The 124,816-nt window shown below is 48.2% G+C and overlaps 3 protein-coding genes across 5 annotated transcripts; 2 read left to right on the forward strand and 1 right to left on the reverse strand.

Annotated features, from left to right (window-relative positions):
• Positions 1–14,280: 14,280 nt before the first annotated feature.
• RNF157 (ring finger protein 157) lies at positions 14,281–92,982 on the forward strand (the record flags this gene model as incomplete). 3 transcript variants are annotated; one of them, XM_079725737.1, is made up of 19 exons in its annotated part: positions 14,281–14,368; positions 36,900–37,018; positions 65,850–65,938; positions 71,726–71,872; positions 72,756–72,873; positions 73,340–73,406; positions 73,706–73,749; positions 74,362–74,409; positions 76,327–76,398; positions 76,894–77,053; positions 77,187–77,299; positions 79,626–79,864; positions 80,576–80,684; positions 82,832–82,943; positions 83,401–83,573; positions 83,860–83,931; positions 84,820–84,868; positions 86,975–87,085; positions 92,861–92,982. In XM_079725737.1, 19 exons carry the CDS (start codon positions 14,281–14,283, stop codon positions 92,980–92,982), a joined length of 2,052 nt encoding a protein of 683 aa, XP_079581863.1. The 3 variants fall into 3 exon arrangements, with proteins under 3 accessions (XP_079581863.1, XP_079581862.1, XP_079581864.1); XM_079725736.1 differs by lacking the exon at positions 73,706–73,749 and having other exon boundaries at positions 73,340–73,450; XM_079725738.1 differs by lacking the exons at positions 76,327–76,398; positions 76,894–77,053; positions 77,187–77,299.
• Positions 24,331–29,884, reverse strand: LOC307067377 (NHP2-like protein 1; the record flags this gene model as incomplete). The annotated part of the gene is made up of 2 exons (XM_079724861.1): positions 24,331–24,719; positions 29,878–29,884. 2 exons carry the CDS (start codon positions 29,882–29,884, stop codon positions 24,331–24,333), a joined length of 396 nt encoding a protein of 131 aa, XP_079580987.1.
• A 4,793-nt stretch (positions 92,983–97,775) lies between the features above and the next one.
• On the forward strand, positions 97,776–100,727 carry FOXJ1 (forkhead box J1; the record flags this gene model as incomplete). Its single annotated transcript, XM_079726152.1, has 2 exons — positions 97,776–98,273; positions 99,960–100,727. 2 exons carry the CDS (start codon positions 97,776–97,778, stop codon positions 100,725–100,727), a joined length of 1,266 nt encoding a protein of 421 aa, XP_079582278.1.
• Positions 100,728–124,816: the final 24,089 nt, after the last annotated feature.

Raw genomic sequence — 124,816 nt, forward strand, 5'->3', positions numbered from 1 at the left:
CTTTGCTCTCTGAAGAAGAAAACTACTGTTAATGTACACTATAAATACAATTGCAAGGGGGAAATGAGGCTTTCTCAGACACTAATATTCCAAGCTAAAAAACTGTTTTTCCTTAAATTGATTGGCCTAACTGAAACTTTAATTTGTTTCTACACAGGTACCGGCTCTCAACCCTTGACATTTAAAAACAAAGTTTATTTATATGCACTGAGCTTCCATCTTCTGGATTAGGATTTTAACCTTCAAGGTTTGTGCTTGGGATTTGTGCAGATGGGGAAAGAACTAGGAGTTTAAGCATACTGAAGAAAGGCCAGAGAGTTTAGGAAGGTAAACGTCGCTAGGAATTCACTGTTAGAATTTCTGTTTCTAAAAAACTTAGTAAGTTCTAGATCTGAAATACCAGTCAAAGAGTATATAATAATTAGTTAAGAGTCTTCAGAACGGGAGGCTAAGAAGAAAGCAAGCCATGGTTCTATTTTGACTTTGCCTAAAGTGGATTTAACTCTCCATCTAAGAAAACTTAACCATGTAAAAAAACAGAATATAAATAAGGAAAAAGTTACACCCAGTGTTTATGTTCTGATGAAAAACAGCCTCGGGCACTATAATGAGTTTGTCCCATTTTGTTAGTCTTTTTGTTTGTTTATTTGTTGTTTGTTTTGAACGGGCAGGAGTCAGCTTTTTGCCACGGCCAAAAGACCCATTTCTCTTCCCGTAATTGCACTTGGCCACCCCCAAGTACTCATGGGCTGAGACCTGGAGTGTGACTAGTCAAGTACAGCTTGCAGCCCTTCCCTTCCAGTAATTGAAAGGTGAAAACAAAAGTGAGTATCCAGGACTTCCCTGGTGGCACAGTGGTTGAGAGTCCGCCTGCCGATGCAGGGGACGTGGGTTCGTGCCCCAGTCCGGGAAGATCCCACATGCCGCGGGGCGGCTGGGCCCGTGAGCCATGGCCGCTGGGCCTGCGCGTCCAGAGACTGTGCTCCGCAACGGGAGAGGCCACAACAGTGAGAGGCCCGCATACCGGAAAAAAACAAAAAAACAAAAGTGAGTATCCAGCAGCTGCCATTGCCAAGGGGCCTGGCTCATGAGCAGCCCAGAACAAGGAAGCACTGTCATTGTGGGGCTCCAGTTTTCACAAGTACATACAGCTGTCAAGCATGCCAGGGCCATGTGTAGTAGGATCTAACTGGGCAGAGGCATTTCAGGCTGCAGGAGCCCTTAGGTCTTATTTAAGTTCTCAAGGAAGACAAAGGCCCTGAAAACACCAAAATTGCCAAACCTATTTTTTTTCTTGGGTATCAGTGTGGTTTATTCCAAAGCTTTCTTTAGTTTACCATTTACAGGGCACAGCTGTAGGCACCTGGCATAGGCATGGAAGACAAAGCCCCCAAGCCATTCTGGTTATCTGCTGGGGGCCATAATCACCCTGGGCAGAGAGAGCAACAGAGTTCTGCCTCTGATTTGTGGCTGTGAGTAGTGGAAATGCTTAATCAGTACTTTGGCTTCTGAGAATCTCTTCAACGATGTATGAGGGTAGGGCTTCCCCTTCTCGGTCTGGGAAACAGGAGGGCCCCCGTCCTGGGAGCACAGGGAGAATGAATGAGGTCATGTCTGTAGAGGCCTTTGAGCTGCTGGGATGAAAGCAGCTCCCCAAGTGTAAGGTATTGTTAACTGAAGGTATTATTATTTTAATCTGAGAGGACAGTGTGCATCAGGTAACACAGAACAATAAAAACATGCCCCTTAATAATGAATAAAACACAGAAGTAGCCTTGGAAGGAACAAAATCCTTTTTACATCAATGATCTAGGCTACAGAACGGGCCATGTTACAACCACTAAGAGAAACAACCTCAGCCAGTATTTCCTCTGGGCCTGGATAACAAGGATGTTGTGAATGCAAGTCACTGAGTTGGTACAGAGACAGGCAACAATAAGTAGCTGGACCATCACAGACAGCTGCCATTTACCAAGCACTTCGTGTGAGCCAGGCACCTTTTGAAGAGTTTACTGTCTGTTAACTCATTTCAATCCTCACAACAATCCAGAATTCCATTTCACAAACAAGGCAGTTATGGCACAGAAGAGGGGAGGAGCTTACCCAAGGTCACAGTAATAAGTGCTGGAGTGAAGCATTGGCCCAGTGTAGTTCCAGAACTTTGTGGTTAACCATTACACCATACTACCTTCCTTAATGCTGCAGTGTCACCTCAGTGGGGCTCACAAACAAGAGCTATCAAGGGCACTGGGACTTGCACAGCAGACGCTTGAAAAGTAGTGAGCCCCAGATGGGGAAAAGGAGGCACCAGCTGTTTTGGGCAATCATGGGGGAGGGGTGGAGAACTGACATTCCCAACCTCCATCTCTACAGTGCATTCCATTCCTATTCCTTTTTTCTTCCTTTCTACCTCTTACTCCCCAACCCAAACAGATCCAACAAAACTGAGAGAGGGAGGGACTTCCCTGGCGGTCCAGTGGTTAGGACTCCGTGCTTCCAAAGCAGGGGTCATGGGTTCCATCCCTGGTCGGGGAACTGAGATCCCACATGCTTTGCAGCACAGCCAAAAAATTAAAACAAAAACAAAAAACAGAGAGGGAACTTGGGGACTCTTGGTACCCAAGGCCCACCACATGCAGGCTCCCCGTGAAACTTTGTACACCTCTGCACATCTTCTCTGATTTGAAACTTCTAATAGTCTTGAGGCTCAGAGAGGGTGAGGAACCTACTTAAAGCCACACAGCCCCTGCTTGATTTATGGTAGCAATGGGATTAGATCTCTCATTTTCTTCCATCCCTTCCTTCCCTCCCTCCTTTTCTCCCTCTTCAAATTCTTATATCTTGTTTCGCTGCTGTTGCTTCAAGATGCCAAGACAAAAGGACGAGGTGGCCAGGAGAAGCAGAAAGATGTTGAGAGAAGGAGAGGGAGAATGGGAGAGGATGAAGTGCCAGGTAAAGAGACCAAATGCAGACAAGCAGCACCAAGGTCTGCGGGGCAGACCACCCAGTGCCTGAGTGGACCCAGGCACTCCTGGAGGTGGGATGGCTCCCTTCTCCTTTCGTGGACTTCGAATGCTATTGCCAGCCCTTGTTTGTTTAACACAACCTATTTTTTTTTACAACTACTTGCCAGAGCAAATTTATGCTATTTCTACTATATGATGGGCAAGGTAAACGTTGCCACTTTTTTTTTTTTTTGGACACTTTTGAAGCATTCTTTTTTTTTCCTAGTCTTTTTCCTTAAAGAAGATGGGGGCTTAGTGCAGGAGTACTTCTACTCCAGGCAAATCCCAGTCCTCCTCCGTGATCACTGAGATTTTGTCTCAATGACAAAACATTATGTCTGTTGGGAATGTACTCTGAACCCAGCTCTGCGCCATTCTTTATTTGGATTACCTTGTTTAATACAACAACCCAGGGTGATGGGGACTGTGCATATCCCCAACTAACAAAGAAAAGCAGGGTCAGAGAGCGTAAGTGACTTGCCCCAAGTCACTCAGCTAGCTCAGGGTGGAGCTGAGATCTGAACGCAGGTACATGTGTTTGCTCCCAGAGCTGGTGCTCTTAACTACCACAATCTACTTTCCAGCCCTGTCTACCCCCTGGAATGCACCTTATCTTCTCTCTCAGTGGTACTGAAAAGACACAAAAGCTTGTCTGTATTATTGGAAGTAGTGGGAAGGTGAAAGCCAGTCCTCAGGTGATGAGTTTATACTGCTTTATACCAGATTTCACCAAATGTCACACGTCCACAAGGGACAAAGGCCATACCAATCCCAGCACAGTTAATGGCAGTTCCCAGAAGGAGCACTGGAGGCCTGTACTCTCTGTCCTGTACCTGCCAGCCCCCTGATAAGGCAGCCCCACCTCCCGTTGCCAGGTGTGTCTTATGGTAGGTAAGTCTCTGGCAACACTTCCAAAGGGACGTCAGAGGTGGGTCTTTGCCGAGGGGGACAGGAAGGGAGGGCAGGAGACAGCCTTCTTAGGAGGGTCTCCCTTCTCTGGGGGCCTCAATTGTCTGCTTGGACTCAGGCATCGGCCACTTTCTCTCTATGGGACAGGAATTGATCAGCCTGGAACTGGGCCTCTCTAGCCCCATCCATGAGTCCAAAACACAGGAGGCCCGTTGCTGTGGCAACCACTGACTTCAAGGTTTGAGACAGCCTTCCAACCTGACACACCTTTTCTTTTCTTTTTCTTTTTTTTTTTTTTTGAGAACTATATCATACACCAAGTTTGTGTATAACCTATGCAGTTTGAAGAATAATAAACAATCACCCACATACCCAACATAGAACTGAAGTCCAAGACTAGTACCTTTGAAAACCCTTGCATGACTCTCCCCAAATGCATATTCCTTTCCTCCCCAGACACGTAATCCTCAAATCTGCATTAAGCATCCCCTCCCTCACTTTTTCTTTTTTATAAATTTATTATTTATTTATTTATTTTAGGCTGCACTGGGTCTTCATTGCTGTGCACGGGCTTTCTCTAGTTGCGGCGAGCAGGGGCTACTCTTTGTTGCGGTGTGCGGGCTTCTCATCGCGGTGGCTTCTCTTGTTGTGGAGCTTAGGCTCTAGGCGCGCGGGCTTCAGTAGTTGTGGCACACAGGCTTAGTAGTTGTGGCTTGCGGGCTCTAGAGTGCAGGCTCAGTAGTTGTGGAGCACGGGCTTAGTTGCTCTGCGGCATGTGGGATCTTCCCGGACCAGGGCTCGAACCCGTGTCCCCTGCATTGGCAGGCAGATTCTTAACCACTGCACCACCAGGGAAGCCCCTCCCTTGCTTTTCTTGGTCATTTAATCCTATGTGTAGGTATCTTCAGACAAAGGCGATTGTGGGTCTGAGACATTGATCCCATTGATTGAGTGACTCACCTTTCCCTGGGCCCAGTCCCTCTCTCCTCCAACTCTGCTGGGTGAGCTCAGCGAAGCCCCCTGAGCAATATGGATCACTCGCAACAAGGGCTGGCTTTCTTTTTCTCTTTTTCTCATTTTCATGACCTCAGACAGTGACTCTGATCATAGGATCAATCATAGAAGATTGTCCAAGAAGGCTCCTTGGAGGAGGGAGATCTGAGTTGGGAAGGATTTGGGTAGATAGAAAGGAGACGGAAGGGAATTTTTGGAAGTGGAAACAGTGCAAACTATAGCACAGAGTTACCTTGAAAGCAAGTTTATAGCAAGACCCATCGGGGCTTCTGTTGGGAAGTGGGGTGGGGGAGACACTAAGCTTGGAGAGGCATGGGTTGGAGTGGACCTGCCCTGGGCAGCGGGGGAGGAGGGGGCTGAGTATCACTTCCTTTGTCCACAAAAAATGGTACATGCTTCCTCAAGTTGGTGCAGAAACTCCGTAAATTGGTCAGGTAAGGCTAAGCTATGCTGAGGTAACTACAATCCTACAGTCTTTCTTCTCACCCATGCAAAGTTCGCTGCAGTTCGGTGACTCTCAAGAAAAACTGCCCTCTGGGCAGTGATATAACTGCCCTCTGGGCAGCCTGTAGGAGCTTCCACTGCCTTGTAGCTCCGAATTGGCAAACTACAGCTCTCGGGCTGCCTCCTGTTTTTGTAAATAAAGTTTTATTGGAACACAGCTATATTTATTTGTTTATGTATCATCTATGAGTGCTTTCATGCTACAGCAGAGCTGAGTAGTTGCAGTATGAACCACAAAGCCTAAAACGTTTCCTATCTGTTCCTGTGCACCAGCTAGAACTTGGCAATGAGAGGCTTGGAGGGTTGAGTGTCGGCAAGTAAACGCTTTAGCCCAGAAGTAATACACCTCTGCTCACGGTTCATTGTCCAGAAGAATCACATAGCCTCTCCTGACTTCCAGGGAAAAGCAAAGTCGATCTTCCGCACACCCAGAAGTAGAGATCCAGGGGCTGGTGAACATTAGCAGTGTCTAAACCACCTACATGTGGCGCTTCCACAGGTATCAGCCTGTTGGGCAGTGAAGATGACTCTATTTTCACTTGCTTATCTCTAAATCCCAGAGTCATAGAGGGAATATAAATGGACCAGGACTTAGCAGAACGGAGAGAAATATTGGAGAGGTCTGTAGTTTCCAGTGAGATGCTGCTTGAGGTTTTGGAAATTTTCAGAAACACAGGAAGCCAGGGTACATTGGGGGGGAAAAAAGGGAAGGCAAGTTCTGGAGGAGAAGCATTTGTTTAAAATAAAATCCCTGGTCATTTTTTTTTTTTTTGCAAGTTTGGCAGCGACAGGTGCCCTCCTGTCAGGAACACAGGGCACCTCGGGTCAAATGATGGATGTGCGCTATTTCCTGACCCCAAGAGCCCACACCACTCTTTGGAGCAAGCAGGGTGCTGTTAATAAACACAGGGCAGTGCTCCACATAAAGAGGAAGGAAGTCTCTCCTGAGAACGAGAGCACTGGGTTGTACACAACAGAATTGGGAAACCACCAGAACGCGCCTTGTCACCCACAAAATCCATGCCCATCACGCCTTGGACCCTGAAAGCAGGCAGAGAAAATCCTGTGACCTGCCCTTGGGGAGCTGCCAGACCAGAGCTGTTCTACTGCCTGGGGTGTGTACAGAGCCCAGTCATCAGATGGGATTGTGCAAGGACACAGGATGTCTGTCCAGACCTGAAGGCAGTTACAAAGCACAGGGTTCTCCAAAGTGTCTATAGGAGAGACGTTTAAGGCCAAGAAAGACTTCCATAGAGAAGAGGAGACGGGGGTCAAAGGCCTTGTTGAAAAATGGTCCTAATTCAGATGCGGAGATGAAGTAGAAGGAAGTGGGATAAAGAAGGCAGATTAAAGTTAGAGAGACAAAGTGAAGGTGGGGTGGAGAGAAGTCCCCATGCGTTGCCCTTTTTCACTGGTGCCGCTACAGAGAGAACTACTCTGCTGGCTCAGTGACCAGCAGGCCTGGTAGGACAGGCCATCTGTGGGGAAGACCTGGGGCTTTAGGCTCAGGCAGATGCCTTCTCCCTGCACCTGGTGGAGTGAGCTTCAGTTTCCTCATCTGGGAAATGGGAACAATAATCCTACTTACCCCTAGGGGCTGTTTTGAAGATTAAATGAGCTAATGAGTTCAAAGGTGCTTGGATGGAGTCATTGTTCAAAATCGATTATTCTTTGTAACTATTTAACTAGTCATTTATCTAATGACTCTTACCCATATGGGAAACGATGTGGCCAGTCCTTCCGGGGGATTTGAAGAAACCTAAGGCCAGGGGTGTGCTGGCAAACTGGCTCTGGGGAGTGGGGGAAGCCCTGATTGGCAGCACTTGATGTTTCCTGTGGTTTAAATAGTCCCATTATGACCAGTTTCAAGCTACTGGCCGTTTAACAACTGGGCTGGCAAAATTCCGAACAATCAGCTCTGGAGAGCAGGCCCCAACCCAATGGGCTTTCTCTCTAGTTAGCAGATGACATATAAATGAAAAGTTAACAATGGTGGCTCACAGATACACAGCCCAGTCCACAGATGGCCTATCTAGAGGGCCTTTGAGGGTGACATTCGCTTCCAGTGCAGACACTGGGGCTGCCGTGCGTTGGGAAGAAGGGAAGGGTGCAGGCTGGCTTTTTATCTGGCCATTCGGGAGCCCACAGGCGTGATGGGGGAGATGTGTTCCTGGCAGTTTGGGTTCCAATGGCACAGAAAGGGGGTGTCTCAGGGGATCCAAGCCCTGGGCTCTGCCTCCCTCTATTGTAGTTCTATCATCTGCACCATGAAGGCACGGGGTTTTTTTATGTTTTGGCCGTGCGGTTTGCGGGATCTTAATTCCCTGTCTAGGGATTGAAACTGGGCCCCCCACAGTGGAAGTGTGGAGTCTTAACCACTGGACTGCCAGGGAATTCCCAAAGGCAGGGTCTTGAATGCACATCCAGGCTCAGAAATCCTGGACCCCTGACTTTAAAAAGTTATCTTTTGGGGGCTTCCCCGGTGGCTCAGTGATTAGGAATCCGCCTGCCAATGCAGGGGACACGGGTTCGAGCCCTGGTCCGGGAAGATCCCACATGCCACGGAGCAACAAAGCCCGTGTGCCACAACTACTGAGCCTGCACTCTAGAGCCCGCAAGCCACAACTACTGAGCCCATGTGCCACAGCTACTGAAGCCCTCACGCTTAGGGCCCGTGTTCCGCAACAAGAAAAGCCACCACAATGAGAAGCCCGCGCGCTGCAACAAAGGGTAGCCCCCGCTTGCCACAACTTGAGAAAGCCCACGTGCAGCAACAAAGACCCAATGCAGCCAAAAATAAATAAAAAACAATTATCTTCTGGAATCCAGTTGCTTCATAACAATATTTTTATTAAAGTTTAGTTGATTTACAATGTTGTGTTAGTTCCAGGTGTACAGCACAGTGATTCCGTTATATATATCTATTCTTTTTCAGATTCTTTTCTCTTATAGGTACTAACGATTTTTTTAATAAAAAAAGCGTTAGCATTTATTGAGCCCCTGCTGTGTGCCAGGAACTGTGCTAGGGCTTTACATAGCTTGTCCAACGGAATGTTCAGACGGCTCTTTGCTGTTCTCATGTTCATTTATAGAGGAGGAAACTGAGGCTCAGAGAGAATGAGGAAATTTCCCAAGATGCACAGACAGTAATATAAGAACTGGGCTTTGGACCTTGTTCTGATTGGCTCCAGAGCCTGATATGCCTTTTGCCTTTGGAAGCTGGGGACATCCTGCATATAAGTACATATCAAGTGATGTATACAGAAAATTATTCCCACAATAAGACTTCTGAGAAAAGAAGAGCCAACTGTGGGCCACGGTTCTCAGAGGCGGCTTCATGGAAAAGGTCAGATTTCAGCTAAGTGGGATTGACCTCAGCACACAGGTGTGGCACAAGCCAGGTTTTTTATGAGCCAACACATGAGCCGGAATGACAGCTGTTTTCAGGGTATGAGCGGGGTTTATGGGGACACAGAGGGAGAAAAGGGCTCGGGGATAAAATATCTGTCTTGTGTAGGGTAATAGGCAGCCACTAAAGGTATATGGGCAGTAACATGATGACAGGCGTGTATTAGGAAAGTTAAGCAAAGAGTGATTTTTAGAATGTATGAGAGGAAAGAGGGCCAAGATGCAGGAAAACCAGAGAGGAAGCTAATGGAATTGCTAGGCCTCTTTTCATACACAGATAGCATCTTGGACTATAAAAGGTAACAGTACACGACGAAGCAATATAATAAATATACACCTCATGGTCCATAAAAGAGATCTGAGGCTTCCAGCAGAACCACAACAATAAGTGGTATCTCCGTTTATTACTCTGACAGGCTCAACACACGATCTTTGAAGTGTCCCTGATGAAGATAGTAGGTGTCACCTAAATGAACAAGCAATTAGCTCAGGAATAAATGTGTCTTTGTAAACGAAGTCACGGAATTGGCCAATCCTCAGACTTTAGCAGGGATGCACCGTGAGTGTGTATGTGGCACTTTTAACCCGCTTGCTAAGAATCTGATCTAACCCTCGGTGGTGGGTCTCACTCCTTTTCCTCATCTGCCCTTTGGTTCCCGTGGTTGGGAGGAGATGGATGACTGATCTGACCTCAGCTCCAATTTCAGGGGAGTAGAGGGAGTGTGTAGGGAGACTCCAGCTGAGAGAAGTTCCCTGGCTTCCTTATGCCAGCTTGAGAACAGGATTGGATAACTTCCATGGCAGGGTGGTTTATCGTGTGTGGGCACTGGTATCACAACAGGTGAACATGTGTTTGTGTTGGATTTCTGAACTTATTCCTTGAGTTGATTTGTCCTCTTATACCAGCTCTAGAAGTCAATCTACCTTGCAAAAAAAGAAACCAAACCAGCAATACGGGTTTCCCACAGTGAGGCCCAGTGCACGAAGCCTGGGATCCCTGGGTTCTGAGCCAGGCTGCCACTGGCCTGACCTTGAGCAAGTCCCTTCCCCTCCCCAGGCTGTAGCTGCCTCATCAGTCAGGTGAGGGGGCCTGGACTAGACGGTCTTCCGACTGCTTTCATATCTGATGCTCCAGCCAGGACTTGTGTTGTCAAGAAACCCTGGGAGAAGGAAGAGAATTTGTTCTCAGTTTCTCCCTTTGATTTTCTAAGTAACCGCAGTTGAGCATAGAGGTGTGGAGGCTGTCACCACGCTGCCTCTTCCACATTCTGGTTTCTCTGGGTAGCAGGAGACAGATGCTGGGCTTTTTGCCTGCCTGAGTGTTTCCCCAGGAAGAGCAGAGGGGGCATCGGATCCAAACTGGGCTGAAATGGTTGTGGCGCCTTCTTTCACACTGATTTTATCACACAGCATGTGCAGCCCCAGATGGGGCTGAGCTCAAAACCAGAAGAAGGGCAGGGAAGTGAAGGCAGAAGCGAATGTACAGAAACGAGCTCACGGGCTCTAGTGTTTGATAGAAACAATCTGGGACTAAAGTAAAGCAAAATAGAACGAACTCTCCTAATTTCTTTAAAGGAGTCCTTGAATGGGATTAATGTCCCAGGTCTTTCATTTCTCCAAATGCCAGATGCCTGAGCAGCAGGGCTGGAGCCAGGGTGAGGCACCTGCATGACACTAACAGTGAGTGCCAACTTCAAGGTCCCACCCCAGGCACCTCACTCTCCCCACCCAAGCCACACCAGTGTAAACATTGTCTTTCATTTCAATCTTAAGTTGAAAAGTAGATTAAGAAGCTACAAACCCAACTGTAGTCTGAACAGTTCTCCTTTGTTAGAGGCACACAGCTGAGCAGGAAATTAACAATGAAGAATTCACACTTGGCAAGAAGCAAAATGTGAAAGGCCGATTGCTGATTGCCTAATGGGCAAGGTTATTTTCCTCAACAGAGAGCCTTAGGTTGTCAGAGGAACCGTTTGCTGGGTCTCAAAACACTTAGGATCAGCCCCCTCTGTCAGCGTCAGTCTAGCACACTGATCTGAAGCAGGATGTGAAATTCTCTGCTTGTGCTTTTAGCTTTAATCCACTTAAGCCACGGGCCAAGGACTGAGAAGAGAGATCAGGGGCTGTGTGTTGTGACTGGGCCCATCTTTTGGATACTCAGAACAGCCAGGGCTCTAACCTTCCTGTCCCCCTAGCCCAGGCAGAAGGGCCAAGCAAACAGCCAAGAAGGGGCCTGTCTTAGCTCCTTCAGGTCCCCAAGGTATTCCCTGCCTTAGGAGCGCTGTGCTACATACAGGGCAGCGTCCATCAGCTCTTCACCTACAGGCTCTCTCTCCCTCCTGATACAGGAATCTGTACAAATCTTCGAAATGAGTGGATGTGTTACAAAGGTGGAAAATGCACATCTGAGCTGAAACCAGGACAGCCAAAATGAACAAAATTAAAAGCTCAAGGGGACTAGCTGACCTAGAAATTACTCATCCCTCTGTTCCCCTCCCCACAGCCTTCTCCTTTCTCCCTTGGACCCAAGGTTGAGAAGAAGGGCGAAGACCTGATAAAATACGTAGCTTTTACCTCCCTGCCTTCCTCGGATGCTTAGAGGAAACCCCTGAGACCTTTAAACGCTGGGCTCTCTGCTGGGATTCTCCCGAGGGCTGCATCCATAGCTTGGAAATGGATAGGATGCCTTGAGGCTATTTACCCAAAGGATGCATGGTATTTGCATGTAATTTCCCTATGCACTCTGCGCCACCCCTCCCCAGACCATTTATTCAAGTTAAAAGTATTTTTATGGCTCTCTTGATGGGAGTCATTTCTGGATTTTTCCTCTTGTCTGTGCCATCTTCTCCCTCAGGGCCTCTCCTTGGCCCAGATCTCTGGCAAGGGAGTCAAGAGGCACCAAGGAAGGACCTGGGAGGAATGCAGTGGCGGCTCTTCCAAGGGTTTGCTTATCTCGCTTGCACCCTGAGCACCAGTAGAGGTTTTCTTTTCCAAAACTGTAACATTATGTGATTCCGTTGTAGATTGTAGACGGTGGGACTCTAATTCAATTCACAGAAAGTCTCTTTGAGCTAGAATTTTCCCTCCTTTTCTCTTCTGTCTCATGACCCTAGGCAGCCCATTATCATTATCGCTTCTTTTTTTTTTAGACTGAGTCTTGATTCACTAATGACTTCTTTGCAACAGCCAGTGAGGATTGGGCTATTTCACAGACAAGGAAACTGAGGCTTGCTATGAAGGGCTTAGTCCAAAGTTACACAACTGCTTAGGGTCTTCATTTGTCCAACTCAAAGTCCAGTGCTCTTTCTCTGCCTCAGTTTCTCCAACTGTGAAGTGGGATGTTAATAGCACGTACTTCATAGGGTCGCTGTAAGGGATGGATGCTTTACTATGTGTAATAGTGTTTAAAATAGGGCCTGGCACATGGAGAGTGTTTAATAAATGCCCACTAATGTTACTGCTCTAGGCCTTGTGTTTTACTATTCCGAGCACTGGATTCATGACTCATTTGTGGGAGGAGGAACCAACTGATACGCTTGGGGATTGTTATCCAAGATGGGGAACGAACCCATTTCCCAAGCTCAGAGCAGGCTGAGATGGGACAAGAACAGATCCTTGCAAGCAACGGGATGGAGCTGCCTGATTGAGTCGCATCCTGCCTGGCTCTGGCTGGGACAAAGAAACCTGAAGACGTGGGTAAACCCATTAAGGGGATGGTGCCCCCTTTACCAAATGCTATGGGCAGGAAGGACAAAGGCTTCTGAACAGAGTCTAAGATTATAAGACATTTTACTCTGGAATGTGCTGAAGGCCTTCTGCTTTGAGGCGGTTATAGATGACTTGTATTTTCCCTTTACCCAGTAGTTACAACGTGGGCCTATGTGTGGAGAAAGGAGTATCCAGGAGGTCCCTTCCAAAGGTATGTCCAAAAGCCTTCTAGTGATGAGGGTCGAGGGCTCGGGGGGAAGGCTCTGAACTCCTCTAGGGAGACCTGGTACTGGGAGAGGCTGCCCATCCGCTCGGCTGGGCCAGGGACTTGCCCTGTCGCTCAGGCCCTCCTCGGCATCAATTGAAAAAAATGACAGGGATGTGTTCCTGCCGTCCTGGGGACCTTGGAGAAAACCAAGGCAATTGGGCGTCAGTATCTTTGTCACCAGGTCTGAAGCTGAAGAGAGGGCGATGAAAACTACAAAAGACGATCAGGAAAGAGACTCTATGGTATGGCTTTGCAAACCTAATCAAGGGAACTCGAGGCCCCAAACTGTACTGTGTGTAGAGACGCTCTTGAAATCATGTTCTAGCAGTTGAAGTTCTTGCTGATCAGTCCACCCTCTCAGAAAAACACACCAGACACACACATACACACACACACACACACAATAAAAGGTTTAAAACACAAATGTCTGTAATTAAGCTCTGGAGTGACGTCTTCTGCCTGTCCAAGCATCCCACTGTTGTTGGGTGTGTGCTCTCATCCAGAGGAGCCCCTGCTCTGCCTGGCCCACTCGCGTCCCACTGCGTTGACTCTCCTCGCTCGCAGGCCTTTCCAAAGTTTCTGAAAGGTGCAGTCCGGGGTTGAATGTCTTGATCTTACTTTGGCTTGATGGGCCCCTAACTTCAGGACTACATGAGCTGCCCAAGGGACCCATAAACAGAACATGTATAGCTTTCTGCGCTTTGAAAGGAGCTAAGTGACAGGGATGGCGACCTCGTCCTAGCGAGTCCCCAGCACTCACCAATCTCCCCGCCCCCTGGGAGCCCCTTTGGGGCTGAGGCTCTGGGGGCGGGAACCCGCCCGAACTGCCCCGGCTGGGGGACTGGGGGCGCCCCTCTTTGGGGTTTCTGACCACTGGCTTTGGCAGATGCTGAGGGGTGGGGCTGGAGAAGGCTTCCCCCGGGCCGGGAAGCCGCGTGCGCCTTTCGGATGTTGGGGGACAATGGTGACCGAACTCCCGGCCTCGGCCTGGCGCGCGGCGAGGAGGCGGCTCCCGCGCGGTCACCTGACGGGGTCAGCAGGCTCCACGGGGCGACACGTCCTCGGCCCCTTCAGCCCGCGGAGGGCCGCGAGCCCCGGGTCGGCCCCGCGCGCCTGGCCGCCGCTCCGCCGCGTCCCGCTGCCCATTGGCTGGCGCGGCGCGGCGCGGCCGCTCCCGCCCCGCCCCGCCATTGGCCTTGGCCGCCGCGGTCCCCGCGCGCGAGCCGCCGCTGACATCACCAGGCCTGAGGCGGCGGCGGCGCCCCCGGCCCAGCCCGCAGCCCCCCTCGGCACAGGCGCCGCCGCGGGGCCCGGCGGAGGATGGTGCGCGGCGCGCCGGGGGCTCCCCGCCGCCAGAGCCGCAGCACTGAGGTGGAGCCGTCCGCGGCGGGCAGCCGACCCCCGCATTGGGCGCGGGGCGAGCGGCCGCGGTGAGGCGCCGAGGGCGGCGCGGGCGCAGCCGCCATGGGGGCCCTGACCAGCCGGCAGCACGCGGGCGTGGAGGAGGTGGACATCCCGTCCAACTCCGTGTACCGCTACCCGCCCAAGTCCGGTGAGCACGACCCGGGGCCGGGAGGAGGTCGCGGTGCTCCCGCGCGAGGGCTCCGGGGATCCCGGGGACGCAGAGGCCGACATCGCTGCAGAGCGATCTCGGAGGGTGGGAGGTGTTGGAGGAGGTCTAGAGGGGTGCTTTAGGGCCCTTGGCCGGGTCGCCAGAGTGGGCAGCCCTTCCGCCGGGGGACGGGAGTGGCCCCCACGCAGTCGGTCCTGTGACAGAGACGTGCGCTCGGGGCACTGCGGCTCCCGAGGGGCGGGGTGTCCGCGGCGCAGGCCGGGTCCCCGCTGGCCGCAGCGCTGCGTCCCTTCCTTCCCGCCCGGTGGCCTGTTCCCCTCGGGAGCTGAGGGTTAGGTCAGGCGGGCTTGGCATCCGAAGCAGGCGCCTGTGCCAGGTGCTGGCCCTGGTGGCCTCCGGAGAGGGAGGGACAGACACAGGTTTGAATTAGGTTTCTCAGGGGAAAGCTCCCGTCGCCTGCTGGAGGATGGAGGCCGAAAATGCGTTGTCTGGACTGGTGCTTTTTAAGAGGCTGTCAGAAGAAAGAAGGTGTTTAACAGAAATGTTCGGGAATCTAGTAGCAGAGTCACTCGGGTTGCCGCTTTGCCAAAGTAGTGGCAAGCCTGGTTTTTGGAATGAGGATAGCTCTGGGACAGGGCACAGGTATTTAAAATGTAGAGAAGTATTATGTTTGTTTTCAGAATCATTAAAAAGATAAATGTCTCCAGCCTCTGGTTTGTAGCATAAATATTGGAAGTGGAGGAGAATTTTGACAGCACAAAGAGGATGACTAGTGGATTGAGTGAGCACCAGCCAATTCTGAACTGCTGGCGCATGACCTAACTCTCTGCTCTTTATTTTTCCTTGCTTTTCTCAAGACTTCTGGGGACCCATGGCTATCATCTTCTCTTTGGCTTAGGACCTGATGAGGATTTTCGTGATCTTGGAGAGATGTCAGAATTGCAGCAGGAGAATAAAGACATAGTAATGAGATGAGCTGGTTTCTCAGCAGTCTGTCCAGTTTGTGCCAGCCCAAAGTAGGGACCAGGCAATGAACCTGCACCCTGCAGAGTGTCTGCCAGAGCTGTGTTGCTCACTGATTTGTGCCAAAGAGTGAATCCTTGAAGAGATGAATATGCTTAAGAGCTGCTTTAGAACAGTCTAAGATAAAGCCGTGCATCATTAGTGTTTTAATAAAGCTCTAGCTGATTATGACCATATGAAACCAGTGCTAAAGGAAGCATGCATTTTGCTTTTTTTTTTTTTTTTTTTTTTGGTCGTACGCGGGCCTCTCACTGTTGTGGCCTCTCCCATTGCGGAGCACAGGCCCCGGACGCACAGGCTCAGCGGCCATGGCTCACGGGCCCAGCCGCTCCGCGGCATGTGGGATCTTCCCAGACCGGTGCACGAACCCGTGTCCCCTGCATCAGCAGGCGGACTCTCAACCACTGCGCCACCAGGGAAGCCCGCATTTTGCTTTTTAGTAGACAAAAATATGCACAAGTATTGTGGATTTTTCTTTTCTGAAATCACTTAGCTTTTATTGCTCAGAATATGGAGCAGGTTTTGCTGGCTTGGAGTTTGCAGTAGAATTTGTTGCCTCAGAAGAGTATTCACCCCTCCTTCACTTATGGGAATAAGCAAAGGTAAATCACTGGAGGGCTAGTCCTCAAAGGATATTATTACAAGTATGAATCTTGGATGATGATAATCAAAGGATAATGGACCAAACTAAAGATTTTCTTAACCAACACTCTCCATACCTACAGTCTTAAATCATCCTCTCCGCTCTATCAGTCTTTTAAAAGTTTTACCTAATGGTAACTCTTTTTTTTAAATAAATTTATTTATTTATTTATTTATTTATTTATTTCTGGCTGTGTTGGGTCTTTGTTGCTGCGCGTGGGCTTTCTCTAGTTGAGGCAAGCGGGGGCTACTCTTTGTTGCGGTGCGCGGGCTTCTCATTGCGGTGGCTTCTCTTGTTGTGGAGCATGGGCTCTAGGCACACAGGCTTCAGTAGTTGTGGCCCACAGGCTCAGTAGTTATGGCTCACGGTCTCTAGAGCGCAGGCTCGGTAGTTGTGGTGCATGGGCTTAGTTGCTGCGCGGCATGTGGGATCTTCCCAGACAAGGGCTCGAACCTGTGTCCCCTGCAGGTGGATTCTTAACCACTGTGCCACCAGGGAGGTCTCTGGTAACTCATTTTTAGTCAGAGCTTTTTTTTTTTTTTTGTGATACGCGGGCCTCTCACTGTCGCGGCCTCTCCCGTTGAGGAGCACAGGCTCTGGACGCGCAGGCCCAGCGGCCATGGCTCACGGGCCCAGCTGCTTCCCGGCATGTGGGATCTTCCCGGACCGGGGCACGAACCCGCGTCCCCTGCATCGGCAGGCGGACTCCCAACCACTGCTCCACCAGGGAAGCCCTAGTCAGAGCTTTTGCATGCGAGAAATCTTTGTAGCAAGTGGACCAAATTATGTATGTTGAAGATAAAACACAGAAAATAGGAATCAGAACATTCATGTCCCAGTCAGCAAATCTTTGTGTACATGTGAAAATATGCTGTAGTCTAGAGGCATCTCCTATCCTTCATCTGATCTTTAGATTTACCTGACTCTTTATTGGATTATAGTATTTTATTTTATTTTTTAAAATTAATTAATTAATTAATTAATTTGGCTGTGCCAGCTCTTATTTGCCCTGTGTGGGATCTTTGTTGCCGCGTGTGGGATCTTTAGTTGCGGCATGCAAACTCTTGGTTGGGGCATGTGGGATCTAGTTCCCTGACCAGGGATCGAACCCAGGCCCCCTGCACTGGGAGTGTAGAGTCTTAGCCACTGGACCACCAAGGAAGTCCCTGGATTATAGTATTTTAGACCCAAAGGAACCTTGCAGAGAATTTGGCCCCAGACTCATTCATTTCACCGGTAAGAAAATGGAGGCCCAGAGAAATGAATTGGCAAGGCCAGGGTTACCCAGCAAGTTAGTGCTCTTCTTACGAAAGCCTCTGCCTTTTTCAAGGAATTGAATTTTGAACTTGTCCTTGATAGTTTGTGGATTGGAGGCTATTCTGCATCAGGATTGAGACAAAACTCAGAGGCCTGTCTCCCTGTCGAAGAATCAGACTGGGTTGATTTTGAGGTCTCCTTATCTTGAGTACGGAAAGTAGAACAAAGCAAATAGCAGAGTCAGTTTTCTCCAGGTGACTAAACTGGCTGAGCTGAGACCGCCCTCTGGCTCACTGGAAAGTCTCTGTTACTCGATGGCCTTGGAGTAGTTGTTTCAGCAAGCGCATGGTCATCTGTCCCTGTAATGATGGTCACAGTGCCCAGAAGAAATTGCTTTTTCTTTCTTTTTTTTTTTTTTTTTTTTTTGGCTGCGTTGGGTCTTCGTTGCTGCGCGTGGGCTTTCTCTAGTTGCGGCAAGTGGGGCTACTCTTCATCGCGGTGCACGGGCTTCTAATTGCGGTGGCTCCTCTTGTTGGGGAGCATGGGCTCTAGGCAGGCGGGCTTCAGTATTTGTGGCACGCAGGCTCAATAGTTGTGGCTCACAGGCTTAGTTGCTCCGCAGCATGTGGGAACTTCCCGGACCGGGGCTTGAACCCTTGTCCCCTGAATTGGCAGGCGGATTCTTAACCACTGTGCCACCAGGGAAGTCCCTCTTTTTTGTGTTTTAAAGGAACCCCTTAGTTTTGTATGCACATTGAACTAGAAACATTTTAAAAGTATTGAGAACAGCTGATTTCATGTTGGAACTTGGGTTTACAGCTTTTTTTTTTTCTTTAACAGAGATAGGTGAAAATAAAATAGCCTAAAATTATTTAGAATTATTTATTTTTTTGAATAAGTAATATAGTCACATGGTTCAAAGTTTAAAAGAATGAAAAGGCCTACAGTGAAAGTCTAGCTCTCACTGTAGCTGTTCATCCACCCAGGTTCTCCCCATACACCTCCCATACATACGTAACCACTTTCTGGAATTCTTCCAGAGTTTCTTGTGTAAATACAAGCATAGCATGCTACTTAGACTGCTCTGCACCTTGTTTTGTATTTGTTTTGTTTACTTTCAAACATATTGGAGATCTTTCTATATTATCTCCATATTAGAGAGGGTTTTTTGTTGTTGTTCTTTTTTAAAAAAAAAAACAACTGTATAACATTCCTTTGTGTGCACATGCTATCAGTTTTTTTTTTGTTTTTTTTTTTTTTTTCGGTACGCGGGCCTCTCCCGTTGCGGAGCACAGGCTCCGGATGCGCAGGCTCAGCGGCTATGGCTCACGGACCCAGCCGCTCCGCTGCTTGTGGGATCTTCCCGGACCGGGGCACGAACCCGTGTCCTCTGCATCGGCAGGCGGACTCTCAACCACTGCGCCACCAGGGAAGCCCGCTATCAGTTTTTAACATAGTCTGTTGGTGAACATTTGGGAGTGGTTTTTTTTTTTCAGTCTTTTACTATTGCAAACAATGCAGCAATGATTAATGTTATACATATGTTCTTAGGTGATTTTTAGCTTTGTTAATAAATACATAAATATTAATCATTTAAATAGCGGAAGGTATGATGGGAGTTTGTTTCTGTAGAGTATTTCTACATTATCATAGAAAGCTATTTATAGCACTGTTCTGCATTTGGTCCTGCCTTTGTAATTTTTGACTTAGAAACCATATGTGCTTTTAAATCCTTCTCTGAGATCTTTGCCTCTTTCAAAGCCCACTATCGTTGGTTCAGCAAAGTTAGGGCTTTGCTGAGATGGTTGTTTTTATGCGTGTAGGCCCGACTTTTGAAAGGGGTCCCCATGTTGATAAGAGTCATTATTTCTGTCTTCTCTGTGCAGGAAGAAATAGGTATACTATAAAGACAATTTAATCCATTTTAATTCAGTACCTGATAAATCTAGTTCATTTTTCTCTTACATATTTGAGCAAATTGGAAAATAGGAGTAATTCATTTTGCTCAGGTGTTAAGAGGGAAACCTATTATAAAAATTCAGAATGGTAATCAGTGTCCTGAGCAGCTAACATCATCATTTTCCAAATTTTTGTTATATTGGAGTACACGTATGCTTGTCAAGTGGGTCTGTCCTAGGGCAGACCACATTTCTAAAGCATGGGTACTAAGTCTTTGCTTATCAAATAGTTATAAAAGTTTCTCTTAGCTTTTAGGAGCATCAGTTAAATATGTTTTGAAACCAGGGGCTTCCAAAGATGAAACTTACTGCAGAATAAAGAATTATTTGGTTCTGGCACATTTTGATTGGTACGTTAACTAAATTAAGTAGGTTTCTGAAATTCATAGTAAATACATTTAATACCATAAAAAATGTAAAGGTTCTTCCATTTAATGATGGAATCATCCAGATCAGGAGTTCAAACTCTAGTATTATTATTATTTTTTTTAATTAATTATTTAATTTTATTTATTTATTTTTGGCTGCATTGGGCCTTCGCTGCTGCACGAGGGCTTTCTCTAGTTGCGGCAAGCAGGGTCTACTCTTCGTTGCAGTGCGTGGGCTTCTCATTGTGGTGGCTTCTCTTGTTGCGGAGCACCGGCTCTAGGCACGTGGGCTTCAGTAGTTGTGGCACACGGGCTCAGTAGTTGTGACTCACGGGCTCTAGAGCACAGGATCAGTAGTTGTGGCTCATGGGCTTTATTGCTCTGCGGCATGCGGGATCTTCCCGGACCAGGGATCGAACCCATGTCTCCTGCATTGGCAGGCGGATTCTCAACCACTGAGCCACCAGGGAAGCCCCAGTATTATTTTTGAACACTTAAAACGTGGTAATGCTTCTACTTTCGAAACCGCCAGTATTTTTGCTTTATTTGTACTTTACTTCATTAAGAGCAGACTGATTTCTTTCACTTCTTGATTTTGTCTTATGATTTGGGGCCTTTCATTTACTTATATGATGTTGGTTGTGCTCTTTTGTTCTTTAGCATCTCTTTTCTCTTTCTGTTTATTACCATCAGTGCACATTCTTGGGCACCTGCTATGTATATATCATGCATCATGCTGTGCACCAGTGTATAGATTCTGATCCTGTGATTTTGATGCCTATGGCAATCAGCAGGATAGAAGCCCTCAGAATCAACTTTGTAATTCATGATGTGGGTCACAGAAGGGAGGATTAACAATATAAGCTATTTGATGGCTGTATCATCCAGGGTTCTCCAGAGAAAGAGAACCAATGGGAGATATATACATATAATTGGCCTCCATTATTGTGGGGGCTGGCAAGTCTAAAGTTTGTAGGGCAGGCCAGCAAGCTGGAAACTCAGACAGGAGTTGATGTTGTATTCTTCAGTCCGAAATCTGTAGGACAGTCTGCCGGCTGAGAAACTCAGGCAGGATTTCTATGTTAGTCTTAAAGCAGAATTCCTTTTTCTCCAGGAAACCTCAGTTTCTGCTCTTAAAGCCTTCAACTGATTGGATGAAGCCCACCCACATTATCAAGGGTAATCTATTTTACTTAAAGTCAACTAATTATAAATGTTAATCACATCTACAAAATATCCTCACAGCAACATCTAGATTAGTGTCTGGACGAACAACTGACCACCATAGCCTAGCCAAGGTGACATAAAAATTAACAGTCATAGCGGATTCTTTTTTTTTTTTTTGGCCATACCCCACAGCCTTATGGGATCTTAGTTCCCCAACCAGGGTTTGAACCCACACTCTCAGCAGTGAAAGCACAGAGTCCCAACCACTGAACTGCCAGGGAATTCCCAGTGGCTTCTTTTATTTTTATTTTTATAAATTTATTTATTTATTTATTGGCTGCGTTGGGTCTTCGTTGCTGTGCGCAGGCTTTCTCTAGTTGCGGCGAGTGGGGGGCTACTCTTTGTTGTGGTGCGCGGGCTGCTCATTGTGGTGGCTTCTCTTATTGTGGAGCATGGGCTCTAGGCGTGCGGGCTTCAGTGGGTGTGGCACGAGAGCTCAGTAGTTGTGGCTCACGGGCTCTAGAGCGCAGGCTCAGTAGTTGTGGTGCACAGGCTTAGTTGCTCCGCAGCATGTGGGATCTTCCCGGACCAGGGCTCGAACCTGTGTCGCCTGCATTGGCAGGCAGATTCTTAACCACTGTGCCACTAGGGAAGTCTCCCCTCAGTAGCTTCTTATTTTAACAAGTTATTCTTGCTAAATAGGTGCTGAGCTCAAGTTTTTAGTTTCTGAAAGAGTGCTTGTGCTGGGAAAACATATTTTTAAAAGTCTAAAAATTGCAGTCTTTAAAAATCATTATTTAAAAATTACGCTCCTGGGCTTCCCTGGTGGTGCAGTGGTTGAGAATCCACCTGCCGATGCAGGGGACGCGGGTTCGTGCCCCGGTCCGGGAAGATCCCACATGCCGCGGAGCGGCTGGGCCCGTGAGCCATGGCTGCTGAGCCTGCGCGTCCAGAGCCTGTGCTCCGCAACGGGAGAAGCCACAACAATGAGAGGCCTGCGTACCTCAAAAAAAAAAAAAAAAAATTATGCTCCTTCCTGGACTTCCCTGGTGGTCCAGTGGTTAAGAATCTGCCTTCCAATGCAGGGGACACGGGTTCGATCCCTGGTCGGGGAGCTAGGATCCCACATGCCGCGGGGCAAGTAAGCCTGAGAGGCACAACAAAGAGCCCACATGCCACGTGAAAGATCTCGTGTGCCACAACTAAGACCTGATGCAGCCAAAAATAAATAAATAAATAAATAAAAATTACACTCCTTCCAAAATTTCAGTGCTTATCATCTAGTATCAAAGGTAGAATTCATGCATACAGAGATAAATAAGAATACAGAATATACCATGACCAGGGATCTATCTCAGGAATGCAAGGTTGGTTTAATATCTGAAAAATCAATCAGTGTTAATACACCATATTGGTAGAATAAAGAATAAAAACTACATGATCATCTCAATAGATGCAGACAAAACATTTAACAAATCCAACACCTTTTCAAGATGAAAAACACTCAGCAAACTTGTAATAGAAGGGTACTTCCTCAATCTGATACAGGGCATCTACGAAAAGCTCATAACTACCACTATACTTAAAGGTGAGATACAGATGCTTTCCTGCTAAGATCAAGAAGAAGACAAGGATGTCTGCTTTTGCCATTCAGTATTAACTGGAGATTCTAGCTAGTACAATAAGGCAAAACAAACAAACACATTTTTTTAAAAATTTAAGGCAACCAGATTGTAAAGAAAAAAGTGAAACTGTCTTTATTCATAGATGACATGATCCTATGTATAGAAAATACCAAAGATTCCACAAAAAAACCTACTAGAACTAAAAACTGAGTGAGGAACATTGCAGATATAAGATCAGATCAACACACAAAAATCAACTGTGCTTTTTCTCTCTCTGTTTTTTTTTTTTTTTTTTGCGGTACGAGGGCCTCTCACTGCTGTGGCCTCTCCCGTTGTGGAGCACAGGCTCCCGACGCGGAGGCCCAGCGTCCATAGCTCACGGGCCCAGCCGCTCTGCGGCATGTGGGATCTTCCCGGACCGGGGCACGAACCCGTGTCCCCTGCATCGGCAGGTGGACCTTCAACCACTGCGCCACCAGGGAAGCCCCCAACTGTGCTTTTATATACAAGTAATAATCTGAAAATAAAATTAAGGAAACTATTGCCATTCCCAGTAGCATCAAAAAGAATGCAGTTCTCAGGAATAAGTTTCACATAATAAGTATATGATTTGTACAATGAAAATTCTAAAATGTTGCTGAGATTGATGCTTTAACTAAAAAAGTTTAAAGAGATCTAAATAAATAGACGTTTCACGTTCATGGAATGGAAAACTCAATATTGTTGAGATGCCAGTGCTCTCCAAATTGATCTGAAAATTGAGTACATTCTCTGGTAAAATCCCAACAGACTTTTTTGAAGAAATTGGCCAGCCAATTCTAAAATGTATGTGGACATTCAAAGGACCTAGAATATCCAAAACAATTTTGAAAAGGAAGAACAAACTTGGAGGATTTTCACTACCCAATTTCAAAAATTACTGTCAAGCCATGGTGTCGTATTGGTACAAGAAGAAGCATATAGATCAGGGACTTCCTTGGTGGTTCAGTGGTTAAGACTTCACCTTCCAACGCAGGGCGTGCGGGCTGGATTCCTGGTCTGGGAGCTAAGATCCCACTGGCTTGCTGCCAAAAAACCAAAACATAAAAGAGAAGCAATATTGTAACAAATTCAACAAAGACTTTAAAAATGGTCCATGTCAAAAAAAAAAAAAGAACTTAAAAAAAACAGTATGTAGATCAATGGAGCAGAATTGAAAGCCAGAAATAAATCCTTATATTTATGCTCAGTTGATTTTGACAGAAGTACCAAGACAATTCAACAGGGAAAGGATAGGTTTTTCAACAAATGGTGCTAGCACAATTGGATGTTGACAAGCAAAACAATGAACTTAGACCCTTTCTTCACATGACCAAAAATTAACTCACAATGGATCACAGAATGAAAATACTACCCACAGAATGGGAGAAAATATTTGCAAATCTTATGTATGGTAAGGGATTTATATCTAGAATATATAAACTTGTACAATTCAAAAAACAAAAAGACAACCCGATTAAAAAAGGAGCAAAGATCTTGAGTAGACATTTGTCCAACAAAGATATACAAATGGACAATAAGCATGTCAACAATGAAAAGATGCTTAACATCATTGGCTATTAGGGAAATGCAAATCAAAACTACGGTTAGATAATACTTCACATCCATTAGGATAGTGATAATTTAAAAAACAAATAGTAAGTGTTGGTGAGGATGTGGAGAAGCTGGAACCCTGGTCCCCCGCTGGTGGGAATGTAAAAGGGTACAGTTGCTATGGAAAACAGTTTGGTTTTTTTCCAGATTTAGCACTACAATCTTTTATAACCATAAAAGGTAGCTGGAAATACTAGATGCTAACAGACAATATGATACATAACCCCTGGGGTGGGAGTCAGCAGGGAGTTTGACAGAGACCACCTGTTTAGACTAAGAGCCTTTCAATGGACTGCTGGGTGGATTGGGTCTGCTGCTTCAGTTGTGAGCGTTCTTTGATGGTGACGGAACAGGTGATGACAGGCCTGGAGACCCCACCGGCTCGCCCCAGGGCCTGCTTGGAGCACACAAACACACAGGGCACGTTCTTGTCCTCACATAGCAGTGGGAGGTGGAGGATGATCTCCAGGAGCTCGGCGTCTGCAGCCATCACAATGAACTCAGAGATGCCTCTGTTGAGGGTTTTGGCGGCCTCATTGGCTCCTTTTCGAAGCTGCTTGTAGTTACCTGATTGCTGAACGAGGTCCAATAGTTTCTTGGTGAGGTGGTCATCTGCAAGAGGGTAGGCCTTCAGATTTACATCAGCCTCAGTCTTGGCTCCAGTTCCATGGTATTGTCATTGGTCAAGGAGCACAGGCGATGTCAGAGTTGGAGCCCTCACCGCTGCAGAAAGCTCTATGGGAAACAGTTTGACAGTGCCTCAAATGTTCATTACTTTATAACTCAGCAATTACAGTCATATGTTACACACACACACACACATAATATATATATGCCCAAGATAAAAAAATCCACACCAAAACATGTACATGAATGTTCATAGCAGCACTGGTCATAATAGCTAAAAGGTGGAAACAACCCAAATGTTCATCAACTGGTGAATGGAACAACTGATAAAATGTGGTAAATCCATGCAATGGAGTGTTACTTGGCAACAAAAAGGAATGAAGTATTGATATTTGCTGCAGCTTGGATGAAACTTGAAAAACACTGATGTTAAGTGAAAGAAGCCAGAGGCAAAAGGCCATATATTGTATAATTCCATGTATATGACATGTCCAGAAGAGGCAAATCCACAGACAGAAAGTAGATTAATGGCTGCCAGTGGCCGGGGGAGGGGGAAATGAGAAGTGACTGCTAATGGGTTTCTTTCTGGGATAATGAAAATGTTCTAAAATTAGATAGTAGTGAATAATTGCATAACTCTGTGAATATACTAAAAAACCATTGAATGGTACACTTTAAATAGGTGAATTATATGGTATGTGAATTATAGCTCAATAAAACTTTTTTATTGTTACTTTTAAAAATATTTACTTATTTATTTGGCTGCTCTGGGTCTTAGTTGCGGCACGTGAAATTTTCGTTGCGGCATGCAGGATCTTTTAGTTGTGGCATGCGGGATCTAGTTCCCTGACCGGGGATTGAACCTGGGTCCCCTGCATTGGGAGAGTGGAATCTTAACCACTAGACCACCAGGGAAGTCCCAAAGCTGTTTTAAAAATAGACCTAAATTCAAGAGCTAAAACTATAAAACCCCTAAAAGAAGACATAGGAGAAACTATTTATTTGTTTCAGATTGGGCAGAGTTCTTTGATACAGTGCCAAAAGCAAAATCCGTAAGAGAAAAAACTGATAAATTGGATTTCTTCCAAATTAAAAATGTTTCTACTTCAAAAGACAACATTAAGGAAATGAAAGGACAAGCCACCTTCTGAATGAAAATATTTGCAAAATACATAAAGGATTTACTTCCAGAATATATCGAGAACTTTTTACAGCTCAGTATTAAGAAGACAACCCAACTTACAAATGGACAAAAGAGTTGAATAGACATTTCACCAAAGAAGCTATAGGAATGGCCAATAAGTACATGGAAAGATGCTCAGCATCAGTAGTTATTAGGGAAACACAATTAAAACCACAATGAGATAGCACTTCAAAACCACTAGGAGAGCAACAATAAAAAAGAATATCAAGTGTTGGTGAGAATGCAGAGAAATTGGAATCCTTGTGCATTGTAAATGGGAATGTAAAATGGTAACAGCCAGTTTGGAAAAGAGTTTGGGAGTGTCTTAAAAAGTTAGGGACTTCCCTGGTGGCACAGTGGTTAAGAATCCATCTGCCAATTCTGGGGACATGGGTTAAAGCCCTGGTCTGGAAAGGTCCCACATGCCGCGGAGCAACTAAGCCCGTGCACCACAACTACTGAGCCTGCGCTCTAGAACCGTGAGCCACAACTACTGAACCTGTGTGCCACGACGACTGAGCCCTCACGCCTAGAGCCCAGGCTCCACAACAAGAGAAGCCACTGCAATGAGAAGTTCATGCACCACAACAAAGAGTAGCCCCCGCTCGCTACAACTAGAGAAAGCCTGCACGCAGCAAGGAAGACCCAACACAGCCAAAAATAAATAAATAAATAGAAAAAGTTAAACATAAATTTACCTTATGATCTAGCAATTGCACCCCTATGAATCTATCCAAAAGAAATGACATAGATACACACAAAGATATGTATGCAAATGTTCATAACAGCATTGCTCATAATAGCCAAAAAACTGGAAATAATCCAAATGTCCATCCACTGGTGAATGGATTAACAAAATGAGGTATATTCATACACTGCAATACTATTCAGCAATTTAAAGGAATGAACTATTGATATATGCTACACAATGCAGATTAACCTCAAAAACATTGTGGTAAGTGAAAGAAGCCAGATACAAGACGATGTATTATTGTATGAGTCCATTTATATGAAATGGCTAGAAAAGGCAAATATGTAGAGATAGAAAGCAGAGCAGTGTTTACCTAAGGCTGGAGATGGGAGTGGGAATTAGTTGTAAATTGGCATGAGGGAGCATTTCGGGGTGGTGTTTTCAACTGGATTGTGGTGATAGTTGATTTTAGGATGGATGAATTTTATGCTGTGTATATTATACCTCAATAAAGCTGTTTTTAAAAATAACAGTACAGGGCTTCCATGGTGGTGCAGTGGTTGAGAGTCTGCCTGCCGATGCAGGGGACGCGGGTTCGTGCCCCGGTCCGGGAAGATCCCACATGCTGCGGAGTGGCTGGGCCCGTGAGCCATGGCCGCTGAGCCTGTGCGTCCAGAGCCTGTGCTCCGCAAGGGGAGAGGCCACAACAGTAAGAGGCCCACGTACCGCAAAAAATAAATAAATAAAAAATAAAAATAACAGTATAGAGTGGTTTATGCCAATTGAATAAAATAAAGAGAAGAGCTTCATCATTAAGGGTGGGGCTCTTGAGAGCTAATGGCCTTGAAGGACTTTGAAGGCGGGTAGAACTCTCCAATAGTCCAATGTGGAGAATAGTATTAGTAGTGGGTAAAGGTCGCCGATGGTATTGATAGATTTCAGAATAACAGGTAGGAGCCATGAGAGGAAGCAAATGGTGTTTTAAGGAAGATTTATCTCTTAGAGGGATAGGTTGTGGGGAGAAAACACTGGAAGCATAGAGACTTGCTAGGAAAGTTACCTGGTAACTCACTGTAATCAAACTTGGAAAGGGCTGAGGTCTTGACGGGGTGCTTTGCACAAAGCACATGTTCAGTGTTTTTGTAGCTTTGATGCCTATACTGTTTTTAGCTTGGGAGCCAGAGAAGTGAGGCCCTGTTGACAGAAATTGGGAATATGGAGCAGAAACTGCTTTTGAATTGATTCCCAAATGTCGGCCAGGGCTTTACCGCTCCTAAAAATCTAGGTAGATTCGGGACTTCCCTGGCGGTCCAGTGGTTAAGACTCCACGCTTCCACTGCAGGGGGCGTGGGTTTGATCCCTGGTTAGAGAACTAAGATCCCGCATGCAGCACTGCGTGGCCTAACTAAATAAATAAATAATCTAGGTAGATTAGACAGAAACCCACCTATTCCCCCAAATCAGAGTACAGACTTCTGATGCCCCCTCAGAGATTTCTGTGAATTCCCAGGTGACATGTTATGACCATGTTGGCCCCTGAGCTCCAGCTTGCTGTCTTGGCCTCATAACAAATGTAACATCGGTCCATTATTCAGTTTCTCCAAAAAATTCCATTCACATAAAGTATTCAAAGTGTGGATTCTAGTAAATATTTGTAGGCGGATGATGAAGTTTGGGCTTACATTGCAGAAATACAAACTCCCTAATCATATGTCAACTAGGGAGTTTTACTGGCTCTTCAGCTCACCAATTCTGGCCTTCCTCTGTCTTAATGTCTCTTTTCCTCTTACCTCTCCTTTTTTGGACTCTTCTCTTTATTATTTCCCCTGAGAATAAAAACAACTTACTGGGACTTCCCTGGTGGTCCAGTGGCTAAGACTCTGTGCTCCCAACGCAGGGGGCCCGGGTTCAATCCCTGGTCAGGGAACTAGATCCTGCACGCCGCAACTAAAATCCTGCATGCCACAACAAAGATCCCACATGCCACAACTAAGACCCGGTGCAGCCAAGTAAATAAATAAATGAATAAATAAATAAAACAAATTACAAAGTAGTTTGAGTGCAATTAACAAGCAACAAAAGCACGCATACTTTTGGTGTGCCATTCTCCATTCTAAGTAGCTCATGAATGTATATTCCAAAAAAAGATCAAGCCTTCCCTAAGAGGAGTTCTGGTGCCAACTCTTAAGATAAAATGCCTTTCATTCCACCTCCTTCCAGAAGAAAAGGTTATTCACTGAGTTTGAGGCAAAGAAGGGATACCCAGGTAAAAAGATATGGCAGGTAGTTAAAGATTTGGACTGAAACTCCAAAGAAAGATCAGAGACAAAGGTTTGGGAGTTGAGGATGGCAAAGGAGGGCCAAGGTGTATTAATTGCCCACTGGGCCTAGCCAGCTGCATAAATGTTATCTTATTAGATCCCAAAAGCAATCCTTGGAAAGAGGTAATATTATCTCCATTTTACAAATAAAGAAGCCAACGCGGGACTTCTCTGGTGGTCCAGTGGGTAAGAATCCACGCAGGGGGCCTGGGTTCGATCCCTGGTTGGGGAACTAGATCCCACATGCATGCCGCAGAGAAGATCCCGTGTGCCGCCAACTAAGACTCGGCACAACCAAAATAATAAATAAATAATAAATAAAGCCAATGCTCAAAAAAGTTAAATGATTTGTCCTAGGTCACACAGCTGGTAGACGGTGGCATCAGGATCAAATCCAGCTCTGTCTTAAGTCAAAGCCTTTTCTTTGATTCTGTGAGGAAGAGAGAGAGAGGAAGAATGAAAGAAAAGCAGAGGATGGGGCTCTTGAGACATATTCCTGTTTGGGGCTGGGTGGAAAAGTGGGGCAAGAAGAGGAAGACTCAGAAATTAGTGTTGAAGTCTTCTGAGCATTCGTAAGGTGAATGAATTGTGGGAAAAGACAGTTGGCCTGGTTGGTATTCCAGAGAAGAGTTTCAGTGCAGTGGTGGAATCTGTTGTAAAGATTTGAGGGGAAAAAAAAAAAGATTTAGGCTTCCCTGGTGGCGTAGTGGTTGAGAGTCCACCTGCCGATGCAGGGGACACGGGTTCGTGCCCCGGTCCGGGAAGATCCCACATGCCGCGGAGCGGCTGGGCCCGTGAGCCATGGCCGCTGAGCCTGCGCGTCCGGAGCCTGTGCTCCGCAACGGGAGAGGCCACAGCAGTGAGAGGCCCGCGTACCGCAAAAAAAAAAAAAAAAAAAAAAAGTAGCATTTCAAATTAGTGGGGGATATGGAATAGTCAGTAAATGGTGTTAGTAAAATTTCCTATTTGGAAAAAAAAATTCTTATCCCATACAGTCCATGAGGACAAATTCCAGATGTAAAAACAAATAGAAAGAAAGAAAAAAAAAGCAGGCAAGCAACATAAACTAGAAAGAATAGGGAGTGTTTATCAGTAGGGAAACAGTTAATTCAATCTGGGCACTCATTGGGATTACAGTGTAATGGTTAAGAATACACACAGGCTCTGGAATAAAAATAGCTGGATTTGGGGCCTGACACTGCCTCTTACTAGCTGTGTGACCTTGGACAAAGTACTTAAACTGTCTGTGCATTCAATTCCTCTTTGGTAAAATTAAAAAAAAAAAATTAGTAACACCCACCTTGTAGTGTTTTGAGGGATAACCTATATAATACTTGTTAGTACAGCACTGGTATAGAGTAAGCCCTCAATAAGAGGTGGTTATTATGTAGTCATTAAGAACAATGAGGTCGGGAATTCCCTGGCGGTCCAGTGGTTAGAACTCTGGCGCTTTCACTGCTGAGGCCCGGGTTCAGCCCCTGGTTGGGGAACTAAGATCCCGCAAGCTGCTCACAGCGGGCCAAAAAAAAAAACAATGAGGCAATGAGGTCAATCCGTAAGTACAGACATGGAAAGATGCCTACAGTACATTAGGAAAAAAAGCAACATGCAGATCAATACGAGTAATATCCCAATTAGGTTAAATATCAAAATAAAGCAAAACAGAAAACCTGAATGTGTTTATATATGTATAGGAAAATCTGGAAGGCTGCAAACTGATTGTTAATAATGGAGTTACCTTTCATAATGTTGGATTATCACTTTTTGTTTTGTTTTTCTCGTGGTACGCGGGCCTCTCACTGTTGTGGCCTCTCCCGTTGCGGAGCACAGGCTCCAGACGCGCAGGCGGGCCCAGCTGCTCCGCGGCACGTGGGATCTTCCCACACCGGGGCATGAACCCGTGTCCCCTGCATTGGCAGGCAGACTCTCAACCACTGCGCCACCAGGGGAGCCCAGATTATCACTTTTTAAATTACGTACTTCTTTGTATTTTTTTTTTTTTTTTGCCAAAGACATGTATTACTTATATAATTTTAAAATTTTGTTTATTTAATTTATTTTTAGCTGTGTTGGGTCTTCGCTGCTGGGCGCGGGCTTTCTCTAGTTGCAGCAAGTGGGAGCTACTCTTCGTTGCGGTGCGTGAACTTCTCATTGTGGTGGCTTCTCTTGTTGCGGAGCACGGGCTCTAGGCACGTAGGCTTCAGTCGTTGTGGCACGTGGGCTCAGTAGTTGTGGCGCACGGGCTTAGTTGCTCCGCGGCATGCGGGATCTTCCCGGACTAGAGCTCGAACACGTGTCCCCGGCATTGGCAGGTGGATTCTTAACCATTGCGCCACCAGGGAAGTCCGTATAATTTTTTTAAATAGGTAAAAAACATGAATAACAAAAACAGCACTGTAGCATTAGAATTGACTTGAACAGTTAGAGGTGCTTAAATACAATTTTGTTACTTTCCTTTTATTTTTGTGACCTTAAGCTTAAAGTATGTTATTGAAATGCCATGTAGATGAAGATTTTTCAAACATATGAAAACGTAATAGGATTTCCATAGCCAGTTTTTCCATATTTTAATTTTTTCTTTTTATTTCCTTTTAAATTTTTTCCCCATATTTTAATTTTATATGAAGTTATGTTTAAGTACAATTCCATTTTCTACAATAATCAAGGATATAACTCCATTGGTCCAAAAGTAAATAGGTGAAGATTAGTATTTTTCACTTATAGGCAGGATATCTAATTTATTTTACTGTGACCTCAATTTTTAAAAAAATACCAAAAGAAGGGAAGATTGATTAGAGATCTTGCAATAAAAACTCCCAATTAGGGCTTCCCTGGTGGCGCAGTGGTTGAGAGTCCGCCTGCCGATGCAGGGGACATGGGTTCGTGCCCCGGTCCAGGAAGATCCCACATGCCGCGGAGCGGCTGGGCCCGTGAGCCATGGCCGCTGAGCCTGCGCGTCCGGAGCCTGTGCTCAGCAACGGGAGAGGCCACAACAGTGAGAGGCCCGCGTACGGCAAAACAAAACAAAACAAAAAAACCTCCCAATTAGCATGAGATAGTGACTCAAATCCAAAATATATTTTGCTTCATCTTTTACTCTATACAAATTATCACAATTTTATTGCTTACTCAGCGTCTTTGAATTTTGTTAGTTTTATAAAATATAAAGTTTCAAAAACCTTAAAATCTTTTATTTGGAATCATGCCATGACAATAAATAAATTGCTATTCCCTAGAGGCCTAAACAGTTGAGTTTTTTCCCCTAACCCTTTTTCTGTAGACCAACATATTTCAGTAATATCATAGATTTGGAAAGAAAAGTTATTTTAAATTAGAATAAAATTAGAGTTTCTGTTTGTTAACATTTAGAGTACCCTTTAAATACAGAGTTGTAGAAAGACGGGAAGGATGTTTAACTGCCCTTTATTGCGTGATGTGATAATACATAGTGGTTTGGTGGCAAATGTCAGAATATCTCACTGGGACAGACATAAATTCTGGAATTCACTGAGCAACACTGAATTTCATTGTGACGTTAGGAATATGCCCTAATATCTTAATTCACTGGGTAAATTATTTAAGTTAGTGAATTCTAAGATTTTTCTCTTTGTTCTCTTGCTGAGTAACAAATAGTTGTATTTTTCTTCATGGATAGTTGAAAAAAGAATGTGAATAGCTCCTTAAAAGTTTTTATATTGATTACCTATTGAAATGATATTTTGGATATATTGGGATATTGGAATATCCAACATTGGGATAAATAAAATATATTCAAATTAATTTTGCTTATTTTTACTTTTTAAAAATGTGGCTATTAGATAATTTAAAATTACATATGTGGCTTGCATTTATGGCTCATGGTATACATATATATTTTTTTGGCCACGCCACGCGGCATATGGGATCTTAGTTCCGGGACCAGGGATTGAACCCATTCCCCCTACAGTGGAAGCACGGAGTCTTAACTACTGGACCTCCAGGGAAGTCCCGTGTTAGCGTATTTTTGTTCAGTGCTGATCTGGAAGAACAGTACTAGTGTAATTTTCTTCCCTTGTAAGTAATTTGATTTTTGTTTGTCTGGGTACCTTTTTTTCTTTAATACTTTTTTAAAAATACTGAAAAAATGTTGTATTAGCACTGGTCATTGTGGGCCACACCTTATGGTGGTTGTTTTTTTTTCTTGATATTTATCTTTATTGTGGTTAAAAATACATAACATTAAACTTACCATCTTAACCATTTTCAAGTGTACAGTTCATTAGTGTTAAAATCTCTAGAACTTTTTCTTCTTGCAAAACAAACTCTGTACCCATTAAACACGAATTCCCCTTTTCCCCTCCCACTCATACCTTATGTTTTAAATATAATTTGGTTAAGAAATTATAGCCAACTAATAATGGAAAGCTTGCAGGTTATCTACTAGTCATGTTTTTTCCCGTTAGCAAACAGGCAAAGAAGTGTTTTAGTGCAGTACTTTTCCCCCTGCCGTTTCTGATTTTAGAGCGCAGTTCACACTAAGAAGGAAAAATGTGTGCAAATTGCCCAGAAGGCATTTTTTTCAAGGATTGTTAGTGTGTTTGGTGTTCCCATCTGCTGATGTGGCCTCTCTAGGTCACTGTGCCCTGATCCACACCTCTGGGCAGCCTGGGCACACAGGCAGGATGCTTTAGCTAGGCTGCAGATAGCAAGTTTGCTCTCCCTCTAGTCTAACTGGGGTTATTAGCGAGGTGCATTTCAAAGAGAGGAAAAAACAAAATTTCAGTTGTCTTAAGTTTAATTTTCCTTTTACCTGATGAGGCATTTCTATTTTAAGTGCACCAAGGAAGATCAGCTTTTCCCAGGAACGTGGCATTGACGCCTCTCCTGAAATGAAAACTCCCCTTTTCATTTGCGGATTATTGACCTTAAGTTTAGGTCTTTGTATATGTGTGCTCTTGATTTCTAATGCTACAGTTAGCTCTGCACTGCTTTCTGGATAATTCCTTTTAATGTCACAGCTCCCCCCAGAATGGCATTTCCAATAGAACACTGTCATCTTTAACACTTTAACCCTGAGGCCATTAGTGCTCTTCTCTTGCTAGGATCAAATCTCCGCGGATTTCATTGTCCCCACATCCCCCACCTGACTGCTCCCAGGTACTGGAAACTCAGCGTGTCCCACATTGAGCTCAACCTGTACCACTCCAGACACCAAACCTGCTTCTCCCGGTTCTTTATTCATGATTTGGGCAAGCCATCCATCAATGTGAACATCTTTCCCTTTTCTAATTTCACCTAATGTATAATGTCTAGTGTATAAAAAATATATTTTACTAAGGTTCAACAGTAAATGACAAATTCTTTGAGATGGCTGCATCTGCTTATGGCAACTAGGCACCTGCCCTCTCTATAAATTATGCACGTGGAAAATAGGGCTAGTAAGTGCTAGACATAAATAATTGATAATTAAGCTTTCCTAAAGGATGAATCGCACTGTTGTATCACTGCAGATGGCTGCCGTGTGTGTTTTCGTTTTGATGGGTAACTTTCAAGGGTTCCTCAGTGATTGCTTTGGTTTTGGCTGCTGTTACTCTCAAATAATGTTTTCCTGCTTGTTATTTAATTAAAGAATTGCCTCACTTTGTGGCGAGTGATTTTATCCACATTATTTTGTTTAATAAATGTTTCTAGACTAAAGCAGCTCCATGTGTAGAAAATCCAAAAAATGAACATTTGGTTCCATTTTTCTCTTAGAACTTTCTTCTCTGTCTTCCTTGCTGTGGCTTCTTCACAGGCTGAAATTGCTGAATCTCATTTTTTTTTAGAGTTTGCTGTATACCTAAAACATTGAAACATTTACCTGAGCCGTATAACACATAAAGAAGACTTTTGCCGATTCATAAGTTCTTTGTATTAATCTAAGAACTGGGGTATATGAGAGCATCGATAAAGTATGTTATGGTAGGAGTCGTTCACTTTGAACAGCTTGCCTTTGTGGGAGAATTAGATTATAAAAATGTGGCTTAAGAAGCATTTTTTTTGCTGGAAGGGGTGTGGTGAAAAGGGAACCCTCCTGCACTGTTGGTAGGAATGTAAATTGGTACAGCCACTATGGAGAACAGTATGGAGGTTCCTTATAAAACTAAAAATAGAACTACCATATGACCCATCAACCCCCCTACTGGGCATATACCCAGAGAAAACCATAATTCAAAAAGAGACATGTACCACAGTGTTCATTGCAGCACTATTTACAATAGCCAGGACATGGAACCAAACTAAATGTCCATCAAAAGATGAATGGATAAAGAAGATGTGGCACATATATACAATGGAATATTACTCAACCATAAAAAGAAATGAAATTGAGTTATTTGTAGTGAGGTGGATGGACCTAGAGTATGTCATACAGAGTGAAGTAAGTCAGAAAGAGAAAAAAAATACTGTATGCTAACGCATATATATGGAATCTAAAAAAAAAATGGTACTGATGAACCTAGTTGCAGGGCAGGAATAAAGAGGTAGGCGTAGAGAATGGACTTGAGGACTTGGGGTGAGAGTAGCACTGACATATATACACTACTGAATGTAAAATAGTTGGCTGGTGGGAAGCAGCAGCATAGCACAGGGAGATCAGCTCGGTGCCTTGTGATGACCTAGAGGGGTGGGATAGGGAGGGTGGGAGGGAGGCTCAAGAGGGAGGGGATATGGGGACATGTATGCGTATGGCTGATTCGCATTGTTGTGCAACAGAAACTAACAGTATTGTGAAGCAATTATACTCCAATAAAGATCTATTTTTTTTAAAAAAGCATTTTTTAAATTGAAGTATAGTTGATTTACAAAGTGTTCATTTCTGCTGTACAGCAAAGTGACTCAGTTATACATATACATACATTCTTTTTTCTATTCTTTTCCACTATGGTTTATCACAGGATATTGAATATAGTCCCCTTTGCTATGCAGTAGGCCCTTGTTGTTTATCTATTCTATGAGAAGCATTCGTTTAATCATCAGATTTGGAAAGTGTTCCCAGATGGAATGTGCAGTGTTACCCAAGCCTCCCTTGGTGACTTAGTGCCATCACGTCCTGGCACGGTTCTTCCTTCTATCTGGATAAGGCAGATGGGGATTCTGACCCTGACTGTTGATTGCATCTGGTTAGTGTAGAGTTGAAAATATCCCTGCCTCCTGGCTGGTCAAGGTGGGGCAAAGAGAGCCTGTGTGACTGATGTCCCTGTAACCTTGGCCATTAGCACTGCTAATGAATTTGAGACTAGGGTTTGTGTATGTGTCTGTATCTTTCATAGCACTAAACCTGTCCAATTAAACTACATAATCTATGTGGTAGTTGGTAGGTAAAGCCTGGGGCAGTATTATTTAAATTTGTATTTTCCTATTAAACAATCATTTTGAAACAAATATGAAAAACAAAGAGCCTTCATTGTGGAGGGTTATGGAGGTATACACGTAGGTAGGTAGGTGCTGAGACTTCTGTGTATAGGTATGAGCTGGCTTATGAAAAATCTAGGCAAAGAAACGTATGTGTGTATGCACGCTGATACCTGCAGTTAAGATTCCTGAATAGGTGGAGAACAAAGAATAACCGCTTCCAGTGTAAGGGAAAAAATCAGGAACAAAACACATATATATGTTCATTAGCATATATATATATATATATATATATATATATATATAACATAGATATGTTCATACATTATATGTTCAGGTGCATTGTGGGGCCTTCTGGTCTTTTGCTTCATGGTATCATAGGCAGATCATGGTAAAGATTCAATTAAGAATGTCACAAGGAATACGGTGATCTATTTTATATTTGGTATCTTGGGTTCTTACTGCTATGATTTTGCTTATTTTGTGCCATTATCCCCAATCAAGAGAAGAAAAGTTTCCTAGGGTTAGAAATTGCTCTAATTGTTTGTTGAAGGGTTAACCTTTTTTTTTTTTTCTGCATCAGCTTTTTCGCTTGGCTTAGTTTGACTGGTTTCTGTTTGATTTTTATGTCTCTCGCCCTCTAGGAAGCTATTTTGCCAGCCACTTCATTATGGGAGGAGAGAAGTTTGATTCAACTCATCCCGAAGGCTACCTGTTTGGAGAGAACAGCGATCTGAACTTTCTGGGGAACAGACCAGTTGCGGTATGATTGTAATCCATTTACATCCACGCGGGGCTAAGTGGCCCAAGTCAAATGGTCTTGTCAAAATAAGTTTGTAATTGCTGGCTCAGCAGTGTTTGTAGCTTGGTCTGAGTTGAGAGGGGCCCTGGGAGCCAGACCGCAGCCTCTTTGATGGATCAGGGTCTCCTGGCAGTAGAGGCCACCCCGTGGAAAAGTACAGAGTCTGCCTGAGGCCGAGGACAGCTCACAAAACCCAGCTCTCCTAGGGATCGGAAGCTCTGCCTAAATGCCACCTCTGCAGACTGCCCTTACCCAGCCCCTATCTGGCCCTCACCTTGCTTTTCGTTCCTCTTCATAGCACTTAATACCATATAAGCGTTTATTTCTCTGTCTCCTCCTGTTTATTATCTGCCTTCCCCATCAGAAGGTACATTTCACAGGGCAAGGGCTGTCCTACTGCTGCATCCCAGCACCCAGGACAAAACCTGGGACATTATGATAAGCCCTTAATAGAGATCTGTTGAATGAATGACTCAAAAAGTTCCCCTTGATATCTGATCTGCTATCAGACTGTCTCTCTCTCCATTCATTCAACTCATTCCATAAATGTTTATGGAGCATTTTCTCTGCACCCAGCCTGAGGCTTTGTAATCATAGCTTCCATATGGCAATTGAGTGGCTGCTGTGTGCTAAGGAAGGCCCTAGAGACTTCTCAGGCATTATTCCTAATCTTCACAAAGACCCACCTGACAGAGGATTTATTATCAATCCCATTTTGTAAGCGAGAGAAGTGAGGTTGCGAGAAAACTGAGTTTCCGAGAGGTGAACAGCGGTAATAGCCTTATATGAAGTGCATACTATGTTCTGGGCCCTGTTCGAAGTGCTTTACAGAAAGTTTTCCCAAAGTCACATAACTAGATGTGCCTAGCCAGAGATCCATAACCTTTCCACTGCTTCTCATGCTTCAAAATATCCTGCCTTTCTCCAGAAACTCCTAGTTTAGTGGGGCAGACAAAACATAGGAACAGGAAATGTTTCGGTAGCACACAAGGCCCGAAGGGATGGGATTCTGTAGGAATAGGGAGTGTGGGAGGGGAGTGGCAAGGGCAGATGCTTCGGTGCTGGTGTGGAGAACAAGGCCTTGGAGGACGGCTGGGTGTTCACGAGGCGGGTGGGAAAGGGGCTTCCCGGGAGTGAGGTGCAGAGCACAGGCCTGCAAGCGTTCACGTTTCTGTTGAATCAGCGACCATTTACTGAGAAACTACCGTGGACCAGGTACTGTGATAGGCGCTGGGGATACAAAGCTGAAATGAGCATGGTTTGTTCCTCCCCTGGAACAAATGAGGAAGCCAGTCTGGCGGGAGTGGACCTTTCCTGATGGCGAAACAAGATTGGAAAGGTAGGTGGGGACTCCATTACCTCGAGACGTTTTCCACTCTCTCCTGTAGGCTCTGAGGAATACTGAAAGTTTTTAGGCAGATAAGTGCCCTGGAAAAATTATCTGTTTGTTTGTTTGTTTGTTTTTTAGGAAGGTTAATCTGGTGACTCTTCCATCTGGAGCTTTAATTAAAAAACGTTGTTGTTGTTGTTGTTGGTTTTCATTGTTTTCTTCCTTTCTATCTGGGGTGACAATCCTCCCCTTCAACACCTTCTAATTCTGAGTCCAATAGTACTTTAGAAAATACCAAGTCCTTTCTGCTTCAGATTCACTTATGACAGCTCACACTTATCAAATGTCTGTTCTCTGATTTTGCTGCTACTACCTTAGCCATTAGAGTGGAAAGATCTTTTTTTTCTGATTGAGCCAGATAAGTACTCTTCCTCATTCACCGAGAGTCAGCTTATGCCTGGAAAATGCCCTTTCTTCTCACATGGACTTGCTGTTTGCGTCCATTTCTTCCTCCCTTTTTTCTTTCCTCTGGTGTCAGAATAGTTTATGTACTTTAAAAAAGTGTAGTTTTTTTTTTTACCTTTTCAGGCCATAAAGATTATTTTATTTATTTATTTTTGGCTGCTTTGGGTCTTTGTTGCTGTGCGTGGCTTTCTCTAGTCGTGGTGAGTGGGGGCTGCTCTTCGTTGTGGTGCGTGGGCTTCTCATTGCGGTGGCTTCTCTTGTTGCAGAGCATGGTCTCTAGGCACGTGGGCTTCAGTAGTTGTGGCTCGTGGGCTCTAGAGCACAGGCTCAGTAGTTGTGGTGCACGGGCTTAGCTGCTCTGCGGCATGTGGGATCTTCCCGGACCAGGGCTCAAACCCGTGTCCCCTGCATTGGGAGGCGGATTCTTAACCACTGTGCCACCAGAGATGTCCCAAAGATGATTTTAAAACAAGGGAACACTCATTTAGGTTCATTTTGAGGTTTATGCCAGCTAACAAACCTTCGCAAAGTTTAACTGCCTTGTTTACACTTCTCTGTGAGCCTGTGAATGGCTGAGCTCTTCCAGGAGCACAGGAGAGCAGACTTGACCTTCACTTGCAGGCTGTCTCCCAAAGGAGCATCAACACTGGCCGTTTTGTTGTTGTTTTTATGAAGTAGTCATTAACTGTGCTTCATGTTGCACAGAGCAAATGTTTTCAAAAGGCTTCATGATTTCATGTTAAGAAAGCAAATCAGGGTCACTTCAAAGAGGGAGGTAGAAGCAGAGAAAACAGAAGAAATGTAGCACATTTCCCTTTGCTTTCCCCCTTTCTTAGTTAATAATAATAATAGCTAACATTTATTGAACACTTACTGTTTGCCAGGCCCGGTTGTTCTAAGCTCTCCATACATGTTCTCTCGTTGTGTTCTCACCCTAACGAGTAGGGTCCTGATTTGACAGATGAAGAACAAAGAGACACAAAGAATTGAAACAAAGATCACAAAGCCTGGAAGTGACTAAATCGGGATTTGATCCCAGCAGTCCAGCTCCAGAGCCTGGGGTCCTCTGCCCTTTCCTGCTGGTCAGGTCAGGTAAACTCAGGACCCCTGCGCATGTCCTGTCTGTGAGTCTGTCTAAGTAGATCATCAAGTGAGGTTTGTGAGATATGGAGAGACAACCATCCGAAAGTAGCTAGCATGGCCATGACATGTTCTCCTGAGTGTCTCTTGACAGAGTCCATATCTGGTGTGTAATTCCACCTGCCGACCTGACCTGGGGAGTCCGCCGTTACCGCACATCAGCTTGTTTAGGGGAAGGCCCATCGATTGAAGGTTGACTGGTCGCTTGAGTTCTGCAGAGCTGACCTCTACTCTCTAGTAACGTATCTCGGTGTCGGTAAATGGGCGTCAGGTTGCAGAGGAAAGAGAACAGCCTTATAAAGCCATCCAGCAGCTCCAGGCAGGAACAGCACCTCTTTCCAGAGAGATGGGGACAAAATATGTTGAAATAAATTATTAGATTAAATTATAAATGCCATAGACTTCCTGGCTTCTGGGTCTTGTTTTTCCTGTCATTTCTGAATGATCAGACTAAGATGAGTACCATTCAGTTATCGCTCAGCCTGTAGTTTTTACTGGAGCTGATCTCCCACTTAGGATAATCCATCAAAGTCAAATGTATTATCAAGTCTTCAGGTCAGATTTAAAGAACCAGATATATATAGAAGGATGTATGTATAGAAGGATGGTTGAAGAGAGGTTGGAATCAAGATTGGAAGTTTTACGTACCTTAAACTCTTTGCAACCTTGGCAAGTCCATCACTCAGGCTCTCAAATTACCCACTTGTAAAGTGGAGGCAGTTCTGACTTTATAGGAATGTCATGCTTGAAAAATGCATTGCAACTGCTGGATGCAAAGAAGTATGGAGCAAGGTTAGCTGCACTCACTAGGCTTTCAGGTTGGTTATTTCTGCAGTTACTGATAGTTCTGGGTGGAGAGAATACCCACTGTTTTTTAAGCAACTGTCTTAAGTAGTGAACAGGGCTTCTGAAGGCCTTTCTGCCCTGGTCCCTATATAGAGGAGATAAGATGGTTGTGTTTGTACATCACAGTTGAGTAAAGGCCATTCCTCCCCCTTCTTAGGTGGCAGAAGAGCTGGTGCTGATTTTTTTGGTCCTTTATTGCATTAGATCTTATTTTGTTGAGGTAAATTACTGCTAAAACTCTAAATTCTTTGGAGGCTTAGTGACCTTAAGATTGTCAGATATCAAGTGTTCTCTTGACTCTCCCGGAGTTCAGATCTCTCCTGTCATCTAAGAGGAAGCAGCTGAGTTTTCGTTAGGCCCCTAATACTCCACATCCTCTTGTGTGTTTTGTCGCTTCTTCCTCATGCTCCCTACAGCCAGGCTGCACAGCTGGTGTTAAGAACCAAGGCGCACACAGGTGGGCTTTCCTTCTTCCTCTCATAGAGATGTACCCCCAAGTTGTGCTTAAATCCAGTTGCCATAAACTGAACCCTTTTATTCACATATGGGCAGGGAGAGCAAGTTAGTTAAAGGAACTTGGTGATATATCCATTTATGAAGCAGGATTTTACACATATAGAGCTTTGTGTTAGCCCTGGTGCCGTTTATTCATTCAGTAAATACCTGTGAGTCATATATTGTGCTCGCAACTGGGAATGCAAAGGTGAGAAGGACTTGGCTCCTGCCCCGAGGAGCTCTGACAGAGTGGGGTGGGCAGATTGCCCCTGACTGTGATGGATCGTGGTAAGTTCTCCGAGAGAGACAGGGCCAGAATAATCTGAAAGCGCAGGGGAGTGGGGATGCCCTCCGCCCAGGGAACTGGCTCTGAGAGAGGAGTCCTGGAACCTGGAGGGATGAGCAGGACTTCCCGGGTGGAGACTGGGAAGGTCATTAAGGCAGAATTCACAAGCACTGCGAGAAAGCACAAAGATGCAGAAGTGCACATCGGGCTTCCAGAATGGCAAGTAGTCTGTAAGGACTGGATCGTGAGGGATGTTGGTGGGAGGTGAGGTTGGAAAGACAAACTGGGCCCATGTTCGAAGGGCTGTGAATACTGTACTGAGAAGCTTATACTCTTCTATGGCAGTAGAGAAGGTCATAGTCATGAGTGGCTTTGCCATTGACTAGCTTTGTGGTGTAGGTTAAGGTATTGGCCATCACTGAGCCTCTGTTTCCCCATCTATAAAAATACCCATCTTGGGGCTTCCCTGGTGGCACAGTGGTTGAGAGTCCGCCTGCCGATGCAGGGGACACGGGTTTGTGCCCCGGTCCAGGAAGATTCCACATGCCGTGGAGCAGCTAGGCCCGTGAGCCATGGCCGCTGAGCCTGCGTGTCCGGAGCCTGTGCTCCGTAATGGGAGAGGCCACAACAGTGAGAGGCCCGCGTACCGCAAAAAAAAAAAAAAACCCATCTTGGGAATTCCCTGGTGGTCCAGTGGTTAGGACTCCATGCTCTCACTGCTGCAGGCCTGGGTTCAATCCCTGGTCAGGGAACTAAGATCCCACAAGCCACACGTGTAGCAGCCAAAAAATTAAAAATTAAAAAAAAAAGAAAGTTAAACAAAATATCCATCTTGCTGAAATATTTTCAGAATTCAAATAATGACAACTATTGTGATTTGATTTCCAGTTTAGAAAGTTAGCTGTTTAAATCAACTCACAGTGTAGAGTGAATCAGAAAGGGAGGAGATTACGGAGACCAGTTAAGAGGTTGTAGTTTTAGTAAAGAATGAAAACTACCTGAACTAGGATAGCAGCATTAAAAAATAAGGATGGTGCAGATTCAAAAGTTGTGGGCAGTGTGAGTTGAGGGAAGGGGAGAAGTTAAGGCAGAGGACACGGAGGAGCAGCCCCTGGGGGCAGCTACCACTTAAATGGGATCCTCTGCACGGGTTTTGTCTGCAGGTTGGTTTGTGCCCAGGCCCCAGTGTAACCAGACCGGTTAGTCACAAGTACCCCAGTATCTACTGCCTTGGAGCCTGTATTCATCTGCCCAGGCTGCCGTAACAAAATACCACAGGCTGGGTGGCTTAAACAACACATACTCACGTCTCACAGTTCTGGAGGCTGAGAACTCCAAGATCAAGGTGCCGGCAGACTGGGTTGCTGGTGAAGGCCCTCTTCCTGGCTTGCAAGGACTGCCTTCTTACTGTGTCCTCACATGGCAGAAAGAGACTGGGAGTTCCCTGGTTGCCTAGTGGTTAGGATTCCCGGCTTTCACGACCGTGGCCTGGGTTCAGTCCCTGGTTGGGGAACTGAGATCCTGCAAGCCTCACGGTGTGGCCAAAAAGAAAAAAAAAAGAGAGAGACTGATATCTCTATTTCTGTTCTTATAAAGCCACTAATCTCATCTGGAGGGGCCCACCCTTATGACCTTATCTAACCCTAATTATCTCTCAAAAGCCCCATCTCCAAATATAGTCACATTGGAAGTTGGGCTTCAAGGTATGAATGGGGGAGGGGGACATGAGTCCATAGCACAATGTAAAGTCCATGGAAGGAGTGGGTCTCTTTTCCAAGTGAGTGTGTGTGTGTGTGTGTGTGTGTATTAGATTGGATTTTTTGCCTTTTGTCTGCTATCTTCTTTCCTTCTTCCTTCCTTTATAATTGTACTACAACTGTTTTTGTTTTGGGCATTCAGTTTGGCAATATTTAGTAAATTTTCAGCTGTGGCCCAGCTATTTCACTTCTCTGAGTGTCCATGTAAAGGAAAAACATACTCTTGTGTGTTTCCTCTGCTCTCAGTATTCTACTACAATGCTGATTCACTTTTTAAAAATTAATTAATTAATTTTTATTTATTTTATTTTTGGCTGCGTTGGGTCTTCGTTAGCTATGGGCCGGCTTTCTCTAGTTGTGGCGAGCAGGGGCTACTCTTCATTGTGGTGCACAGACTTCTCCTTGCAGTGGCTTCTCTTGTTGTGGAGCATGGACTCTAGGTGCGCAGGCTTCAGTAATTGTGGCATGTGGGCTCAGTAGTTGTGGTGCACTGGCTTAGTTGCTCCATGGCATGTGGGATCTTCCCAGACCAAGGCTCAAACCCGTGTCCCCTACATTGGCAGGCAGTTTTTTATTTTTTTAATCTATTTTTATTTATTTATTTATTTATTTTTTGCGGTACGCAGGCCTCTCACTGTTGTGGCCTCTCCCGTCGCGGAGCACAGGCTCTGAACGCGCAGGCTCAGCGGCCATGGCTCACGGGCCCAGCCGCTCTGCGGCATGTGGGATCTTCCCGGACAGGGGCAGGGATCCCTGCATTGGCAGGTGGACTCCCAACCACTGCGCCACCAGGGAAGCCCTGGCAGGTGGTTTTTAACCACTGTGCCACCAGGGAAGTCCCCTGATTCACTTTTTTTTTTCCCAATTCACTTTTAATTAATTTATTAATTTATATTTTTGGCTGTGTTGGGTCTTTGTTGCTGCATGCGGCTTTCTCTAGTTGTGGTGAGCAGGGGCTACTCTTCGTTGCAGTGCGCAGGCTTCTCACTGCGGTGGCTTCTCACTGCGGTGGCTTCTCTTGTTGCAGAGCACGGGCTCTAGGCACACGGGCTTCAGTAGTTGTGGCACACGGGCTCGGTAGTTGCGGCTTATGGGCTCTAGATCACAGGCTCAGTAGTTGTGGCACACGGGCTTAGTTGCTCCACGGCATGTGGGATCTTCCCAGACCAGGTTTCAAACTCATGTCCCCTGCATTGGCAGGCAGATTCTTAACCACTGGGCCACCAGGGAAGTCCCTCCTGATTCACTTTTGACACTAGATGTGTGTGGGTTTTCCACACATCAGGCAGGAATTGTTAAATAAATTATAGTGTATCTATACTATGAACTGGTATTCAGCCAAAAATAAAGTAGAGCTGTATCCACTGAGGTGCAAATATATCTATGACCACATTGTTTACCAAAAAAAAAAGCAAGTTCCTATATATAATGTAGAGTCTGGTTTCATTTCTTTATTTTATTTTTTTAATATTTATTTATTTATTTGGTTGCACTGGGTCTTAGTTTCTGCCGGCAGGCTCCTTAGTTACGGCTCACTGGCTCCTTAGTTGTGGCATGTGAACTCTTAGTTGCGACATGCATGTGGGAGATAATTCCCTGACCAGGGATCGAACCCGGGCCCCTTGCATTGGGAGCTCGAAATCTTAACCACCGCGCCACCAGGGAAGTCCCTGGTTTCATTTCTGTTAAAAATAACAGTGTATAAAAATATATGCGTACATTTATGTTGATATTTACAGGTGCATAAAAATACATGAGCACAATGCATTTTAACCTGTGATGGGGTAACTCTTGGGGGTGCATCAGTGAGGGGAGGTACTTCCTTCATATTCTTCTATGTTGTTTGAATTTTCCCCAGTGAACATGTTTTCACTTTTTAATTAAAAGCATTTAAATTTTTTCTAAAAATAGAGAAGGGATTACTGCTGAGCACAGGAAGGAAATAAAATATATAGAGGAGAATATATAGAGGTAGGAAAATTAAGGAAATTCATAGAATAATGGTTTTAATTTTTTTTTTTTTAATGAACTGCAAGAAGGGTGTGGTCTGCTGAGTGGTTACAGGCTTGTGGAAAATGAGAAAAACATCAGAATAAGCATGCAGAGGGATGGAGTGTCAGCCTTTGGGTGTCAGGCTGTGATGGTTCAGCTTTAGAAACGTCAGATTAGGTGTGGATGTGGCCTGCTTTTTACAACCTGAGAGTAAAAGAAAACCCAGATTATAAAAGAGCTGAACTAGGGAATAAATATTCATACTTTTTAAATTTTTTAATTTATTTTTGGCTGTGTTGGGTCTTCGTTGCTGTGCGCAGGCTTTCCCTAGTTGAGACGAGCGGGGGCTATTCTTCATTGTGGTGCACGTGCTTCTCCTTGCGGTGGCTTCTCTTGTTGAGGAGCACGTGCTCTAGGCACACGGGCTTCAATAGTTGTGGCACGCGAGGTCCAGAGTACAGGCTCAGTAGTTGTGGTGCATGGGCTTAGTTGCTCCGCCGCATGTGGGATTTCCCTGGACCAGGGCTCGAACCCGTGTCCCCTGCATTGGCAGGCAGATTCTTAACCACTGCGCCACCAGGGAAGCCCGAATATTCATACTTTTTAAATGCTTTAAGGCTTTACAGACAGCTTTACGTAAGGATTTTTTTTTTTTTTTTTTTGTGGTACGCGGGCCTCTCACTGTTGTGGCCTCTCCCGTTGCGGAGCACAGGCTCCGGATGCGCAGGCTCAGCAGCCATGGCTCACGGGCCCAGCCGCTCCGCGGCATATGGGATCCTCCCAGACCGGGGCACGAACCCGTATCCCCTGCATCGGCAGGCGGACTCTCAACCACTGCGCCACCAGGGAGGCCCACGTAAGGATTTTTTAAAAACAGCATTTTTATAATACATGTCTTCCTACTTCTGGGCTCTCCCCAGAGGTGACCACGCTGCTCAGTTCAATAAGTGATCTTCTCGATCTTTTACTTTCCGTTTTTTAAAAAATTGTGACAAAATACACATAACATAAATGGTATCATCTTAACCGTTTTAAGTATATAGTTCAGTACATTGACATTGTTTTACACGCAGTCTCCAGAACTCTTTTAATCTTGCAAAACTGAAACTCTGTCCCCATTAAATACTAACTCCTCCTTTTCCTCTCCCCCTAGCCCCTGGCAACCACCATTCTACTTTCTTTCTCTAGGAATTTGACTACTCCAGTACCTCATCTAAGTGGGTTCTTACAGTATTTGTCTTTTTGTGACTGGTTTATTTCACTGAGCATAATGACTTCAGGGTTCATCCATGTTGTAGCCTGTGTCAGAATTTCCTTCCTTTTGAAGGTTGAATAATATTCCATTGTATGGATAGAGCACATTTTGTTTTTCCATTTGTCTGTCAGTGGACACTTGGGTTGCTTCCACTTCTTGGCTGTTATGAATAATGCTGCTATGAACATGAGTATTACATTCAGTTTTTAAGGCACACGTGCACACCAGTATTGGCCTAGGGAAGAAATGACCATTCAGTTTTAGGAACTTATTTTAATGAAGTTATTGTAGGTCTTCAATTTTGAAATTTAACTTGTTTTTATATCCTCCCCCCCAAAAAAAATCCTTCTATTTATGTTACCTTTTAGTTCTTAATAAAGATGAAGAAATCATTGCAAATACCTTCTTCTAGGGAAAGTTGCTTCCTGACACTTAGTGAATAAATATCAAATACATAAACAAAGACTATTTTGCAGTGTACAGATAACGTCCTAGTCATTTTCCCAAATACCGAGAGAATATAACCAAATTGTAGATTTTATTCAAGAGTTAGTTTCAACTGTCTCTTGACTCCAGAGATAACATGAGAAACATGAGAAAGCTGGTTACTTTTACACGCAGAGTAGGATAGATTATTTTTTAGGTAAATGAAAGCATAAAATATGAGACTTAACAGTATGTGTAACGTTAGCTCCACCTTTGGATAGTAAGTTATAACATAAAAAAGACAACTTTGGAAGCTAGTTGGTTGGGTCCAAGCGTTTGCTACTTGGCACTAAGAAAAGGATTTTTAGTGGCTTCTGTCTTAGTTTTCCACCCTGAGAATTCTGTTTTATGGAGATGGGTTTCTGTAGTAGATGGATCATGGGATGGACAGGGGTCCCATTGGTATGACAGAGACCAGCGAGTCACACTATCCAGGGCAGCTACACAGACGGCTCTTAACAACAGCCACCCAGTTCCACAGTCCTTCTCGTGACCATTTCTTCTGCACCTCCTGTACCAGAGACGTTAAACCAGTCAGCGCGTCCCCAGCCACAGGTTGCACTACTACAGCACCCCAGGGGCCGTCACCCCACTGATGGGTCCATGTTGCCATCTGGCTGGTAAGCGACCCACCCTCAGAATTCCACCTGCTGAGTCCACTTCCGTAGGCAACTTCTGATGCCACCTGGTCTAAGGCAGACTCTGGAAGCAAACCTGTGCTAGAGACTTTTGTGAAAACTCTTTATGGAAGAAGTGCTCTTTGGAGAAGGGGCATAACGGAAGCCAGATGGGGCAAGGGAGCAAATCTAGGCAGCAGTGTGGTCTTGGCACAGACTTGCTCCAGCCTGGCCCTTTGGAAAATCTCTGGAGTACAGCTTGCACCACAGAATCCCCCCATCTCGAGGACAGGGGGCTGGCCTTTTGTACCCCTCACTGTGCTGTCGTGAATATTCCATTGGGCTGGCCAAAAAGCTCGTTCAGTTTTAAGTGAAACTGAGACAGTTTTCATTTCACGAAGGACTTTATTGAACAACGAACGTACTCACTACCCGAGCGAACGCAGTATTCTGTGTATTTTGTTCAGCATGTGTACGCATATTCGTAGGAGTACGCCCGCAGCTGGCATTGCTGGGCACACAGTATACTGGAGAAGATACTACCAAATGGTTTTCCAAAGCAACTATACCAATTTTACTCCTATCAGGAGTGTTTGGAGTCCCCAGCACCTAGTATTTTCCATCTTTTTCATCATAGCCATTCTGGTGGGAGTGCAGAATTAACTTCCATTTTCCTGATGACCCATGAGGTTGAGCACCTTGACATATATTTACTGGCCGTTTGGATCCCTCCTTTGCGAAGTGTCACTTCAAATCTCTTCTCTTAGCTGAGCTGCTTTTTCTTTCTTAGTAAGGAAATAATAAGAAAAACATGAGCCCTTTCTCAGATAAATATATTGCAAATATCTTCTCCTAGTCTCTGCTTGCTTTTCACTCTCTCTTTGTATTTTGTTTTTATTTTTGTATTCAGTATGTCGGTTTGCTTGTTTTTGCTTAAAACAAACTTTTGGTAAATCTTGGCCAGAGGTAAAAGTGTGAGAAGTTCTATTTAACAACCGTAATTTATTAGTTTTCAAATGCTGCTCTAACAAATTATTATAAACTTAGTAGCTTAAAAGAACATGAATTTATTTTCTTATAGTTCTAGAGGTCTAAAATTAAGGTGTTGGCAGGACCTTCTGGAGGCTTTAGAAGAGAATCCATTTCCTTTAATTTTCCTTTCCTAGAGGTTCCCTGCGTTCCTTGACTCATGGTCCCTTCCTCTGTCTTCAAAGTACATCACTCTAGCCTCAGTTACCATCTTCACAACTCCTTTTTACTCTCTCTTTTTAAAAATAATTTATTTATGGAGTTCCCTGGCGGACCAGTGGTTAGGACTCAGTGCTTTCACTGCCGTGGCCCGGGTTCAATCCCTGGTTGGGGAGCTGAGATCCCACAAGCCACACAGTGTAGCCAAAAATAAAAAATAAATAATAATTAATTTATTTTTATTGAGATATAATTGACATAGAACATTGTGTTAGTGTGAGGTGTACAATGTGTTGATTTGATAGATTTATATATTGCAATATGATTACCACCAATGTGTTAGCTAACACCAGCATCAGGGCCCGTAATTATTATTTCTTTTTTGTGGTGAGAACATTTAAGATCTAGTCTCTTAGCAACTTTGAAGCTTATGCCTTTTCACTCTCTTCCCAGTATCTTTAGTTGAACAGAAGTTCTAAATGTTAATATAGTCCAATTTATCTGTTTTTTGCTTATATGGTAGCACTTTTTGTATCCTATTTAAGAAATCTTTCAAATACCAAAATCATGAAGATGCTCTGGTTTTCCTCTAATAGCTTTGTTTAACCTTTCACACTTAGGCTTGTCATCCATCTAGAATTGATTTTGGGGTGTGCTGTGAAGTAGGGGCCAAGGTTCTTTTCCTCCTTTTTCTTTTGTTTAAATTGACCCAGCACCGACCGTGGAAAAGACCATCCATCCTTTCTCACGGCACTGCAGGATCGCCTTTGTCATAAATCAAGTGACGGTAACTAGTTTCTCCAGTGAAGAATCCACTCATGTCCAGCCTGGGGGTGGGGGACAGAGGGGAAGGGGTTGAAAGTCTGACGGCCAGGTTCCAGGAGATGAGCGGGGAAGGGGCTGTGTGGTCTCAGCAAGCCTCCGTGTGGAGACCTTGACTTAGCCCTGTGTTTTCAAAGAGCTCCCTTGTCCTTGGCTGTGCCCCGTGTCCCTGGGACTGTCAAATCCTCTGATTGGTAAACGTCTTCTCTTAGAGAGGGGACAGGTGGCCTCCTGGCCACGTGGCATCTGGGAAAAGATCTCAGAGTCGAAATGCTCTTCATTCAGACCTTCCCAGTCTCCTCTTTCAAACCTCAGTGTACCCCGCTTTTAGGACGACCTGTTGCCTCCAATTCCTAAGCCTTTCTGGGATTCTGGGCATAAATATGTTTCTGCCATTTCGAATTTCAGCCTTTTCTGTTCTCCTAAATCAGTTTCCACTTGTCTGTGTGTGATACAGCTTCCAATTGTTTATTTCCTCTCCCATTCTCTCTGTTCTTGTGGTTTTACACTTTTTTTCTCCTTTTTCAATCCCTTTGCTGTCGTTTCAGTGGGAATTCAGAAGGGAACAGAAGTCAGTACAAGTATTGAATCTGTTGTGGGCACTGGGAGGCCTATCCTAAACTTTTGCCTTCATTTCTTCAAATTTTCAAATCTATGCTGATGGGAGCTGGGAAGCACTGTTTGACTTTAAATTCCCTATCATTTCTTCAAACTACATCTCAAAATTTTTTATAAATTTATTTATTTTTTATTTTTGTTTTTGGCTGCATTGGGTCTTTATTGCTGCATGCGGGCTTTCTCTAGTTGCAGCGAGTGGGAGCTACTCTTCGTTGCAGTGCGTGGGCTTCTCATTGCGGTGGCTTCTCTTGTTGCAGAGCAAGGGCTCTAGGCACACAGGCTTCAGTAGTTGTGGCATGCGGGCTCAGTAGTTGTGGCGCACGGGCTTAGTTGCTCCACGGCATGTGGGATCTTCCCGGACCAGGGCTCGAACCTGCGTCCCCTGCATTGGCAGGCGATTCTTAACCACTGCGCCACCAGGGAAGCCCCATACATCTCAAAATTTGATAGCTAACCCCTTATATATCTAATATGAAATATAAGATATAATATAAAATAATTTATTACATAGAGTAGAAAGGGAATGAGTAAGCAATATAATTGGGGCTTTGAAATTACAGGGCAAGGATTTTCTATGTAAAAATTTTAAATTAAAAAAAAAAGCTGTAATGTGACCTTGTATTGTGCTAGAAGGTAATTTGCAATTTCCCTCAGTCTCGATTTGCCAGGGAGCTCGTCATTGTCCCTTTTTTTGCATTTATACGTTCTTTGTACTCTGCTTCATGTTAGCCTGAAGTTGTGTAGGAAGCTCTTGAGTGATTCTTAAAGAATTCAGTAAAAGTTCAGTATTTTGCTAGGCACAAAATAACTCACTGTGCGGTCAAGCCAAATCTGATAGGCTGGAAGAACATTCTACTGTAACTCAAGCTTTTTAGCTTAACAGCATTTTCTTATTAATCTATATTCTATTTCAGCTACAGTAATTTATGTTTTCTTTTAATACCAAAAGCTCAACCAAACCAGAAGGAAATCTGGTTGTGTCTTGTACCATATGACCATGGAAGAAGGAACCCGGATATTTCATAGAGAGGCAGTTTAAAATAAGAGGTCTTTGTCTTGGGCAGCTCACGAAGACGCGTCTTGCTCTCTGTAGAGCTTGTGACGTCATCCACGCCACAGTGAATGGTGCTGCCCTTCGCACCCATCAGCCCCTGGGTTCTCCCCTCCAGACATACACGAGAGGCTCACAGGGCAGCTGAACATATGGTGATCTGTGCAGAGTTCACTGAGGCCTTTGGCTATTTTATTTAAGCATGGAAAGAATGTGTCTTGTCATTCTGGAAAGGACAAAACTGTGGGGATGGGAAACAGATGAATGATTGCTAGGCACTGGGGGTGCAGGGAGGGGTTTGCTGCAGAAGGGAATGAAGGAACATTGTGGGGGGATGGGAGTGTGCTGTACCTTGATTACAATGGTGGTTACAGAGCTGTATGCATTTGTCAAAATTCATAGAACTGTACACTAAAATGGGTGAATTTTACTGGATGTAAAATACACCTCGATAAACCTGACTTAAAAAAAAAAAAAAAAAGGAATGTCTTGGAAAGAAGGAGTGGTTCACAGACATGCCAGTGCTCTCTGTGGCCTGGTGTCCATGTGGCCCAGGGAGCCCCTGCTTATGGCCATGTACCAACAAGAGGCAGTGGACGTGTGCCCCAGGCACCGTGTGTGCACGTGGCAGTGGTGGGGGGGGGGCAGGGGGAGGGTCAGCATTGCTTCTGCATCAGCAGCCCTCAGCCAGAGGGGTCAATCCTAGTACCCCAGCAGCAGGGAAAAACTATAATGGAAAAGAATATTTAAAAACGATTGTCTATTTGCGTAAAACGGAGTCACTTTGCTGTACAGAGATTGACACAGCATTGTAAATCAACTACACTTCAATAAAAAGGTAATAAAATAAAAAACAAAAAACACATGGCTATCTGTTTTTTAGTTATTTTGTGAGTATTAATTGTGCCAACCTGCCATTTAGGGCAAATATCCACAATCCAGATGGTCACCATGGGCACATGCTGTGCTCTTCTGAAGACCTTATTCATATCTTCATTCTACACATACCTATTTTTATCTTTTATGTGTGCTGGTCTAATCACTCTGGGTGATACAAAGATATCTCTAACCTAGACTTTGCCCTCAAGTTTATAATCTCGCAGGAAGCTCAGACACTATATACACACAAAGAGGGAAGTGATAAATGAAGTGTAGACAGAGCTTCCAGAAGCTCTGAGAAAGGAACTTTGCTTTGTGACATAAGTTTTGCTGACTTGGAAAGTGCCACTAAACGCTTGAACTTTTGGTTTGTTGTTTAAGGCTGTGTTTCTTAACAAGCCAGGGCACAAAGAACTGCTGCGGTTTTCAACAGTGAAACTAAAGCATCTGTGTTGTAGGAAGTTCCTCGACATTTCTTTGAAACCTACTGAAACTAAGTGTGCACACTCTCACCTCTGTTTCCTGTTGTCAGGGTCCGCCCCAGCTTACGGGAAACTATATGTATTGGTGTTGCATTTCAAAGAAAAATTTGGTTAACTTTTTTCAGCTTTTAAAGAGACGCATAATGGCCTTAAATTGTAATGAAAGTGTTTTTGCAAAAGTCTATAAAAGTCAAAGACTTCTGGGTCAAATAGCCTGGTTACATGTAAATAGCATCCCTGAGCAACACACTTATTTCACTCAACTAAAATAGTAGCCCTGACTATTACAGAAATGAATCAGACATATGCTTTATCTTTAGAAGACAGCTCTGACAAAGCGAGCTTTGCGGTAAAGGTTGCTATAATTATAGAATAGAATGTAGTCCCATATTTTCCATTTATTAAAAATTTAAATGCTTTTAACACCAAAGGTGCATATCCTCTGTTAATCCATATTGTTAAATATTTTTAAAAGAAAGAAGGGGAGAGGACTTCCCTGGGGGTCCAGTGGTTAAGACTCCGTGCTTCCACTGCAGGGGGCACGGGTTCGACCCCCTGGTCAGGGAACTAAGATCCCCGCAAGATGCGTGGCGTGGCAAAAAAAAAAAAGAGGGAGAGTTATCTCAGGCACTTAATAGAAGTAATGAAAATAATAAGTACTAGTGGGTAACATTTACAGTCTACAAAGTTGTTTCATAGTTAACAGTTCAGCTGTTGTCTCCCAGCCCCAAACCACCCTCTAACCTGGGCTGGGTAATTCTGGGGCAGGGACTCTTAGGCCAGGTTTCTCCACTTCCAGGCTCTACCAATGGAGGACGCCAGAGGGTCTTCAGGGCTGGAGGAAGAGAAAGGGTGGTACCCAGAGACCAGAGTCCCCCCCCTAGGGGGCCTCTAGGCTGAACAGCCCCCACCTCTCCCCTTGATTCCCTCAGCCCCAGGGGTTGTAGCCGCTTCCTGAGGTGACTCTGTGTCATCTCAGTGTCTCCTTTTTGTGTTTTGGTTCTCCGGTGCCTGTTTAACCAGTTCGATTAAATTCTCTGTTAAAATACCTGGTGTGGTTTGTTTTCCTGACTGGACTAATACAACCTTTATTTTTATTTTTTTTTTATTTATTGGCTGTATTGGGTCTTCGTTGCAGTGCGGGCTTTCTCTAGTTGTGGCGAGAGGGGGCTACTCTTCATTGCGGTGTGTGGGCTTCTCACTGCGGTGGCTTCTCTTTGTTGCGGAGCATGGGCTCTAGGCACGCGGGCTTCAGTAGTTGTGCTGGGAGGGCTCAGTGGTTGTGGCTTGCGGGCTTAGTTGCTCCGCGGCATGTGGGATCTTCCCGGACCGGGGCTTGAACCCGTGTCCCCGTGCAGGCAGATTCTTAACCACTGTGCCACCAGGGAAGTCCCTAATACAACCCTTAATCTCACAAATTATAAGGTAGCTATTATCAAGCACATTTTACTGGTGAGGAAATAGAGACTTAGTAGGGTACAGCAATTTGTGTAAAATTGCGCAACCACTAATACAAGGACCAATACCTACACCTTCCACTTTGGGATCCTTTGCTCTCCATTTCCTCTCAGCACTTCTCTTGCTGAACTTTCTTTTTTTTTTTTTTTTAATACTTAACAGAAGAATTGCAAAAGTAGTAGGGAATTCCCATATTCCCTCCACCCAGCTATCTCTGATGTTAACGTCTTACACAACCATGGAGCATTTATCCAAACTAAAAATTAGCATAGGTACATTACTATTTTTCAAAACTACAGATTTTATTAGGACTACACCGGTGTTTCCACTAATGTTTTTTTCGTCCCGGTTACCTTTGGTTGTCATGTCTCCTTCATTTCTTCCAATCTTTAACAGTTTCTCAGTTTTTCCTTGTTTTTCATGACCGTGACAGTTTTGAGATGTACTAGTTAGATATTTTGTAGAACTCCCATCAGTTTGGGTTTTCTGATGTTTTCTTGTGATTAGACTAGGGCTATGGATTTGCGGAAAGAATACCACAGAGGTTAAGTGCCCTTATTACATCATATCAGAGGCACATAACAGTTCGTGACATACTCCCAGTGATGGCAACCTTGATCACTTAGTGAAGGTGGTGTCTGTCAGATTTACTCATTACGAATCTTTCCTTTTCCGTAATTTATTTGTTTAGAAGCCAGTCACTAAATCCTCTTGCTGAACTTTTGACTTCCCACTTAATCCTGGGACTGTGCTTTCTTGGTGGATTATTAAGTAGTGCTTAAAGAATCTTTGAATTGGCCAGGCTGAGAATTATAAACCCAGGAGCCAGACTAACTGTGTTAGGAGATATGACCATGTATTGCTCCTTGGGAACTTATTATCTGTTGTGCCGTCTTTGTTTTGCACTACGTTTAAACTTGGAACTTGGCTCTTTTTAGTCTCAGAAAGCTTATGGTTAAGGCTAGGACACCTGTTTTTTTCTTGATGAACTGGAATCACTTCTGACAAGCCTGGAAAGATGATCAGAAGCCCAGGGTCTTAATAGCACGCAGGAAATCAGTAAAAAGAGGAAGAGCCATAGAGAAGTGTTTGCTGAGAATAGGAAAATTGGAGGTGTTGAAGGATGTGGTTAAAGGAGTGAAGATTTATGAGGATGGACTGAGGTGATAGGTGACTGGTGGAGGGACACAGAGATGTCAGGTAGGAGGTCAGGGAAGGAATGAGGATGGAACACAGGATGAGAGAGAAGCCAGTGACGTGAATCAACCTTGGGATTGGACTCTGTGCATGATATATTGTAAATATTTGTATTTTGTCTCTGAGATTCACCATCTAGAACATCAGAGTTATACTTCTAGCTCTAGATTTCATTACAGACAGACTTTAAGTGAGCTTAGACTTTAATATATTTAATATATATTTAATATGTGAGCCTAAGAAATTAGTTCAGTTGGTTTATATAACCTTGGCTACTCACTGCTATTTTTTAAATTTATTTTTGGCTGCATTGGGTCTTTGTTGCTGCGCGTGGGCTTCCTCTAGTTGCGGCGAGCGGGGCCTACTCTTCATTGCAGTGCGCGGGCTTCTCATTGCAGTGGCTTCTCTTGTTGCAGAGCACAGGCTCTAGGCACGCAGGCTTCAGCAGTTGTGGTGTGCGGGCTCAGTAGTTGTGGCTCGCGGGCTCTAGAGTGCAGACTCAGTAGTTGTGGCGCACAGGCTTAGCTGCTCCCTGACATGTGGGATCTTCCCGGACCAGGGCTCAAACCTGTGTCCCCCATACAGGCAGGCGGATTCTTAACCAGTCCTACGCACTGCTATTAAGGAGTGAGTGAAGAATAATCAGAGCTCTCAAGACTTTTGGAAGCTTAGCAGGGCAAAGTGAAACAGATTGGTACCCTGTTAAATTAGCTGCAAATTACAGATCTTTTTTTTTTTTTTTTTTTTTTTGTGGCACGCGGGCCTCTCACTGTTGTGGCCTCTCCCGTTGCGGAGCACAGGCTCCAGACGCGCAGGCTCAGCGGCCATGGCCCACGGGCCCAGCCGCTCCGCGGCATGTGGGATCTTCCCGGACCGGGGCACAAACCCGTGTCCCCTGCATCGGCAGGCGGACTCCCAACCACTGCGCCACCAGGGAAGCCCAGATCTTTTTTTTTAAATTAAATATTTATTTATTTATTTTTGGCTGCGTTGGGTCTTAGTTGTGGCACGCGGGATCTTTCACTGAGGCGTGTGGGCTTCTCTCTAGTTGTGGCGCGTTGGCTCTGGAGTTGTGGTGTGCTGGCTTAGTTGCCCCGCAGCATGTGGAATCCTAATTCCCTGACCAGGGATCTAACCCCCGTCCCCTGCATTGGAAGGCGGATTCTTAACCACTGGACCACCAGGGAAGTCCCTACAGAGCTTAATATTAACAATTTAGAAATTAAAACTATCATACATATGCTATAGGTTTTTTTTTTGGTTTATAAACAGCAGTAATTTTTTTATTTTTATTTTCTTTTTATATATTTATTTTTTGACTGTGTTGGGTCTTTTTTTTTTTTACATCTTTATTGGAGTATAATTGCTTTACAATGGTGTGTTAGGGCTTCCCTGGTGGTGCAGTGGTTGAGAGTCCGCCTGCCGATGCAGGGGACACGGGTTCGTGCCCCGGTCTGGGAAGATCCCACATGCCACGGAGCAGCTGGGCCCATGAGCCATGGCCGCTGAGCCTGCGCGTCCAGAGCCTGTGCTCCACAAAGGGAGAGGCCACAGCAGTGAGAGGCCCGCATACCGCAAAAAAAAAAAAACAAAAAAACAATGGTGTGTTAGTTTCCGCTGTATAACATATAGGTTTTTATTTTACGCTATTTTGTTCCAATTATATGGGGTTTCCATATCTCATGATGAGCTAACCAAAATAAAATCTCATTAGGGTTTTTGAATTACTAATGGCCTTCTTCCTGGGCCTAGGGCTGTATCTGCAAATAGGTAGCTTAGCCAAAGAAACTGACCTTACCTGGGCTTAGAATTCTGTATTTGATTGGCTTATAAACTTAACTGTTTCTGTATTTCATACTATTCTTTTTCTGAAGCTGAGATTCCTAACATAGCAGACTTCAGAGCATTTTTTTTTAAGATTTATTTATTATTTATTTATTTTTGGCTGCATTGGGTCTCAGCTGCGGCACACGGGATCTTCGTTGAGGTGTGTGGGCTCTTCATTCTGGTGCGTGGGCTTCTCTCTAGTTGTGGCGTGCGGGTTTTTCCCTTCACTAGTTGTGGTGCACGGGTTCCAGAGCGCGTGGGCTCTGTAGTTTGCGTCACGTGGGCCCTAGTTGAGGCGCGTGAGCTCAGTAGTTGTGACGCACGGGCTTAGTTGCCCCGTGGCATGTGGGATCTTAGTTCCCTGACCAGGGATCGAACCCCCGTCCCCTGCATTGTAATGTGGATTCTTTACCGCTGGACCACCAGGGAAGTCCCTCAGAGCATATTTCCTCCCAGAAATATGAGAGATGGAGACTTGAAACTCTTGTAATTGATCTTGGCTCTTGCAGAGATAGTTTTAGGGTCAGTATATTTCAGGAGGGGCACAGGTGGGCAGCTTGGAGTTTTTCAACTTGAAGACCAGCTTACAGTTTTTAGTTTTTAAAATATAGACTGGGGAAGACTTCGGTCCACTTGCTCTTCTTAATAACTGGCCTACTAAAAACACCTCTGTTAAATAAAATGACTGGAAAGCTAATACTTGGTGGCATTAGAACATTCATATGCTTCTTTGGAAAAAATATATATGTTGTGTATTTTATTTTTTTAATTATTTTTTAATTTTTTAACATGTTTATTGGAGTATAATTGCTTTACAATGGTGTATTAGTTTCTGCTTTATTGTTGTGTATTTTAAAATACCTGTTTTGGCTGATACTGGTGCTTTAGGCATATTCTTTACCTACAGTATTAAGCATCTCAAAATCTCTTACTTAAAACTGGATTCTTATTTGTGAGCTGGGTTACCAGTCTCCTAACCAGATGAAATCTGGAAGTCAGGCGTCTAGAATGGGGTGCTGGTCTGAAAGGAGTCGTTTCTCTGACCCTTAGTCATTATTTACCAACTTGCTGGAGGGAAAAGATGACAGTGTCTGCTTTACTAAAAGCACTTTTTCCCTTTTAGCTCTCCTTAAAATTAGCTGGTGTTAGGCAGAATCCTCTGTATCTAAAAGCAGCTCATCTTCAGAAAGATACTTTTATTGTAGAAGCACAGGATGATTGGGTAGTGTTTTATCCCGATGGGAGGGGCTTTCAATCAGGGGAACCGGAAGTTGAGTAGGTTTCACTTGTCATCAAAGCAGCGCACACAGCCCTGGAGGTGCATTTGATGTCAGAGTGTACGCAACCTGTTTCCCGGTCTGAGTACTCCTGAACAATATGAGTCAAGACCCAAACCATAAGTAGAGGGAGAAAATGGGTCTGTGATGGTTGTTAACAGAGACCAGGGCGATTTTGTGATGGGTGCTTTTCTCTGCAGTGGATCTTTCATGCTCTTGTTATCAAAGAGAACTGGTTAAGTGGGCACACTCGTAGTAGGGTTTAAATATTTTGGAAAGATCAACCTTAGAGGTGATGTCATATAGCCAGGACATTGGTCCCATGTGCACCCTGCCAGGGGACCCAGCGGAGGAGTTAACAGACTATAAATAGACTGCCATCTTGCATGGATTCCTTTGGTAACCAAACCTGGACACAGAGCATCTTTGAGTTAAGGTCATCATGTGACGCCCCCGTGGTATCTCCCTCACATCTTTGATTTGAGTGAAAAAAAGTCTTTTCACATCTTGTCAGCTTTGTGGTCACCAGTCTTTCTACATGGGTGATTGACTCCCCACGAGGATTGGATGGAAAATTAGTGAAAAGGGGTTTTACTGCTGTAAATATAGCTCATTGATGTTTTGGTGGACAGCAGGCACAATACAGTCTGTCCCAGGGCTACAGCTGGTTAAATAGGCAAATTTGTATTCATTTCACGTCATTCAACCAGAGTAAACTGTTCTCCCTGATGTGGATCTAAGAAAATGTTATAAAGTATCACAAGTCTAAATATATCCACTGGTAAGTCTTGGACACACTACATAGCTGAGAAGAGGGGAAGTAGAGAAAGCTGAGAAAATAACCAGGCATCAAATAAAAAAGGAACTGAATTTTAAATATAAAACCCCTAAAATCTATAAAAGCAAGAGCTTATGTAAATGAGTGCTGTAAATGAGCTATTCATATGATCCCAGATGTTGATTTCCATATTAACTATTATTTATTTCTCTGACACAAATATTACATGTCTATGTGTAAAATGAGTACTTTTCTCTTTTAGTCATAAATTGCCTAAAAATAATTTCCTTTCTCTTCAGAGGCAGATTTTTGGCATTTGGGGCTTTTTTCTTCTTAAGTAAAGACTGCATTAGGTCATATTCATTTGTTTTTCTTTTACATCACCCCCCCTCCTTTTTCCTATTAAGTTTCCTTTCAGGGAATGTTTATTGCATCATTGTTTGTAATATTGAAAACTGGAAGCAGAACAAGTGTTCACTGGTAAAAGATTAGTGAATACATGATGGTCTGAGGTAGACGTCTCTAAAAAGGAACCAGGGATCCTTGGAGACATGATCAGTTCCAGGGAGGGGACAGAAAAACACAGCATGAACTTGGAATATCTTGTGGTGCCAGAAAGTAAGGAGGAAGTGCTCAAAAAAGTGATGGGGAAAGTCAAAAGGACACAGGAGCCAACTGAGGGAGTTCCCAGTGGCCAAATCCAGGATGCGATGTGTGTATATGATCAGGCCTGAATTTAATAGCAAATGTTAGCAAATTATGTACCTTAAAAAGACTTTTTGTTGAAATTATTTATTTTTATGAATGGATTATAGTCCCTTTTACAGACTACTGGGAATTACCCAATAATTTACAATTGAAGTAAGATCCTTTAATCTCGTATGCACTGGGACCATATTTTCTACAGCAAAAATGTGAGTGCAGACATGGGGGTAGTTTAACAAAATACTGGAAATTAGAATGGTTAGAAAATCTAGGATACATAGTTGATATATACATACATATATATGTGTGTATATGAATATATACGTATGTGTACCCCGCCCCCCCCCCACACACACACCCATACCCATACCCATATCCGGTCTATCTAAACCGGCAGTTCCACATTTGGCCGCCAAGTGGCGCTTTGCTGGTGTAAGGAAAACGAGCAAGGAACCTGATGAGCACCAGGATAAACGGTCAAAGAGGCGCTTGCTCTGTATTCATATGAGCCTTGATCGCCAACCCCCTGGGGCCCATTGAGAGAGTTCCTCTGGCCGAGTGGGTACTATACTCCCATCCTGGGCTTGAGGTGTTTGGGATTTAAATTATTCTGAGATTTAGGCTTATTTTGGCGCGGACACAAGCAGGCCGGTCCTGGGCGGGGGCGGGGCGGCGGGGGCGGGGAGTGCGCTGCTGGTACCTGAGTGCCGGGCGCCAGATGCAAGCTCTGTTGTGGGCCCCTTACAGGTGGAACTAAGAGAGGCGTGCCTGGTCCATCCCCGAATCCAGGCTAGCATAGCGCTCAGGGCATAGTGAACGTGTTGAATGAATTGGTAGATGTCTTTGTTCTTTGAAAATAATTTAGAGGAGAAACCACCGTGCTTTTGGAATATCTATCAGTAACACATATTGGAGCATCTTGGGCAGAAGGTAAACAGTGATGAACATCTCCCCTGCTTCTGCTGGCAGTGTTCTCTGACGTCATACCCTGAATATACCTTTGTGTCTTCTACAGGTGCTGTTAGCTCTTACAGACAAAAGGAATTTGCCATGCAGTGCTCCAAGAAAGCTTTCCTCTGAGAAGACCTTAGATACTCCTGTTAAAATTTAAAAGGAGTGTGGCATTAGGTATGCTTTTGTATGTACTGCTGCCTAAGCATAAGGGTGTAACCCAGAGAGTTTCGACCAGCCTCTAGAACCTGAACAGGATTCGGTACCTTTTGCAGTGATCTTTTAACGTTCAGACTCTCTCCACACTCAACTCAGGTACCTGGAACACTCCTGGGATCAGAACATGTAGCCTTGCCCTGCTGTAGCCAAGGCAGCTGCAGGACAAACAGTGTGGCTTTTGGATTCAAATCCTGGTTCTGCTACTCATTAGCCCTGAGACCTTGAATAATTACATGAATCTTTTGAGTCTCAGTTTCTTTACCTGCAAAATGGGGGTGTTAATACTGATATTCTTCATTTATCCAGTCAACCAACATATTTCTCTTCAGACTCTCCTCCAAGAGCTTACAGTCTGGTGGGCATGGCCCACATGTCTATTAGTGTTTAGAATATTAAGTAAGAATGTATCTAAACCAGAACTCCATGGGAGTGATGATAGCACAGGACATGTGAATGCATTTGCTGCCACTGGACTGTGTGCTTAAAAATGGTTAAGGTGATACATTTCATGTTATGTATATTTTATAAATTAAATAAAGTAAAATGAAAAAAAAATCTAAAGAACCCAGCATGATGCCCGGCCCATAGTAAGTACTCAGTAAACATTTCCCTATGTTCTCTTTTTTCATGGATGGGCGTTGGCAAGCTGTTGTTGCAACAGTTACCCAAATTTTACCCCATTAAGAGTGCTTTCTTCTGGCAGCATTTCTGCTTAGATGAATAGAGTAGAGGGACCTGAGCCTTAATTCTCTGTCAACACATTACTGACCCGGCAGGTTTGGGCCACAAGTCCCTGAGCAGACCCGATTTCATTCTTTGCACACTAGTCTTTATAAGCCTGTCTTCATTATGAAAAGTGAAAGAGAATCCTGGAAGCTGTTTTTAAGGTCCTTCATAAGGTGGTGAGAGTTTATTTACTCCAGGATGTTGTCTGAGAAACGGGAAGACGTCTCCTAAGCCCATACTGAGCTTGAGGCAAGAAGTGAGGATACGGCTTGCAGAAGGCCTGTGGGTCCTCCTCCATCTGTGCGCCTGGTGGCATGTTGTGTGCAAGACAGAAAAGGCCACTTCTTCCCGTTTACTGACCTAGTTGTGCCAGGGCGCTTGCATCTGAGAAAAATAAATTCTGTCTGATCTTTCTTTTCATCACTCACTCCCTAATGAGGTATAACTGGGGCTGAGAAAATTACGGTTCCAAGGTCATAAGAAAGCAAGTGGAAACTGTGGATGTGAACTGAGAAACGGTTATTGATGCTGTTCTGAGCACAGTGAATGACCGGTGAGCGGCTCCTTCAGGGCAGTGCTTGGACCTGAGTCCATCCTGACCTTCATCTCCTTCAGTCCCAAGAAAATGTTACTTTGCTTTCATGTCACACGTATCTGTTAGCATAGGAGTGAAATCTCTGGTCTTGAATTGAACTAAGATACTTTTTTTTGCTCTAAATATAATACAGTAATGGTGCGTGTGTTAAAGAGGTACTGTAGGCAAACAAAAAAGTTCATCAGTGCCTTGCTAAGAAAAAAGAATGAACAAAGACATAGGTTAGTGTTTTCAGATCTTTTAATAACTGGTACTTCAATCCCTTCGTCATCTCTAGGTTAAGCAGCTGTATCCAGGAGCATCTTAGAGAAAGATGGAGGTAGAATGTGTTCAAACCTCAACTCTTCTCCTTAAAACTTGTGGAACTTTGGAAGGTGTTACTGAACCTGTTGCTATGTCAACGTCCTTATCTGCAAAAAGGGAACAACCATCTCTCCCTCACAGGATTGTTCCAAGGATAACTAAGATAATGTATGTAAAGAGCTTAGCATAGTGCCTGGCACCTAGTAAGTGCTCAATAAATGATCGTTTTAAAAGCAAAGATCACAAAGAAGCTTAGAGTCACAGGTGGGCTAACCTGGCCTAGAGAGGTAGGGGAGGCGACTCTAAGAGCAGAGTATTTTCTTTAGTTTGCCTCTGTTCCTGCTGTTTCCTCTGTCTTCCCTGTCATCTCTGAATTTACAAATTACGTTTATCCTTCAAGATCCCAGATCAAATACCACCTCCTCCATGAAGCCTTCCGGATTACCTCAGCCAGAAGCGATCACTTCCTGTATCGTTGCCCTTTCTGTGGCATTTCTGTTTAGTGTCACAGTTATTTGTGTAACTGTATCATCTTCCTTATAATGCTGCTTCCTGAAAGAGCAGGACCTTATCTTTTCCACTTTAAGTCTCTCTTTACACCCAGCACTGAGTGTTGCCGGTAGACTCTGGTTGGGTACATCAACGGCCACTAAGGCTGAAGCTTTGGTAGGTAAGAGCCTACAAACAGGATTAGTTTCTCCTAAATGGATTTTCATCGTTTTCTTTTGGCGGGGCAGAGGGTAAAGAGCTAAAAATGTAAGTGTGGATTTATTATACTATAAGGATAGTTTATATATGTAAACAATCGATCCCACGATGCCTTTCCCTGAGCAGTGAATAACTTGTGTTCCATTCCACTTATCATCAAATGTAATATTCTAAATGGAAGGTGAAGAACACTAACTCCCCCCACCTTCCTTTTGTTTTTCTTTTTCTTTTTGCGGGGGTGGGGAGGATATAGAGGGGAAAGGGCAAAGAGTGAAGGGAAAGCCTCTATATATTTTTTTGGACTCAGGTAGGAGTTAAGGATAACTCCCAAGTACCCGTGCAAATGAATATGATTAACTTCGCTACTCCAGAAAAAAATTTTAATCCCAAAGTCATTTATTTTGGCTTTAGAATAGACAAGCATTTGTGTTGGGTTTTCCTGCCTAATTACTTTTTGCTTAAGCTTATTTAAAAATTGTTTAAAATTCCTTTAGTGTGACAGCCCAGCAAAGGGGGTGGGGGGGTGTGGAGAAATAGGCCACAGATGGGATCTGAACTAGGATTTCAGCTTTCCTGTATAAAAGCCTCCTGATACGCTGCAAGCAGGAGAGCAAAGTTGGAATCAGCTTTCCGGAGAACAATTTGGCAAAATAGTTTTAAAAGTCTTAAAAATATGCTTACTCTTTGATCCAGTAATTCCACTTCTAGGAATGTCTTAAGGAAATAATCAAAGAGGCACGCAGAAATGTAGGGACAAAGCATTCACCACGACATTTATATCAGGAAAAAAAAAAAAGTAAAACCAACTGAGAACACTGAATAATGTGGAATTGATTAAAGTAGGCCCCTGTCTCTAATGTGTGTAGTTATATTGTCAAATTATAGGCTTTAAAACATTTGCCACATCTTTCTAAGTGAAAGAGAGAATAAAATAGAAGGTACAGTTTGAAACAGTGCAGAGAAATAGAGGGGGGGGGAGGGAGGGAGGAGGTGGGTGGGTGGATGGATGCCTATCCAAAAAGACACATTCTGCAAATGTTAACCTTGGTATCACTGAGTGGTGAAATTATGGCTGATTTTGTACTTTTTTGTGTTTTTCAAGTTTTCTGCTTGAACGTGTATTGCTTTGTAATCAGAAAAACCACCTATCATATATTTTAAAAGAATATATGTTTAAGGTGAGAATTCCCTGGCAGTCCAGTGGTTAGGACTCCACACTTCCACTGCAGAGGGCCTGGGTTCGATCCCTGGTCGGGGAACTAAGATCCTGCAAGATGCTCCACGTGGCCAAAAAAAAAAAAAAAAAAGAATATATGTTTAAGGTATCAGTGAAAAAATAAAATGTTGCTACACAATACCCACAAAGCAGTCATCTGAATGCACAGCTGATAGTTTGGATTAAATGTATTTTCTTAAGGGTCACATTCATACACATGAAGTATCAGGGATCACACTGAATACACAAAATCAGACGTACCATAGATTCAATTATGTTTCCCAAGTAAAACAGCAAAAATCTGTGAAGACACAGAGTTTCATGTGGACGTCCTGTTTTCTGAGACCAGCATGAGAGGGTAGACTCTTCAGAGCTAGGAGGACCACGGTTTTGCAAAGCTCCAAATACTAGTGGGTCTTCTGGGAATCACATGTAAAAAATGTTTACTGCCCGAATGACATTATAAGAATAGCGGGAACATTTTAAATCACTCTTAGTCTTCTCAAAGCAGTTCCCAATGAAATGTTTTACTGTGTCCCCTTTCTTATCTCCTCATTGTCATCAACTCACTACTCCAAACCCACATGTTTAAACAGGGAAAGAGAGTGAAAGCATAAGGTAAATGATGGACAACCACAAACCTTTGACGACCCCAAAAGAGCTCTTTGGCTCACTTTTTTAAAAAAAACCTCTGCTTTATATGATCAGCTGCGGAGGAAATTTGTTCTTCACTGTTTGCAGGCCTCCACTCTGTACACATGATGGGGTTCTCTTGTGTTTGCAGTTCCTAAATTCTTCAGACACCATGTGGCTTCACTGAAGGAAAATCCTTGCAGGTCCGGCTCCCCGTTGTGTAAGGTCAGGTGGAAAAGCCTTTTGTGATTAACTCGGCCACCGTGTGTCCCTTGGTATTTGGAACTTCAGTGGGAGTTTTTATTAGGTGTCCGCATTTTGAATGCTGACTCACGTAAGCTTCATCTAATGGGAAAAGCAGATAAATGTAGCGCTTTGGACACCAAGTCGGATCCCAGCTCTCCCACTAGCTGTGACCTCGAGCAGGTCCACTTACTATGGTTATCCGTCTTTCTAAACACAGTCTTCTCCCACTTTGTTTCCGACACAGTTTCCTTATGCTGCCCCTCCTCCCCAAGAACCAGTGAAGACTCTGAGAAGCCTGATCAACATCCGAAAGGATACACTAAGACTCGTCAAGTAAGTTCAAGTTCCCAGCCGGCGGGGGCCAGGTTCCAGGGGCCCTTCTTCGTGAAGGGGCAGCCAACTCCCCAGGGGACCCACAGAACAGTTTCTGCCAGACCCGGAGCCCAGCCTCTAGGCCTCTGGGCCGTGGGCTGCTTGCATGAGGGGTCTCCGCACCTAGATTGTTCAGAACTTTCTCTGATAGTCAGTGTTTGGGAAGAACTTTCACTCTCCTGGAAGTTGTCATGATTACCCCGGTTTGGTGCACCTTCCAGAAAAAGAACAGTTGGAGGAGAAAGTGAATTCTGCAGATACCTCGACAAGCCTGTGTGAAGATGGGATGTTTGAACTTGGTGCAGGAAATCCTTATTTTATTGCCTATATTTCCTTTTTAATTTATTCTTAATCTCATGTGCCCTTCCTCTGGTGCACTGGGTTTGTTGTTTAATCACCACTGTCGGTACTAATTATCATCAACATCTGCCTTCTTTGTGCTGTCCCTGAGATAGCACGATTTTTTTTTTCTTTTTTTTTTTTTTGGCTGCATGGTGAGGCTTGTGAGATCTTAGTTCCCTGACTGGGGATTGAACCCGGGCCCCCTGCAGTGGAAGCACAGAGTTTTAACCCTGGACCACCAGGGAAGTCCCAGAGATAATGTGATTTTTAAACAGATGCTGCTCTCCAGATAGCAAGTCTGTCTACTAAGACTCACTGGTTCCCTGGGGAGACAGATTTGGTTAGGGCAAACCAGAGGTCCCACATTTTTCTCAATTGACGAAGATGACTCGGAGACCATTTTATGCTTGTATAGATCAGGGAGTTTATTTCTCTCTGATCATCTTTTTAAAATATAACCACTTCGGGGACTTCCCTGGCGGTCCAGTGGTTGAGACTTCACCTTCCAATGCAGGGGGTGTGGGTTTGATCTCTGCTCGGGGAGCTAAGATCCCACATGCCTCGAGGCCAAAAAACCAAAACATAAAACAGAAGCAATATGGTAACAAATTCAATAAAGACTTTAAAAATGGTCCACATCAAAAAGAAATCTTAAAAAATAAATTTTTAGGAATAAAATATAACCACTTCATTGAGATATAGTTCATATACCATACAGTTCATTCATTTAAAGAATACAATTCAGTGATTTTTTTTTTAAGTATTTATTTTTTTATTTGGCTGCACCGGGTCTTAGTTGCGGCAGGCAGGCTCCTTAGTTGTGGCATGCAAACTCTTAATTGTGGCATGTGAAGTCTTAGTTGCAGCATGCATGTGGAATCTACTTCCCTGAGCGGGGATCAAACCCGGGTCCCCTGCATTGGGATCGCGGACTCTTATACGCTGCGCCACCAGGGAGGTCCCCCGATTCAGTGATTTTTAGTTATTCACAGAGTTGTGCAACCATCACTACTATCTAATTTTAGAACATTTTCATCACCTCGAAAAGAAACCCGATACTTATTATTACCCAATACTCATTATTAATCATCCCCCATTTCCCCCCGAAACCCCTCTTCCCGGCCTAAGCAGCCACTAATCTGTTTTGTCTCAGTTTTTTAATATTTTATTTGTCCCTGAGGTTTTCAACTGCCTCCCCAGCCACTCGCACCCCCGGGGTCAACCCTGGGGACGGCGCAGCCAAGGGGAAACTCTTTTGCTACAGAAGAATCTGCAGCCGGGCGTCCCCCCTCCACCGGGGAGTTCCTGCCGCAGCAGGATAGATGGAGGCTACTGAGGCCTCGGGAGCCTGCCAGCTGTCAGCTGCTCCGGCCACTTGTTTCTCTCATCACATATGGTCTGCTCGCGTATTTGATGGAGATGGATTCAAGGGTCTGAGCCCCCTTGAGGTCCTGGCCTCGGACGTGGCAGCCTGGCTGCAGCTCTAGAATAAAATGAGGCAACTGCTCTGAGCTTCTGGTTCTCACCTGTAAAATAGTGAACCAACCTTACCTTTCATGGCTGTTGTCAAAATTAAAGGGGATAATGAAAGGGAAAGCACCTGGTGATCAATAAATGTTAAGGGCTTCCCTGGTGGTGCAGTGGTTGAGAGTCCGCCTGCCAGTGGAGGGGACACGGGTTCGTGCCCCAGTCTGGGAAGATCCCACATGCCGCGGAGCGTCTGGGCCCGTGAGCCATGGCCGCTGAGCCTGCGCGTCCGGAGCCTGTGCCCTGCAATGGGAGAGGCCGCAACAGTGAGAGGCCCGCGTACCACAAAAAAAACCCAATAAATGTTAAGATGAAGGGTGAGTTTTGATTTTGTTTTTTCTGAGATGGGACTAAAGTAAATTCTGATTCTCAGATTTCCAGGTAAAGATGGAGGATTGAACATGTACCTTTGCTTCCTCTCCAAACTCCACTAAACAATAATGAGTATTTTTAAACAGCACAAATCCACAAAAATTGGGAGAGTGGGAAAGGAGCAACGGCAACAAAATTTTAGAGGCTGGGGATTCCCTGGTGGTGCAATGGTTAAGAATCCGCCTGCCAATGCAGGAGACACGGATTCGAGCCCTGGTCCGGGAGGATCCCACATGCCGCGGAACAGCTAAGCCCGTGCCCTACAACTACTGAGCCTGCGCTCTAGAGCCTTCGAGCCACAGCTACTGAAGTCCGCGTGCCTAGAGCCCATGCTCTGCAACAAGAGAAGCCACCGCAATGAGAAGCCCACGCACCGCGACGAAGAGTAGCCCCCGCTCACCGCAACTAGAGAGTCCACACGCAGCAACGAAGACCCAATGCAGCCAAAAATAAATAAATTAATTAATATAAAAAAATTTTTAGAGGCTAGAAAAAGGTGGTGAATGTTAAATAACTTACTAAACCTGAGAAATCAGGATCCTGAGCAAACAGAAGGAAAAGCTGAGAATCACTAGTTTGTACTGTGGTTTCCCCCAGAAGGCTCAGGAATTGGCAGTTCCAGGTACCTCTGGACATCTTGGGGGTGGGGGGGCTAAAAGGAGGGGGGTTAGTGGAAAGTCTGCTTGAGAGGTATTCAGATCCCCCCTCCTTTAGACTACACAGCCAGAACTGCCCTCCCACACCCTGGCAAAAGGCTAGCAGATGATGCTCACTGGAAAGGTGCAAACAAAGAATCTCTGGACTTGGGGGACCGAGGCACAGCTAAGGGCTGGACTCAGTACTGAAATCAGGGGGTTAAGTGAATTCAGAAACGTTGGATGCTGAGCCCTCCAACCTGCCCCCCAACCCCAACTCTAAGCCCAGAATGCCAGCAGCCAGGCCATTGTTAGAAGAGAGGAAAACTGTTCATTGGACAATCAGACTCCCCCAGGTGGGAAGACCAAAGAGACTGGTTTTGGAGGTCCCTTGCCAGAACCAGGTGAGTCCCCAGGGAAGCCTAGCATCCCCAAGCCCCACCATGCACTCAGTTCCAATCAGGATTTTATTTTTTTTGGCCACGTGCCATGAGGGATCTTAGTTCCTTGACCAGGGATCGAATCCATGCACCCTGTAGTGGAAGCGTGGAGTCCTAACCGCTGGACCGCCAGGTAAGTCCCCGTGGACCACAATTAGGGGGTTTAAATGTCTTAGTATAAGCAGAAAACCAAAGGTTCTCAGATGTATAAGGAACGCCTATCATATGAAAGACAATTGTAAAACAAGCCAACGGGAAAAAAGTGGAAATAAAAACTATGCAGGAAGAGGAAACCTTGATTTGTAGCCTCAGAGACATAGAGAAGATACTACCTTCTTATTTCACGGACACAGTGACACAAATCTTTTAGCAAACAAGGCTCTCAGAGCTTAAAAACATAGAAATGAAAAAATCAATAGAATATCGGAAGAAAAGTTGAAATGTTCTAGGAAGTGGAGCATAAAGGCAAAGATATGGAAAACAGAAGAGGAAAGATACGAAGAATATAAGGTCCGTTTAGAATGTCCAACAGCCAACTAATGGTTCTAGAAAGAGAGAATGGAGAATATAGAAGGAAGGAATCACCGATGACGTACATAATTTAAGAGTTTCTACAAAGGTCCACCGAGTGCCCAGCCCAATCGATGATGAAAGCGACCCTGGGAGCTAAAAGATAATGCAGCAATGCTCTGAAATGACTTTTTAAAAGTATTTATAGGGCTTCCCTGGTGGCGCAGTGGTTGAGAGTCCGCCTGCTGATGCAGGGGACGCGGGTTCGTGCCCCGGTCCAGGAAGATCCCACATGCCGCGGAGCGTCTGGGCCCGTGAGCCATGGCCACTGAGCCTGCGCATCCAGAGCCTGTGCTCCGCAGTGGGAGAGGCCACAACAGTGAGAGGCCCGTGTACCGCAAAAAAAAAAAAAAAAAAAAATTATTTATAATCCAGAATTCTTTACTCAGCCAGACTTTTTTTTTTTTTTTTTTTTTTTTGGCCTCATGGCTTGCAGGATCTTAGTTCCCCAACCAGGGATTGAACCCGCATCCTCAGCAGTGAAAGCACGGAGCCCTGACCACTGGACCACCAGGGAATTCCCTCAGCCAGACTTTCAATGAAGTGTGATTGTACAATAAAATCTCTCGAAAAGTTTATCCCTCCAACACACCCCTTTTCAGGAAGCTACTGGAAGTTGTTCTCCAGCAAAATGAAAGCGTAACTCAAGAAAGAGGAAGCCAGGAGGTGCAGGAAGCATGCGATTCTCCGGGAGAGAGGCAAAAGGGACACACAGGGAGGTGGGGCAGGGAGATTCCAGGGTGGCAGCCATGTGCAGGTACGGAGGGATCAGGGACCGGATGGAGCAGGTCAGAAGGCTGCATAAGCGTCCTGCTCAAAAAGGCAAGGTGCACAGAATACCTGTTACGTCTGAACATCGAGATGTAGACAGCCAAAGAGTTTGAATTTGAATTAGTGACTAGTGCATAAAAGACTAAGCAACTGAAAAAAAAGCAAAATGAGCACAAGCTCTAAGAAAAACTTATGCAGGAAAGGAAAAATAATTAGAGATTACTCTGGCTGAGCTGTGAGTAATGTTGATGGACTCAGTCGTATAGACGAAGATTACCGAGCTAACAAAATCATGGTGTATCACATGGTGGAAGGGGTGTCCCTATATGGAGCGGAGTGAGGAAAGAGAAAGTCTCATTTCCATAGTAGGAAGTCAATAGATAATGCCTAAAACTGAAAAATTAACATGCAGATAAATGCCAAAATGGTCAGCTACAGAGGTAAAGGCGGTTTCCTCTAAAGAAGAGGAAAAGGGACAGAAAGAGACCTGCTGGTTTTCTGTCACAAGACTTGTGGAAACTATTTAAACTATGTGATTAGTAACTTTGATTAAAATTAAAAACTTTTTTTTTAAAGCCTGGCAAATGCACAAGGATGTTAACTGTGGCACCGTGAAATATCAGAAATCGCCTAAATGCCCCCTGATAGTGGTAACAAAGTGTTCTGCCATCATTCAAAATGAGGATGGAAAGTGCATGATCACAGAGGGAAGCCCACAATATATTCAATTAAAAGAAGAAAACAAGGGACTTCCCTGATGGCGCGGTGGATAAGACTCCTCGCTCCCAATGCAGGGGGCATGGGTTCAATCCCTGGTCAGGGAACTAGATCCCACACGCTTGCCACAACTAAGGAGCCCTCGAGCGGCAACTAAGACCTGGTGCAACCAAATAAATAAATGTTAAAAAAAAAAAAAAAAAGAAAAGAAACGAAGGGAATTCCCTGGCAGTCCAGTGGTTAGGACTCTGCACTTCCACTGCAGGGGACATGGTTCCATCCCTGGTCAGGGAACTAAGATCCCACACAAAAAAAGATTACTTTTAAAATATTAATTTGCTAGCCCCAAATGCTGAGTCTTTGTGGTTTTCTAGATGTGCCGAGGAAGTGAAGACCCCAGGGGAAGAGGCCGGCAGAGCGAAAGTCCACTACAGCGTGGAGTTCACCTTTGACACGGATGCTCGGGTGGCCATCACCATCTATTATCAGGCCACCGAAGAGTTCCAGAATGGGATTGCCAGGTAAGAACAAAGGACCAGGGGAGCCACGTCCTTCCTAGACAGGTTAGGGTCTGTGCCTGACGTGCTCACCTGTGGAGGAAAACATGCTTTTTCTACACCCAGGTGAGAGCTGGTTCCTGAATTTGGATTTTCTTCTACACAGCCTTACTTTTTCACCTTTCCCCTTCAAACTATGTCATCTTGGTACAGTGACAGATAGCAGCATAGTCCTTCAGGTCATCATGATGCTGTTAAAAATCTATTAAGCTGGGCTTCCCTGGTGGCGCAGTGGTTGAGAGTCCACCCGCCGATGCAGGAGACACGGGTTCGTGCCCCAGTCCGGGAAGATCCCACATGCCGTGGAGCGGCTGGGCCCGTGAGCCATGGCCGCTGAGCCTGCGCGTCCGGAGCCTGTGCTCCACAACGGGAGAGGCCACAACAGTGAGAGGCCCACGTACCGCAAAAAAAAAGAAAAAAAGAGTTATCTATTCAGCCCACATATCCACAGAAAGGTAGCTTAATAGATTTTTTTTTTTAGCGTTACGCGGGCCTCTCACTGTTGTGGCCTCTCCCGTTGTGGAGCACAGGCTCCGGACGCGCAGGCTCAGCGGCCATGCCTCACGGGCCCAACCGCTCCATGGCATGTGGGATCTTCCTGGACCGGGGCACGAACCCGTGTCCCCTGCATCGGCGGGCGGACTCTCAACCACTGCGCCACCAGGGAAGCCCTGAATAGATAACTTTAATAGCATTACCAAGCAAGGGCAAAGGAAAGAGATTATAAAGAAGATCTTTTCTTCTCTTTTCTCTTCCAGTCTGTACTGAGAACCTGTTGAGAACAGGCATGAGACAGAGGAAACTGTCAGATGGTAACTTTTGCTTTGCTTCCCACTTTGACCAACAGCTACATCCCCAAAGACAATAGCCTGCAGTCAGAGACGGTGCACTACAAGCGTGGGGTGTGCCAGCAGTTCTGCCTGCCCTCCCACACCGTGGACCCCTCCGAGTGGGCTGAAGAGGAGGTGAGCTGCCGGCTGGCGGAGGGGACCAGCCGCTGGGAGGAAGTGCAGGGCAGGTTCTGCCCACAGACCCCCAGGGCGTGGGAGCTACTCAGGACCCTGGCCAGCAGCAAAGGATAGGCCCGGGTACTCGAAGGCCATGCTCCTCTTCAGCCTTGTAACGTCTTCATGGCCTGGGAAGGATACATCTAATTTTTCTGTCCCAAAGTAGCCCATTAATCCAGGATATTTTGAGAAAGCCGTGCCCAAAGGCAAGACCTGCAGGTTAGAAGCCTTTACATCTATGAGATTTTTTACAAAGAGACTGGTGGCCTTCAATTCCACAGACTTAGGTAGTTAACCAGGTTGATGGGTGAAGAGCAGAGATGAGGTTCAGGCTTCCTGACGAGACCTCCCTTTCTGACGGATTACTGTGCCCTTTAAATGTGTTAAGTCCCTTTTTTTTTTTTTTTTTTTCCTTTTCTTTCAGCTTGGCTTTGACCTGGACAGAGAGGTTTACCCGTTAGTGGTCCATGCTGTGGTGGATGAAGGAGATGGTACGGGTGCTTCCTGTCTTCTTTGGCTGCACACGTGCCCGTATGTAGCGTGCAGGCCTGGCAGCGCCTGCGGCCTCAGAACAACACGCCTCCCCCGTGGGTATCAGGCAGTTCCCACATCCCCACGCACTCTTGCTCCCACGCTCCTCGGGGGAGAGTCCTATTGGGTGACGTAACCTGCCCCTTCCCGTGACAGCCAGAGGGTTCGTTTTGCCAGACTGTGGGACCCAGGGAAGGTGAGTGGAATCGAGGTGTGTTGTTGGCTTTCTTCTTCATCCTTGTGCCTTTATTTGTTTCAGAGTATTTTGGCCATTGCCACGTCCTGCTGGGCACTTTTGAAAAGGTCAGTGGGTAATATTATAGGGCCTCACTTTGGTACATGTTGCTCTGTCTTTCCTGTGAGGACACGTGGAGCCCTGTTCGCTGGCTGCCTGGGCTCGGCAGAGTGGGTCCGGCTCGGAGGCTGCGCAGGGAGCTGGGGGAAGCACCACACCGGGGGCTACGCCACCAACTTGCTGCATGACCTTCAACTCCTTAGGCCCCGTTTCCTCTTCTTCTTTTTTTTTAATATTTATTTATTTATTTATTGGCTGCGTCGGGTCTTATTTATGGCACTCAGGATCTTCGTTGTGCTGCCAGGGCTTCTCTCTAGTTGTAGTGCATGGGCTCAGTAGTTGCGGCGCTCAGGCTTAGTTGCCCCACAGCATGTGGGATCTTAGTTCCCTGACCGATTCTTAACCGCTGGACCACCAGGGAAGTCCATCATTTCCTCTTCTTAAAGCAGAAGGGCTAGATTATGTGCTTGAAGACCCTTCCCGTATTAGGAGTCTGTCATTCCACACTGGCAGGGTGTGGGGGGCTGGGGGGGGCTCCAGGAGGTGTGTAATTGAGAGAAGTAACAAAAGAACAGCTGATCCTCATTGCCCTCCTTCATAACTGTGTATTTTCACTCCAGCACACAGATGGGACTTTCTGTGTCAAGCCCCTCAAGCAGAAACAAGTAGTAAGTATTGGAGGGCCAGGGACTGGTGGTGTACCCCCTTCTCTCTCTCCACTCCTTTGCTAAAGCACTCTTCTTTCCCTTCCACCACCACCCCCCTTTTTTTAAATCAAAGCAGAAAAGCAAACAGGGAATGCTTTTCTGTGTTGGAAACTACTTGGGTGGCCTGAAAGGAATACTGATTTTTGGTATCTCTGTTGTTCCAGAATTGTTGGTGGTGAGGCAGCCATTATCTGAGCAGAGGACTTTAGAAAATGAAAGGGCAAGATTTATCTCCTGACTTTAGGTTTAGGGAGAATGTTGTTATTTAAAATGCCAGGGTGAGAAACATTTCCAGCTAAAGGATCAAAGTATTGGGGTCCAGTTCAAGGCCAATTGGAGCTCTTGGCTTAATTTATCCCAACATTCCTTTTCTCACATTCCAAGTTTGCTGGCTATCTGCCCCCCTCCAGAATGATCAGGCAAGTTATGCATATGTGTGCTGGAAGTCCTAAGCCCCACTGTGTGCCAACACTTTCCTTACACTCTTGCAGAGGCAGGAGAGTCATGGAAGACAAGGAAGGGAGAGGTGTCAGTGGCATTGCCAAGGGAAGGTGTGTCATCACACGGAGGGCGTGGAGCAGTCGGGTGGGGGGAGGGTAGGCCTCGGGTTGAGATGCAAAGAAAGGCACCCCCTGCAGATGGGTGACAGATATCTTAAATTCTACATCATTCATTCTTTCAGGTATCAAGTGCTGTCCACCCTTAATGAGGTCAATAGTAGTCAGTAATACTTTAGTATAAATTGGTTGATAATGTCCTTTCCAGCATAATCACTGTGTTAAAGCAAGTTTTAAGAGAGGCAGAGGAGATAACAGATCCTGAGCCCAGGGTACGGCCTGGAAAGGCCTGGCCTCAGTGAGTTGCCTCTTGGGAAGGCCTGGTTCCCCAGGATTCCTGGACAGGATGGAAAGGCTAGGGTAGCTCAAGGGAAATGGTTTACCTCTTCTTCTGTTGCTAGATTGGCATCAGCAACAGCCTTTGTCAGACTGGAGAGTGGGATGCGAAATCGGTGACAGGGTGGGCCTTAGGGTCGGGGATCACTGGGACAGGGTGGGGGGCGGGGGAGAGGAGTGGGCAGGCATAAAGAAACAAGGGAGGGGCCAGCTTTGGCACCAACATGGCCCAAGCTAGTGGGAGTCCAACTGGGCATTGAAGTTGAGGTTCTAATGTTTTTTGGGGTTTTTTTGGGGGGGGGTTCTTGGCTCTGCCTTGGGGCTTGCGGGATCTTAGTTCCCCAACCAGGTATTGAACCCAGGCCCCCTGGTGGTGAGAACGCTGAGTCCTAACCATTGGACCGCCAGGCAGTTCCCAAAGTTGAGGTTTTAAGGAGCAGGGCCAAGAGAGGTCATATTTTGCCGCGTGTTGGAGACGGGGTGGCTCCGTGGCCAGGGAGGGGGCGCAATCGGCCCCTCCTTCAAGGTCCTGCTCTCTCTTTGCTTCTGCATTTTCCCTTCCCCTCTTTTCCTTGCCCATTTCTTCTCTTTCTTCCCCATTCCCATTGCTTCCCGTTTATAACGTCTAAACTTAGCTTTTATTACATAGCCAATGCTTCTGACACATGGTCTTCCATCCTTTTCCTAGTTTCTGCCTTCCTTGACTGTCCGTTATAGCGACCTGCAGTACGAGTGTTACTGTTGTATTTGCACACGTTCCCTGTTGGGGATAAGGGCGGGTGAATTAAGCATTTGATTTTCGTTCCCCTCCCAAAGAGAACACATAAGTAAATAAGAGCCTCCTTTACTCTCCTAGGCCTTTGATTTTTTTCATTGTGAATCAGTAGTCCTTGGTTACCGAAGGAGGTTGGGGGGTGGGGGGTGAGTTCCCACTCATCTCTCGGGAGAACCAGCCTGCCCTTGAACTTTTCCATTTGCTCTTCAGGTGGATGGGGTCAGCTACCTCCTTCAGGAGATCTATGGAATTGAAAACAAGTACAACACGCAAGAGTCTAAGGCAAGTTCCATCCACAGTTCTGAATGCACTCTTCCCAGGAGGCAAAGTGAGAACTTCTCTGATCCAGCCAGGATCTAGGAACTCAGCATGCCAGACTCTGGAATCCATTTGGTCCTAGAAGGGTATTTCTTCTTCCTCGTTTTAGATGATTATACTTATATAACTTTGGAAATGAGAACATAGGCTGGTTTGGATCGGTTCTTTGGCACAGCTCTGCTCACTCAGTTCATTGCTCACCACTTCCCTGGGTGGCCTCCTGGGCCCCTTCAGCTCCGACTTTCAGACAGGACCGGATCTCAACCTCAGAGGATGAGCTTGAGACAAACAGTTGCCAGAAGAAGTGAAACTCAGTGTGCCAATGCACTTGGTAAACTACCAAGTTCAATGTAGTTTACCAAGTGCATTGTCTCAGCTCTGCATGCAGGCCGCCTTCTAAAGAAAGTATGTGACGTGACGGTCTTTGTGACACTGGCTAAATTTCTGTCCCCCGGCCAGGTGGCTGAGGATGAAGTGAGTGATAACAGTGCCGAGTGTGTGGTGTGTCTCTCAGACGTGCGGGACACCTTGATTCTGCCATGTCGTCACCTCTGCCTGTGTAACACCTGCGCCGACACCCTGCGCTACCAGGCCAACAACTGCCCCATCTGCCGACTGCGTAAGCCCCGGAGGCCCTGCTGGGTCCCCGAGGTCAGCCCTCGGGGGAGAAGGGGTCGTGGCTTCTGTGCGGGCTCTTGTCCACCTTGACTCCTGCATCACCGTGTCCTGATGGCTTGTTTTCTTCTTCACAGCCTTCCGGGCACTGCTTCAGATCAGAGCCATGAGGAAGAAACTGGGCCCTCTGTCCCCAACCAGCTTTAACCCCATCCTCTCATCCCAGACATCCGACTCAGAAGAGCATTCAGTAAGTTGGGCTTTTTTCACCTTTTGTCCTTCTTCACGTCACTTTGTGGCAAGTAATTAAACCCTGGCATTCTGAAGGTCTGAGTAAGCTGGCCGAGATCATGTTGTGTTAAACACCAGCCAATAGTACAGTGGAAAATGAGGTTCTGATCATTAAAACCTCCCCTTTCCACCTTGGGGACTCAGCGTCCAGTTAACATTTACCATCCCTAGAGCTGTCAGCTTGCTGTTTCACTCCAGTGTCCGGGTGGATGGGGGTGGGGATGGGGTCCGGCTCTGGAACGCCCCCAAGCAGAAACAAGGGGATGATTGTTTGGGATTTAGATACAATTTACCATTTTTATCTGAATCCTCCGAGAAGGTAGCTGTTTTTCTTTGTCTTATTTTGTGGCTTCAGGGACTGGGAGCCACATAGATGAAATAATTCACCTCTGTCTCGTGGTGTAAGTGATGGTGTCAAGCCTCCACGCTTTGTAGTTATAGACCAGAAGGTCTTGTCTTTAGGTTAACACGCTAGTGGAAGAGATTAATTATCAATTATTCAGTAAATGGTATTGGAATGATGAGGTAGTGCTTTAGGGAGGAACAATCAGTTTAGCGCTTCACTCCTTACCAGATAACAAATTCCAGGTGGGGTAACTAGTTAACTGCACTAAAAACAGAGCAAGCCAAACATTTAAAACCTAGAATAAATTATAGATGATTCTTTAGTTGACTATGGATGGGAGAGGGCTTTCTAAGCTTGAAAACAATGGAATGCTACCAAAAAAAGAACCTGTAGATTTTTTTTTTTTTTGGCCACGCCGCGCGGCATGTGGGATCTTAGTTCCCCGACCAGAAATCAAACCCTCACCCCCTGCAGTGGAAGTGCGGAGTCTTAACCACTGGACCTCCAGGGAAGTCCCGAACATGTAGATTTTTTTTTTTTAATGTTTTTTTTGTGGTACGCAGGCCTCTCACTGTTGTGGCCTCTTCCATTGTGGAGCACAGGCTCCGGACGCACAGGCTCAGCGGCCATGGCTCATGGGCCCAGCCGTTCCGCGGCATGTGGGATCCTCCCGGACTGGGGCACGAACCCGTGTCCCCTGCATCAGCAGGCAGACTCTCAACCACTGCGCCACCAGGGAAGCCCCCCGAACTGTAGATTTTATCGCATAAAAATTTTTAAACTTTAGATGTGTAAAAGATGACCAAAGTTAAAACCAAACAGCAAATCATCTAAAGAAAAAAAAATGTACTCACAACATTTGCATCAGAGGAAAGGCTAGTATCTTTACCATCACTCACTTGAATGAAATAGTAGATAAATGGGGCAAAGGATATAAAGAATTTCTCAGAAGAGGAAACATAGCTGGTCAACAGTCATTTTTTAAAAAGTCAACCACGTTAAAAATCAACAACATGCAAATTAAGATGAGAGACCATTTTTCACCTTTCACATTTAAAAACTTGCTTTTTTAAAGATACCCCATGCTGGCCGAGAAGCAATTAAAACAGGTAGTCTGTACTGCTTGTAAGGGTGTAACTAGAAAGATCACTGAAAATAAACAAAACAAAACAGCTGTATATATTAAGAGCCTTAAAAACATTTGTACTTGGTAATCTAAGGTCTTAGAATTTAATACCCAGAAAATGATCTGAAAAAAAGAGATTTATGCCCAATAGATGAACAGATGTTCATCAAAGTGTTGTTTACAGTAGGATATGGACACAACTAAATAGCCAGCACCAATGGAAGAGTAAGGAAATGTATGGTGTCTATGAAAGGGGATGCATGTGAAGGAAAATATTTATGTTCTGTGAGGTAAGCGGGGTATAAAATTATCATTAACCGCGTCCGGAGCCTGTGCTCCGCAACGGGGGAGGCCACAGCAGTGAGAGGCCCGCGTACCGCAAAAAAAAAAAAAAAAAATTATCATTAACACATTGATCACAACTGTGTAAACAGTACAGAGGAAAAAACATTGGAAGAAAATAACACTAGAATGCTAACAAAAGTTATCACTTTGGGTGATTTGATGGTTGATGACTTTTTTCCTTCTTTCCACTTTTATGTATTTTCCAAATTTCCTGTAATGAACATATATTTCTACTATAATCGGAAAAAATCAACAGTATTAAGAAGAAGTTCATCGGTAAGCAGAGTCAAGGAACATGCGGTTCTCTGATATTTTATCTTTCTTCTGCTTCTAATACAGCTTTCCTTTGCCAGAGCCCCAGACTAGATGTAAAAGAAAGCGTTTTTCCAACGCAGAGGAAGAAACACGCTCATACCATAAAACAAAGAGTATTTAATTAATTTCCCAACCTGTCTCTGATTCCCCTAGTCCTCAGAGAACATTCCACCGGGTTATGAAGTGGTGTCTCTTCTGGAGGCCCTCAATGGGCCCCTTACCCCATCCCCGGCAGTCCCCCCACTCCACGTCCTTGGAGACAGACACCTGTCGGGAATGCTGCCTTCCTACGGCAGTGACGGCCACCTGCCTCCTGTCCGGACGCTCTCCCCCCTCGACCGCCTGTCCGACTGCAGCAGCCCAGGACTCAAGCTCAGAAACAGTCTCTCCAAGTGAGTAGCCAGCATGCAATAGCGTTGGCCCTGGGGTCCTTGATGAGATGCTCTCAATCCATCTTTCACCTCCTTGGTGCTGGGTCGAGTCCCAAGTCCCAGGGCAGTGTAGACCCTCTGGGCTGTTCCCAGAGCTGCTCATTGCACTGAAGACCTGGGCTAGCACCTATCCCTTGGGAGAGGAAAATAAGATGGTACATGGGTACTTAGGAGGATCCAGACGGACGAACCTCTCACGTATTCTGTTGTGGGAGGAGAGTATGGGGTATAGGGACGATGACATCGTTAGGGTCACTCAGGCCCCTGGGAGCATCAGTTAGTCTGAGGACCGAAGGAACCTTGTGATCTGTGTTTCTTAGGCATTTGCATCCAACTAGGAGCAAGTCATAATAAGTTTCCACGGCAGAGGAGAGGAGGGTAATCTTACAGATGAAAACATTGAAACCCTAAAAATGTCAGTGGTTTTCCCCCAGTTCAGACACAATTGTTTGAAGGAGCTAAAGGTAAAACTCTGATTTTCCGATGCCCAGAAGAGGTCTCAGACCCTCTGGTGCCCTTTCTCATGTCCCCACTCCTTCCTAAGATTTAGGTTCCCTCCGGTTCCCCTCAGGGCCCTCTTCTCCCTGTGACGTCTGGTTAATGGGAGTGCAGGCGAGTTCTGTTCTTTAAGGGGCATTGGCTGCAGCTGCTTCTCCCTCCGGGCTTATGCAGGTCCATCTCCCAGAATTCTTCTGTGCTGCACGAAGAGGAAGATGAGCGTTCATGCAGCGAATCTGAGACGCCCCTGTCTCAGAGACCGTCAGCCCAACGTCTCAGAGAGGTAATGTGCATTGTCCTTCCTTGTTTGGTTTTGGACTCCAGGTGCTCTCCTTCCTGCCTGCTGGCCTCTTCCGGCCCGTCTGGTCTCATTCATTCATCAAATGCCTTTTGAGCACTCTCTGAGACAGCAGCAAAGGTGTCACCAGACTCAGTCTTTTATCAGTGTACGGGGCCTGAGTTACTGACCAGGCATGATCCTTTATGCTGAGGACAGCAGCAGTGGGAAGACACAAAAGTTCTGCCCTCCTGGCGCTTATAGGCTTCGTGGTTGGGGTGGGGGTGTACACAAAAGACAGTCAGTACAAAACTGTGTCAGGTGTTACCGGGGATCCGTGTGTCACATAAGGGTGGGGAGGCTCGCTTTAAAAAGTGGTCCGTGGACAAGGGGACTCCCCTGGCAGTCCAGTGGTTAGGACTCTGTGCTTCCACTGCAAAGGGGTGTGGGTTCGATCCCTGGTTGGGGAACTAAGATCCCACATGCCACGCAGTTGCAGGCAAAAAAAAAAAGGTGGTCCATGGACAGAGGAGGTGAGACGAACTGAGCAGATGTCAGAGGAGGGCAGGTTCTGGACGCAGGCGCAGCTGGTGGAAAAGCTGGGCGGCTGAGTGGAAGATGGGATCCTCTACCCTGTGCGCCCTCACAGGCTTTATATAACAGAGGTCAGCAGGCTGTCGAGCCCACCCCTGGTAAGGCGGTGGGCTAGGTGCAGCGGAGCATAGGAAGGTGAAAAGCGGTTCCTGTCCTGAGGAGCTCATGGTCCAGTAGGAGACAGGACATGTACATGAATAACAACACCACATCTGGCACATAGGTGTTAGTAAGTGTTTGTTGAATGAGTGAATGAATTTTAACCAGAGAAAGGAAGGGCTCCCAAAACAGAGACACTGACGTGCTGTGGAGGATCACGTCAAGTGAAGGGAACCAGAAGCAGTGATGGCGGAGCAGCGTTTGAGCTGAATATCAAAATTTCTTAGACACGAAGAGACAGGTGAGAGAAACATTCCTGGTGGCAGGGACAGTACACGTGAAGCACGGAGCAGAAGTGGGGGCCCTGAGCAGGCCAGCGGTACAGTGGGAACATGGCTTCACGAGGGCCCACCTGGCGGCGGTGTGCAGACTGGATTGGGCAGGAGACAGACCAAGCCAGGCAGGAGGGTTGCCTGAACCAAGGTTTTTTTTTTTTTTAATTTTATTTATTTAATTAATTAATTTTTTTGGCTGTGCTGGGTCTCCGTTGCTGCGCGCGGGCTTTCTCTAGTTGTGGCGAGCGGGAGCTACTCTTCATCGTGGCGCATGGGCTTCTCATTGCGGCGGCTTCTCTTGTTGTGGAGCACGGGCTCTGGGCACGCGGGCTTCAGTAGTTGTGGCACACAGCCTCAGTAGTTGTGGCACGCGGGGTCAATAGTTGTGGCTCACGGGCCTAGTTGCGCCGTGGCATGTGGGATCTTCCCAGACCAGGGCTCGAACCCGTATCCCCTGCACTGGTAGGTGGATTCTTAACCACTGCATCACCAGGGAAGCCCATGAACCAAGGTTTTAAGAAAAGAAGACCTGGAAGAGAGAACACAGGCTGTAGAGAGAGAATCAGTAGGCCTTTGCATCTGCCCTGGGGTGCACCGAGGTTGTGAGCCCAGGTGACTGATGGGGGTGCCGGGCGTGGGCTGGGGGACAGGCAGTGTTTGTATTAGATCCATCGAGCTGGAACTAACCCTCCATCCCAGAGGAGAAGCCCAGCAGGTACCGGGGCCTCCGCTGGTTTTGTGTTCTCTCCCTTCAGAAGAAGAGCTGTTTGTCCACGTACCACAAAAAAAAAAAAAAAAAAAAAAAAAGAAGAAGAGCTTATCCTGGGGAAACCTGGGGTGTTCCCATGTCACAGCTGCTGGGTGACCTGTGTCACCTGAACTGCGGTCTTTGTGTGGCTCCAGCAGCTGCTGGGCCTCGGGCAGGATGTGCTTGCTCCTCCCCCCGGGAGACAGCCACTCCGGGTCAGGGGTGCACAGAAGTGATGAGAGGAGAGACCAGCCCTCCCTCTGCATGTCGCCTCCTGCCGCCCTTCCCAGATCCCCTTTCCTCCTCCTTGCCCGGGCCCCCTGCCCTGACCCCTCCCCTCTAACATGTTTGACTGGCGCTTACTTCTTCCCCCCCAGGAATGTGGCATCACCCCAGAAAGTGAGAACCTGACCTTGTCATCGTCAGGAGCTATTGACCAGTCGTCCTGCACGGGGACGCCTCTCTCCTCCACAATTTCCTCCCCAGAAGGTACATGATGGTGGGCGGGAACAACTGCAGGTCCTTCCCCGTCAGCCGAGTCCATAGTGCTTCTAATATTTCCTCCCGGATGGACTGGGGAGCAGCACATTAATACCTAAGCGGCAGACAAAATAGGCCCCGGCTTGAGAGGAAGTGAGACTTGCTCCCTTGCAATGAGAGGGCGGTCTAGTGGCTGAGCTGGGGCAGAAGCAGGTATCTCACTCCCAGTCCTGCTGTCGTAAGGTTTTCTTTAACATTATGACAGGGAAAAGCAAATCCCTCATCCCTGAGGTTGAGTTTGGAGCTAAACCTTGGAAAACCTTCCATCTAAACCCTATTTGGTGAGGGCAAGGCCAGGCCGCTGGTGTCCTCACTGCCCGGGTGCAGCGAGAGAGCTCTGCTCCCAGTGCACTCACAGCAGCCGGGCCTGACCTCCGTGTCCTTCCTCCAACTCCTGTCTCCAAAGACCCTGCCAGCAGCAGTCTGGCCCAGTCGGTCATGTCCATGGTGTCCTCCCAGATCAGCACCGACACCGTCTCCTCCATGTCCGGCTCCTACATCGCCCCTGGCACGGAAGAGGACGGGGAGGCTCTCCCCTGCCCCCGGGCCGCCAGCAGGACCCCCTCAGAAGAAGCAGAGGTAAGAGAGGAGCATGGGATCGCCCTCGCCGCTCTGCTCTGCTCTGTACTCGAGTCCCAAGGAGCTCAGTCCAGGGCCTGCCAGGGAGATCAGCAAAGCCCCCCAGTGCTCGGGAGGGGAGCCCTGGAAAACAGGGTACCGTGTCGTTGAATCAAAGACTCCCTCAGATGTGATCTTCCGTGTGGCACCACTTCTGTCCTGAGGACTTGGTTTGCGTTTGCTGCCGGGCGAGCTGGGTAGGAGAGCCGGTGGCATCTGCATCTTGACTTTTGTTGCTCCTTTGCAGGTGACACCAGCGGCGTCTCCAGACTGCAACTTTGCGGGCCTCGCCGCCGCCGCCGAAGAGCAGGATGCAGAGGTAAGAGCAAGGTGGACGCTGGTGCCCCTCCCCGGTCAGAGGGACTGCCGGCGCTGGCAGAGGATGCAAATAGGATGGGGGCTGTTCTGGAAGAAGCCTTCCAAGGTGGTGCACTTGGATCTGTTAGAGGCAGGGTGCAGGCAGAGGGACTGTCCGATTAGCAGAGGGCGCTGGTCTCAGCGTAATAGGCGTGGGGTGCGTTCCAGAGGGAAGTCTTCCAGGCCAGACCCTTGAGAGGGTGTTTGTCCTCCAATTCACTTAGTATTTACCTGGCACAGGCATCTCACATCTTCCTGGCACTGGGGGACACAAAGACCGAGTGACATGGCTTTTGCCTGCCCATGCCCCCAATCCACCCATCCCACCCATCCCGGAGCTCCGTCTGATGGAGGAATCAGAGTTATAACTCAGCGTGAGAAGTGCTCTGATGGAGCTGTGGCTGAAGTATATGGAATGCCCAGCTCCCCGTGGGGACTCTACAACTTTCTCTTGAGCCAGATGTTCTCAAAGGAGTATCTGGATGGGGTTGGGGATCCTAAAGGGTTTCTGAAAGTTTTATGATCTCATGGTTTGCTTTTTCATTTGACAACTTTTATTTCCACCTGAGAGAAACAGTGTGAGCTAAACTATTACCAAGGCTATTCCTGACAGTCCCAGGGTCCCTCTGTAAGGTGCCTCAGACCTGGTCCCTCTGTAACGTGCCTCAGACCTGGTCCCTACGGGCCGATCCTGCCTCGCCAAGCAAAAGCTGCCTCTGCTGGGCCTCCCAGCCATCTCACACGGACAGGAAATGTATGGATACCATGAGGGTGATTAGTTCTGTCTTCTGACAATCAGTAGACTCATTTCACTGCTTTATGGACTCACAGTGCCTTCCTTCTGTCCTAGGGAAATGATGTTCTAGAAGAAGAGGACGGATCACCCACACAAGAAGATGGTAAAAGACCTGGTCTTTTGCTCCCTTTTATTATATTTCTTTCCCGGGTATTCTCTAAAGGGTACAGAAAGGGGCACTGGAGTGACTTGGTGGCACTGCTCAAGGGTGTGGCTTTGGGGAAAGGTTGTCTTCTTGATGGAATATCAAAGCAAGCAGAGTATCTGAGGACCTCAGCAGCCTTCCCGGCTCTTTCTGGGCCTCTGAGCCAAGGCTGCAGAAGATACATGTAGTTCTCCATTTACGTTGAGTAGATCCTGAAGCTTCTTGGGCAACTGCCATCACCTTCCTTCCTGCTTCAGCTTCTCAGCTGAGTCTCACAGAACTGCTCTAGCAGCCCCAAAGTTCAGCTGCATCAGGAGAACAGCTTCCTCCCCTTGGGGGAACCGACTGTTAGGCAGTAGGTTTTCCTGCTTTAGTGAAGAAAACGGCTGATGTTACAGCAGCAGAAGGATCACAGCCCTGGTGGCACAGCGAAGGTGAGGTGAAGAGACGTTAGCACCTCAGTGTAGACTAGTGTTTGTAGGCTATTGGAACGATTCTCTTTACCATCATTCAGGCCTCAAGTAGATATTTTTTTTAATTGGAATAGTTGGCTTACAATGTTGTGTTAGTTTCTGCTGTACAGCAACGTGAATCAATTATACATATACATATATCCACTCTTTTTTTAGATTCTTTTCCCATATAGGCCATTACAGGGTATTGAGTAGAGTCCCCTGTGCTCTACAGCAGGTCCTTATTAGTTATCTATTTTATATATAGTAGTGTGTATATGTCAATCCCAATCTCCCAATTTATCCCTCCCCTCCCTTCCCCCCCGCCATAACCATAAGTTTGTTTTCTACATCTGTGACTCTATTTCTGTTTTGTAAATAAGGTCAATTATATCTTCAGTCGGAAGAATTTTGTTTCTAGTAAGCCGAGAAGCAAAGGAACGACCTACATATAGAGCAAGGAAGCGGGTTGGCGGGGGAGGCGAGCTGGGAATCCCACCTGGGAGTGTAGGACCAGGCGTCCCAGGAACCGGTGTCTCTTCCCTCTGCTCTTCTGAGGTGCCTCCACAGAAGGGCAACCTCCAGAGCAAACCTGGATCCCAGCCTGGATGCAGATGTCACGCTAGTCGCTTCTGCTTTGGCCATGGCAGTTGCTTGGGGGGCGGTGTGGTGTGCAGGGGGTGCGCATGTGCACTTGACCACTCTCTCCTGGCCAAGTAGTGCTGGAGGAGGGGTGGTCGCCCAGGCTGTGCCTCTGCCGCACGCGCGCGCCAACCAAGCCGGGGTTGGGCGCTACCTCCCCTCGGTTGATGTCTTCAGGGTGCAAGGCTCCGAGTTCTCCATTGTGATTGTCGTCCCCAGTAGAATATTTGCTTCTAAAAGGCACAGGGCAGTACGTGGTTTCCGCCTGACATTCCATATGTGGTTTCCACCTGACATGCCGTACGCAGTAGATGTATGTTTCTTCCTCTCCCTTTCACCAAGGAAAAAGAACCGGGTGGGGGGCTTGAAAAAATAACATCTAAAACTGTCCCCTTCCCATCTTACATGACTGTAGGTTTCTGGTCAGCCCCTTAAAACATACTCAGAATAGCAAATTAAGTCTCAAAGAAAATAAATCATAATTTTGCGAACGAAGCGATTCTTTGATTTGAGATGCAAAATTACGGAACCAAAGAGCTTTAATTGCCATTTTATGTATTAGTCATTTCGCAGAGCCTTGTGGTCATAAACACACCCCACGTGCACCGACAGACACAGGCCGGAGCCCGGGGTCACTTCCCCCGCGGCTCTCCTGGCTCTTCCAGCCTGGCTTAGCTCTGCTCTGGGCCCGGGTCTGCGTGTCCGAATCCCACAGACCTCCCCAGGGTCTGATTTCCCAGGAACGAAGTCTGGAAAGGGGCCAGTTAAGGAAACAAAGCAGAACAGAGCGAGAACACAAACATACCCACACAGTTTCCTTTACTGTCCACTCTACCCACTTAATTATTGTCTTTTTTTTAACATATGATTTGATTTTTTTTGTCTCCATCCTTAAGATTTTTATTTTAAGGACAGCGAAGCAGAGAAAAACACAGCCAGGCCCTCTCTAACTGCCTTAACTCCGTTACAGGCCAGAGGACATTCGCATTTCTAGGTATGGAGTGTGACAATAACAATGACTTTGACATCGCCAGCGTGAAAGCACTGGACAATAAGCTGTGCTCTGAGGTCTGCTTACCCGGTGAGTGGCAGTCTGCTGAACATGAACTTGGTGGGAGACGCTCCCCTGCTCGCACCCCTGCTCTCACCCTGGGACACCCATCTCCTGCCCTGCAGTTCCTGCAAGAAGGCATGGGCTTTGCTAAGGTGCTGGGAGCCAGTTGCTGAAAGGAAGTGAGGCGGCCTCGGGAGAGTCCTTGGGCAAAGAGCGACTCTGCTCTAAGCGAGACTATTTGGGCATGGAGAAAGGCACAAAAATACCTCCAAAGCCTTCCGATTTGGCCTGACCGTGCCCCCTCCATCATGATCTTGCAGATCCCATGGCAGGGGGCCTGGTCTTGTTTCCATCAACAGGCAGTTTAAGGCAGACACGGCCTCTGTGATAAGGTCTTGGAAAGAGAGCCTGAGCCCTTGAAAAGGGAACCTGTAGCCCCTCAGAGGAGAGTGTTTAGTTAGGATCAGAGAGGAATTTCAAAGCCAGCGTTTTATAGACTAGCTCTGTGACCCAGTGAGCCCTGGGCTACCACCAGTTGCCTTGTGCTCCCTAGATTTGGATCCCAAAGGAACGATCAGGGGTCGAGGGTGACTCTTCTCCCTGGAGCCCTAACTCTGTAAATTCAATCAGGGCCATCAACGTGCCCCTTATTCCTTCTCATGACACTAAACTGAATCTGGGATGAGTTCTCAGGAGGAGCCCACCTGTCAGTCACACTCTGGGCACTGATGTCCCTCTGCTCCGTGCTCACCAAGGGCTTCACCAACCATGGCTCTAAAGCCACGTCTTGCCCGGTGGACTAGGTCGAAATTGCCCCTCCTGGGTTCACGGCAGAGACTGCCTTCATGTTGCGTGGTTTGTAATCTCTTAAACATGCCCTGGACATGTTTAAGCTTCAGGACAACCACGTCCCGTCGTGGGTCCAGTGCTTTACTCTCTTGGCGACGTGGCTACAGGTGCTGGAGGGACACAAACTCCTGTGGTTGCCACTCTCCATCAGCTTGCAAAAGACCCAGGTCCTCACCCCTCTGGCCCCATGCAGGCTTGTGGTGGAGGAAGCCGTAATCCCCAGAGACGCCTCCCACGGCCTTCCCAGGGGCTCTCCGGTCCCTTCCCACTTAGCGTTGACCCAGCCAGGCCTGGGCCAGAGCGGCTGAGGTCCAGGGTACACTTCACTTCCTGCCTTCCCACTCTTTACCTGGCTTCTGTCTGTCCATTTGTTTCTCATGTCTTTTTGCCAAATGTACGTCTGTCTGTCCAGTTTGTTTATTTTGAAACTCATTTAGGTTATCCAGACTTCATGTGAAAGTTCATGTTCACCCACACCCAACCCCAAGCTTGCTGGGCGCGCGCACATCTGAGGGGCCCTCGCTGAGGCTTCCATTCCTAACTGGCAAGAGCCTGTATTTAATATGCTGAAATTTTCCAGGAAAAAAAATATTTGTGAGAATAGGTTAATCCCTGTTCCACAAAAGCAGGGATGCTTCTGTGGCAAAGGTTACGGGCAGGATTTGTTTTGGTCACTAGTTGGGGAAGATGCCATCTCTGCTCTCACTCCGCCCTGAGTCTGTGGCAGCTGTGCCGGCCAGCCGCTCACTGGGCTTCAAGAGAGGAATCTAGGCTCCTGCCTCCCCGCAGTGGCTCCCCACCAACCCCCGTGTTTGGCAGAGAGAGCTCCTGGGAATTGTTTCAGCCACCCATGCTGGTGGAAACTGACCCCAGGCCTTGTGCTTCCTCCTCTCCCTAACTCCTTCCGGCCAACCTGCTGGTGGATGTTTATTCCACTCTGGGATTGCAGCAGGGGAGCGAGACCTGGAAGGAAAACAATGCCTGGGCTTCTTTACGGTGATCTCGGGAGCCAGCCATTCTCAGATTAAACTGGCTTCACCGTTCAGGCCAGACATGAAACCGAATGACAGTGGCGGCTGCCGGGAGAGGGAGTTGAGGGTTGCATCGTAGCCTCACCCCGAGGTCTCAAGGGCTCTTACGGGAGAAGGAAAGTGCATCTGCTCTCTTGGTAAAATGTTTCTCGGGTTCTGCTGTCAGCGTCACACTGGTAGTAAAGAGCTGGGGAACTCTCTGGAAGCATCTGTCGGGTTAATGTCGGGTTAATGACAGGAGCATCCACTGTGGTAGGTCCCGTGGAATCAACAGACCTCACCACGCTCAGCTGTAAGTTCAAAGTTCCATCCTATGACTGAGGTGCCTCAGGCTGGCTTGGCCGTCAGGGCAGCTTCTCAGGCACTTGGTCCCCCTCTCCACGCTGTTTCCCTCCCCACACGGATGCCACCCCCTCACGGAGCGCCCACAAGGAGGGAGCCCGGGGAGCATCCCATGGTCCACCCTCCCCAGGCCCACAGGTGCTCTGCCAGGAGCCCCAGCTGGCGGCAAGGATGGCTCAGGTCCCCATCCTCGCTGCTCTCATCACCCTTGTGGGAGTGATGCTGAGAAAGCACCTGTGTCATTCCAGCACCTCTTCCCCTAAGAAGCCTCTGGGTCTTCTTTGGCCCCAAGACCAAGGTGGGGGGGCGATGGTATGTTCTGAGATTGTTCTGCAAGGTTCTCAAAGGGAGGAAATCTGAGCTGACCATTGTAGGTGGTGAGCCGATTAGAATCGCGAGGCCGTGCTAGGTAGACGGGGCTCCAAGGAATCTGATGGAGTATCACACAGGCGGCAGGATAGCGGTCAGGGGACCAGTGACAATTCTGTGAAAAGGCTCTGGGGAGTGTGATGGGAAAAAGCAAAGATAATTTGAGTTTATTAGTGGAAATACAGATGTTTTTGTTCTCTTTTGTTTTTTGTGGTACGCGGGCCTCTCACTGTTGTGGCCTCTCCCGTTGCGGAGCACAGGCTCCGGACGCGCAGGCTCAGCGGCCATGGCTCACGGGCCCAGCCGCTCCGCGGCATGTGGGATCTTCCCGGACCCGGGCATGAACCCGTGTCCCCTGCATCGGCAGGCAGACTCTGAACCACTGCGCCACCAGGGAAGCGCAATACAGATGTTTTTAAATGACGGCATTGGACAGGAGTGGGCATACCGATGAAATCTAAAAGTACTTATGGAGGGAATTCCCTGGCAGTCCAGTGGTTAGGACTCAGCACTTTCACTACAGTGGCCTGGTTCAATCCCTGGTCGGAGAACTAAGATCCCCCAAGCCACTGCGCAGCCAAAAACAAAACAAAGAAAAGTACTTATGGAGACCTGAAATAACCCAAGGCTAAGACGCCACTAGGAAGGGTTATGCTTCGCAGATACTAAGGAAAAATCTGAATTAACTCTCTCTTTTCCTGGAGAGAAACTCTACAAGATGGTGGAACTGTTACAGACCTTAAATTTAATTAGTGGCTGGGTAGAGGCAGGAAAGAGGTGTGTGGAATCCCCCTAGATGTGCTCCCCAAATCTGCCTCTAGAGGTCTCTTCACTCCCCCGTTTCTGAGCCTGAGGATGGAATTAAGTGGGAACCACCTTTCTCTACCTCCCGTGAAGGATTTTGAATCTCCAGGCTCCCTTTTCTGGCTGAGGGCTGGACAGAATGGTAGCACTCGCTCAGGAAGTCCTCCTGCGCCTTCCAGGCTTACCTTCTGCATCCAGGATGCACGGAGCAGCAGGGTTTCGCCGAGGGTCTGGCAGAAGCCTTTTTAGAGGAAAGAGCACCACCGACTGTACCAAGAAGCCGGGGAGATCAGAGACTTCAGGTCTGAGTCTTGAGGCTGTTTCAGAAGGAGCCAGTTTTCAGCCCTGGCTCAGAATCTGGACCGGTGGTGTTTGTAGCAAGGACTCATGAATTCAGAGCCAGGCAGCCTGGCAGCCAGTGGTGGTGGCTTCGAGGCTGCGGCAGTGTTTTGATTTGACTTTGTGTGTGTGTGTGTGTGTGCGCGTGTGCGTGTGTGTGTGTGTGTGTGTGTGTGTCCTCTCCTGTTTACCATTTGCTTTTAGTCTTTCCTACCAAACAGCCGCAGTTCCAGAGTCCTGCCCCATAAACACAGAGGAAAAAGTATGAGATCTACCAAATTATATAAAATGAAGGAACAACTTATTTCATCTGGGGGTTCCTAACTTAAAAGGGCAATCTTGCCTGCTCTTCATCCTGTCACCCTTAGAGGGGAAAAGCACTGTGGACCCATGTGCCGGACTCCGGTACCCCCAGGGAGTAGAGATCCCCGCATTCCGTCTGGCTGTGAGAGATACCTAAACATTTCCTGTCCCACTCACTCCCCTTCCCCTGGGGTCCACCTCCACAAGACTATTATTAGAGCCTTAGGGCGGATTAGCACACCAGGACATTTATGGGTATACACAGTTTATACCCGCTTAATCCTAGTGTTTCTGCCATTAAAGGGTTTCGTGTCTTGGGCTGGCCTAACCTGAAGCTGACCCCAGACATTTGTGAGTGGCCTCCCTCAAACGTGACGCAGTGATCCTCATGCCCACCCTCCAGGGTCAGCCGGCTCCGTCCACGAACTGAGCCCTCTGATGGGCATGGCTCTCAGCTCTGCCCGGGAGGAGATCACCGTGTGCTGGAGGATCCAGCAATTTCCACACAGCATGAGAAATGGGGTGGTGGTACGGGCCAGTGGGGGAGCACTTCGGAGCACGCTGGACCCCATCTGGCTTCAGGGGGGGCCTTCTGGGGGCAGGTGCTGGAAGAGGCAACTCAGCAGTCCTCAGCCAGAGGATGGAAGGCTTTCCCCAACCTCAGGGGGTTAGGGCTTCATCCTCTCCCTTCAGAAGGGGCATCTCGCTGCACTGGGGGGAATGAATCAGATGGAGCCAGTCTGTGGGCTGGGAGGACGACTTGGGGGAGATGAGTGTAGCCTGAACAAGGCCTGGGGGGCGGCTGGTTGTCGCGCACATTCTGTGAGTCAGGCGCCCTGCTCACCACTCTCCCATGTCGCCTCGCTTGGTCTCACAGCATCCCTGGAGGGTAAGTACTCGTCTCCCATCTGATGGATGGGAAGACCAGGGCTCCAAGTACAGTGACCTGCCCAAGGTCACACAGTATGTTACAAGCTGGGGCTGTACCCCGGCTTTCTGACTACAGATTTAGACCTTACTACAGCTTGAACAAGCAGGAGGTCATGATGGATTGGATACAGAGCATGAAGGAGAGAGAAGCACCAAGAGTGGGTTTCCAGCATGGGCAGCGGGTGCTTCTCGCGCAGGAACTGCAGTACAAGGGGGGAAGATGATGAGTTTCGTGGATGGTACCCGGGGGACCCCAAAGCTCTGGAGCTAATGTCTCCTGGGGTTGGTGGCACCAGCTGATAGCAAATCTCGGTGGGCTGTTCGGGTGCAGAAAGAGAGGAACAGCCGTCACTCTGTTCTCTGCCATGCCATTTGGTCCCTGGCACCCTGCTGGGCAGCCAGTCCCTTCCTGCCCCACCCTGGTCCCCACAGCAAACACTAACTCTGAGCCCAAATTAACACACTCTTCTCCCTCCCCTTCACCTCCTCCTGCTCTCGTGAAAGTCTCAGCCAGACTCAGTTTCTTTTCCTGGTCCGCTGTAACACTTAGGCAAACTTCAAGACCAAATAAAGATACAAAAGTGGATCCTAGGGCAAGCTCACAAAACAAGGACCATCCTGCATGTCCCTCCATCAGTGGGCCACAGTGGCCATGACTGTCCCTAGCCCAGTGGGCACCACTGCTCCCAAGTTTCACGTGCTGTGGTTTGCACCCTGTGGGAGTTCCAGGTAATGCGCATCTTGCCAGTTTTCGTGCCAAACTCCCGGACTGTCCTGCCAGATACAACATCTGGACCAAACCAAAGGTCCGGTAACCTTCCTTTCCTCTTCTCAGGTGCCTGGCAGGCTGACGACAACGTGGTCAGTCGTCGGAACACGCAGCGCCGACGCTTATCTTCTGGCAGCCTGGAGGACCCCGAGAACAGGCTCTGCGTGTGGGGTCCTTTGGCCATCTGAGAGCCTTAGCCCCTGTACCAGGGCTCTCCTCCCGTTCTCACATCCCATCCTGGCCTCGTGGCACCACTGACCTCCTGGGCATCCTCAGCAAGACACACGGAGACTTTTTAGACCCACGTGAAAGCTGGATGCTGAGGGCACCTGCCCCTTCTCCCAGACTCATCTTCTTCCGCAACCGTGATCCTTCCCCTCTCAGAAGGGACTGGAAACCTCTTTTCTCCTTGTGGGCTAAAGCCACTCGAACTGCAGCTCATGAGACCCTTTGCAGAGAGTCTCTGGAATGTTTCCACTGTATCTTGATCTTCAGGTGGAGCTGTGGTCTACAGACTGGTTATTTCTTGTGCATCTTTTTTTTTTTCTCCTTAGGAGGTAGACCAAGAAGACTCAAGAGTTTGGGTGACTTCATTACAAACACCCATCTGGCATTTTCTAGTCTCTGGGACATCATAACCAATCTGAAACCTGCAGTTTGGGGTGGCGTTGGGGGATGACTCCTGTGAGAAGGGAAAGCCATATTGCACTGTAAGTGGGGTTTCCCTCAAAATGCATTAGGAGCTCCTTTCTCAAGGACAAGAAGCAGTGGCAACCACCAGGAGGTTGGTTGGGAAAACAGTTCTTGCTTCTGGTAGCAGAGGCTATGCCTCGTGTGTCTGCTTAGGAAGGAGGCCTTGAATCTGAGAACCCCTCAGTTAAATGATGCCCTACCGGGGAGTTATTTATGGTCAGGTGCACTCAGGAAGGCCTGGGGCTCCATCCTAAGGTGGCACTGCAAAGGCATTTTTGACCCCCTCTATGTACCAGGCACTTGTTAGGGACTGTCGTATATTATCACGTTTCATCACTACCGCCCTGTCAGGTGGCATTCTTATCCCTGCTGCCCCCGTCTCCACCCCACTTTTCTTAAATAGTTGAAGAAATAGGCTGAGAGAGGGGTGGACCGGTGGTTCTCATTTGGTACCCAGGAACCCCAAAGGAGGTTGGGGGAAGGGCTGAGCTGGGGTCAGTGGTGGTCTGGGAGGCTCCCCACCCCACCGGTTTTCCTCCCCTGTCCTCCAGATCAGCTGAGCCTGATGGGGGGAGGGGGAGGTCCTGCCTTCCATAGGCTCATCAGAGATTTAGAGATACTGTTCAAATCACGTGTCCACCCCACCTCAGTCCAGTGTAGGGCATATAAATAACAGCCTGAAACAGCAAGACCGTAAGCTGTTGGCTGTTCATCTCTCAACACTAGTGTTATCAATGGATTCCTCATAGCTCTCTGATAGATGCATTGTCTGCTGGCTTTTGGAAGAGGTGGTTGTTTAGTGGAGCATGAGATTGAGAAGCAAAGTGGGATCCAACAGTTTGTGAGGCTGAGATGTGACAGAGCCCTAGGCTATGCCCACCATGATGGCCTGAATTAGTAGTTGGAATTGTTGTCCTAGAAGAGCTTTTCAGGGTCCTTCCCAAGGCCTCAAAGAGAGCCCAGTGCCGGGGGATCTTTTGCACCTCCTGTGTGGCTTCTTTGCACCGCCAGGTGCGTGGTGACCCTCACTGCCTGGTGGTTGTGATTCACATCCTGCCCTGGGGGTGGGCAGGGGGAGGCCTGTGGTCCTGACAGACACTACATGAGCCAAGCCTGAATCTCAGCTTCTGCCTTGAGTTCCCGTGTCCACCTGCTCTGAAATCCTGCAGTGGGCTGTGCTGTTTCAGGCCCCATTTAATGTCCTTTCTTTCCCCGAAACATTCTTACAGCCCCTTTCATATTGAAGATTCGAGCAATAACCACACTTCCTGATTTCCTTGAAGTCTGAGCCCCAGAAGCACTAGGGAAGGGGGCGCTCCCTTAGCCTGGGGTGGTGGCATACAGATCCACCTCCTCTCCCGGCAGGTAGTATTCACAGTGTGGTGTTACCTGAGATGAAGGAGATGCAGGTAAACAGTCGCCACAGTGGCCAGGAACCCTAAGAGGAAGCCATTGTCTTCACCCTTTCTGGAGGCTCTGTCTTCTCCCAGGAAGAGGCTCACAGAGATTCCTCAAGGCCTCGGTTCCATAACCAAGACATACCCGGTGAGAAGTGGCCCTTCACTCCTGTTTCTCAGACAGTTCCTGCTCTCTCCCCCATCCCCTCACCTCTTTGCCCTCATTTAGCTCTTTGCCGAGCAGAAATATCCCATCCAAAAGGGCTGGGATCAGGGAACAGGGCACAGAGCCTGGTCGGGGAACAGGGCAGCCGCCCCAGTCATCATCTGGAGATGGTCATGTTGTTAGCAGTTGACCCACAGAGAATGTGACGGGGCCTGGTTTCTCACACAAGGACACAGACTAACCGGAGGCCTGGGGCTCCTTCCTGCCACACTCAGGTCGGAGCTCACCTATGAGCTCACTTCCGGGTGGTGTGGTGATCCCAGGCTTCTCACAGAGCCCTTTTTCCTTCTCCTCCCCAGTCCCATCCCACCAGAGGTCATGCCCACGCTGGGGCATCTCCTGGGCACGGATCCACACACGTTAAGCCATCTCACCTGGGGAGAGTTTGTGTCCTGTTCACCTGACCTTGGCATGCTGGTTGCTCACTTTGCTTTAGGATCTGCACACCTAGTGTGTGTAAGTATGTGTGTACTGTTGTGCCATCTGTGTACCCCTCACTCCCTGGGTGCACTCATGGGCACACTACAGTGGGGACGTCAAGGATGCAATATTTATGGATTGCTGCATGATTCTTAAAAATGAATAAAACTTCACAAGGGAAGGAGAGCTGTTAACTGCGCAGTTGGCTTATTTGTGCAAGTTTCTGTCCGACTTTCTCCAGCACGCTTTTAATACTTTGACTCAAGACAAGCTGGACATGGAGGAGTGAGAGAGGGCAAGGGGTAGAGGGAAAGACATGTTTCTCGGTGGGAGCTGGGGTACCATCCCCCGGGCACAGCTCCTGCGCAGAGGCCTCATAAGGAGCCCTCACCTCCACCCCCCCACCCCCACCCCCTTCAACCGGAGAACTTCCAACTGCAGCTCCTCAATAATTGAAGAGCAGGAAAGCTGGTGACTGGAGGGAGGCTGGGGGAAGGGAGGAGGAAGGACCACAGTCCACCGTTAGTCCGTCACTTAAAGGTTGGTGAAATTAATGGGGCAAATGACCCCAGTAAAAGAATTTGGCAAGTCCACGGCTTTCCTGGGTTTCACCCACCGGCTCTGTTTCCTCGGCTATCTGGAAAGGAGGGATAGCACTTCCGAAGAAGCCTCTGGAATGTCAGCTTCTGGGAATCTTGCTGAGGACGGGGCGGGGAGGGAGCGCTTACCGGGAAACACTGGATTACCCTAGCCGCCTTGGGGTGTCTGCGACCGGGGCTGCGGTTTCTGCGGACCTGAGCGGCAGGTGGCATCGGAGAGTCAGACCTGCTTGCGGGCACCAAGACGACACTCGGTCGGGAGACAGGGACAGGCCGCAGAAACGTGAGGAAGTGCCACTCGCAGCCCAGAGGAGAGGAAAGGAAACCCCCAAGCATGCACCCAGCCCTGGCCCCCGCGCCACGGGCTGCGTCCCAGGAGCCGTCGACACCTCTGAGCAGCCCAGATGGGAAGGGGGTGGGGCGGAGTACGGTTCCCGCGGCGAACTGCTCGCCGAGGGCCCCGGGGCCTCTGCGGGAGCGCCGAGCCGCGCGCCTCTCCGAGCCCTGCGCGGGGCCCTCGGGCGGGAATGCGCGGAGCCGGGACGCGGTGGCGGGTAGGGGGCTGGGTCGCGCGGGAGAGGACGGCAGGAGGGAGTTTGAAGAGAGTTACCGCGTGAGAGAGTGGTAAGAGCCCGCGGTCTCTTTGGAGATGCCCTGGCCAATGGCAGAAGCGGAAGCTGTTTATATGGGCGGGGCGTCGCCATGGCAGCAGGAGACGCCTTCCGAGAGGCTACTTAGTGCCGGTCCCCGGGCCGTTGGCTTTCAGAGAGGCGCCGTCGGGCGTGAGTGGCGACGAGGATTGCTGGCTGGGCCGTCGAGCTGGGAGCAGAGAGCCGCGGTGAGGGTGGGCGGTGGGAGGAATTTCTTCGAGAACCTTCCTTCTGCCCGGGCTGCGCTCTGAGCCAGGTAAGGGACGGGGAGGGCTGAAGGCCGTGGGAAGGGAGGGCGTCGGTACCAGCCCGCTCTCCCATCCGTCCCCAACGGAAGTGGTGGGCCCGGGGACTGACATTAGAGGCGTTTGGGGGACACTCACTTCCCGCCCCCTTATAACTCTCTGTATTGTTTCCTTCCTTCCCCTTGATCCCCATCCTAATATCCCTTTTCAAAGATCAGACCACCTCCCCCGCCCCCCGACCCGTCGTACTGCCCTCCTGGACTCTCTCGCCCCATTTCCATTGGTTGTGGACGGAGAGAGGGGGGTTAATTCCCCGCTTTGAGGGAGAAAGGGGTGGCCTCGCATGCCCCTACACTATTCCCTCGTTTAGCTAATTAAGTCTCCTCTAAAAGATCAAAGAGGAAAAGAGCGAGGCGAACCCCGTGTGGGTCGGACCCCCGGGCACAGCTTCTGTTTCCCAGACCTCGGCAGTAAAAGATCCTCCCCAGCTGCAGGAAGGATTTTAGTAAGAGCCTCCCCCCTCGCACACACTCTCCCCTCGGGGGTGGGGAAAGAGGGCTCAGTTCCCGCTATGGTCCCCGCAGGCACCACATTCAGTTCGGAGGAGGCTACCCCCGGATCGCGGGATGGAAGCACGCTCCCGGGAGGCTGCGTAACTGAAGCCGCGGGAGTCAGCGGGTCGGAGAGCTCGGCGGCCACCCTCGGCTCGGCTCGTGGATGTTGACCGCCCCCTCGGAGAGTCCCCGCAGATATGGCGGAGAGCTGGCTACGCGTCTCGGGAGCAGGGGCAGCGGAGGAGGCCGGACCGGAAGGCGGCCTGGAGGAGTCCAACGCCCTGGATGACAGCCTGACCAGCCTGCAGTGGCTGCAGGAATTCTCCATTCTCAACGCCAAGGCCCCCGCCCTGCCTTCGGGGGACACCGACCCCCACGGCTACCACGAGCTGTCAGGCTCGGCCGAGCCGGGGTCTCCCCTGGCGGCGGACCCCGCCTGCCTGGAGCAGCCGCACACGCCCGGCAAGCCCACGTCCTCGTGCACGTCGCGGAGCGCCCCCTCGGGGCTGCAGGCCCCGCCTCCCGACGACGTGGACTACGCCACCAACCCGCACGTGAAGCCGCCCTACTCGTATGCCACGCTCATCTGCATGGCCATGCAGGCCAGCAAGGCCACCAAGATCACCCTGTCGGCCATCTACAAGTGGATCACGGACAACTTCTGCTACTTCCGCCACGCTGATCCCACCTGGCAGGTAGGGGAGGCCCTCCCTCCCTCCCCATGCCCGCGCGGACTGGACTCACATCCCAGATCCGCAGGCCAAGTAGGCGCTGTACGGCCAGGGCCCCGAGAGAGGAAGGCCGTCGAGGAAGGACCTCAAGGGAGCCCAGTGCTTGGACTGCTGCCCCTTTGACTTCAGAGAGGGAGGAGGGAGGATGTTCAGAGGGCTGTAGGGGTGCCGACATAGAGGTTCAAGTGGAAAGAACTTGTCACTCATCCGGCAGGCTTAGCCCAAAGACCAGGGCTGAACTATGCGTGGACACAGCCCCCCAGCGTAGGTTGATGGACTGAGGGACACATTTTTGTCCCAAGTCCTAGAATTCCTAGACACTACCCTCCTCAAGGTCAGTTTGTCAGGGCCTGACTGGAAGCAGAGCATCGTTCCTGCCAGGCTCTGCATCCTGCCTGCTTTCAGTTGGCTGGAGGGGGTCTGGGAGGGGAGAGAGGCGTGCTGCGGGGTATGAAGGCCAGCTGTGTCCCAGTGGAAGGGCTACGGGGCCTTCCGAAAGCTGCTGTGCCAGCCCCCACCCCAAGCCCTCCCTAGTTTCCTGCCTACACTCCTCCCCCTCTTCTCATCAACCTCCCTGGGGGGACAATTACCTCAGCCAGGTGCTTTCCACAGGGGCTCTTTCCTCCCACACTGGCTTCATGTTCCAAGTCTCCGGAACCTGGCACAGAGCAGCCAAGGGGCCCAGGCCACCATGTAAACATCCCAGTCTTGCCAGGGGGCACTACTCACCTGCCGGCCCCACCAACCAGGCCCCAGACCCCTGTGCCCCAGCGTGGTTTGGACTGTGCACCCAGGCATGAACAAGTCAGGATGGTGATTCAGGCTGGGCACACACTGCCCTGAGCATCTTCGACCATCAGGATCAGGGGCTACTTGGGGACAGAGACCCTGAGGATGCACAGATCCTTCCCTGTGGCACAGGTCACAGGATCACAGTTCCTGTGATCACAGCTATTCCACGTTTGCTTGGGCCCTGACCCTGGGGCAGGTACCATTTGTAACCTTGGTGAGAAAGCAGAGACCCTCCACCACCCCCCACCCTACCCCAAGCCTGAGAGGCCCCAGGAATGAGCGCTATGCTCTTGGCTGGGTAATAATCAACTGAGGCCTCAGAGCCTGGGGTGGGAGGAGGGGGACATGGTGGGTGAGGGTCCAGGCCAGCAGCCGGCTCTAGAAACAAGGAAAGTCATCAGATCCTCCCACACTTCATCCCCCCACCCCCACACACACACCCTCACACCCACTCACTCATTTCACAAACAGAGAAGGCCAGCCAGGCCCAGGCAGAGGGAGATGGCCGTCCAGGCCCTGGGGGAGCCAAGGCCTTTGGCCAGAGGCCGCAAGCGGCGGGGTAAGGGAGGGAGGGCAGGACAGGGTGGCACTGAGAGCCACCCTGCGGCTCAGGGCTCGGATGACTGAGCAGGCAGATATCCTGGCAACAGGGAACAAAAGCCCCCGACAGCACTCCCAGCTCCTGGTGCCCCGTGGCTGGTGTCCCAGAGCCTCCCGGTCGGAGCAGCGCCTCTGTCTCCCCTGCCCCCATTGGAGAGAAGGTGGTGGTGGGACTGGCAGTGGCGCTAGGAACCCCCCATCACTGACCCCACCCACTCACCCAGCTGTCTTCCTTCTCTCCTATCTCCCTGTGTCCAGAACTCCATCCGCCACAACCTGTCCCTGAACAAGTGCTTCATCAAGGTGCCTCGGGAGAAGGACGAGCCAGGCAAGGGGGGCTTCTGGCGCATCGACCCCCAGTACGCCGAGCGGCTGCTGAGTGGGGCCTTGAAGAAGCGGCGGCTACCCCCAGTCCACATCCACCCGGCCTTTGCCCGCCAGGCCGCGCCGGAGCCCAGCGCCGCCCCATGGGCCGGGCCACTGACCGTGAACACCGAGGCCCAGCAGCTGCTGCAGGAGTTCGAGGAGGCCACTGGGGAGGCGGGCTGGGGTGCAGGCGAGGGCAGGCTGGGGCGTAAGCGTAAACAGCCGCTGCCCAAGCAGGTGGCCAAGGTCCCATGGCCCTCCAGCCCCCTGCTGCTGACCCAGGAGGAGCAGGGTGAGCTGGAACCCCTCAAGGGAAACTTTGACTGGGAGGCCATCTTCGACGCTGGCACGCTGGGCGGGGAGCTGGGCACGCTGGAGACCTTGGAGCTGAGCCCGCCGCTGAGCCCCGCCTCGCACGGGGACGTGGACCTCACCATCCACGGCCACCACATCGACTGCCCTGTTACCTGGGGGCCTCCAGTGGAGCAGGCTACCAACAGCCTGGACTTCGACGAGACCCTCCTGGCCACATCCTTCCTGCAGCACCCCTGGGACGAGAGCACCCGTAGCTCCCTGCCCCCCGAGCCCCTCTTTGAGGCGGGGGATGCCACACTGGCCTCTGACCTGCATGACTGGGCCAGCCTGGGCGCCTTCTTGTAAGAAGCCAGGCCCTGCCCCACCTCCAGACAGCACCGAAGTCTGGGCCCAGACTGCCCCCCTCCCCACCAGTGCAGGCCCATGGACACCCTACCGCCCAGGCAGGGGCTGGGCCAGGTCACCCCACCAGGCCACACGGCCCCCAGCCCAGGCCATCCTCAGATTCTAGTCCAGCAGGCTGAGAATTGGGGCCCAGGACCAAAATTGCTGCCTCTGCTCCTCAGCCCCCCATACACACAGTGTTTCATTGATCCACTTCTTCCCTGCCCCAGAGACACGCTAAGGGCCCTGCACTATGAGAGCTGCGGCTTGGAGGGGCCCTGGCCAAGCTGGAAACATCAGTACAGGGCCCGCCCCAGAACATCTTAGCTTCGAAGCTTCTCTCTCTCCCGCTCTCCTCCCCAGGTCTCTATCCAGAGAAAGTTCCCAGGTACAACAAATGCTGATTAGGTGACTGCAAATTAACAGCCTAGAGGCCTCTCCCGGCAGAGCTTCCCTGGGGCTGGGGCCGGCAGTTTGTGAGGCGGAGCTAGGCGGAGGGGGGAAGAGAGAGGAGACAGAAACGAGGCCGGGGTGCCGGGTGGAGCCAGGAGATTTTCTAAGGCCTCTGGGATCTTCTGGCTTCATCCCTAGAGGTGGGGCAGAGGGTATGTGTCCCTAATCTTTGAGCCCAACTTGAGGCTGAGAGCAGCGGGGAGTTGGGGATCTGGGGGTTAGGGGCTGGGGCAGCCAAGCTGCAGAGGGAAAGGGGACAGACAGACTAATGTAGTGAGTGTAGCTATAGCTGAGGCTTAACTGGGAGGGACGCAGTGCTTGCTAGAACCACTGGGACCAGGAAGGGGGGATGGCCCCGTGCCCTTGCTTGCACTCCTGCGGGGGAGTGTCTTGCTCCACCATAAACCCCCTGGGCTGCATCCCACATCCACTCTCCTAACCCATCGGGCAATTTAACCTTTTTCATAGAAAGTTATTTACAATCAAAACATTTTTAAAAATAAAGTTTTAAAAAATCTCAAAATGGACCTGCTTGCAACTTTCTCTGGGGAAAAGCATGGGCCAGTTTTGGGGAGGCCAAGGACCAAGGGGGAATGGCTGGGAGGAAGATGGGGGCACCAAAGGCCTGCAGAGTGTCCCCTGATGCACTCCTCATGATCTCTGGGTCCCCAGAGAGAAAGGGGCTGAGAAGCAGCCCTCGGGGGTCCCCTGCAGCCAGGGCCTTGGCACCTCTATATGTGCAATGGGGAGACTGTACCCACAGCCCCGAGGAGCAGGCGGCAAAGGAGGCACAGCCCCCTCCCTGGCCCTGGGGACTCACTCACAAAGGCCGAGCTCGCCCAGGGCTCGGCTCACGTTCCCCACCTTGCCCACCTTGAGGGCCTGCCCAGACTCGCCTGCGGTCCTCGCCTGGGCCTGTCTCCAGCTCCTCCCTCCCTTGGTCCCTTCCTGAAGGGACAGGGTGTGAGGTTCGAGGGCCCCAGCCCCTGGGGCCCCACTTGCCACCCTGGGGTTCATTCACCCCGCCCAGCGCCTTCCCTCCAATGCAGGTTGGGGCTGAGGGAGGCCATCAGGGCAGACGGAAGACGGGGTGCCTAGACCCTACAGCTCCAGCCTGTGAGGAATCAACGTACCAGAGTTCTGATGGGGAAACTGAGGCACAGCAAATATGTGACACTCAGCAGGCACCTTTCAACCCCCTCACCCCAGCTTTGCCTGGAACCCATCTCTCCCCTGAGCCCGCACCTGGCCCCGCCAGCACGCCCTTGTGGTGCACAGCCCCTTCCCCCAGCACTCACGCGCGCGCGCGCACGCACACACACACACTCAAACGGGCACTGTCCTACACAATCCTGCCCAGCCTCCACGGGCCCCTTTCTCCTGAAGCCCCTTTCTTTCCTTGCACTCGAGGCTGGCTCCAGGCCAACCTGGCATTCCCCCGCCAACTTGCTGCTTTCACTTGCTAATTATTCCAAATATTTCAGAAGGGTGCACACACTGCAGGGCCAGCCGGGTTGGGGCCTTACCGAGCTCAGGAGGCAGCCCATCCCCTTCCCACCGCTTGCTGAGGAGGCTGCCCCAGCCTCCCTCTGAGACTCCCTTCACCCCCTAAGCAACGACTCCCTCCCGCTCCCCACCACCCTCCGGCCTTCCTCCCCACGCTCCCCAGCACTGGGGGAACATGGGGGCTCCAGCCTCTCCACTGGTCCCCAGGCTCAGCCTCCAGCCCCCGCCAAAAGGGGTACACCCTGGATTGACAGGTGGGGCCGGTCACTGTCCCCCCTCCTCACCCTCTGCCTGGGCCCATGCTGGGGGAAGAGGGGCAAGGTCAGGGGCTGGCAGAACTGCCTGCCAGGTAAGGAAAGGCTGAAGAAGCTTCTGGCTGCCAGGAAGAATCACCAGGAGCTCCTGAAAATCCCTATGCTTGGGACTAGCGTCTCTGGGGCTGGGACCCAAACACTGGCACTTTTAAGGGTCCGTGGATGCTGCCAACGAGCAGCCAAAGCTAAGAGGGGGCCCCAAAGCGGCCGGAACACAGGGCTTCACACACCCTTTCAGCAGGCAGCGTTTGGGGGTTGGCGGTGGAGGGGGCGGGAACCGTGAGTGCATCCTGTCCCTCCTATTCATCCCTGCCCCGGCCCTTGGCTGGGTGGCTTTTTCAAAAAGACGTTCAGTGACTCCGTATTTATTTAGAGATTCAATGTAATCCCAGTCAATATATATTTTGCACCATTAACAGTAAGTTGCAGACAGGCTGCCCCATTAGCACTAGATACTTTAGTGTGTGTTTCCTTAGAACAAGGACACGCCTCCATAATCCCAGTACCACCATCACAATCAGGAAATGAACACTGACCTGGTAATCCCATCTAACCGCAGACCCCCTTCACATCTTGCAGGTCACCCCAGTAATGCTCCTCTCCATTCCAGCATCCCAATCCAGGACCCCATGTTGCACTGAGTTGTCCCTTCTCTTTTGCACTGTGTGGCTTTGAGCCCATGACTCAAGCTCTCTGGGCAGGTTTCGCATTTCCTTTGATCTCCACTTTTGAGGTGAGAAGCCCTTCAGCCACTTCACCCTCAGGTGTGGTACAGTCCCTTCCCAAAGCAAGAAGCCAGCTTTCTGTCTCCTCACTTTCCACCTCTTCCCTATCCTCCCTCCCCATGTATCCCCAGCCAGGAAAGGGATGAGGGGGAAAGTTCAGGAACTCAGTCTTTGGGGACCCTCCCTGTCTGCCCACGGGACAGGCCACCCCCAGCTCCAGTGACTGGAAGGCCCCCGGGATGGGATTCCATGCTGGCCTGAAGCAAATGCGCCAGGCCTCCTGAAGAGCTGAGCTGAGGGCAGGAAACACTCTTCTCCCCGCCTCTGTCCCCCTCAACATACTGGGGACCCAGACTTGCAGAAGGAATCAGGTGAGCTGGAGGGCAGGAAAGAAGGCCTGTGAGGGCGAGTGGGAGGAGATGGTCAGGAGTCAGGCGAGCTTCCATCCAGGGCTGAGGCCCAAAGGTAAACAGGTGTATTTGGACTCCCGGCAGGGGGGAGTGGGCTGGCCCTGCGGGGCAGGCCTGGGCCTGTCAGGGGTGGGGCTGTGGAGAGGGGCTGCATTAACAATGGGGTGGGAGAGGAGCCCCAGGTCCTGCTGACATTCTTGTGTGATGAAGAGGAAAACACAGGTGACAAGGGAGGGGAGGCACTGGGACAGGGGAGGGCGCTTTGTGAGGCCACCCAGGCTGGGCCTGCGCTGGCCAGTGTGAGCCAAGGAGGTGCATGGAAGCCCTGGGGGGTCACCTTCCTCCTGGGGCATGTGTGTCCAGCCCACTCTGAGGCTCCCAGGTGGGACAGGTCAGAGCCACCGTGACTGGCATGCTGGGCCTGAGCTTTCCCTGTGAGTGCAGGAGCCGGGAGGGAGCAGCTGAAGGGTAGGGTCCCCCAGAAGCCAGCCAGGCTGAGCGGCAGGGGAGGGGAGGCGGGGTACACATTCACCAAGGCGGGAGACAGGGCCGCAGGTCTCGCTGCTGCCCCCGCCCCGACTCCAGCTCCCTGCAGAGCCCTGTCACCCAGATGCTGATCTGAGGGCAGGACAGCAGCCTGGGTCTGAGCCCCAGACCCCTTCCTCCTTGAAGGAAGCAGCTCGCTGAGCTCCCAGGAAAGCAAGAGCTCCAGGAACTGGGGAGCACAGGCTGCTTGCACACATCCCACCCTATCCACGGCCCCCAAGACCCTTTGAAGCCACAGTGGATTGCCGACAGCCCTCCCAGGGCTGCTATTGGCCCAGGGAATTAAGCTGAGGCTGAGAGGCTGCCAACTGGTCTCCGCCCTTCACCCATGCCCCCTTGCCCAGACCACCCTGCACCCCGCTCCTGCCTCACTCTGCGTACCAAGCCCTATCCCCAACCCTAGCGGCATCCCAGTTCCCTCCAACTTGCTTAAAGTGAACTGTGGGCGGGGGTGGTGGCAGGGGCAGGGTGGCATGCAGACGCCGCCTCTGAGAGTTTCAGCCTCAGAAGCCCATGAGTCTGCAGACCCCTGTGGGCAGATAACCTGCCGCATTCCTACATTTGCTACATCCAGCACAGGGCCCGGCGTTTTAAGTATTGAATGAATGAATGAGCTGCTGAGCAGATCGTCAAGAGGTGGAAAAACAGCCAAGTCGCCTTGGAAAAATGTGACCACAGACAGTAAACACTAAGGAGTTCTCGGTCACTGGGCCCCGGGTGCTTCCTGATGCCCCCAGGGGTGCAGAGCATTCAGCCAGGGGGGCTCTGAGGAAACCCCACACTGCCCTGTCCTGGAAACAATTAAGAGGCCGCCCTTGCTGACTCTGTGGGCTTGGGTGAGGTAATAAAGGAGGGAGTAGGGCCCTGAGTGCCAGCTGAAGCTTGAGTGGGGCGTGTGGCTGGTGTGAGCCAGGGGAGGGCGGAGGGAGTGGGATCCGGGACAAGAGGGAAGGGGTGGAGGGCAGCGGGCGAGGCCTGGCCTTTCTCATTCTCAGCTGCTCCTTTTTGGTCCCCAGCTGCCCTGGAGCCTAGGCCCTGGGGATAAGGACTACAGAGGCCCGAGATGCAGGGTTGGTGCGGTGAAACCAGCATTCAACCCCTTCACACGCATATCTTTTATTACCCCACCCAAGTCCACAGGGTCAGCAAATGGCTTTTGACATGTTTGCACCCGACAACAAGGTCACTAGGTCAGAGCTGTGCCCAGCTCAGCTGTCCCTGCTGGGCTCACCCCACTGTACACCAGGACAGGCCCTGGGGCCACTGAGCTCGACAGCTGTGGAGCCCAGCTACTCAGGGTCCAAGCTGGGGCTGGGAGCTCTGTGAGGGGCCCGAGAGCCCCTGGTGCCTGCTGTTTGGCTAAAGATGAAGCCTGGCCTGATGGAGATGGCCCGGGAGGCTGGGCCCAGAGCTGGCACTGTGCCACAGGGCCTGGTGGGCTTGGGCCCACAGTTCAAGGCCAGTTTTGGAGAGAAGGGTGGGGTGTCCAGGTGTGGTGGGCGGACCTCACAGGGGGCTGGGGCTCAACCCCCAGCCACATTCCCTGGCTCTATTTCATGTGTGGGTTCTATTATGAGGGGGATTAAGGGTCTCCCAGGCAAAGAGGAAGAGAAACAGCAACTAGGCCCAACGACCTCCATGCAGGGAGAAGTGGGTCACAAAGAGAAGGCAAACCCCACCCTGGCCCCCCACCCAAATGCTCAGCTCAAAGGCCCTGCCACCCTTGGGTCCAGGAAGCTTTTATCTGAAGGACAAGTTGCCTCCCAGACTCCTCTACGAAGATGACCCGTGGTGACCTCCAAAGGGACTTGGGAAGAGACAGGTATAAGTGACAATCAAAGATGTGGCTACAAAATGAAAATGAATCCCACCTGGAGAAATGGAAGACCGTGTGAGGGTGTGGAGAGTGACAGACATGTGTTGAATTCACAGGGAATGAATAGCCATATGGATTAGTAAATGAAGTGGAGCCATTTGGGGGAGAGGGAGATGACAATGGAGTTAGTCCTGTCCTGTGGAGGTCACCCCAGGTTATGCAGTGGAGATGGTGGAATCTGTTGGCGAACAAACATGATGCTCAAAACCGGAAGGAGATAGAGCCAGGACTGAGACACAGTCCCAAGGGACCTGGTGAATGTAAAGGCTGCAGCCCAGGTGCACAGACTCTTCCAGAAGGGAGACCAGAGAGGAGAGCAGAGAGTAAGGAGCCTGGAGAAGGGGCACCATTAGGGCAGGAGGGAGCCCCCTCCCCCACACACTCCCCCCCTCCTCGCCCCCTACACACACCTACACGGACGCACCTGTTCCTGGCTGGCCCCGCCCCACGGAGCCTGCAGTGAGAGTCAACAGGCCAGAGTGGGCTCGGGAAGGAAGGAAGCCAGCATTCGCCCAGGGAAGGCCTGTGGCCTCCCACAGGGCATTTCATTAGCACGACAGGGGTAGAACCCAGAGTCGGAGAGCAGGCAGCAAACTCCGAGCTCAGATCAGGGTGAAAGGGAGGAGAGGGCGGGCAGTGATGAAGACAGGACCAAGGGAAGCTTTTTTTTTTTTTTTTTTTTGTGGACCTCTCACTGCTGTGGCCTCTCCCGTTGCGGAGCACAGGCTCCGGACGTGCAGGCTCAGCGGCTATGGCTCACGGGCCCAGCCGCTCGCTCCGCGGCATGTGGGATCCTCCCGGACCGGGGCACGAACCCGCGTCCCCTGCATTAGCAGGCAGACCCTCAACCACTGCGCCACCAGGGAAGCCCTAAGGGAACCTTTTTTAAGATGGGGTGACCTGCGTGTGCTTGAAGGAAGGAAGGGGCTAGCCCGGGGAGAGGGTGAATTGCAGATGCTGGGGAGACGGGATGCTGGGAGAGCAAGGACGGACCCTTCTGGTGGGAGCAGGAGGCAAAGGGTCTCAGAGGAGGCAGGAAGGGTGAGCTCTGCCCCAGCCCAGGGCAGCAGTCACTCTGCAGTGCCTCTTGCTTGCAGAGGGAAGAAGAAGGTGGCAGGGCGGGGGTGGGGTGAGGAGTAGCGGGGGCGGGGGCTGTGCCGGGATGCACAAGAGGATTGTGGGGACCTCTGGTTCCGGCTCCAGCTAGAGGGCAGCGCAATGGGAGTAAGGAGGGAGGAGAGATCTGGAGGGACATGGGAGGGCACTCAGGAGCCGGGGACACGAAGAGGAGGAACGGGAACAAGGGGAGGCCAGCCTTGGCCCTTGAAACTCTGCAATGGGCCAGCCCCGCCGGCATGTCTGCCTCCAGCTGGCAGGACTCAGGGGGATTCCCAGCTGCGGGGAGGAAGGCCAGGGTCCCAGGTGCTGGAAACCCTGGTCAGTCCTCACCTGGTTGCTTGGTGAATGTTTCCTTTCGTCTGTGGACCTGAGTCTGCGTGGACACAAAGATGGGTGAGACCTGTTCTTAGAGAGATTTCCCAACCCACTGAGCTGGGTGGCGGCGTGGTCTTGCCAGGACAACTCTCCAATTTCACTCCCACGATCAGGCAGAGGGGTTTTCTCAGGGCTCGGAGGCCACAACAAGAGATGACTGGGGACTGGTGGCCGGCGGTGCCATCGTCCCCTGAGTGGGGAATGCAGTATGAAAGAGAAGGGAAGGGGGGGAGTTCGGCTGGGGGTACAGAGAGTTTGAGGCACATGTGGCACAGTTGAGGGGTGGCTGAGAGGCTTCTGGGTAATGAAGGATGGCTCTAGGAGACTCAGCTTGGAAAAGGAACCACACTGTGTGAGCAGAGCCCAGTCAGCCCCTCCTGGCCCCTCCACTCCCCAAGCAACAATTCAATTTCTACCGCCATAGGTCAGCTTTTCCTATTCTACAATTTCATATAAATGGCCTCATACACTTTTACTCTGTGTTTGGCTTCTTTCACTGAACATATTATTTTTGAAATTTAACTACGTTGTCACATGCATCAGTAGTTTGTTCCTTTTCACGGCTGAGTAGTATTCCATCAGATGACTATAGCAATTTGTTTATCACTTCTCCACTAGATGGATACCTGGGCTGCTTCCAGTTTGGGGCTATTGTAAATGAAGCTGCTATGAACATTCTTGTACAAGGTATTTTGTGGGGGTTTTTTTGGTTTTGTTTTGTATTTTTTTGCTGTACCACACGGCAAGCGGGATTTTAGTTCCCCGACCAGTGATTGAACTTGGGCCCCCTGCAGTGGAAGTGCGGAGTCTTAACCGTTGGACCGCCAGAGAAGTCTCAGGGTTTTTTTGTAGTAGGGCTTTTTTAAAAAATCCTTTTCATTTGAAAGGCGCTTGGGAAGAGAAGACATAAACATGTGTGGCCCAGCTGCCATGCTTCACTGGACTATGCTGAGTTGATTCTTAAAAGGGTCAGCAGGGGGTATCCAGCAAGACGCAGAGAGGACAGGAGTTACAGGCAGAAGGAGAGGAGGTGGGAAAGGGCATGCAGGTGGACACCCAGCTGGCTGGCTCAGTGCAGGGGAGGGTTAGTGAGACTCTTCTCAAGTACACTTCTGGCCATGTCACTCATCTGTGGAGAACCCTACAATGACTTCCCTCGCCTACAGAAGACTCTAAACACCATCAAGATCCGCCCCTGCTCGCCACTCATCTTCCCACCTACCCCTCCCTCTGTGATCAGTCACACTGATGTATCGCCCAGAATCACTGTTTCCTCCCTCTGTCTCCTACCCCTGCCCTCTTCCCTGCGCGAACACCCTCCCACTTCACCTGCGTAACTTTTCAGGACCTAGTTTCAGGGTCCCATCATGAGTCCCCAGCTGTGGTCCCCCAGCTGGAAAGACCCTAACATCCTGATAGAACTCACACCAACCCTTTTCGCACTTCTGCTTGAGAAGGCAGTTGGTTACACATATTGGGGTCCCCAGGCTGGTACCTGAACTGAGGACAGCACCAGCGGGGCCACATCCTCAAGGAAGGGTGGGGCAGGCTGGAGCAGTGTCCCCGGCCAATGGCTCTGCCTCCAGCTGGCCAGAGTTCTGGAAAGCCCACCCACCACGGTCCGCTCTTGACCCTGAACCCTTTTATTTGGTGGATCTAGAACTCAGTTTGGGGCATGACCTCCATCACAACCCCTTTTCCTTCTTCACCCCAGCAGTCGGTTGCATGACTCAAGGTCAGAGGACAAGTTCTGGGGGTTCTGTCCTCCTCCTGCCCGGTGCTCATGCCCTTCCCCTGCTGCCAGCACAGACTGCCCAACTCGGGGCTCCTGGCTGCTGTCTGGAATTCAGGTTTGTTGGGGAAGGTCTTGGGCTGAGCCCTGAGCTCCAGGAGCCCACCACATCAGCTGGCTGGGCCTCTGGCAGACCCCAGGATCTTCAAGCCCAGACTCCGGGGGATGAAGGGGCAACGTTGGTCTGTTTGCTCCCTCTGCGGGAGCGAGGGGGCAGCTGGAATGATCCTCAGTCATAGAGGCCTAGACCTTAATCTGCAGGAAGGATTAGGAGCCTTCTGGTATCACCTGCAGAAGAGGAAACTAAGGCACAGAGAGAGGACCCAGCTCTGAGGATGTCAGCACAGATGAGGTTGGCTTCTCCTGGGCACTACTTGCTGGGGGACCCATCTGGACATCTGCCACCTCTCCACCCACTGCCATCCTCCAGCGCCCTTTATTTCACCATGTTGGCAGCATGGGCCTCTCCTGCTGGACTGGGAGCTCCAGGAAGTCAGAGGCAGTGCCTGGTTCTCCATGGCACCTGCCAGGAGTTGGGAGTGGCACATGGTGTGTGCTCAACAGAGCATGGCGGAACGGATGGAGGGGTGGGAGTGCACGCCCCAATTCTCACAGTGACTTAGATCCAGAAGCCAGCACTCTGAGCTGGGCAGACAGTGGAGAGCCAGAGGAAAGGCAGCTCGGCCTGTCTTCCCTGCCCTCAGGGACACCAGGCCTTGCCTCCCAGCTCACCCCTCTTCCTTGACCTTATTAAAAAGCCCTTGCTGAAGATGTGACTGTGTGTGGTGCCCTGCCGGTGGTGTACACTGAGAACCGCATGTGCCCGTCACTGGTCTCTGTGCTCATTCACTCATTCAACAAATCTCAGACAGATGGGAAGACACTTCCACTGGGTGTGGAGGGCATGCACACAACAGAAGACCAAACGCATAGAGCAAGTGGGTCCCAAGAGTGCACCCAGGGACTTCCCTGGCGGTCCAGTGGTTAGGACTCTGCACTTCCACTGCCAGGGGCCCAGGTTTGATCCTTGGTCTGGGAACTAAGATCCCCCAAGCCATGCACAGCCAAAAAAAAGAAAAAAGATTGCACAGGGGAGGTCCCCCTTCCCAGGCAGGGTCATCTCACTCAATCCCCTGCCTCAGGGCAGCTATCAAGTCAGGGAAGGAGGCCTCCTGGTTTCCCATGGCAAAGGCAGGATCCATCTGTCCTCAGCACCTTTGGGAGAAGAACTGGCACTCAGCCTGCTCCTGGCAGGACTTTCCTGTGGTCCCTCCCTCCCAGCCAGCAGATCTAGAGTCCCCCCCGCCCGGGCTCCACTACCTGAGCAACGCCATTTTCTCTCACTGCCATCTCCCTGTGTCCACTCTAGTTATCATACAGGTCATGACCATAGCCTGCTCACTTAGGTCCCAGCCTCAGGCCACCCTGCTGAGGCACCTCACCAAATACAGTCTAACCCTAGCCGATGCTTGGTCCCAGAGGCCACTCAGCCACTCTCCTCTCTGGACACCCTGCCTACTTCCCAGCTGCCATAAGGCTGGGCCCTCTTCCTGGGGTCCCTCTTCCCATCCTTCAAAATCCAATCCACACAGTTGTGCCCTCCAAAGTCTCCCTGATCTGCCCAGGGGTCTGGGAACACTGTTTCGCCCAGGCCAGGCCTGGAGACCTTTGTCCCTCCTGTGGCCTGAATTCCACAGGCCAGCAGTGCACCCCAAATTCCCAGATATTTCCTAGAGAACTATCTTACCCGCAAACTTAGCCAGTAAGAAAGACAGATACTGCATGATTTCACTTAGATGTGGAATTTAGAAAAACTACCAAACTCAAAGAAAAAGAGATCGTATTTGTGGTTACAACAAGCAGGGGTGGGGGCAGGGGGAATCGGAGGAAGGTGATTAAAAGGGTACAAACTTCCAGTTATCAGATAAATAAGAACTAGGGATGGGGACTTCCCTGGTGGTCCAGTGGCTAAGACTCCACACTCCCAATGCAGGGGGCCCTGGTTTGATCCCTGGTCAGGGAACTAGATGCCATGTGCTACAACTAAGAGTTCACATGCTGCAACTCAGGATCCCACAACTAAGACCCAGCACAGCCAAATAAGTTTAAAAAAAAAAATTAGGGATGTAATGTACAACATGATGACTCTAGTTAACACTGCTATGTGATAGACAGGAAAGTTGTCAACAGAGTAGATCCTGAGTTCTCATTGCAAGGAGAATTTTTTTTTCTTTTCTTTTGATTCTATTTGAGATGATGGATGACAGCTAAACCCACTGTGGTAATCATTTCACAATACAGTTGACCCTTGAGCAGCAGGGGTTAGAGGAACTGACCCTAGGGCAGTGGAAAATTCACACAGAACTTTACAGTTGGCCTTCCCTATCCACAGTACTATTGTGTACTACCGTAGTATGTACTCATTGAAAAAAATCCAGGTATAAGTGGACCCCCAGAGTTCAAACCCCTGTTGTTCAAGGATCAACTGTATGTGTAAATCAAACCATCTTGCTGTACACCCTTTGTTTTTTGGGGGTTTTTTGGCTGCACCAGAGAGCATGTGGGATCTTAGCTCCACCACCAGGGATCGAACCACACCCCCTGCATTGGAAGTGCCTAGTCTTAACCACTGGACCACCAGGGACGTCCCAACACCTTATAGAGTGACGTATGTTAATTATTTCTCAATAAAACTGGAGAAAATAAATTAATTTTAAAAAGCCAGCAGAAGGGGTCCAGTGCACCCTGCGCAGGCTGTGAGCCCCTTAAGACAGGCTCCCCTCTCTTTCTCCCCATGCCTACAGTAGCCCCTGCAGTTAATGAAAAAAACGATTGAACCTGCCCCCTCCCCACAAAGATTCACCTGCCTAGCAGGGAGGCCTATGTAAGGGCGCTTCTAGGCAGGCCCCTGCCAGCAGGCAGAGGGAGGATGCGGGTGGGTCCATCCCTGAGGCTGGGGTCTCCACTCCCCCAAGCCCAAGGCCAGACGGGTCAGGGCGCTCTAGGCGCAGAAAAAGCGCTGAGTCACGTTCCGGGCACGCGACACCCAGAGATCGGGGGCCTTCCGCGCGCGGGGCTGCGGGGACGCGAGCGCGCCCGGGGCTGCAGGGTGCGGGGGCGCGCAGGCCGCCCACCCGCGTGTGCGGGGCTGCGGGAGCGCGCCCGGAGCAGCGGGGGCGCGCGGGTCGCCCGGCTACCCGAGGACCGCAACCCGTCCGCCGGCGTCCTCGGTTACCAGGAGTTTCGGGGCCGGAGTGCGGCGGGTTCCAGCGCCTGACGTCACCGCTGCCCGCCGGCCCAGACCGTCCCTTCCGGGGCCCGTTTGGGGAATGGGGGGAGGGGAGCCCCGCAGAAAGGCCCCGAACGTAGGCCCCAGCCACCCTGTTAGTGCCCCTCTTCCCGCAGGTTCCCTCCTCCGTGTCCTCTCGAGTTTTGTCCTCATTTATTTGCTTTCCACGTTCCTCTCCTTTTCAGAGCCCCATTTGCTCCCGCCTTTTCTGTTCGCATCCATCCACCTGCCTTTAGACCTCTCTCCTCCTTTCCTTGCACCCCCCGGACATTCTCGGAGGTGAGGGGGGAGGGGCGCGGTGGAAAGGTACCGGTGGGCGTCGGGCGCCCCCTCGCGGCCCACTTTTCCCGGCCTGGCCTCCGGCCTGGGAGGGGACCGGCCACTCGCCACCCCCCAGCCCCCACCTCCTACCCGCCCAGGTCTGGGGTTCAGGTTCTAGGTTAGCGGGAGCCGCGCGCCCCCCAGCGGCACAGCCACATCCTCAAAACCCACTCTCCGGGTTCTGGAAAGTGGAAAGCGGCCTCCAGAAAAAGGCACCTTGAGACTGAAGATAAGCAGGCTGGGGAAGAGGCAGATGTTGCTGCTAGCTAAGGTAGAAGGAAGAGTAAAGTCTCAATTTTTTTTTTAAATTGTTGTTTTGCTTTTTTTTAATTTTTAAAATTTTATTTGATATTAGAGTATATTTGATTTACAATGTTGTGTTAGTTTCAGGTGTACAGCAAAGTGACTCCTTTATACGTATACATATATCCATTCTTTTTCAAATTCTTTTCCCATGTAGCTTATTACAGATTATTGAGTAGAGTTCCCTGTGCTCTACAGGAGGTCCTTGTTGATTATCTACTTTATGTACAGTAGTGTGTATTTGTTAATCCCAAACTCCTAATTTATCCCTCCCCGCCCCACATTTCCCCTTTGGTAACCATAAGTTTGTCTGTGAGTCTGTTTCTGTTTTGTAAATAAGTTCAGAAAAGTCTCAAAATTCTTCACCCATTTTTCCATAGAGTTAGCACAGGGTTGTGCTGGGAAGTGTGCAGTTTGAAATGGAGGGAAACGTGTGTGTTTTGGGACAGGGGCAGAGGTGGGGGAATCGAGCCAGGAGTAAAGGGACAGGGAGGGAGCAGTAGCCACGAGGAATCATCTGGCCTTGGTGGACTGGGCCTCCCCAGCTGGCCTTCTGCCAGGCCTTAACCCTGGGATCAGAAGCAAATCCCTGCCGTCCTCCAAGCCCCACTGACGAGAGTTTAAAAAGCGAATGGGAAATGTTCCCTCAAGTGTCGGTCCCCCTCCAAATCCAGACAGTGGAGAGCCTCTTGCCTGGCGACCAGGGTCCCTGAGCAAAGGCTCACCAGGCCCAGGGACAACAGCAGGGCTGTGACACACAGACTCCAGCAGCAGGGAAGTAGCTGGGTGCCTCCTTGACCCACTCTCTCTCTTTGGGACCCGAAAGGCTGAGTCCTTCAGGGTCTCCCCAGGTGGGACGGTGGCTGTGGGCCTGAAGTGTTCCAGCTAGTCCCAGGAGAGTCATTCTGATGTATCTGTGTGAGCCAGCCTGCCACATGATGAAGGATAAAAATGGAGCATCTGCTTCCTGGCTCTGGCATCTTCCAGACACTTCTGTGCACCTTCGTTCCCCCTGCCATTAAAACAAAAATACTCACCTCCCCCCGCAGTACACACAGGTGGTTGTGAGAACTCGGAGGTGACCATTTTAAAGGCTCAGCATGGTGCCAGCACATGGTAGCGCTCATACCTCAGGCTTACTTCCTGGTCTGTAAAATGTGGTCAGTGTCACTCATGTGTTCCCCTCAGCCAGTGCCTTGTGGCCTCCGCTCTTTAAACAATCCATCAGCATTTGGGTCTCACTACCTCTTTTTTCCTTTAATTGAAGTATAGTTGATTTACAATGTTGTGTTCGTTTCAGGTGTACAGCCAAGTGATTCAGATATATATATTTTTTCTTTTTCAGATTCTTTTCCCTTATGGGTTATTACAAGATATTGAGTAGAGTTCCCTGTGCTATACAGTAAGTCCTTGTTGGTTATCTATTTTATGTATAGTATTGTGTATATGTTCATCCCAAACTGCTAATTTATCCCTCCCCCGTTTCCCCTTTGGCAACCGTAAGTTTGTCTTCTATGTCTGTGAGTCTGTTTCTGTTTTGTAAATAAGTTCATTTGTATCATATTTTAGATTCCACATATACCTGATATCATGTGGCATTGGTCTTTCTCTATCTGACTCCACTTAGTATGATAATCTCTAGGTCCATCCATGTTGCTGCAGTGGCATTATTTCATTCTTTTTTATGGCTGAGTAATATTCTATTGTATATAGAATAGATGTATAGCACATCTTCTTTATCCATTTATTTGTCGATGGACATTTAGGTTACTTCCATGTCTTGGCTATCGTAAATAGAGCTGCAGTGAACATTGGGGTGCATCCTTGATCTTTAAGAATGACCTCAGTGGATGGGACCAGGGCCAGGCCACTCAGGATGCTGTCGGTGACTCAGGACTGTTTTGGGGGCAGACAGCAGGAGTTGGTGAGGTTCCAAAGGTGCTAGATAAATCAACAATTTGGATCTCAGAACACATTTCTAGGGGACTTCCCTGGCAGTTCAGTGGTAGGGCTCTACACTTCCACTGCAGGGGGCACAGGTTCAATCCCTGGTCAGGGAACTAAGATCCCATAAGTTGTGCAGCACAGCCAAAAAAAAATTTCTATGCAGAAATCAATTTAGTTCCTAATATACTCCAGCTATAGCTGGAAAGGCCAGCCAAGGAAGGGCTGGGGTGGACACTGGTTAACATCCCTTGAGCACCTGCTATGTGCTGGGCCCTTTATATTTGCTGTGTCACCTAATTCCCGTGAAATGTTATTCAGAGGGTCCCTCCCTTGGCTGAAGTCACATGGCTCATGGGTGGCAGGGCTGGGAGCAGATGAGCCCATCTGACCTCACACATGGTTCTCACTCTCCCTCTCTCTGCCGTTATCGCCCTGGCTGTGATTGTCACAGGGGTCAGCAACCACGTGGAACACACTCCTATGGGAACACGTGTCCGAAGCCAGACCCCCACCTGCTCCACTGACCTCTCCTGGCACCTCCCCTGAGTGAGGGTGGGAGGCTGGGGCGGGGGTCCCCAGAGGGGCAGGAATGGTCAGTGCTTCTCTCCAGCCACATCTCTGTGGGGTGTTTCTGCCCCTCCTGAGTGTGTTGCTGTAATTCTCAGGGCAGATAGTCTCACGGTGGCCTCAAAAAAGTACACCTGCCCTCCTTCCCCTGCTTCCCCGTTCTGGAACACATACCCACCAGTTTCTCTCACCCTTTTGGTCCTCCCTCCAGGGCCCTGCTCCTCCCTTGCCCTCCTGGATTTAGCTGTCACACACTTATTTGTTCCTCACAGATTTGCTGGGCATCCTCTCTGTCAGGCCAAGGCTGGGTGCTGGAGACAGCCCTTTAGAAGGCTGGCCCAAGGTCTTCCTGTCACCTAGCTTTCCTCTCGCTTTTGTCACTCAACTGTGAAGAACAATTGCTTCATGCCTGCCTTTGATCTGCCTTCAGCAAGGCTCCCTTGTCCTGGCCACTCCTCGCTCCAGCTCTTGCCTGTGAGGTCCTTCTTCTTGGCGTGGCCACTTAACAGGCTCCCCTGGAAGGACTGTGGTCCAGCCTTCCAGCCCTCCCTTTCCAAGCTCACTTTGCCTCCGTCCCTCAAGCAGGCATGGATCCCCAAGTGATGTCCCAGCCTTTTTGAGGACCTTCATTCAAACCAGTTTACTCTGGGGACATTCAATTTGCAGTTGTGAAAATAATGTTAAAGCTCACCTGAAAAAAATAAACAAAATTAGAATATCTAGGAAGTTTTTATTAATTAAAAAAAAAAGGCAAAGAGGGAAGGGTATGCCCACCAAATATTAAATTAAATATAATTAAGTCATAAAGCTACATTACCTTAGCTGGTTTGGTACTGGTGCTGAAATAGGTAAAAGCAGTTCATTTGAATAGAATATACCCCAAATATCTATGGGGAGTTATTTATGATGTAGGTGGCATTTCAAACCAGTGGTTAAATAATTATTGAAAAAATGATATTGGGACAATTGGGTGTCCATCCAGGAAAATATGCAGATGGCTCAATGTTGTAAACATTAAAAAAAAAAAAAGCAGATGAAGAAAAAGGAAGAAATTAGTAGAAAAAAACAAGAGCGTTTAAAAAAAAAAGAAAGGGCTTCCTTGGTGGCGCAGTGGTTAAGAATCCGCCTGCCAATGCAAGAGACATGGGTTCGAGCCCTGGTCCGGGAAGATCCCACATGCCGTGGAGCAACTAAGCCCACGCGCCACAACTACTGAGCCTGCGCCCTAGAGCCCATGAGCCACAAGTACTGAGCCTGCGTGCCACAACTACTGAAGCCCGCCTGCCTAGAGCCTGTGCTCTGCAACAAGAGAAGCCACCACCATGAGAAGCCCGTGCATCGCAATGAAGAGTAGCCCCCACTCGCTGCAACTAGAGAAAAGCCCGCATGCAGCAATGAAGACTCAACGCAGCCAAAAATAAATAAATTTATTAAAAAAGGAAAAAAAAAAGAAAAAAGCTTAGACCAGGGTAAGCCTTTACAAGCAAGGCACAAAACCAAAAAGCTATAAAATAAAAAGTCTGATCAATATGAATAAATTAAAAAATTAAAACTCTAGTAGAAAAAAATCAGCAAAAACAAAAAACTAAGCCACATAATAACAAAAAAGGAAAAAAATTTTCCACATAAATGTTAAAGGCTAATTTCTTTAATATATAAAGAATTCTGAAAAACTAATATGGCCATTAAACAAGAAAGATACTCAACTTTTTAAAAAATATTTGTTTATTTATTTATTTATTTATTTTTGGCTGTGTTGTGTCTTCGTTGCAGCGTGCGGGTTTCACTCTAGTTGAGGTATGCGGGCTTCTCTCTAGTTGTGGCGCACGGGCTCCAGAGCACAAGGGCTCTGTAGTTTGCAGCACGCAGGCTCTCTTGTTGAGGCACGTGAGCTCAGTAGTTGTGGCGCACGGGCTTAGTTGCCCCACGGCATGTGGGATCTTAGTTCCCTGAACAGGGACGAACCCCTGTCTCCTGCATTGTAAGGTGAATTCTTTACCATTGGACCACCAGGGAAGTCCCTCAACTTACTTTCTTTAAAAGGATTTTATTTATTTATTTATTTTTGGCTGCGTTGGGTCTTCACTGCTGTACGCAGGCTTTCTCTAGTTGCAGTGAGCAGGGGCTGCTCTTTGTTGTGGTGCACAGGCTTCTCCTTGCAGTGGCTTCTCTTGTTGCAGAGCACAGGCTCTAGGCGCACGGGCTTCAGTAGTGGCACTCGAGCTCTAGAGCTCAGGCTCAGCAACTGTGGTGCATGGGCTTAGTTGCTCCGAGGCATGTGGGATCTTCCCGGACCAGGGCTTGAACCCATGTCCCCTGCATTGGCAGGCGGATTCTTAACCACTTAGCCACCAGGGAAGTCCCTCAACTTACTTTTAATTGAAGAGAAAAATTGAACATGAGATGCCATTGAAAGATTTTTTTATTAATAGACTATTTTTTAGTGAAGTTTTATGTTTACAGAAAAAAATTGTGCAGAAAGTACAGAGTTCCCATATGCCCCTTCTTTTCTTATTGCATTAGCTAGGATTTCTAGTATGATGTTGAATAAGAGTGATGAGAAGAGGACATCCTTGCCTTTCTCCCAGTCTTACAGTGAAAGCATCTACTTTCTCACTATTAAATATGATATTAACTGTAGGTTTGTTGTAGATGTTTTTATTGAATTGCAGAAGTTATTCACTATTCCTAGTTTGCTGAGAATTTTTATTGCAAATGGATATTGGATTTTGTCAAATGCTCTTTTGTTTTTTGCATTTGTTGATATGATCATATGATTTTTCTTCTTTAGCTTGTTCATGTGATGGATTACCTTAATTGATTTTCAAATATTGAACAAGTCTTGCATACCTGAAATTAATCCCGCTTAGTCATGCTGTATAATTTATTTTTATACATTGTTGGATTCTATATGCTAACATTTTGAGTATTTTTGCATCTGTATTCATGAGCGATATTAGTCTATAGTTTTTCTTTCTTGTAATGTCTTTCACTTTTAGTTAAAGACATTAGTACTAGGGTAATTCTGACTTCACAGAATAAGTTTAGAAGTATTCCCTCTGCTTCTATTTTCTGGAAGAGATTGTAGAGAGTTGGTATCATTTCTTCTTTAAATGTTTGGTAGAATTCACCAGTAAAACCATCTGGGCCTGGTGTTTTCTATTTTGGAAGCTTATTAATGACTGAGTCAATTTCTTTAATAGATATAGACCTATTTATTTCTCCTTGTGTGAGTTTTGGGAGATTGTGCCTTTCAAGAAATTGGTCCAATTTCACCTAAGTTATCAAATTTAGGGACATAGAATTGTTCACTGTATTCCTTTATTATCCTTTTAAAGCCCATGGGATCAGTAATGATGACCTGTATTTCATTTCTGATATTAGTAGTTTGTGTCTTCTTTTTGTCTTGTTTAGCCTGACTAGAGGTTATCAATTTTATTCATTTTTTCAAAGAACCAACTTTTTTTTTCTTTTTTCTTGGCCGCTCCATGCAGCAGTGAAAGCGCAGAGTCCTAACCACTGGACCAGGGAATTGCCTCAAAGAACCAACTTTTGATTTTCTTGACTTTCTCTACTAATTTCCTGTCTTCTATTTCTTTTCTTCTGCCTATTTCAGATTTAATTTGCTTTTATTATGCTTGTTTCCTAAGGTGGAAGCTTAGATTACTGATTTAGATCTTTCTTTTCTAATGTATCTATTCAGTGTTATAAATCTCCCTCTAACACTATTTTCACTGCATCCCACACATTTTTGTTTTATTTTCCTTTCCATTTAGTTCAAAAATTAAACATGAGGGACTTCCCTGCTGGTTCAGCGGTTAAGACTCCACACTCCCAATGCAGGGGGCCTGGGTTCGATCCCTGGTCAGGAAACTAGAGCCCGCATGCCGCAACTAAAAGCCCACATTGCCACAACTAAAGATCCCACATGCCACAATGAAGATCCTGCTCATGGCACTGTGCTGCAACTAAGACCCAGAGCAGCCAAATAAATAAATATTTTAAAAACTTAAACATGGTATGCCATTTTTCATCTATCAGATTGGCCAAAGTGTTAAAACTTGATAATATTTAGTGTGGGTTAAGGTGGTATAAGGGAGTATAAGGCACATTTGTACATTGGTATTGGAAATATAGACTAGTTCAACCATTTTGGATGGCAATTTGTACATATCTGTACAAATTAAAAAGGGGTATACATTTTGATTTAGCAATTCCACTCTCAGAAGGCTGAGAGCAGAGTGTATGTACATACAGGGGGCAGAGTTTACAATAGTAAAATACCAGGGAACAAACTAAATGTCCAATAATAGAGACTGCTTCAATATATAATATCTATTCAGTGAAATACTATGCAAAGGCTATGCAAAGAATACCCTATTATTGAGAGATGGTCAGGGTATACTGTTAAGTGAACATGCAGGCTACAAGAATAGTATGTTTAATGAGATAGCATTTGTGGGTTTTTTTTTTCTTAAGGATAGCTTATTCTGTTTATAATATGCTTGGATTTGTATGGATACATCTGGAAAGTCATAACTGCGGTTATATCTTGAACAGAGGTGCTTGGGGCCAAGGAGGAGGTGGGCACTTTCTTTTCTTCACTTTATACCTTCTTTACAGTTTGAATTTTTAACCTTGAATAAGTATTACATTTAATTTGAAGAGCAGTTTTAAACCCAAATTGCAGATTTGAGCCCACAGGTGGCTTGAAGGACACTAAGCATTTCCTTTGCTGTCTCTGCCTTATATGAGAGCATGAGAAAGGCTGCCCATCCCTGGGCTTTGGGCACCCTGGTCCTTTCTCTCATTTTATATATAAGAGGATTTCAAGAGAAAAAAAAAGAAAGAAAGAAAACCCTCCTGACCACTGTGTCAGATGGCACTGTTGATGGCTGGCTGGTGGTTTCTAAATGAGGAAAAGAGACTAATTTTAATCACTACAGAAAAAAATGAAGATTTGTTTCCTTCCTTTTTTTTTTTTTTTTCTTTTTTGGCCATGTGGGATCTTAGTTCCCTGACCAGGGACTGAACCTGAGCCCTTGGCAGTGAAAGTACAGGGTCCTAACCACTGGACTGCCAGGGAATTCCCTAGATTTGTTTTCTTAGATGTGTTTTTATAGAAAGGTAATTTAAACTCATCATCTTTAGAAACTAGAGAAAAAGAATCATCCATCTCCTCTAATTACTATTTTAGTGTTTTGTGGTGTTTTCCTGACTTTTTTTTGCAATGCAGCTATCATATTTTAAATGGCTGTCATCCCAGGGAACATATACTCTTGTGATCTGCTTTTGTGGCTGTTATGTCATACCGTATTCATTTTCAATATTGCTGCAGGGCCAGGAAACATTAATTTGGAGGAATTATATAGCTAATTCCTCAGAAAGAGCACAAAGTCTGGAATTAGGAAGTTACCAAACTAAAGAACAGGCTGTTGGGACTTCCCTGGTGGTGCAGTGGTTAAGAACCTGCCTGCCAGTGCAGGGGACATGGGTTTGATCCCTGGTCCAGGAAGATCCCACATGCCGCAGAGCAACTAAACCCATGAGCCACAACTATTGAGCCTGCACTCTAGAGCCCGCAAGCCAAAACTACTGAGCCCGTGTGCCACAACTACTGAAGTCCGCACACCGAGAGCCCATACTCCACAACAAGAGAAGCCACCGCAATGAGAAGCCCACGCACCGCAACGAAGAGTAGCCCCTGCTCGCCGCAACTAGAGAAAGCCCGCACGCAGCAATGAAGACCCAATGCAGCCAAAAATAAATTAAATAAATAAATTTATTAAAAAAAAAAAAAAAGAACAGCCTATTGGGGAACAAGCTCTTCCTCCCCCCTCCCTGTGGAAAGAGCATCCTGTGAGTGGGCAGCTGAGGGCTCCCTGGTGGCCTGCACCTTTGTGTTCTGAGCAAGTTTGCGAATGAAAGCCAAGCTTCTGAGGCTGCAGCTGAAACACCACTTGCTCCTTTTGCTAAAGCAGCTTGTGCTGAGCATAGTTGGGGAATTACAGCTTTTACTGAGTCAATGTCCACTTGTCAACATCAGCCTGACATTGGGTTGGGAATCATTGGAACTCATCTTTTCATTCTGTCTACCCTTTACTAGATATGGTTGCTGTAAATATAATAACTTGCTTTTCACAGTGGATTTTCTTGAAAATCAGATTGGCAGCTTTGCATAACAACAATCAGAACTCCTGAGCTACCCAGCATGGGGAGACCGAGAACAGCCTTAACTGTACCGTGTCCTGGCCAGCTGTGCTGACTCAGTGCAGCTGACCTCTCTGAGCCTGACCTTCCTCGTCTGCAGAAGGGAGACAATAGCTGTGCCTGACTTGTGAGTTTATTGTGAGGATTAGACAAGATAACACAAGGTGGTGCTTGTAACAGAGATGGGCAAACAGAAGGCTCTCAACTGAGTTGGCTACCAAATTACCCTTAGAGAAGGAAATTGGAGAAAATACAAAAACCCACACACATATGTAGTTTATTTACAAAATTGCAATGATAACGTACAAAGCTCAAAGTATTTGTTCACAACCATAGAGGATTTTTATTTTAATTAATTTATTTAGTTTTGGCTGAGTTGGGTCTTCCTTGCTGCGTACGTGCTTTCTCTAGTTGCGGCGAGTGGGGGCTACTCTTCGTTGCGGTGCATGGGTTTCTCATTGCGGTGGCTTTTCTTGTTGCGGAGCATAGGCTCTAGGCACGCAGGCTTCCGTAGTTGTGGCTCGCGGGCCCTAGAGCGCAGGCTCAGTAGTTGTGGCGCACGGGCTTCGTTGCTCTGCGGCATGTGGGAACTTCCCGGACCAGGGCTTGAACCCTTGTCCCCTGCATTAGCAGGCGGATTCTTTTTTTTGTTTTTTTTTGTTTTTCCGGTACACAGGCCTCTCACTGTTTTGGCCTCTCCCGTTGCGGAGCACAGGCTCCGGACGCGCAGGCTCAGCGGCCGTGGCTCACGGGCCCAGCCGCTCCGCAGCATGTGGGATCTTCCTGGACCGGGGCACGAACCCGTGTCCCCTGCATCGGCAGGTGGACTCTCAACCACTGCGCCACCAGGGAAGCCCGGCAGGCGGATTCTTAACCACTGTGCCACCAGGGAAGCCCCATAGAGGATTTCTTCCTGAGACCTATAGAGCAAGATGTTATCAATATTTTCTGGAGCATTTTTTTGTCTTGTTTTGTTTTTTTTGGCTGTGCCGCATGGCGTGTGGGATCTTAGTTCCCCCACCAGGGATTGAACTCGGGCCATGGCAGTGAGAGTGTCGAGTCCTAATCACTGGACGCCAGGGAATTCCCGCCCTTTAGCCCATTTATTCTTTACTGTGGCACCTAGCAGTTTAAACTTCTCCCTTCACTTAGTTCTCAGGACTGCACAAGGACCACCTCAGCTAAATCATTCTAGGTATCCTTACACAAGGACTCTGCCTTTTTATCTCCCTCATCGGCAACAGGGCTGTGCTTCCTGGATATTTCCTTCATCAGCACTTTCACGGCCACCCACCAGATTTGAAATTGTCCTCTTTCCCCAGAAGAGCTGCCTAATTCCCCTCCAGGCTCTCTGTCCCACTTCTTTCTCCTCTTTGTGGAACTGGGTCCTGGGAGGGCCTTGGGAACCCTATGGCTTTGTGCCCACCAGCGTATGCCTCACTGTCTATCTACCTGTACCTGGATGTCGGGTCCACAGACGAAATGAACAAAGCTGTGTGGCCACTTACTTCCCCAGGGCTGGGGGCAGAGACAAGGTGAGCAGGGAAGGGATGGAGGTGGGAGTAACTAGGTTTTGCAGGAGCTGGCTCTGGTGGTGAATCCAGAACATCCATCCCTGCAGGAACCTTGATTCAGGTCCCCCTTCCCGCCCCAGAGCTGTACTTAGAGGAGAGTCCGGACAGAGGAACTGAGACATTCTGGCACCCTGCAGAAGGGGCCCTAGCAGCTCTCCAAGCCTTTCTGATTTCCTCAAAGGCCCTGTGAGCAATGCTCCCCGTGTGTCTGAATACCTGCAGGCAGGCCTCAACCTCTCCTTAACTGACACCACCACCTGGGCCCCAAGCCCTCAGACAGGTCTGGGCTCTTTCAGCCTTCCCCTTGCACTGTTTCCAGATGTAGGAAAACTGCCCGCTGAAGCCACTTCTCTACCCGCCCAGGTTCTCAGCCACACCACCCACGCCCTCCCCCCAGCGGGGTCCTCACCCCCAGCAAATAAAACCACACAGTTCTCTACAAAACAGACGCCTTCCGGTGGAGCTTGGGGCTTGCTCTCCGGTGCCATCCAAATCCCTGGGATGGACGCGCCGAGAACTCCCGCCACAGGAATTTGGCTGAGCCCCTCCACAAGGCAGGATTGTAGTTATGGGTGCCGCTGGGACCATGGGCGACCACTCTGTCCCCATACGAGGGCTTGCACATAGGGCCCGTTCCATGAGCTTTAGGGCCGAAGGGGGGACAAGATTACACAGGCCCCTTGTTCATTAAATGGGCACACATTAGGCGCCTGCTGTGTGATA

Source organism: Hyperoodon ampullatus (genome assembly GCF_949752795.1).
Source record: "Hyperoodon ampullatus genome assembly, chromosome: 19".
NCBI classification, from domain to species: Eukaryota; Metazoa; Chordata; class Mammalia; order Artiodactyla; family Ziphiidae; genus Hyperoodon; species Hyperoodon ampullatus.